This window comes from Macaca nemestrina, chromosome 2 (assembly GCF_043159975.1).
Source record: "Macaca nemestrina isolate mMacNem1 chromosome 2, mMacNem.hap1, whole genome shotgun sequence".
NCBI classification, from domain to species: Eukaryota; Metazoa; Chordata; class Mammalia; order Primates; family Cercopithecidae; genus Macaca; species Macaca nemestrina.
This window is the reverse complement of record NC_092126.1, coordinates 171,603,913-171,748,091: the sequence shown is the minus strand read 5'-3', so window position 1 is coordinate 171,748,091 and position 144,179 is coordinate 171,603,913. Positions and strand designations below refer to the sequence as shown.

The 144,179-nt window shown below is 39.9% G+C and overlaps 4 protein-coding genes across 24 annotated transcripts in view; all 4 read left to right on the top strand.

The window, feature by feature from the left end:
- LOC105470413 (pleckstrin homology like domain family B member 2) overlaps nt 1-33,149 on the top strand; it is a 234,215-nt gene extending 201,066 nt beyond the window's left edge. For 7 of the 17 annotated variants that reach the window (XM_071092441.1, XM_071092438.1, XM_071092439.1 and 4 more), the window contains 13 exons: nt 2,074-2,163; nt 5,718-5,861; nt 6,483-6,671; nt 9,322-9,462; nt 10,665-10,764; nt 14,277-14,291; nt 15,314-15,334; nt 19,180-19,384; nt 23,642-23,732; nt 24,670-24,816; nt 26,678-26,897; nt 30,534-30,619; nt 31,233-33,149. In XM_071092441.1, the coding sequence (XP_070948542.1) occupies nt 2,074-2,163; nt 5,718-5,861; nt 6,483-6,671; nt 9,322-9,462; nt 10,665-10,764; nt 14,277-14,291; nt 15,314-15,334; nt 19,180-19,384; nt 23,642-23,732; nt 24,670-24,816; nt 26,678-26,897; nt 30,534-30,619; nt 31,233-31,373 (1,590 nt within the window). In that variant the 3' untranslated portion in view covers nt 31,374-33,149. The other 10 variants (XM_071092445.1, XM_071092444.1, XM_011722396.3 and 7 more) reach the window with 8 other exon arrangements.
- A 3,006-nt stretch (nt 33,150-36,155) lies between these two features.
- LOC105470414 (abhydrolase domain containing 10, depalmitoylase) lies at nt 36,156-51,226 on the top strand. Its single transcript, XM_011722398.2, has 5 exons — nt 36,156-36,355; nt 38,908-39,091; nt 43,358-43,469; nt 44,321-44,458; nt 49,245-51,226. Exons 1-5 carry the CDS (start codon nt 36,214-36,216, stop codon nt 49,587-49,589), a joined length of 921 nt encoding a protein of 306 aa, XP_011720700.1. The 5' UTR covers nt 36,156-36,213; the 3' UTR covers nt 49,590-51,226.
- A 4,834-nt stretch (nt 51,227-56,060) lies between these two features.
- On the top strand, nt 56,061-71,160 carry LOC105470407 (transgelin 3). Its single transcript, XM_011722385.3, has 4 exons — nt 56,061-56,753; nt 57,924-58,098; nt 68,841-68,943; nt 70,682-71,160. The coding sequence occupies exons 1-4, from the start codon at nt 56,574-56,576 to the stop codon at nt 70,821-70,823; spliced, it is 600 nt and encodes a 199-aa protein (XP_011720687.2). The 5' UTR covers nt 56,061-56,573; the 3' UTR covers nt 70,824-71,160.
- A 30,606-nt stretch (nt 71,161-101,766) lies between these two features.
- On the top strand, nt 101,767-143,175 carry LOC105470405 (transmembrane serine protease 7). 5 transcript variants are annotated; one of them, XM_011722382.3, is made up of 17 exons: nt 101,767-102,016; nt 105,633-105,763; nt 107,971-108,038; nt 109,463-109,656; nt 110,680-110,718; nt 111,451-111,679; nt 113,573-113,703; nt 114,429-114,541; nt 120,781-120,887; nt 124,430-124,566; nt 126,171-126,278; nt 129,027-129,137; nt 136,158-136,274; nt 137,191-137,362; nt 138,817-139,085; nt 140,684-140,820; nt 142,824-143,175. In XM_011722382.3, exons 2-17 carry the CDS (start codon nt 105,671-105,673, stop codon nt 142,992-142,994), a joined length of 2,196 nt encoding a protein of 731 aa, XP_011720684.2. In that variant the 5' UTR covers nt 101,767-102,016; nt 105,633-105,670; the 3' UTR covers nt 142,995-143,175. The 5 variants fall into 5 exon arrangements, with proteins under 5 accessions (XP_011720684.2, XP_070948535.1, XP_070948532.1 ...); XM_071092431.1 differs by lacking the exon at nt 101,767-102,016 and adding an exon at nt 102,614-102,858 and having other exon boundaries at nt 142,824-143,158; XM_071092434.1 differs by lacking the exons at nt 101,767-102,016; nt 126,171-126,278 and adding an exon at nt 102,613-102,858 and having other exon boundaries at nt 142,824-143,158.
- The last annotated feature ends 1,004 nt before the right edge of the window (nt 143,176-144,179 follow it).

Here is a 144,179-nt window from a genome sequence, read left to right as displayed (position 1 = left end):
ACTGTCTTTTGATTTTTGACAAAGGCACCAAAACAAATCTTTCAAAGAAATGGTGCTGGATCAACTGGGTCAACATGGAAAAAAATAAACCTCAATATTGTCATATGATATATGTAAATTCATTCAAGAGATATCGGAGACCTCAATATAAAAATTAAAATGATAAAGCTTCCAGAAGAAAATATAAGAGTGAAAGTACACTTTTATGGCCTTGAGTAAGCAAAAATTTTTAAAAGAAATGACAAAAGACTTGTATCCAAAACATATTAAGAACTCCTACACATCAATAATAATAGTGATACACCAATAATTTTTTTAAAAAACAGGCAAAAGTCTTGAATAGAGATTTTACAAAAGAGCATATATGAAGAACCAAAAAGTTAGATGGGAAAATACTCATCATTAGTCATCAAGGAAATATGAATTACAACAATAATGTAATTCTGCCTCGTAAACTAACTAAAGTAAAGAAATGAAAATCTCAAATGTTGACAAGAATATGAAGCAACTAGAACTTTCATACATTGCTGACTTGAGTGTAAAATCTATGGTCCTTTCAGAGAACTTTGTAGAAGTTTTTTTTAACATACACCCATCTATGACCCACCACTCCACTTCTAGATGTTTACAGAATATAAATGAAAACACGTCTTCATATAAAACTTGTTCAAGACTGTTTAAAGTAGCTTTTTCCATAATAGCAAACAAAACAAAACTAGAAACAACCTAAATATCCATCAATAAGCAACTTGTTAGGTATATTCATATAATACAGGACAGGACTCCTCAACAATAAAAAACAGTGAACTACTGATGCCTGTAACATGGAGTGAAAGAGGGCTGGCACAAAAGAATGCATATTGTATGATTCCATTTATATAAAGTGGTTACATTTTATAAGTAGGCAAACACTTTATAACACAGGCAAAACTAGTGTGAAGGCCATGGAAATCAGAACAATGCTTGCTCAAAAGGGTGGAAGTTGACAGGTAGGGGCATGAGGAAATGTTTGGGGTGACAGAAATGCTCTTTATCTTGTCTGGGATATTATTCCATTTGTTAAAACTCATAAATTTATGTACTTAAGATCTATGCATTTCACTGAATGCACATTATCTTTTTAATTAAAAATATTTTAGCCCCAGCCATGGCAAGGACATATATACAAATTATACCATGATAAAAAAATGACCCATAAATGTTGCTTAATACCAAATTAATTCAAGATGTGAATGGTAGACACAAACATAAAAGCTAACACCATAAAGTTCCCAAAAGAAAATATATCACTGGGTTGTGATATTACATCATCAGATATTATGTCATCAACAACATCATGTGATATTACATCATCAACAACAATTATGTGTTACTTGGAAGGATTAAAAGAAAATGACATTAGAAAATAATTTTTTTTTTTTTTTTTGAGACAGAGTCTCGCTCTGTTGCCGCCCAGGCTGGAGTGCAGTGGCGCGATCTCAGCTCACTACAACCTCCGCCTCCTGGGTTCACGCCATTCTCCTGCCTCAGCCTCCCAAGTAGCTGGGACTACAGGTGCCCGCCACCATGCTCAGCTAATTTTTTGTATTTTTAGTAGAGATGGGGTTTCACCGTGTTAGCCAGGATGGTCTCGATCTCAACCTTGTGATCCGCCCACCTCAGCCTCCCAAAGTGCTGGGATTACAGCCGTGAGCCACCACACCTGGCCGAAAATAATGTTTTTAAAATTTTATTTTTATATAAAAGTAAAAATAAAATATACAATTTATTTTATATTTTTTATATAAAGTTTTAAAAATTTTATTTTAAACACATTTTTAAATGACTATAAAATTTATTAGGAATTAAAAGTTATATAGCTAAGTATGTTTGGAAACAACTCATGCAGCATATCAGCTGGCAGAAGATGACCGCTAGGATACAGATTTGAAGTTTTGACTGAGTATGATGAGAGGAAATAAAATGAGGGGAAATATGTGAGATACTGATGTTAGTCTCTAACGCAAAGTCACTGTGCTTCTCAGTTGTATCCAAGGTTGGCTTTTAAGTTTAATAGGTTTTGTATTCCTTCAGGAAAAGGAGAATCTTTGTAATTTGGAAAAGAAATACTCCAGCCTCTCTGGGGGGAAAGGGTTTCCCGTTAACCCCAATACTTTAAAAGAGGTAAGCTATGATTTTGCATGTCACTTTATATTGCCTTAGAAATCAAGAGATGTATCTCAGCTTTATGCGATTAGCTGAATAATAAAAATATTAACTCAAAGGACCTATGAAAGCACTCAATGCTTGGATGGTTTCCCCACCTTTCATTATGTATGCTTTGGGGATTGCAGAGATTATTCTTGTGTCTAATGTGGATGCATATTTTGTGTGTGTGTGTGTGTGTGTGTGTGTGTGTGTGTGTGTGTGTCTACTTTGCTGGGTAGTGACATTGTGGGTTAATTTGGTGTTTCAAAAACTTGAAGATCCAGACCAAGATGAGTCTTAAATTCTCCTTTTTCCTTCCTGAGTCTCCTTTCTCCCTCCCCTCTGTTATTTTGCTTCTCCTTCTCCTGAGTCTTGTAGAACATGAAAATGCCTGCAAACATTTGAGAAGGTGGTCTGGTTTCTTTCTTTTCCCTATCTCCCTACCCCACCGACTGTTGTTTCTGCCATTTTCCACTGTAAACTGGAAAGTCCTATTTACAGTAAACTATACATACTCTTTATCTCTAATATCCACCTTTCTCCAGTCCCCATCACCACTTTCCCCGCCAGATATCTTAAGGAACTACACTGCTACGCTGGGAGAATATTTTAACTCTAATTTGGAAAATTATAGCTGAGAAAAAAATAGTATATATATATATATATATATATATATTTGAGACGGAGTCTCACTTTGTCACCCAGACTGGAGTGCAGTGGCACCATCTCAGCTCACTGCAACCTCTGCCTCCTGAGTTCAAGCAATTCTCCTGTCCCAGCCTCCTGAGTAGCTGAGACTACAGGCGCCCGCCACTACACCCGGCTAATTTTTGTATTTTTAGTATAGATGGGGTTTTACCATATCGGTCAGGCTGGTCTCAAACTCCTGATCACAGGTAATCTGCCTGCCTCGGCCTCCCAAAGTGCTAGGATTATAGGCATGAGCCACCACACCGGGCCTATATTTATATTCCTTATATGTATTGTTTTTCTAAAAAGCTAAAAGAAAAGCTTGCTTCTACATAAGTGTTTGCATAATTTAAAAAAAAAAATCCTTTAGACAGTGGAGTTAGGATTCTTACGTAGAAAATATTTGTGTGTGTGTAAGTATATGAAGCAAAATGCTCATCACAATAAGTGTGACTGTATATGTACCTCAGAATCATTTTGTGAAATATTTTTCCAAAACTTTGTTAGATCATTCAGTTTCATAATTTCTTTTCGTTATTCAGAACATGGAACTGTCAGTTTCAACGAACAAAGCGTGGTTGTGAATAGAATGTCATGGCCTAAGATAATGTTAGCAAGGTGGGTAAGAGCAGGTCTTGTGAGTCTGTTAAAGAAATGTGGTCTACTTCATGTGTGGTGGGAGGCCTTCAAGTGGTTTTAAGCAGGGAGGTAACATTTGTTATCCATTTGTTAAAGATCACTCTGGGCTGCTCTGTGACTACTGGATCATAGAGTAAGAGAAGCAGATGCAGGGAAATTGTTGTGGAGATGATTGCAGTAGCATAGGCTAGAGAGGCTGGCAGCTTGAATTGGAGGATGGCAGAGAGATGGAAGGAGTTAGCTGGATTAGCAGATATTTTGGAGGCAGAGTTGACAGTTCTTGCTGATAGATTGGATGTTGGCATGAAGTAAATAAATGAAGGTGTCCGGAATCATGCCATTATTCCAGTTTGAGTAATGAAGTATATGGTAAGCACCTTTTAGTGAGATAGGGAAGACTGGGGAAGGAATTGTTTAAGAGGGAAGATTTAGAGTTGACTCTGGACATACAGAGTTTGAAGAGCTTATGGCATCCAGATGAATTAGATGGGCTCTAAAGTCTCTCCGTCTCCTAATAGAAGAATGAAGTCTTTCCTTTTCTGTTAATGAGTTGGTCTTTATTTCCTGCAGACATTCTGATGTCAGAAGCACATTTAGTTTTTTTCACTATTGTTGTGTATCTACAACTCTTCTGCTTGTTGAGTAAAACAATGAGTTGCTATGAGAACACATGGCAATTGTGCTGTGTGTTCACTTTCCTGTACAAGCAGACTTGACTCACAAGATGGTTTTCTTTTTTTTTTCTCCTCCTCTCTCATTCTCTCTCTTTTTTCTTTTTTAAAGGGGTGATTGATTTATAACCTATTTTAAAGACCTCCCAGGTTTTAAAGCAGTTTACATTTTTGAAGCAGTTAATTAAGTTGTATGGTTTATGACTCACATAAATAATTAAAACTTGGCTTCAAAACAGTCTATTAACTGAGCAAAAGAAAAACCCAAAATTGTTCATTTTCTTTCTGATTCAGTATTACATATTGAATGAACTTGACCTAGTTGACTACTTCTTTTCTTCAGTTTAACCTTATAAAACTTTACATGGTATCTGTCCTGCCTTCTGAAGTGCAAGTGTCTGACACATCCAATTTATAAACAGTCAACTCTGGCATTCTCCACTTTGTTATCAGTCCTTTCATGGTTTTTACCAAAAATCAAGGTGTTTTATTTTCCAGCCTAAAATTTGTAAAAGAATTGATGGACTCGTAGAAGAATCTTTGTGTCAAATTTAACTCAATTTCACCTTTAAAGGAGAGATCTTATTTTATATAGTTTTTTCACACTGTTTTATTGGGGTGGTGAAAATCATGATTGGTCTGCATAGTTTCCATGAAAATTGATAAGTGCCTTTTCCACAGATTCAGGAGTTCTGTTTCTCAGGTATTTTGTATTTTCTCTAAGCTGAAGCCAGAACTGAATTATTGAGTTCAAAAGTAACTGGAAATTCTCTGTCCTATGGGTAGAGATGGGGGTTAGGGAGGCTGCCTTGAATTGAAACATACCCTGGTTGCAACTCCACCTTAGGACTCTGTGTGTGTGTGTGTGTGTGTGTGTGTGTGTGTGTGTGTGTGTGCGTGCACACATTTGTTTTGCTAGGGAAGGCTCACCTGCATGAAAGGACAGTGTTCTTTTTATTCTCATTTGGTTGAGATGCCCAAAAGCTAGAACCCACTATAAATAATTACTGTTTTATAAATGTTTGCTTAGTGTAAAACCCAGTAGCCCTCAGCCCATTTTCCTCACACTCTAATTCATCAGGAAACAGAAACGGTGAAAATCTAAGAATGAAGATTTGTGGAAAAGTCTCTTTAATTAGGGAGTGAGTGATTGCATTGTCAATTTTACATCTTGGATTTTTTGGTGTGTTATTACTTTAAATATGTATGTGGTGACAACCTTAATCCATCAACAGAATGAATGCTGATACTTCTGGATATTTTAAAATAGAAGGTTTTGGGTTATTTATAATATAGTTATCTTAATTGCATCAGAAAAATTATGTTTAATGCTTCGAATGCCAATTTTCAAGATTAAGCAATGTAAATCCATTTTAATTGCTGAGTATTCCCTTAATGAAACATTTGATAATACCACAGATATCTGGCTGTGCCGCTCTAAGCTAACTTCATTGTACTGGGAACATTAATACTCTCGCATGCCTCGGCTTTTGCTTTCTTTGTGTTTAACTTCTGAATTCCTCCTTTTAGGGCTATATCAGTGTAAATGAGATTAATGAGCCATGTGGCAATTCCACGAATCTATCCCCTTCCACTCAGTTTCCTGCTGATGCTGATGCTGTTGCCGCTGAGCCTGCCACAGCTGTGCTGGCGAGCCAACCTCACAGTAAAGAGGTGTGTAGGCGTGACGTTTCATTCATTCACTGCTTTTCTTCATGTCAGAAATTAACCCACGGCCAACTGAAAATGAGGTCCACGAGAGCGTGCGTGACAAATGTGTATCTGTCTGACCAGAGGGGTAGGGTAAGGCTGAGTTTATAAAGCATACCAATTTGGGGGTAATGCTCTACCAATAAAAATTCTAGAAACCATGAAATTTATGCTACAGAGTGGAGTACTAGGAGAAGTTCAAAGAAATAAGTTCTATGTCTTAGCACTCTAACTCAACTTAGTTTTCTTGTAAATTAAAAAGCCTTTCTAATATTGTTGATTTGAATTGCCTTTTCAGTTTGACTTTGTTTTCGATTTTGTTTTGTAACATGGATACTTTTAAACATTAGGCCTTTTAAAAGCCTTCTAGGGGAGGGGCCAATAATAATAAATTAAAATACCTCAGTGACCCAAATTGCTTACAGTGTGGGATTTTAATAAGAGGCTAAATTGAAAGATACTGCCCATCAATTGTAACTTCTTAATTAAAATATAACAAAACAGAACAAACTATCCATTTCATTTCTATGTCTTATTCTTTCATTTCATGTGGATACATATATACCTTTTCTTTCTCCTATAAAGCAAAGATCACCTGTCTATTCTGGATTTGTGTTTCCTTCCACCCTTTCTTCTCATCCTATCACTCAACATACATCAGCCCCATGGCCTGAATTCATGGCTACATCTGTCGATCCTTTACCTTTAAATGACACACCTCCTCCTCTACCAGCTAAGAAACACAGAAGGCAGCAGCAGCAGCAGGAGCAACAGGTAATTAGGAACTGGAATTTAGAGTTTGGGAATGTTATCTTGGCAACAAAGTTACTCATGTGGAATCTTTTCTTCCACTTTCCCAAAGGCATTTTTTAAAAAGGCAACTTGCATACTTCTCTGATTTTTTTTCCCCCTCTTAAGAACATTTAGTGTTGGAACATTTAAGGATGTTAGAATTGTTGTGAAGTTTTGATACCTTGAGTGTCCCCTACTGGCTTTTATATGTTTGAGCCCTTTGTATACCCGCATCCTTCAGTTACCATTCAACCAAAATATTGCAACTTACCACAGATATTCTCAAAATACTAACAAGCATTTCCATAAAATCTATATATAAAGAGTTATGTTATCAACACAAAATATTTTTATTACACATAGTTGAAACCAAAATAGGCATCATTCCCTTGATGTGTTTTGTTAAACACTTCACTCCCTTAATCAGAGTAACTTTGTTTTAATCTGTTTTATAAATTTGTGTGTCTCTTTACATACTTTCTAACGATCCCATGAAGTAAAAATTATCTCCATATTGAAGTTTTGGAAACTGAGGCTCAGTGAGGTTAAGTAGCTTGTCCAAGGTCACACCACAAGTAGTGCACTTGGTCCATAAATCTAGTTTTTATTCACCAGATTTTTAAATAAATTATTTTTTATTCTAAATGTTGCCTTCCTTTTAGAACACTTGGTGTATATTAATGCTTGGGTATTCAAAAAAAAAAATCTGTTTCAAGACTTCCTTTCAATTATAATCAAACACCTGCAGGAATTTGGTGCCAAAAGATCCTAAGGAGTCATTGCACTGATGTAGGCGAGCTCTGGTCAGTCATGCTTAGCCCTTACGTTTCTTGAAGGTACCTTTACCATCGATTACCATTTTTTAAAGGACTATATCTCTCACTGCCTTAAGGTTACTGTCACCTGGGCTGACATGAAAGGATATTGGTGAAAGGTGGGTGAAATAAGTTATGTATACAAGGAAGAAACAAGGAGAATGGAAGACCTAAATGCCTTCAATTTTGATGTTAGGTTTATCTCTTTAGCAACTTCATTCAAGACATCCCTAGTAGCAAAACAATCACAGTTTACAAATCTGCTCTTTTCTGCCAAATTTCAATTAGACTGTTTTCATTGGGATTTCTTTTCTATTTTATTAAGGTACCGTTATGGAATGTTGGAAAGTTATGAATTGCAGAATTTATAATATTTGGTCATAGTGGGAGCTAGATTGAAGTGTTCTGACGTCATTTTTCTATCTAAAAGGAGCATTAATCAGCCAAACTGCAAAGTATTATTATCATCTTAGTATGCACTACCTGGCCATGAATTCCAGCTCTGCCACTTTCCAGCTGCATGACCTTGGCCAAGTTTATTTAACTTCTCTGCACCCCAGATTTCTCAGTACCTACCTCACAGGATTATTATAATAATTTAATGAGATAATTTATATAAACCATCATACCTGGCACATAGCTCTTAATAAATTGATTAGCTAGTATAAACAGTTAATTATAAAGTTAAAATGCAGATTTTTATGATTGGCATATTTGAAGACTGTTTATAAATTTGGTAATTCAAATTTGCATTAATTTTTGTGCATTTCAAAAACATGAGCTTTTAAAATGACTTCAAAATGATCAGACCTAAAAAATCTTTAATTAATAAATCACTTTATATATATATGTTTTATTTCTTTAAAAAAATAAAGCAATGTTAAGATTTAGTAAAGCTGAGTGGTGGGAATATGAATCTCTCTTAAATTATCCTCTCTTCTTATCTCTATGTTTCAAATATATTTCCACAAAAAATTTTTTGAGCTCATTTTTGCGTTTTTTCTTTCTTTTTTATTTCCATAGTTTTGGGGGGAACAGGTAGTGTTTGCTTACATGGATAAGTTCTCTAGTGGTGATTTCTGAGATTTTGGTGCACCCATCACTTGAACAAGACATCATTTTACTATTAAAGGCATTTCTAAGGGGAGGCCAAGAAAAATTTGAGTAAGTTTCAAGTGGACAAAAATCTTACTTTAGAAATCTGAAAAAAATTAAATAGTCCAGTAGAGAATTTTTAAATGTGAGCAATTACTGTAAGGGCTCCTTGGCCAATATCTTTTCAAATAAAAAGTAACTTAGAATGATGCCTTTTAGGAAAACTTTATGTGGATTTGGAGTGTGTTTATGTGACTGAAATGTTATTACAACTTTCAAACAACTTCCCTGTTTACTCGCTTTTTCTCTTTATCTCCTTTTTCCCTTTTCTTGTCCTCCTCTCACTGGTATCTGTGCCATCCCACAGAACTGCCCGGAAGGGGAGAAAGTGCTTACGTGCTTTGTCCACTGGCCGTTCCGCCATCCACATGGCAACCGTCATAATAATTTGTAATTTGTCCTGCGGCCCCGAGGCTGCAAGCACTACAGAAGTGAAAGGTGGAATTTTTAAAAGGTTTCTAGGTTCAGCATAAATTCCTGCAGTGTTTAGTATCTAATCAAATACTAGCTCAAATCTATCAGCAAACACAGTATATATTGAATAACTTGAAGAAAAATTCTAAAATTCCCTTTTTTTGGGTAAATGCATAATTCTTCATTTCTTCAGTCACCTATTACAGTTAGTCAAGTTTTGCTGTTTTGCTTTACATTTGCATTTAAAGCACTTTAGAAGTCTGGAAGAAAGGAAAAAACAGCATAAAGAAGGCCTCTATCTGAGCGATACTTTGCCTCGAAAGAAAACCTCAACTTCCATCTCCCCACATTTCAGCAGTGCTACTATGGGGAGAAGCATCACCCCAAAGGTAGGACATGGGAGAAACCATGGGCTTCCCATTCCATGAGTCTTCTTGTCATCATATTCACTGATGTGTAAAGGCCTTTAAAGAAAAGTGCTAAATAATCATTAAACTTACTTGTTAGGCAGACATCAGGACTAAATCGCATTTTCTACCTGTTCAGAGGACATCTGAAATTGTATGCTCTGGGGCCAAAGAACATGCTTCAGGGTATTTTCTACCAGTACAACCCAGGTGATGAGTGGCATTCACTTACATGACGGACTTCCATGGCTGCGTCCCACATCTGGAAATAAGATAGGATATAGCCTCTGTGTTCCAGGAATAACAGCAACAAGTATTTATTCAGACATTTTCATGTGGCTGGTGCTGGGTTGAGTCTTTTATGTGGATTGCCTCATTTGAAAACCCAGCAGCACTAGGCAGTAGAGTACTGATTATTATCCCATTTGTATGTACGGATAAACTGAGGTGTATAAGGTTAAGTGACTAACCAAGGAACCCTCAGCTGGTGTGGAGTGGAGTGGAATGTGAACCTATGTGACCTGACACCAGAGCTCCCTCACGTTCTGCCAACATGCCTGAGGGGATCATTGTGGAAAGAGAAGAGGCAGGTGTGAAGGAGGTTCTGAATGAGACAGACTTTTGAGCCCTTCCCCTACCCTTAATCAGAGTAACTTTGTTTTCATCTGTTTTATAAATTTGTGTTTCAAGTATATTTTATCTACAGGAAAGATTTTGCTATTTTTTTTAAAAATGCTGAAACCATTAGAGTGTTAATAGATTTCTTCAGGTTCAGCCCACCACATAACTGAGGATAAATAAAAATCGGTACATTTGTAACAAGAGTAGCTCTTCCCTGTTCTTTTGCATGGTGCGCATGCATTCTTGGCCCTGCATCTGCCCTCTGCTCCTTATGCATGAAGAACTTTCAGCCATTCTTTCAGGTGATTTTGGACAGTGTCTTCCCCAACTGTCTTCACTTTTGGAATTGCTGCTGTTGGAGGAAGTGCTGTGATATTGCGACTACCTTCTCGGGAGGGCCAGTAACTGGCGTTTACCACTTAGCATCAACAAATGTAATTCAAAGACCTACCTTCTCTGCCCTGTACACTTAGATAGGAGCTTTGGAAACAGGGATGTGGCCATTTCCTAAAGGTCCATTCAGCCTGCAGCTTGCCTGAAGTACTCCCTCCTGCTTCCCACAGGCCCACGTGCCCCTGGGACAGAGTAACAGCTGTGGAAGCGTGCTCCCTCCCTCACTGGCAGCCATGGCCAAAGACTCAGAATCTCGCAGGATGCTCAGAGGTACGTGCCTTTTAAATCAAATGTCATGGCCTTTTGTTAAGCATTAGAATTCTTCAGGGGGAGGAAGTGAGAACGGGTAGGGATGATTAGAAGAGGGATCAGCCAAAGGCCTAATTTTACTCTTAATGTGTTCTCTTTTGGGAGGGATAGATAACTTTTCCTATTTATACATATAGCTGATATATTTTAAACATTCCCATTGTACTTTTTAGATTTGATAGAACTCTTAAACCAGAAAGACCCCTAGAGAATTACTAACCTTCCCATTTGATTAATAGAAAGAAAAGAGAGACCAGTGAGATCCAAGGAGGTTACCAGGACACTTAACCAAGATCACTCACCTGGGTTGTGTCAGAGCCACTAAGTTGAATGAACTTTGTGCTAAAGAATCATTGAGCTGACACGGTAAATATAGCAGTAGTGGCCCAGAACAGAATTCTTGTAGGCCTTTTAATGTAGATTTGAGCTTTTATACTTCATAGTTGTTATGTTTCAGGTAGACTTTGACTTTCAGCATTTTTTTTTTTTTTTGTAATAATACATTACATTTGGCCGGGCGCGGTGGCTCACGCCTGTAATCCCAGCACTTTGGGAGGCCGAGGCGGGCGGATCACAAGGTCAGGAGATCGAGACCACGGTGAAACCCCGTCTCTACTAAAAATACAAAAAATTAGCCGGGCGCGGTTGTGGGCGCCTGTAGTCCCAGCTACTCGGGAGGCTGAGGCAGGAGAATGGCGTGAACCCGGGAGGCGGAGCTTGCAGTGAGCCGAGGTCGCGCCACTGCACTCCAGCCTGGGCGACAGAGCGAGACTCCGTCTCAAAAAAAAAAAAAAAATACATTACATTTATAATGGGGTTCTCAGATAGTCTTCATGGGGCTAGAAGAAATTACTGTAACATAGTTCCAGGGCTAAGCTTCTCATTGAGAGGATTAGATTTCTTGTGTTAACACAATAGTTTAAGTGAACAAGTGACATTGTCCTAACTTTTGAGCAGGCATGATGTTAGGTACCAAGAATGCAAATTAATGATAGGAAGCTTGCCTTTGAAATGCTTGTAGTCTAGTGAGGAAGAAAGACACAGAACAGATGATTTCAATAAAATGTGGTAAATGGAATAATGGCAGTATGCCCAGGTTGTAAATGGAAATGCTTTGGGGATAGCAGGCATTTGACCTTCAAATACATTCATGCATTGATGGGATTCAAATCCTCCCTTCTAAGCAGGCTGGAATTCAATTCTAGCTGTTTGGCCTCTCTGCCAGTGGTGCTGAGAGATAATGCTGGTTTTCCATCAGGAGAAAATATATATACACACACACATACATACATACACATGCGCGCGCACACACACATATATATAATACATATATACTACATATACATATATAAATTTATATGTATGGGAACATAATGTGTGTTGTGTGTATATATGATATATATATATCTCTCTCTCTCACTGGAACGAGGTTTTCAAACCATTACTAAAGGCAATTTAAGAATTAGAGGGTATAGTATTCATAATAGGATTGTAATATGTGAGAGACATTTGCAGTGGTAATATTTGAATCAAATACACTGATTAAACTATTTTATTTTCTTTGTCATAATTTCTTAAGCTAAAAATATTCTTTTAATAGTTACAAATAATAAACATATATGAGTCTATTTTGGCTCTCATTTATCACTGTTAAGTTGTGGGTCAAGTCTATTTGCTGTTGAAACATATTTCTGTAATATTTACATATAAATATTTGAGACAAGGTCTCACTCTGTTGTCCAGGCTGGAATGCAGTGGTGTGTAATTATAGCTCACTGCAAACTCTGCCTCCTGGGTTCAAGTGATCCTCCCACCTCAGCCTCCCGAGTAAGCTGGAACTATAGGTGTGTGCTACCACACCTGGCTAATTTTTGTATTTTTTGGCAGAGATGGGTTTTTGTCATGTTTCCCAGGCTGGTTTCGACCCCCTGGGCTTCAGTGATCTCCCACCTTGGCCTCCCAAAGTGCTGGGATTGCAGGTGTGTATTAGACTTCTTTTTAAATATGTTTTTCCCACCGTCGGAAGACATCGAAGCTTAGATTGGCCACAACACCAATAAAGACCATGAAGCATTTTCATGTACTTCAGGTGTTTAAGAGAAAGAGCAAGCATTTGGGAAAGAGGGTGGGATCACAAATTATTATACTCCTTGTTAAAAGTATTTCCTTGCCAGGTTTGGTGGCTCATGCCTATAATCTCAGCACCTTGGGAGGCTGAGGAGGGAGGATTGCTTGAGTTAAGAATATGAGACCAGCCTGGGCAACATAGTGAGATCCCATCTCTACAAGTAATTTAAAAATTATCCAGGCATGGTGGCATGCACCTGTGGTCCCAACCACTCAGGAGGCTGAGGTAGGAGGATCGCTTGAGCCTGGGAGTTGAGGCTGTAGTGAGCTGCAATCATGCCGCTACACTATAGCCTAGGCAACAGAGCATGACCCTGTCTCAGAAAACAAATGAATACATAAAAGTATTTTCTCAAAGAGTAAGAAAAGCTAGACCTTTATAGTAGATGAATAGATTTGCAAAATTGAAGAGCCATTAACATTATCCTTTAAGAGGATTCTTGTAAAAATATGGTGAAACCGAGGGAAGGTTTGATCTCAGTTATTCTAATCTGTTTTCCCCTAAAGTAATGGGAATCCCAGGCCAGTTTCATAGGGGAAAACTGCGCTAATTCCCTTAGGCCACATTACTGATGTTCCCGCTGCAAAATCAAATCTATCTTTATCTTTTATGCTCTTGTTCTTTATTGATATGTCTTTTATGCAGCTGAGAAGACTGCAACTTCAGTCTTTCTCTGCTGTAACTGTAAAGTGCTGTTCCTCTTGAAGAGTTTCGTGTAATGCTGATGGGGCAGCTTCTGAGGAAAGAGAGAACCATCATACGTGTGTTGGTCCAAAGAGATGTGTTCTCTAAGTTTGGCTCCCCTACCCAGAGGAGGAGAAGTCAGGATCTATCGTTCTTAGAGCCCCAGTAGACTGTAAAACTGGCAGGATTTTCCGCACAGCCCAAACCGGTGGCTCATGAAAAAACCAGGAGGGATGGATCACAATTTCATTTAGAATTGTTTGAGTAGCACTTGTTAACTTTATTAAAATAGCAAATACAAGTAAAATTCTATGGTTTTGAAAAAAAATTATACCTGGCATATTTTCATTAACTCACATTTAGTAGACTTAATCATCTTTTAAACTTACACAATTAACTTAAATACACCTTTTTTTGCTGCTATTCGTAATGGATACATCAAGGATGATGGTGTAAGTATAAGCCTTACTCAATCAGCACTGTTAATAGAACTGACAGCGTGAGTCGTGCAAAGAACTTTGAGGGGAGAGTTTAAGACAGAGCTGAGAAACTCAGCTTCTGAAGTTGGAATGGTTATTGGCTTTTGAACATCTTGTGAACTATTCCTTTGTCAGCTTTAGAATGAATGAAATCTTTGTCCTTTTGTTTTTGTTAAATACAGGAAAGTCCAAGAAAGGTATGACAACCTCCTTGTGTGGTGTTTTTGTTTCCAGCAAATATTGAAAGGTCATTGTCAAGTCATGTTTAAGAAATGATCAGATTTAACACTGTGCAGTGGTGGATTTTTAGTCTAATGATTATTTCTTTTATACAATAGAGAAAAATTGTTGTGCATTTGCAAGAAACACAATGCTGGGTGCAGCTGCTGTTCGTTCACTGGCAGCTGCATGACCCTCTTTGTTTTGGCTTTTAATGGCAAGGTCAGACCCTGCAGGAAACATGAGTGCTGTGGAAGCATTGTTTTGTAAGATTCAGAATCTATATAAAGAGAATAGAGAGTATTGTGATGTATATGAGCTAAGTGTAAACCATGATTCTCCTTTATCAAGGACAGGTATAAATAAGGCAGGCTACAGTCAAAGGGTGAAAGGATTTAGGAAGCTCCTATTTATTCATTTCACTGGAGCCTGTTTTCTAAGAAAGACTTAGTGGAGAGTGAAGTATAGTTTAAATGATTTGACTTGAATAGGTAAGATGGTTATTTCCTGTGGCTAGGTGGTCGAGATATAGGATATTAGATGATGTGTTATAAAACTTGATGAACTGTGCTTCAAATAATTGAATGGCGTTTTACAAACCTGAGCTCTTAAAAACTATTTGCTACTGTCTGTTTGGAAAAAGAATTGTTTGATAGATAAATCTGTTTTTATTCTTCCTATTTTCTGGTTGATGAATATGTGTGAAAGATTTATTTGTCTTGTAACAATCTCTTTTGACTGCATGTATCAAATTTTTTTAAGGTTTCTTGAGTTTTTCTCTGTAAACTTAGATTTAATCTGAAACTGTGAACATCATACCTTATTAATTTGGTATTGTAACTAACACCATCAATGCGTGCATGTTGGGAGTGTTGAATATTTTTCTTGCCCCCTTGTCATCCTTTTTGATCTTTTATCTTTTTCCCTTTCTACAACCATTCTCCTTCTTCATTCCTGACTTGTCCTGTGCCCTCTTCTTCTGACTGTGGACTGTCATTAGGAAGAATGAATTCCTCAGCAGGTGAGCTATGACAGGCTGAACTGACAGAAATACTGGTTAATTTTATCCTCTTAACCCCAGGTTATACTTTTAGGCATCTTACTTTCCATATTACAGCCCAGATAGCCGTGTAAAAGTATATACCATATATTGGGAATGTATCGGCAGGACTCTACACATTGTGTAATCGTTGACTCACAAGAGACTTTCAGGTCTAATTAGCCAGAATTAATAGAGACCGGCATTAAAAATAATAATAATAAATGGGCCTTGCACATTTGGTCTCTTGGCTCTCCCAGGCAGTGAAGAGCTGAGCTGATTTTGGGTTCCTTGTGTGGGTGTGATTAGCAACAAGCCTCAATTAGCTCTTGCTTTATAGACCTTATAAACTACCCCTTCAGACAGCTATTTCTGTCTGGATAGGAAGAATTTAGAGCATATTCAAGGCCCTTTTTACTGTCTCAGTTGCTTTCCCACTGATTAATGTTATTCTTGCCACATAATTAAAAAATAGAAACCAAATAGTCTCAGGGGTTGGGAAAGTCTCATTTTTCCCAATCTAGTTTCTTTGCTCCCACTCAGAAAGTAGATGCATTCCACTTCCTTATTTGATTATTTATATAAAATATATAGATGAAAAGATAAATTAATTCAGTGACTGTTTATCTTATGACATCCACGTGCTAAATAAATGGGGGTAAACTGTGGTGCACAGGACATTTGCATCCCCTTTCCTGATAAAGCTTCCATGAGAGTGGAGGCCTAGACCAGTTTCCTGCCATTCTAGTGTTCCTTCACTGCATCGGCATCTCTCTTTGGGCCTCCTACCAGCTTACCCAGCCCCTGATCTTCTACGATGTTTCCTCTGTTTAAAATATCTATGCCTTTGGATGGCCAGGCCAGAGCCTGAATCCCAAAATGAGCTCTTTGGAATCACACTGGTTCAGTTGCAGGATCACAGGAGAGGGGCCCATGCCCGTACTGATAATTGCAGGGGTTACCTGTTTTGGGGGCATTTGTTCAGCAGGGAGGAAGCTAGGCCAGGTGACAGTGGGGTTCACTGTGGTCAGTAAAGTGTTGCCAGTAGACAGAAATGAGTAGCTCCATGAGGTGAACTTTTCCACTCACATTGGATTCATGGGAAATAAAAATCCTGGGTTGGGAAAGAGATGCTTATTATTGGCCTTATGGTTTTTCGTTTAAGTTGCCATGGAAATGTAAAATGCTTATCCTACCACCAGAATGACTGGGAGATTCAGTCGTAGAGTCAAATCTCAACAACTTGTGAGTTGGTCTGGGGAATTAACATTCACAGCCCTTAGCACAGTACAAATTGTAATGTAGCTGGCCCTTCTACATTCACCTGAAACATCTGAGTCATTTTAGTTTACTATCTCCTTCACTCATAAGTTCTATTTCGTTATTCTGTGGTACTTTTGGAAAAGTCGCCAAAAAACAACAACAGCAACAAAAAACACAGCCCTGGAAGATCTGAGGAGCAAGACATACAGTTGCTTTAAGAAACATGCTCACCTCCTTTCCTGCTTTTCCAAGAGTGTGGTAGTTACTTCATACGGGTTGGTTTTTCCTCAATGTGGAAAACTCAGGGAGAGGAAGAGGTTGGGTCAATGTCACTCAATGCCAGAGAGATAATTCTTCTGTGTTTTAAATTACGTGGCTGTCAGTTAGGGATTTGTTTTTCATACTACAAGGAAATACCTTCCATGTAGTTGGTGCCAATGTGAAACTTTTCTATGCCACAAATCTTTGTTTGAAATCATAAGAAAATATACATGTGTGACCTTTTCAAATAATTTCTGTTGTGTTTTTTTGTCATTTGCATAATAAATAATTGGAAACAACTTAAAAGGAGCAATTAGTAATTCCAAAAGTTCAAGTGTCAAAGGTAAATATTTGAGTAATGAATTATTTTGCCTTCCTTAAAAAAAGGCGCAGCTTCACTCATATGAGTATACCAGCTTCATTTCATGCTGTGTGGATTGATCATTATAATTCATGATATTCTATTTAGTCTTATGGTGTGCTTTTATGTTTTGCATCTTCCCTTAGCTAAATGCTATGTGGCTTTAAAATATATATATATATATATATATATATATATATATATATATATGTATTTATAATTTATAATGGCCGATTATATTAAGGTAACTTATTTTCCCAGAAATGTCTTAATCTGAAATAACCTATTTTCACTTAAATATCTAAAACCACTCCAAATACTAATGGCATGAACACTCTGCATGAAATTAAAACCATTTTACAGAAATTTTGACATACAATGCTTTGTTAAGGCATCATGGATGTGGCTTCTATTTTAAAATGGAAATGTTTAATCAGTAGCTGAGAAAGCATTGAGAATTACTTCTCTTCTTTCATCCTCTTGCCTACTATTGACCATTTCATTGCTACTAAAACGTTCATTGAAAGGTAGGTAGAGCACAAAAAAAGAGGAAATTCAAATAGTCCAGTTGTGAACTCTGAATAGCTCTGTTAATAACTCCCTGGGTAATGGAAACTATTCGAGTAGGCATTCTCTTATCAGGGAGAAAGAGATTACAAATTCTAGTACTGGCTAGAGAAAAGTTTTTTAATGAATTGAGGAATTTGTTAATCAATATGATGCCTGCTCCTGAGTATATAATAAATAGAGAATTGAAAAGAAGAAAATTTGACTCGTAATGCCCTAAATCAGTGATCAGAGAGCAAGCCAGAGCAATAACACAAGGTAAAGCCCATAACCTAATGTGCCAGCTGATCGAGCACCAGGGTAAAGAAAAGACCTCTTGGCCGGGCGCGGTGGCTCACGCCTGTAATCCCAACACTTTGGGAGGCTGAGGTGGGTTGATCACAAGGTCAAGAGATCGAGATCATCCTGGCCAACGTGGTGAAACCCCACCTCTACTAAAAAGACAAAAGTTAGCTGGGCATGGTGGTGCACGCCTGTAGTCCCAGCTACTCGAGAGGTTGAGGCAGGAGAATTGCTTGAACCCAGGAGGTGGAGGTTGCAGTGAGCTGAGATCGCACCACTGCACTCCAGCCCGGTGACAGAGCAAGACTCCGTCTCAAAAAATAAAAATAAAAAATAAAGAAAAGACCTCTTATTTATGGTGCTTTTCATCCTACTGATGCCTACATTTTCAAATGGTTGTTATCAACAGCTTGTGGAAGGTGGATTGTTATGGTGGGAAAAGAAGAGAGCTAGGGTAGTTAGAGGAGCACAATCATTGGAAGGAATGTTGACTCTGAATTAAATAAGTAATTGACAGACAAGAACAACTGAAAAAGAGAGAGAAAATGAGAAAAATGTGTAGTTTGGATCTTAACAAGATTAAAAGTGTCAGTGATGATATGAGATATGAGTTTCTCAAACCCTACACTTGAAAGATTCCACCTGCTGTTTTATGACCAGACTGAGTGCTCCTTAAGTTGAATACCGTTGAAGAAGTGCCTGCCCTAAAACCCTGGTTTTGCTTGTCACTAGAAGGCATCTTATTTTCACTTGAACACAGCCATTTCGAGAGGATTCAGGGCTTTTGATTGTGTTTCTGTTTGGTTTATTTTGTGTTTGTGTGTTGCTGGTTGTGCTGAGATGTAGGAATGCCATAGGAAAGTGTCAGGTAATCCTGCTAAGGGATAAGAGATTCAGCAGACCACTTCATTCAAACTGTTGCTTGCACTGAGCATGGCGGTCTTTCTTTGATCTTCTTGGCTTCAAAACAAATTAGACCAAGGCCCAAGCTTCATAGGCAGATGTTTCTGGTTGCTGGCTTGTGTCTGTAGACAATTAAGTTTCAAAGACTGAAAAATGAGGCACACTAACGTATTTATGGCTCTTTCCTTAGGTTATAATCACCAACAGATGAGTGAAGGACACAGGCAGAAATCTGAATTTTACAACCGCACAGCATCTGAATCAAATGTCTACTTGAATAGTTTCCATTATCCAGATCACAGCTACAAGGACCAGGCCTTTGATACTTTGAGCTTAGATAGCTCTGATAGCATGGAGACCAGCATCTCTGCTTGCTCACCTGACAACATCTCTAGGTAAGATTTATTTATGGGGAAGGAAAGAGCCTACTGCTCACAACAAGTAAAGCCATCAGTTTGGGAACTGTATGTGCACAAGCCCAAATTTTTGAGACATAAAGGGTCTATAATGCAGAAGAGGGTTGGTATCATGATGACCTTTGAAAGTAGTTTCTCTTATCTTGTGTAACTTAGCTAGTCAGGCATCATATAATCTGTTTTCACCTTTATCCTGTTTTTCTCCACTTGAGCTCAAATTTACACTGTGCTCTAAAATTGACTTCCTTCTGTTGGTTAGCTCTAAGCTTCACTTATGCTGCTTTTGATTTAAAAAAGAAGGCCCCAGCACAGTGGCACAAGCCTGTAGTCCCAGCACTTTGGGAGGCCTAGGTGGGTGGATTACCTGAGGTCAGGAGCTCGAGACCAACCGGACCAACATGGTGAAACCCTGTCTCTACTAGATACAAAAAATAGCCAGGCATGGTAGCCCATCTCAGCTACTCAGGAGCCTGAGGCAGGAGAGTCGTTTAAACCAGGGAGGCGGAGGTTATGGTGAGCCAAGATTGCGCCATTGCACTCCGGCCTGGACAAGAGCGAAACTCCGTCTCAAAAAAAAAAAAAAAAAAAAGAAAGAAAGGAAAAGAAAAAAAATAATTTCCAACTACAGTCAGAACTTTGGAGGATTTCTTACCCTTGTATTTGTTAAAAGGAAGCTTTCTGCTATCCTGTATGTTAAAATTTTTGTAAGGATTTAAGTATTCACATTTGTATTTATACTTTGAGGCAAGCAAAGATGGTCTTAACATATAAATGTGGCCATGGTACTCCTCCTTTTCTAAAGTTCTGATGTCCCACTACCTACTCTCAGATCCTAGAACCTGGCACTCTAGGTCCAACCCAACTCCTGTTCATTCTCCTGGTACACCTCTCAGAGCTTAATGATTGAGAGGATGAAGAACTCTCAGATCTCTGTGCCTTTGACTGTACTGGTTCTTAACATTTTCTCAAAGGATAAGCACAAAGTCAGGGTTTAGTAAGTTAATAATGATAATAGTAATAAGAAGTATCAGTGTAGGTAGTATTCAGAATACTCTTCTATAAGCTAGTTTAATAATTTTAGCAGAATGGAGATTTTATGCAGAATTGACTCTCAATTGTCTGTTTTCTATGACCCAAGACCTATTTTCTGAGCATTAGGTTTGTCTACACTGTAAATAATGATATTGAAAAAGCAAAAACACTGTCCAACTCATGTAACTTTCTGGTAGTCACAAAGTGATGTCTCCACAAAAAGTGAAGGGCGAACGTACCCACAACTCTGAGTAATCCTATCATCCTACAAATATTTTTTTGTTACATAATAAACCACGAGACCAAGTTTATGCAACCAGAATTTCAGCATGGAATTACCTCATTAATAGGCTTATAATTTGGGGATATTTTAGTACCTGAGTTAAAAACGAATCTTAAGCAGAAAAGATTTTTTAGTTTTTTACTCTTCTTTCTACGAATCTGCAAAAAATTTCCAATTAAGGATGCTTTGTCACAATACACATTCTAAACATTAGTTCCTCATTACCTGCTTCCCTGGTGTTTATCACTTATTTTTCCATCATAATGGTAAGAGCTTATCTTAGAGTATCATGCATTTTGTTTTAAAGTTGATGGTCGTACAGAAGAGAAATGCCTGTTTTTCTCTCCCCTTTGCACTCCAGCTTTTACAGGCATCTTCTACTTTGGCTTTAATTTTTTGACATTCAGAAGATCTCGTAAGACGATGACATTAAATATTAGTAGTTTCTGACCATGGGGATTAGTTATCTGCAGTTGCCAGCACCACAGAGTTAGTTTTGTGCAAAGCAACTATGGAAGATGATCATGGCCACACATAACTACTTGTTAGGAATTACCATTCTGCAATAGTGCTATCATAGAAAGAATTAAGGGACAAATGTGTCTCACCACACACACACACAAAAGGCAACCACATGAGGTGATAAACATGTTCCTATTATTATTATTGTTATTGAGACAGAGTCTCACTCCGTTGCCCAGGCTGGAGTGCAGTCATGCAATCTTAGCTCACTGCAACCTCTGCCTTGCGGGTTCAAGCAATTCTCTTGTCTCAGCCTCATGAGTAGCTGAGATTACAGGTACCCACCACTATACCCGGCTAATTTTTTTTTTCTTTTTAGTAGAGATGGGGTTTCACCATGTTGGCCAGGCTGGTCTTGAACTCCTGACCTCAGGTGATCCGCCTGCCTTGGCCTCCCAAAGTGCTGGGATTACAGAAGTGAGCCCCGTTAATTAGCGTGATAGTACTAATCATTTCACAATATATGCATACATCAAAACACCATGTTGTATACTATAAATACATACAAATTTTGTTTGTCAAGTATATGTATGCTCAATAAATCTCATGGTGGGGGGAGGAGGGAAGACATGTAAGCAAAGAAAATGGTAAACGGTGAAATCTCAATAAACATTGACTATATGAAAAAAAGGGATAAATGGGCATTAGGCTATTGGTGAGTTTGTTTTGACTAACTGGTGAGTTTTCAAGACCTGAAACTTAGTGAAATTCAAATTATTTTCAAATTAATGAGAGATATAAAACATACATATTTGATGTCACAAACTACACTGTAGAATATAAATATAATTTGGTGCCCTTATATGTCCTGCATGCATGTCTTTGGCTTTCTCAATTGGACCAATGAAGTTTATCCCCTTCCATCCATGAAGTCAGGTATTCACAATGAAGGAGAATACGAATTCCTGTACAAAAATTAAAAGATTTCTTTCCCTTGGATTCTTGCTAGCTGAAGAGAACAGAGCTTACTCTTTTGTATCTCCTCACTGGCTAATGGAAATAATGAGAAGATATTGCCATATTCTTCTCTTTCATGTGGGAGAAAACACTTGGCTAAAAAGTGGTCCAAGGTTACTCTGCCAAGTGCAGACTAATTGTTAAGCTTATAAGGATCCGATATTCCTCAGACAGTTCACTCCTTAATGGATGTGTTTTGTAATGGGGCTGTCAGTACTGATTATAGAATAAACTGTATGCCCTGTGTTCTCTTCGATAGAACTCTTAACCCTAGATTTAAACCATCCTAGGTTTGATTTGCAAAAATATAATTTGAGAATACTATATTAATAATTATCTATAACCAAGACGGCTCTGATTTTTCATTTTTATATGAATTTTTAATGAATTTATTTTTATATGAATGTGTCTAACAAACATGTATCCCTACTCCGTGTCAGGTTCTATGCTACAGGGATACAGGCATGAAAGTCTGTATGTCCTCAAGAGAGTCTAGTAAAGAAGACAGGTACTTAAATGAGTACACAAGTATCATGCATTAGAAACAGCATATGGTCCCCGTAGCTGAAATAGCAAAGTAAGTAAGTTTTGACCTAGGTTATAGTCTCTCTTTTCCAGAACAGTCAACTAGAATGTAAGCAAGTGGAAAATAAAATTTCCTGTTTTGTGTTAAACATTTTCAAGTTTTCGCTTTGTCTTTTAGTTACCCTGACTGTTCTTGCACCTTTCTCTACCTTTGGTTTCATCTTTCACTCGAGTGATATCTTTCCCATCATTTCTTTTGAACCTCTTAAATCTCTTTATACAGTTTTCTGATTGTTATCATGAGGGGGTACTCTTCACAAAACTGGATGCTATCCATCCATTGCACCTATAGGAGAAGTCATGTTTTAATTGGCATCATAATTTAATAAATGAAGTGTCCACATATATAAAGGGACAACAAAAAGTAGCTCATAATGTATATTCCGCAACTGAAGAACATTATGTAGGCTCCAGTCATTTATATAGAACGTTGGTGATAGTCTTGTTGGTCTGATATCTTTAAGTCATTAAACTAATGGGAAGGACTCTCATGGGCCATTATTTTTAGACTTTGGAGGGAGCATTTAGAACTCACACTTTGTAAGATTTGGTTTTGGTTTATTTACCTATGAGTAAAGCATTGGCATTATTTTGCTTGCCTATATTTTGTCTTCTAAACTGAGGTAAGTCAATGTAACCTACAATTTTCAGAGTTGAATTGATTTGCCTCTTCGGTCCAATGACTCGTAAGTAACATTCTTTAAATTACGTATGCTTGGATTTTATCATGCACCTCCCTTGACCCCGTGTGTGTGTGTGTGTGTGTGTGTGTGTGTGTGTGTGTGTGTGTGTGTGTGTATTAGAGAGATTTCTCAGTCTAAACCAATATTCTTAAAAGGCTTTGGTTTTTGATTCAGTGCCAGCACTTCAAATATTGCTAGAATAGAAGAAATGGAGAGACTTTTGAAGCAGGCTCATGCAGAAAGGACGCGGCTGCTCGAATCCAGGGTAAGCTTCATATGTTCATGCCGGAGGTCTGTAATACCATGGTGCAGGAGCCCTGCGCTTGGCATCAGGCAATACTCCTCCTTAAGGAGCTGTGTGATCTTGAATAATCACTCAACCTTTCTCAGTCTCATTTTCTTATCTGAAAAATAAAGGTGTTAGATGATTTCTAAGGCTCTCTACTGCAGTGGATTTCCCATAACTTGAAATATATAGTATTGACATAGACCAAAATGAACGCTTGTAGTTTTTTGTTGTTGTTGTTTTTGATGGCTGCTTTGTGTTCCTGCCAAGGAGCAGGGAGGAATGTCATGTCTTTATGCATTATTTCATCCTTCCCAGCTTGTGCTAACTGCACTATTGTAATATTTAAAATCCCACGTTATTATGACTGCATTTCAAGTCAGAATCTGACTTCCTTAGGAATCCCCCAAAATGCTTTTGCATCCTGCCCTCATGGGCACCTCCTTTCCTTTTCTAACTTCCCCATATGCTTCCTCTGTGACCTTCAGCCAGGAAGCTACAGAGCAACAACAGGAATTAGCGGGACCATGGCCTTCAGTTAGAAGACAGTAGTCAAAAGACAGGCTAAATCACATGATAAGTGCTGGGGACGGTTTGTGAGGCTTTTTATTTAAAATGGGAGACTTGCTGGTTGATATGAAATGATGAAATGACTGAATATATTAGCAAGCTGGATTTTCACTAAAGACCACAATTTAATTGTTAATTAAATTTAGTGGTTGCATTTCTGCAGATGATGATTTTGGAAGCTATACCAGGCATGGTTATGAGTTGTTTTCTTGTAGGTTATGTATTATAAGAGACTAGTCTACAAACCAAGATTTGTCTAGTAAGAATTATCTTTTTTATATTGGTTGGAACCATTCAAGTATAACCAGTATGTCTTAAAATAATCATTATTATGCATAATGTTTAGGAACGGGAAATGGAAGCCAAAAAACGAGCCCTGGAAGAAGAAAAACGACGCCGGGAAATCCTGGAAAAACGATTACAGGAAGAAACTAGCCAGAGGCAGAAGTTAATAGAAAAGGAAGTAAAAATAAGGGAGAAACAAAGGGCACAGGTTGGTTGGTCAATCTGAATGGATAAGGGCAGGTTGCCCCCTGGTGGCAGTTCCTAGAAGACAGCTATTCTGTGTCTGAGGATGCTTTCCTGGGCACTGAGCATTAGCACTTGACATGTACAGGTTAAGAGAAGAGTGTGCATTCCTGTGAAAAAAAAAAAAAATGTGAGTTCATTTCAAAACTCTTAGGGAACCACCAACCAAATGACACTTTTCCTTAGTCATGCATGGAACATTTTGCCAGGAGCAGCACTTTTTCTTCCACCCATTCCTTGCAGTACATTTTAAAAAGAGAATTTTTTTTTTGAGCAGCTTTTAAAAATGCAACTGGATTTGCTGCTGAAAACAAATACAACATCTGAACTGAAACCTTTGCTTGGGGAATGGAAGAGGTTCTACCAAGCCGTCTTTTACAAGCAAACAATCTAGAGCAGGGTGATTTTTCACCATGCCCAGTGTCTTGGTCGTGGTGGTAGTGTTTTGTTTTTTTTTCTGAGCGCTGTGTTGTAACACGTGTTCCTCTTTGCTACACTAGGGCCTCCACACCTGTGAACAAGCTTGTACTCAAGAAAAATTTGGAGAAACCACACATTTTGTTTAATGTCTTATCTTGGTCGTCGTAGATTTTGAATCTCTGTTCTTGTCACTATAGCTGCTTACATAATATGTTTTCTGAGAAACTAACATAAAGTTTTGTTAAGTACTGTGTAATTTAAAGCTCAACTCCATTTTATCAAGATTCGCTAGACTCAAAGGCAAAAGATACCATTACTTTTATTCTTTGTGGTTGCTGGCCGTTTGATAGTATAGCAGTTAGAGACTATCTTTAAGACTTTGTGTGTTTCAAGGTATTAGTAAGCCTGTAGCATCTGTTACAACCAAAGTACCACACAATCAAATGTTAAGTATTGAAGGAAAAGTAGAAAGTAAAATTTGTTTATTTTATTTCATCATGCCCAACCCTGTGCCAAATTTTGACTTGCACTGAAAGTCATCCATGCTTGTTTACTATCTGAAGCCAAACCAAAAAGCACAATTCTATTTTAATCCTGATTATAAGTGTTGCCTCCAAGTATGTAGTTAGGTCATTTCCCCAAGGCAAAGAGGTGGAGTTATTTAACAGCGTAAAATAAGACACCATTTTAGAACTATCACCCATGGAGATATATGCTTCCTAGATTGGAGGAGCTTTCATACCAGCCATCGGTAACATGAAAGACATCTAAATACATCCCTTTGGCATCTGGTCCTGGACAGTTCATTACATTAGGTCATTTTGATTCCACTTCTGTCTTTATTTTAGCTTTACTTTTCAAAATACAAACCTCTGCTGTCAATTTCTATTGGAATATATGTAAACTGACAAGTACAGCTTTGTGGGATCCTGTGGGGGCCGTACTTACTAAATAGTGTTCAATCAATCATGTCATGCTTGAGATTACTTGAGAATGATTGTTAAGTTGTGGCAGGGACAACTTCTGGAAACTTAGCGGTGAAGCAGTCCTCATCTGCAGGGAGCAGCCCAGAAAACTTCATACTTTATTACTCTGTGTTTGTTAAGAGCAAAGTACATCTTTTACACTACGATAAATGACCATTTTTCATTTTCTCAACTGCCCATCTTAAGGAATAGAATCAGGTCTCTGAGTTTATCTACCTCTCCCCTACATATTACAGCATCTTTCTGAAAATCCTATCCACTTTTTAGACTCCAAATGATAAGTGCTTTGTTTATCTTAAGCTCTTTTAATCATATGGGCATTTTAAAGCTTAGGTTTTACAGTTAATTTCTGCTTCTAAACATCTGTGACCTAAAACAAAACAAATAGCTGTAGATGCAATGAGTTTTGCACTTTTCCAGGCTCGTCCTTTGACACGCTACCTGCCTGTCCGGAAGGAAGACTTTGATTTGCGGAGCCACGTAGAGACTGCTGGCCACAATATTGACACCTGTTACCATGTATCAATCACAGAGAAGACCTGCCGAGGATTCCTCATCAAAATGGGTGGGAAAATTAAAACGTGGAAAAAACGTTGGTTTGTTTTTGATCGGAACAAGCGAACATTCTCTTATTATGCAGGTGGGTGATAAAAAAAATTTAAGCCATATACTCAAAACGAGAACCCTGTGTTAAAGAGCAAAGGCAATTGAAATTCAGTGTAAATAGGTAGGTTGATACATAACAGAATTAATGGCAATATTAGATTTATAGATGTACATTATTTTATATTTAGATTATATAGTCCATATGATATGAATTTCCTTTCTAGAAATAATAGACATTATATGTTACTTTAAAAAGTGCGAAGTGGTCTATATTACTTCTGAAGTAAACTCAGGTCCCAATAAATATTAAGTAAAATTTATTCTTTAGATCAAAATAGTTCCTTTTATTTGTTCTGCTGTTTTAATGCATTCTTTATTTAGGTAACAAGTTGTTTATGTTCACTGCATTTTATGAAACATCACAATATCATACTAGAAGTACTATCACTATAGGGTGGGATCAGAAAAAATATTGCCTTTCAAACCACCACACCAGAAAAAAAAAGGGGGGCGTGGTTTGTGATTGATTGATTGTCATACGTCCTATTTAAGTCACACACAATTAGGCAACTGTAGCTGAAAATCATTCAACTATAGTTCATAAACTAGAATGGTCTTTTAAGCATAGACAATAAAGCTCATTGGTAAACTAGTGATCAGTAGTATTTATTAAGTGACTGAAATATTTTTGGATTCTTAAATGTCGGCTGACAAGAAACATACCCTACCGAATCTTATATAAATGCAGAAATATTAGTGCCACTGGCATACTTCTTAAGAACCTCTTATTTCTTCTGGGATCACATGTGAAACATGTCCATTTTTAGTACAGGTATAGCTCTGCTTTCTTTTCAGGTGCCAAAAAAGAGTGGTGTCATACCAGATGTTATGAAAAAACCCTGTTTTGGGGTGACTATCAGTATTTATGAGCATCACCAGGAATAGTAAAATGTATCGATACAATAAAATATAAGTAACAGTCTAGTCATTTAATCAATCCAGTGAGGTCAGGTTATGTTTACAAGGAGAAGTGTGAGAAACCAAGCAGCCTGTGGAAGAAAGGAAAGAGTGGCTCAGGAGCCCCAGAATTTGGAAGATGAGCCGGTAGGGGAATGCCTGCCTTTCACTGAGGAGCACTTTGGATGAGGTTCCAGTTACTGCAGAAGTTAGTGGCCTGAAGCCAGTGGCCTGCCCGTCCCAGGTCCCCTGCTTTACCTCTCTAGGGCTTTTTGTCATTGGGTTTTATAAACATCCAGAGCTGCTTTCTTCAGTTAATACAGTTTGGTATCTACACACTGCATAAACAAAACTGTATGATGTGGTATTGTCTTCAGAAAACCTCACCCAGAATTTTCCAAAAATACAACTTTAAAGAACTTCAGACAAAACTGCTTCACTCTTCTTCTGTGCACCTGTTCTCTGTGAGCCTTATTTCGTTCTCTCATCTATCGGCCGGGTGAGTGGTTTAATGCCGTGGCCAACTGCTTCAAACCTAAGCTCCAAGCTTCAGACCCATGTAAGTGTGTCTTTCCAAACCCAACCTGCTGGTGACTGATTTCAATTTTTTAAAAATACCGAAACCTTCTTGGTATGTGAAAAATTACCCAGAACCCTAATTCTAAAAAAAAACAGGCAAAAATTATATTTCATTCACTTTTTAATATGTATTTATGATATAACTGGCTGGTGAGACCTAGTTGGACAAACGCTACCCATTCAGCTCTGTTTACGGTCATCACCTATCAGCTTTGTCCACTCCTACCCCCACCCCTGCTTCTCATACACAACAAGCCCAGGAATAGATCAGTCTGCAGGCAGTCATCCAGATCACAATTCAGGCTGTACTTTACCCTACAGGAGCCACGTCCCTTCTGCTTGTCAGTGAGGGAAATGGCCGTGTACTTGTGAAGGAGCTGCAAATGTGAACGCTGACTCGCAAAGTCCCAGGACTCTGTGTTATTCATGTCCCTGGTCTCTGTCCTTGGCCTCCTGCATATTAACTGGGATCTTTAGGAGAGTCTCTAAAGAAAACCGAGGCCTAGAAAATATGTCTGCAAATTGACTGAAACTTACTGAACGTGGTATCAGTTAAAACAGTGTTTCACAAGGAATAGGAAAAACAAACAAAAAATTATAGTCCATGGGCAAATAGGTTAGGATATTTTGGATTAAATGCAATTAAATAGTTTTACTCTCTGCTGAACCTTTCAGGGCCATTATTTTTTAGACTAGCTTTTTGTAGTTAAAAAGGGACATTCACCTAGTAAAAAATTCAAAATATAACAAAAATTTGTATGATGAAAGTAAGTCTCTTTATCATCACGAAAGTTCTGAGCTCTCATTTTCAAGCTAGAAATATTGTTTTAGATTTTCTCTATTCATTTTTATATATGTTTCAGTATGTATATATTTTCTTCTTTTATATATTTGGGACTAAATTATTCATTCTATTCATACCCTATTTCATGTGATAGTATTTCAAGGGTTTTTTCCTTAGGAGCAGATACAGATCTACCTCCATCATTTCAGTAGCTTTATAGATTTCATTGTATGGCTGGTCTGTAATTGAATCAGTCTCCTATTAAAGCTCAAGCAGATCTTTTGCAACCTTGTGCCACAACAAACACAAATCCATGTACATTTATTTGCACACACACCAGATCTTATGCAGTAACATTTTAGAAGTGGAATTGCTTAGTAAGAGGATTTGTGTGTGTGTGTGTGTGTGTGTGTTTGTTTTGTTTTTATTTTTGTTTGTTTTTTTTTTGAGATGGAGTCTCCTTCTATTGCCCAGGCTGGAGTGCAGTGGTGCGATCTCAGCTCGCTGCAAGCTCCACCTCTGGGGTTCACGCCATTCTCCTGCCTCAGCCTCCCGAATAGCTGGGACTACAGGTGCCCGCCACCACGCCTGGCTAAATTTCTTTTGTATTTTTAGTAGAGACGGGGTTTCACCGTGTTAGCCAGGATGGTCTGGATCTCCTGACTTCGTGATCCGCCCTCCTCGGCCTCCCAAAGTGCTGGGATTACAGGCGTGAGCCACCGCGGCCGGCCCATTTACCAGCTGTCTTCCCAAAGAGGCTGTCTTATTTGCACTTCCACTACTAGGGTATGATAGAGTCTCTTTCCCTACCTCCTCATTCATGCTTTTAAAATTCTTTAATATGCTGACATGCACTGTGATCTTTGCAGAGTTTAAGTTACAAAATATTTCAAGAACTTAACAGATCACAGAGTGGTGCTATATGTTTGAGTTATATTTTGGTTGTTTTTGTTTTGCTTTGTTTTTATGGTAAATGGGATGAAATCTTTGAAAACAGTTTGGAAATTGTTGCATTGAAAGGACAATAAATTATTTGTTGAAGCTCTGTTGAAAACGGAGGTGGGGGCGAAAAATCAAGCACCCTGAATAAAAAATTTGATAGGTGATCGACTGGAGAGCCTTAGGCAGTCATCAGGTTCTTTGGTTTGCAGCTAGTAATTTTATGGCTTTTCTTTTTTATTTTTCCAATATAGATAGAAGGGGCCTCGTGCACTAGCCCAAGTTCTCTGAATTAATCTTAGATAAATTAAATACTTTGTAAATATTTTAATGATTATAATTGTAATAAAATTATTATTTTTTCTGTTCCTCGGTGGCGATAAAGTATTTAACACTCATCTGTCTTTGCAGACAAGCATGAAACTAAATTGAAAGGAGTAATATACTTTCAAGCCATTGAAGAAGTGTATTATGATCACCTCAAGAATGCTAATAAGGTAAACATCAGTCTTCTAAATTCCTACAATTTGAATGCATAATTAAGAAAGGAAAAATATTTTTGGGGTCTAAGAAGTTTGAAGTTGATGTTCTGATATAACAGATAGATATGATCGGAATGGTGCTGGAAAAGTAAACACGGAGTGGGATGACTGATCTTCTTGAGGAAAAAAATGTCATAGCAAATTGAGGAAACATTCTGGACATAATGGTTTGGGAAACCCTACAAAGTGACTGCCAGGTTTCTAAAAAGAAGCTACCATATAGTTAAGGGGGTATCATGAGCATGTCCTAGTAGGGCTAAGAGTAACAGCTACTATTTATTAAGCTCCTACTCTCAGATAGGTACCCTGCTAGAGCTTTACAAACTAGCTGCTGAAATAATTTGTGAGTTCTGTCTGAGATTTCTTGTTCAGAAAGGCCAGAATGTTCCATGTTCGATCCTGAAAAAGGCTCTGGGGCGGGTGTGTGAGTGACAGTAGAGCAAAAGTAATTATGCCTTTGTAAATTTAATAAATTGAAAGTTTTAAAGAAGTCTTCACATGTCTGTGTTGTTTAATGTTGTATTTTAAGATGTTTATTTTACATTCTTTTTCCTTTTTTGAATTTTAGAGTCCTAATCCGTTACTCACCTTTAGCGTCAAGACTCATGACAGAATCTATTATATGGTGGCCCCATCGCCAGAAGCCATGCGGATCTGGATGGATGTTATAGTTACAGGGGCAGAAGGTTACACTCACTTCTTGTTGTAGTGAACTGAGGCAACAGTCCACTTCAGGGCAAACTGCAATAATCTCTTACAAGAATGAAGCCATATTCAACCCCGGATGAGAAAACCCAACAGATCCATCCCTTGAACTGTAAACACTCAGAACTCCTTTCATATCAAGACAAGTTATTTGTAAAAAGGAAAGAAGGGGTTTTAACACAAACCTTGATAACAAATAGCAAAAGAATTGAAGCTTTCATGAGAAAGAAAACACTATTTTGATAAATTGGATCACTTACAGGAACATTTCTTATAAACTGTTTTTAATCAGTTGTTGCATTTGGTTAAATAGGTTACAGAATATCTGTATATACTTGGAAATATAGAATAACTTTATCACCCAAATCATTGGCATTGACATTATTGGTAATCAACTGGCTTTTTTAAAAAAAGGTAGCATTTTGTTGACAGTTATTTTGTAAACATAAGCAAATAAGGGCTTGGAGGGAAATACATTTTAGGAGGAGTTTTGCCTTAATTTTTTAAGTACTGCACCAAAACCAAAGACCTGACCTGACTTCTGTGGAACAGTAGTAACTGCAAGTGATGAACTGCATTTTGTATTGTTCTGTATATTGCAAAATGGTATTCTGATGCCATCAAATGCCCAGGAAATTGACTTTGCAGTGTCACCACTGTTGTAAGCTAACATATATATATATATATATATATATTTATACATATATATTTATATATGTGTATATATGTGTGTGTGTATATATATATATATTAAACCACTTTTTGGAAAAGAAGAAAGAGCAAAAGGCTGTGTGTTTTAGAAAAAAGTCATGTTACATAACAGGCATTCTGTCATGTTGAACAATTTTAAATAAAGAGAATATCTGGTGTTAGGAGCTTGTTTTGCTGAATATTTCTGCATTCCTGGTGCTGAGAATAAAGGCAACCAGTAGCCAATGTCCTTTAGATTGTCTGATTCCTTTTTGTTTTGGAGCACACCTGCTAACTGCTGCCTAGACATAACTATGAAATCATAACTCTGTTTTCACCAAAGAACAGACCAATTAAAATACTTCTTTGTAGAAGTGGTGTAGTTCTACAAAGTGGCAAATGAAGTTCAACTTAATGTTCTCTATAATGTATTATTTTATTATGGTTTTTTTTTACAATTAGCCTTTTTTTAGTTAATTTTTGTCAAATGAAACGACTTCAGGCAAGTCTCTTTTATAATGGTTTTTCCAGTGCCATTTATTCTAGTTTATCATGTTTTGCATGCTTGAAAGTATGAATGTGCTCTTTCCTAAAACATGGCAAATGAATAGATGTAGAGAATAAAGATATTACTTACAAGATGAAATGATTAGATTAGAAGTGTCTCTTTATTAAACTTTGTCAGCCTGACTGGGTACAATTCTTTTGTTAATTTGCAGTGTGGTTTGTAGACACGTATACATGTTGTCAATAATAAGATTTTGCAACTGGATGACACAAGATTTTACTTGAACAGTGAAGGACAAAAATCATGATTATGGAAGACATTTTTTAAATCTGATTTTGCAGTGATCACTTTTAAACCCTGTAGTGATGTAAGACTAAAATGTAATTGCTAAGATTTTGTTGGTTAATGTAAAGATACGACTTTTCTGCACTGTACTCTCTTCATAGGATTGTAAAGGTGTTCTAATACAATTGCATGATGTAGTAAGCCTCTTAAATATGTGTGTTAAATATATTGAGTTTGGATTAAAATGTTGATCTGATTTCACATTTGAAAATAAACTCATCTCTCATTTTGAAGTTACCTGTCTGTAGTATGATGGAGGATGAATTAATCGCACATGACAGTTGTAGAAACTACATAAAGTTTGTTGTGTGCTAACATTACGATTTGTAGTGTATAAACTGAAGTATTCCAATAGAAGTATCTCTGGTTATATCCTATTGCTTACAAAATGAAATGAACCCTGAAAAAAATCTAACATCTTATTGTTGTCTGTTTACACAAATACAATTATTGCTGGGGATTGCAAGGAGTGTGTTTACTTATCCTTTTATCTTACAGGAAAAAAAAAATCATGTAAATGTGATATAAAGATTTATTTGCTGGGGATCTCATTTGTCTCCCTGAACTAAGGCAGCAGATTTCAGAGACAGAAGCTTCCCTCAGCAGTATGTCCCTTTGCCCCCTTTATATATTGATGAAGTCAACATTGACAATAAGTACTCAGAGTGGAAAAAATTTGTCTACTTCAAGCTCATTACTGTCCGTAAAAGCATCTGTACTTGCCACTAGCCATGATTGTTTCTAATTTGTTAGACAGCAAGAGTGAATACAGAAAATAATCCATGGGTTTCTCCACTTTTTCTGTGCGGTGATTTCCCACTATGACCAGTCAGATTTTTCATCCTACTGCAAGTAAAATGCAAGAAGACTTGCAAAAATAAAGGGGAAGAAAAAGGGGAGAAGTGATTGAGAACATTTGCAATTATCCAAAACATGCAGAGAAAAGTGTTTAAGATATAAGGGATGGGCTGGATGCCGTGGCTCACACCTGTAATTCCAGCACTTTGGGACGCCAAGGGAAGGTGGATCACATGCAGTCAGGAGTTTGAGACCAGCCTGGCCAACATGGTGAAACCTCGTCTCTATGAAAAATACAAAAATTAACCAGGCATGGTGGCGGGTGCCTGTAATCCCAGCTATTCGGGAGGCTGAGGCAGGAGAATCATTTGAACCCAGGAGGCCAAGGTTGCAGTGAGCCAAGATCGCCCCATTGCACTCCAGGCTGGGTGACAAGCGAGATTATATTTCAAAAAAAATAATAATAATACACCAACAAAAAACCAAAACGAGATATAAGGGATGATGAAATGGCATGCATCAGGCATCATCTTAGTGATTTAGTCCCTTAGAGTCTACAACAGGTGTAATGGAGAATGGGCAACACAGCTCAACATCTTTTGCAGTATGTCCTGAAATCAAGTTGCTATCCTTAACTATATGTCCTTAGTAGATAGGCATCCCACCTCTCAAGAAAGAGATCTATTCAGTCTTTATTTATCTACCTGTTCCAGACTGTGCCAACAGTCCAGGTTCTCACGACTCCAAAGACATGCTGAATTCACTATATGCAAACTTTGCCTTTAATTCTGGTACCAATTACTGCCCCCCAAATTTATAACCAGGATAATAAATGTTACTTTACTATCTTATATGTACTCAAAGTATTACACAAGCCACCATAACTTTTAAATAGGAAACTACTACATAAAACTTCATGGTTGATGCTTGAGGCCCCCAGGAATTAGTTTGAAAGGTATTCAGAGCGGGAGTCTGGAAACCCTTGTACTACAATTTATTCAACTATTTTTCTATTGTTAGCCATTCCCATTTTTTTCTTCTCTTTGCCTCTAAAAACGGTGTAGTAGATAATATGCAGTCTTAAGAACTAGTGTTGTTTTCTTTTCTTTTTTTTTTTTTTTGAGACGGAGTCTCGCTCTGTCACCCAGGCTGGAGTGCAGTGGCCGGATCTCAGCTCACTGCAAGCTCCGCCTCCCGGGTTCACGCCATTCTCCTGCCTCAGCCTCCCGAGTGGCTGGGACTACAGGCGCCTGCCACATCGCCCGGCTAAGTTTTTTTTGTATTTTTAGTAGAGACGGGGTTTCACCATGTTAGCCAGGATGGTCTCGATCTCCTGACCTCGTGATCCGCCCGCTGCGGCCTCCCAGAGTGCCGGGATTACAGGCTTGAGCCACCGCGCCCGGCCCCCTACTAGTGTTGTTTTCTATAGGATAATCACAAACTGGTGCCACTGCGTTAAAAGGCACTGGAATGGATGCATATTTTAAAATTGTAGATGTGGCCATATTACTTGACAACAAATTTTAGCAATTCACCTTCCTAGCAATCATACATAAGTGCCAGTGTCTAGCATTCTTGCCAATTATTTCTTTTTTGCCAAGTGAATGGGGGGAAAAGGCATTTTTTAAATTCCAGTTTTTCATTTAGTGAGTTTGAGCATCATGTTTCCTTATATGGGGTGCCTATTTATAGCTGTTGGCCAATTTTATTGGAATTACATTTTTTTATTTCTAGGAGCAGGCTGAATAGAAGTATTAGTGTATCTATGCTACAAAATCCATTTTTCTAAGCTCTTAAGGTGTCTTTTGCCATTCGAAAAGTTTAAACTCGTATACAAGTATATATTTTATTTATGATGCTGGGGTTTTGAAATCTTGGTTTAGAAAGTCCCTTCTGTCCCCGGATTATATAATATTCTCCTAAAATTTATCTAATCGTCTCAGTTGTATTCTTCCGTTGAAATCATTTTTTTAGTGAAATTTATTTTTGCATAGAGCACGAGGAAGGGGCCAAGATAATTCAATATTTTATTAATCGGGCATCTAGATCTAGAGCGGGGAATGTCCGATACCATTCCAGGTTATACAGGCGAGATGAATGTCAGATCTTGGGAGCATTTCCAGTACAGGTTAAAACTGTCACGCGGTCGGCGGGACTGCAGGTGATGCAGCAAGCCTGGTGTCCTCGACAGGAGACGGTTTCCCATCTAGGACCGTTGGATAGGGTTGCTTTCTGAGCTTCCAGCCCTGTAGTATCTATCAGCCCGCTGATAGGGCAGCCTCCCGACGCCACTCAAAACATCCCAAAGGCCCCAAGCCAAACCCCGCTACTAGTAGAACCGACAGTCCAAAGGAAAGAGCCACGACGCGCTGCGCATGCGCGCTCTTCGCAAGCTGAAACCAGCAAGTTCCGCCTTCCAGCCTGAAGCGCATGCGCAGCCTCGGTTCCGTTGCGTACCGTGCGCGTCTGTGGGATACTGCAGGGTTCAGGGACAACTAGGAAGATGGCGGTTGCGCGCTTGGCAGCGGTGGCGGCCTGGGTACCTTATCGGAGCTGGGGCTGGGCAGCCGCCCCCGTCGGTCCCCACCGTGGCCTGGGCGCGCTGCTTGCACTGATACCTCAGCGGGCGCCACGGTGGCTCCCAGGTCAGTGTCCGAAAGGCGGGAGTAGGATGCGTTCTTTCGAACGCCTCGGGTTCCGTCAGTTCCTGTGCCTGTGCAGTGCGTCTTTGGCGCCCGGTTCAAAAATGCTGTTTCCCCTTTCTCAACACCCCAGTTCTAGGCGCTTAGTAGACTCATGGTGAAGGCTGTGAGGAGAACTCTGCCGCGGCCCTGCGGCATTCTGGGCATCCCGGGCCCTCGCCGGCGTTTTACACTGTGCAGTTTAAAGAGCTCCTGCTCCCTATCTGCCTCCCCTGCATTAAACGCCAACACTAGAAAAAATTAAAATATGCGTTTAATGCATTATTATTAGTTACTTCTAGGAGTTTGTAGATTGCAACTCCTAAAATGCTTAGACCGACTCTCCTTTGACTTGAGGGAACCTAATAATGTGAGGCATGTTCTTTGTAAAAGTGTAGACGCCCTCGTAAGCCTAATTTCTAGTTTTGTCTTCTTGCTGCACCCACTCAGTGAAAAGAATCGTAATCATTATTGCACAAAGGAAACTAGAATTTGGGCCAAAAATCAGAGAACCTCGTATATGTATATATAGTCTTTGAATTAGATCCTTTTGTTTTTTTTGGCTTTGTGTGTTGTTGACACCATTGTGCTTGGAGTGGTAATTAATGTCATGGCAGAGATCTTTTGTATGGAGATTTTTGTATCCAATAATTAAACTTTTATAATCAGTTTAACTTGCATTTAATTGTACGCAACCAAAAGGCATGTTACACATGCAGATACTCCTAGCAAAGTGTAGTATGTCAGTTCATTAACCAGAGTATAATATTATTTCATATGTTTAGCAGACATTCATTGAGCACTTATGCACCAGGCTTTGAACTAATCCTTATGTTCAAAAATGATTTATGGATATAATTATATGAATCGGTCTTCTTAGAACTTACACTAAGTAAATTGTAATCATCTCAGGGGGAAATTATGTTTTGAGAGGTGATTTCTGGAAGAGGATAGTAAGAATATTTTTTAGTGCTCAGCTGAGTAGATGGGAAATGAACATCAGTGGATCAACGTAACTGGCCCTTACCAAAAGTTTTAAATTTGGCATATTTCTCTATACTTTGAAACAAGCTTTTATGTAAAAAAGGATAGCTTTAAGGCCTTCAATTACATCTTTAAAAAATCAACTTCTTAATTACAAAATGGGGAAAACTTTAGCAGCACACATGGATTCTCCAGACTGAGAAATTTTCAAAGTGGAGGACGGCTTCATTTAATAAGAAAAAAGAAAATGTGTTAGGCCAAAGACTCTAAGGAATTACACAAACCTAGTGTCTTTGGAAAGAAGAGGTGGGATTATAAATGACTCTTTTAAAAAAAATATCTACTTGTTACTTAAGAGCAAGTATGGATTTTATAATGGGGGAAAATTTGAAAAACGGTGAAATAGAATAATCTTATAAAGTTCACCAATTGTACTGTTGTACTTAGATTACACTAAAATCTGTGTGTACCATTTACAGAAAGCCAAACCAACAAATAAAACGCAAAGTGATTGCATAGGTCTACAAGAAATCTCTTTCCAAAAACAATATTATCATACGTTATTTTTAAAGAAACTACTCATTTGAACCCACTTCAGCTGATAATAAAATTATGAGTTGTCACCACAGCTCATGATTTCTTGGTTGAGGTGGGCAGATGGGTGGGCAGGTGGATGGGAGTCAGTAATAAAAAGGGCACAGCACCTCCTCCTTTGAAATAATTTTCCAAGGGCAGACCAAACCTGTTTCTTCCCTGACCCCCAAGAAAGTGGGGGATGCAAGGCCAGGCATGGTGGCTCACACCTGTAATTTCAGCACTGGGAGGCCAAGGTGGGCGGGTCACTTGAGCCCAGGAGTTGGAGACCAGTCTGGGCAACATAGTGAGACCCTGTCTCCACAAAAAAATACAAAAATTAACCAGGTGTGGTGGTACATGTGTGTAGTGAAGCTACTGGGGAGGCTGAGGTGGGACGATGGTTTGAGCTTGGGGAGTCGAGGAGGTCCAGGCTGCTTGTAAGCTACGATTGTACCACTGCATCCAGCCTGAGTGACAAGGTGAGACCCTGTCTCAAAAAAAAAAAAGGAAATAGGGGATGTGAAACTTATCAAGCAAAAAATAAATTTAAAAACAAAACCAAAAATCTCACAAGAGAGGACTGAAACCATTGCAGGTAAATCTGAATGTTGATTGATACTGTTTAGGACAGATGATAAAGCAGCAACAGGAAAATGTTTTTCGATTAGTCTCTGTCTTTTGTTGCCTTGAAATTCCTACCTCATTGTGTATTTTGGAAGAATGAAGATTGGACTTCGCTCAAAGAAGTTACTGATGTTGGCATGATTTTAAAACTGGAGGTCTCATGTACAGACTTACTAACTTAATACTTTGAGTCTGTTCTTGTTTTTTCTATTAAATGGAAATAGTATTTAACATCAATTCATTGAGATAAGAAAGTTAAGATCGAAAATATATATGGTTTTCCAAAGACTGAATTTACAAACCATAGTTTACTTTTTGTGTACTTTGTTTAGCTTGTAGACAAAAGACGTCACTCTCATTCCTTAATCGACCAGACCTTCCAAACCTGGCTTATAAGAAGCTAAAAGGCAAAAGTCCAGGAATTATCTTCATCCCTGGCTATCTTTCTTATATGAATGGTACAAAAGCATTGGCGATTGAGGAGTTTTGCAAATCTCTAGGTCACGCCTGCATAAGGTAGGAACAACACATTACTGAGAAAATATTACTACTGTTAGCATTACAATGGAGAATTACTTCTGTTCTAATCAGTTGAAGTAAATGCCAGCATTTTTATAAATTATTTTAATGATGTGTAAACTTGCATCTTGTGGTTTAGGCTAATTTTTAAAGCAACCTTTAAAAGACCTTTTTTAAAGGCCTTTGTGCCATGCTGACAACCCTGGCAGGAAAGGACGTCTTAAGGGAAGTAGTGGTAACTAAGCTCTTCAGAGGCAATAATGTATGTGACAACAAACAGATATACTAGTTGGCTTTCATACAGTCTCTTACATTATCATTTTCCACTGGGGACTTAAGGACTTTATTTGATCTCTGTTTATCTGAAAGTAATACGTGTATTTAAAAGTATTATATAATGCAAATTTCTGCTGAGTTTTCTCTTCCTTTTCCTGTAATCTAAATATGTATAATCATAAATAGGGATAAGTGATATTTAAGTCAAGCTTGATTTTATAATTCCTAATTTTTCATACTGAGAGTTATTTTAGTAAATAACTTTGTTATTATAAGGTCTACCTATAGCAGTCATATGTTTAGTATCTACTGTCCAGAAGAGATGGTATGATTTCGTAAAAAGAAGATTAGCCTGGAATTCAAGAAACAAGGGTTCTAGAATAAATTCTAGCAATAACTATGACAAGTAAGTTAATAAACATTGGACCTAAGTTTGTCATCAAAAGGAGGTTGGTTGGACTAGAAATAACTTCTGAGTTATTTTCTAGCACTAACAGCCTAAAAATCTATCCATCTAAATTTTTAGAAGAGTGACTCACTAACATTCATTCAATAATTCTAGAAAATACAGCTATATATAAAACTTTCAGACTACCTGTTCAATATATTAGCATTTATGTCAATTATATAGATTTAATCTTATTTCTTTTACCAAACTAACTGAATTATTGTATGTTCATGCTCAGAACTCTTTTAAAATCTGTTCTGACTTATTCTGAAGATTGGAGTACTTTTTGGAAATAGATTCTCAAGCACTATACTGAGTGCTGCATAATAACAAAGAATTATAAAATATTGTACTTGCTTATGAGGACCTTTCATTCAGGGTGGGGAAACACAAGATAAAATACGTGTGAGAAATTAGGCAGAATGTGATTGTGTCAAAAGAACAGTATCCTTAATTGCATAAAGTTAAAGACAATGGGATTGAAATAGATAAAGGAACATTGAAGAATGAATTCGGATTTGGGTAGGAGGGAAGTGCTGTCCAAGGAGGGGAACTGTCCTGAGCAGAACATCATAATATCAAAAATATTGTTGTCACTTTTCTTTTTTGCCACTGAATAAATTTGAATCAAGAAATCACCATTTTACCAGTTCTTGAATTTCAGCTTTGAGACTATGAGAGTTATAACTAGTTCCTATCTCCCTATAAGACATAATGTGGGTTTTCTGCGTTTTGGATCCTGTATGAGTATACCGTCATAAAGAATAGTGCTTCACTACAAATTTTTAGTTTGAACAAGTTCCATTTTATTTACTCTTATCAAAGTTCATCACAGTCTAATTATTGTTAACTATTGATTGCACTTTATTATAAGAGATTTTGTCTTCTATAATTTTTCAGGTTGCTTTTGTTGGGATTTTTTGCTGTAAAATTTAGATCTTCAGTGATGAAATAGTTTTATTACACAAGAAATAAAACATATGACTATATGAAAATGTTTTATTAAGATCCTATCACCATGCCTAAAATAAGACTGATTGAGATTTCAGGAATATAACATATGGTTTTAAGGCTGGTATTCTCTCATAGTTATTTTTAATAGAGTTTTTATTAGGGACTACATCACAGACTGTTGAGGCTGCTAAGGTGGAAATGTGCTACTGTTTAAAAGTTTTAAAGTTCTGAATATGTTTGGATTATCTTTGTCTCTGGATTGGGGTTCAGTGAGTTAACTATATATAATTTTTTACTGGTACCCTATTAGTATGACCAAATATTTATATTTTCCTTCATGAAAGAGCTATACAAGTATTTTGCATCGTCACCATATATTTAGAAGGCAGCTAACTGTAAAAGATGCCGCATTCAGCCATATCCAATTGCCAACTAAGAAGAGAGAAAAGGAGAGAATTAGTTGGTGTCTTTCTCCCTTTTTCCCTCCACCCTTTCCACCCGTCTCTTACATACCCTGGATTGAGGGGGAAACAGTAACTGATTTAGACTGCACCAGTTGCCCTGTTCTATTTCCCAAGGATCCAAAATCGTTTCACTTCAAACCTAAAGAAAAATTTAATTTCTTCTCCCTCCTATTTCTTGTAAATCCCTTACTTACTGTACCAGCCATTCCACCAAAAAGGTTCATTTGAACTAGGCCCTGGGAAACAATATCAGTAAAGAAGGGAAAAGATATCAGTAAAGAAGATGATGGAAGAAGGTATTCCAGATAAAGGAATCAGTGTGAGGTGTGAAACACATAAGAAAACATAGACTTATTTTAGGAACAGTAAGTTCATCAATTTATCTAAAGCAGTAGTATTCCCTGATGAAGTGAGTACTACTGTAAAATTTAGTAGTTAAAAAAAAAAATTACTGTAAAATTGATTGTGAAATCAGTCTGAAATGACCAGAATATAATGGTTCAAAAAAAAACAGGCCAAAGCACTGTTTATGTTGTATATCACAGGGAGCACTGAAGGTAATGCTATATCAATATAATGTTAAAGAAAAAAACTGACATGTGTATAGTGACTCTATTTAAAGACAGAGTCAGAGAGACACAAGATAGAAGGCTACTGTGATAGTCTAGGTCTAAGATGACAAATAAACTCCTGCACCAAGATACTGGACTTACCAAAGTGCCAAGAAAGGGATGAACATAAGAAGAAATGGGAATGAATGGTGATGGTATAGGGCAGGTGGTATTCTGTAGCCTGGAAAAACAAACTTGAATAAAACAGCCTGCTCTTAAGGAACTGGCATTCTAGTCAGAGGGAGATGCATGTTTAAAAACAAACTTGATTACAATACAATATGAAAAGTGTTGAGTACATACAAAAGAAAGTGACTGGTACTAAAATGGGGCATGTATGTCAAGTGAAGTTCCACAGAGGAGGTGACATGACTTCAAGGATGACTACGAATTTAGGTTGGGGAGGAAGCTGTTCTCGGCAGCAGAACAGCATGCTAAGGCTCTAAGTATAAAAGGGTGTAACTGGGAATTAGGAGTAGTTCAGTATGACTAGGGTTTAGGTAACCTGTGGGTGTGGTATGATACTTTATACCACCGTGATTTTTTATTGATTTGATACCCTTAAAGAGAGGTAAAATTCATAGATCAGACAGATAACTGAGTCTAGATAACTAGGAAGTCGGAAGGAGAAAGGGATGGGTTGGTGAAGATAAATTTTATTCTGGTCTCCCTCTGTTCCATTAATTCGCTAAATATACACTAAGCGCCTACCACTTGCAAGGAACTGATCTAGGCACTAGGAACGCATTGAAACAAAGCTTGTGCCCATGTGGAGCTTTCATTCCAGTGTGGAAGACAGACCACAAATAATCAAATATATCTCAAGTAGTCATAAGTGCTATGAAGAAAATGAAGCAGAGTAAAGAATTAGAGAATGATGAAAGCAGCACAGTTTTAATAATTGAATGGTCATGGGAGGCTTTTCTGAGGATGTAACGTTTGAGCCAAAGGCCTGAATGAAGTGAGGGATCAATCTAAATGGCCATCTGGAGGAGGGTATGCCATGTGGAGAAAAAAGCTGATGAGACGGGAACTTCAAGAAGGAAAGTGAAGATACAGTTGGGAGGGAGGGAGAGAGAGAAAACAATGAGAAATGAGATCAGAGAGGTGATCAGGCACCAAAGTATCTTAAGGACTCTGGGTTTAAAGATAATAGAAAGCCTTTGGAGGGTTTGCAAGACATGGTTTTGTTTTACAAGGATCACTCTATAGGGAAAGACTATGAGTGTGAAAATGCAAACAGGAGACTTTTTACGAGACTATTGCATTAAGTTCAGTTGAGAGACAGTGTGACTAGGACTAGGCTGGTAGCAGTGGAGGAGGTGAGAAAGTGATTGGACATAGGAGATATTTGAAAGTGAATAAGCCAATAGAATTTGCTAAAATACATATTGATTGTGATGTTTTGCTATAAGCATTATAGTAATGAGGAAGGTGCTATCTTTCTTAAAAATTAAAGAAGCAAATGTATAGATATTTAGATACAGATTTTTTTATCCCCTTTTTCCAGGTTTGATTACTCAGGAGTTGGAAGTTCAGATGGTAACTCGGAGGAAAGCACACTGGGGAAATGGAGAAAAGATGTTCTTTCTATAATTGATGACCTAGCTGATGGGCCACAGGTGACTATTTTTGTTAAGTATGATGGTAATTACTATAACCTCATATTTAAGCTGTTTCTTTTTTTTTTTTTTTTTTTTTGAGCGAGAGTCCCACACTGTCGCCTGGCCTGGAGTACAGTGGCGCGATCTTGGCTCACTGCAAGCTCTGCCTCCTGGGCATTCTCCTTTCTCAGCTTCCCAAGTAGCTGGGACTACAGGCGCCCGCCACCACACCTGGCTAATTTTTTGTATTTTTAGTAGAGATGGGGTTTCACCGTGTTAGCCAGGATGGTCTTGATCTCCTGACCTCGTGATTCGCCCGCCTCGGCCTCCCAGAGTGCTGGGATTACAGGCGTGAGCCACTGCGCCCGGCCTAAGCTATTTCCTTAGATATGAAAATGTTTTTATTTCATTTAAATGTTTAATCAATTTTGATATTTGATTTAAAATGATTCCATGATTTTTACTTTCTAACAATATATTTTTTAGGCCGGGCTCGGTGGCTCATGCCTGTAATCCCAGCACTCTGGGAGGCCGCAGCGGGCGGATCACGAGGTCAGGAGATCGAGACCATCCTGGCTAACATGGTGAAACCCCGTCTCTACTAAAAATACAAAAAATTAGCCAGGCGTGGTAGCAAGCTCCTGTAGTCCCAGCTACTCTGGAGGCTGAGGCAGGAGAATGGCATGAACCCGGGAGGCGGAGCTTTCAGTGAGCCGAGATCGCGCCACTGCACTCCAGCCTGGGCGACAGAGCGAGACTCCGTCTCAAAAAAAACCAAAACAAAACAGTATATTTTTTATTGTACATGTTTTGTTTTATGTTTATAACCTTTTCTGTCTTAAAGACCTAATATTTTATTTTATTTTTAGATTCTTGTTGGATCGAGCCTTGGGGGGTGGCTTATGCTTCATGCTGCAATTGCACGACCAGAAAAGGTCGTGGCTCTTATTGGTGTAGCTACAGCTGCAGATACCTTAGTGACAAAGTTTAATCAGCTTCCTGTTGAGGTAAGTCAAAAGTCACTTTGACCACCTCAATATATTTACCCCTTATACTTCTTCTGCTCCCTCTTTCTTTGTGGGAAGGAGGGACAGATAACAATAAGTCCTTTGACTTACTGTGCTGGCCCAACTTTTGTCTTAGCTGCCTTTCTGTACACAATCTTTTTTCTACCTTTAACTATTTGGCATCTTGTTTAAGATTTCCTTTCTTCACTGTCTCTTCAAGTCATTCTGCCAATATTTGAGACACGTTAACAAAATCACACTTTGAAGTGTCTTTTTTTAAAGCAACATTTTCTTTATTATTACATTTACTTATTTGGATCATACATCGTGATCTCCTTTTGGTCCTCTTACTTTGTGGCATGTGGTCCCTAGGCTAGTGCCTATTCTTATGACTATGTTAGAGTGGGCTAATCAACTGAAACTACAGTCATCCCTTGTTATCTGAAGGGGATTGCTTCCAAGACCTCCCACGGATACCAAAGTCCATAGAAGGTCAAGTCTCTGAGAAAAAAAAATGGTGTAGTATTTGCACATAATGTTGTATAATCTAAGTCATCTCTGGATTACTTAAAATACCTAGTACAATGTAAGTGCTATGTAAATTGTTGTTATACTGTTATCGTTTAGGGAATACTGATGAGAAAAAAAGTCTGTACATGTTCAATACAGATGTAACCTTTTTTTTCCAGGTATTTTTGATCCAAAGTTAGTTGAATCCATGGTTGCAGAAACCATGAATATGGAGAGCTGACTCTCTTTGTTTTAGCCTAAAAGCAGCCTCAGATCCTCTCAACAGAACTCTCCAGACAGATACTGTCAGTCAGAGTGACAGAGATACAGAAATTAAAGAAAACAGAGCAGTAGTTTAAAAATATGGTCCCTAGGCTAGTAACAGCAGCAGCAGCACCTGAGAACTTGTTAGAAGCCCGAATTCTTGGGTTTTACCCTGAATCAAAAACTGGGGGTGCGGCCCAGCAGTCTGTGTTTTAACAAACCTCTTGTAAAGTTTGAGAACAATGCTTTAGAGAATGGAGGAAGAAGAGAAGGAGATTCAGAAATAAAAAAAGAAGAAAAAACGTATGTAGTGTTGAATAGTAGAATGTCATTGATTTGCCTCAAGTTCTGCATTAATACCTTTGCCATCTATTAGCTAAGTTCATTCTTAGTTCACATTGTTTTCAGCTCCTTAAGAAATAGCATTGTGTGTGTATTCAGGTTTCTTATATTATTTCCTGTCAGCTAAAATTACAAAGCTGGTCTTCCTTGAACTTATCTCCTGTTTCTGAATTTTGTTCACTTTCTTGGTGGTTTCTTATACATAGTTGCTCAATGTCTTCATGTTTTTCCCACCATTGCCATTTTGTGGATCTAAATGTGGACTCCTCCTTGCTCCATCCTCTCAACTCAGTAATATAGTGCTTCTCAGGTAGGAAATTATCTCAAGGACATGGCAGATTGAAAAGGAGTTGATTTTGGGGGGTTGGGGGATTTATTGTATTTTGTAATTATTGGTAAATGACAAAACCTGTGTACATTTGTTTTGGTTTTTATGTTTGGGGGTTTTTAGGGTATCTCTGCTGCCCAGGCTGGAGTGCGGTGGTACAGTCATTGCTTACTGCAGCCTTGACCTCCCAGACTCAAGAGATCCTCCCACCTCAGCCTCCTGAGTAGTGGGACCACAGGTGCACACCACTATGCCTGGCTGATTTTTGTATTTTTTGTAGAGATGGGGGTCTCGCCATGTTGCCCAGGCTGGTTTTGAACTCCTTGGCTCAAGAGATTTTCCTGCCTTGGATCCCCAAAGTGCTGAGATTACAGACACAAGCCATTATGCCTGGTACATTTCTCTCTCTCTCTCTCTCTCTCTCTCTCTCTCTCTCCTGGTACATTTCTCTCTCTCTCTCTCTCTCTCTCTCTCTCTCTCTCTCTCTGATTTTTACATTTCTCTCTCTCTCTCTCTCTCTCTCTCTGTGTGTGTGTGTGTGTGTTCACATCAGTCAGAGTGAGGATAGGGTAGATACTTTCTAAGTGACTGAGAAGATTTATAATCTGCAAATCAAGGCATTTTTTGCTAATACTTAATCTGATAAGCAGTTGTTAACAGAAGCATGTTGAGCCCTTGGTTAACTTAAAAGTATATATAAGGAAAGAGCACCAACACTAAGACCACTATCTCTTCTCCACATAAACAGCGCTAACAATGTCAATGGAGCAGATGTGGAGATTTTTACTGTCTTTTTTAACCCTGGGAATATTAAGCCCAGCTTTTCTCATCGCTTGTGTAAGAACTGGACCATCCTCTTAACTGACTCTAATTATTATTGCCTTCTTTGGACACTAGAGGGCCTCGGACATGATGCACAGCTGTTTGGAATGTAAGCGTCTGAACCACATTGCCTTGATAAGTTTTGTTGGTGTAGAACTTAATATATTCTACATTTTCTTTGGGTAATGTCTTTGCTGTTTCTGAACTTTTTGTTCTTGAAGATTTGAGACATACATTTTATAAAGTTAACTTTGTTCTTCAAATGGACCATTTTCATTCAATTCAGTGGCAGGTAACAGAGCTAGTTGGGGGCCAGGGATGCATAAAATGAAACTATTATTAATTCAGTGTCTCCTTAATTAGCAAAACCTCCACTTCAGCTAATAATCAGTGGGACTAAGTTCTATCTGCTGAAGTATTTACAAATTCAGGAACAATCCTGAGTAGTTGAGGATAGCTAAACATCATCTTTAAATATTTGGTTCATATGTTGTTTTAATACAGAGAATGCCATGATATTAATATAGATTTATACATTTTATAGTTTTGTAGAATTTCATTAATTTTAAATCATTTGGAGACGTATTTAGAAGTACCTTTTTTTTTTACTGAATTATTAAGTCTTTTTGGAATTAAAAATATATTAAAAGCCTAAGTACATATAGATTATGTTTTGTCATACATATTTTTTAAGTTCTTGTTTTCCTTTTTACATTTGCAATAAATTAACAATTTTAAACATGGGAAAATCATAGTATATTTGTTGAAATTTTAAATTTTTCAATTATGTGTAGCTTTTCTTTCCTTGTTTTTTTAAATTTTTGATAAGATGTCCATTCCATTTTTCTAGAAATGCCCTTCATATTATATGATTGTAAGAGTCTTAAAACTATTCATAGCTTGATTTTTTTTTTAGTTTTAAGCTCTGATCATCTTTCCAAGAATTTATTATATATAAGTAAACTTTTATGCTCAAAAGTATTCATGACAGTACCACAGTATGAGATGGTCAAGCTAATTAAGTCAATTATGGTGGACTGCTATGCAGCATTTAAAACCTTTTCATATAATTTTTTAAACCCAGAAATATATGCACTAAATAAAGCAGCATAGAAAACTATATGAATGTGTAATATGTATGTATTTTACATATTACATACAAACCAAAACACATATAGACAAATACTGGAAGGAAGGAAGTCGCAAGGTTTTTTTTTTTTTTGGTTATACTTTAAGTTCTAGGGTACATGTGCATAGCATGCAGGTTTGTTACATATGTAATACATGTGCCGTGTTGGTGTGCTGCACCCATTAACTCATCATTTACATTAGGTATATCTCCTAATGCTATCCCCCCCACCCCCCACAATAGGCCCCGGTGTGTGATGTTCCCCTTCCTGTGTCCAAGTGATCTCATTGTTCAATTCCCACCTATGAGTGAGAACATGCGGTGTTTGGTTTTCTGTTCTTGCAATAGTTTGCTGAGAATGATGGTTTCCAGCTGCATCCATGTCCCTACAAAGGACACGAGCTCATCCTTTTTTATGGCTGTATAGTATTCCATGGTGTATATGTGCCACAGTAAGCCACATATTAATGGTTTTTCTATCCATAAGATAGGATTATGGGTGATTTATTTCTTTTCTATTATTATTATGTTTTCTATAATGATTGCATGTTACTCGTTCTACAAAATTCTAATTTTTTAAGGAAAATTAAGATAAATTATGTAAAAAATAGGAGTTCTCAAAAAGTCAAAGGAAGTGTATGTTTCATTTTAAGGGAATAAATGTACAGATATTATTGTTTGGCTTTCAGGAAGTATGTGGAAGACTTCTTTGTCATCCCGAACAAAAATCAAATTTTTTTCTCTTTTGTAGGACTCTGGAAGGAAAAACTGTATTTCTTTACATTCAGCCTAAAATTTCATGAGTATGTGTATGATAGTTTCAGTGTAATTACTCTTAGTTTTTTATTCTTAGTTCTGTGTTTGATTCTTTCTCTTCTTCTCCTATGCCATACCCATTTTAGCTCCTTTAAGCACTTTTAGGTTTACAATTTTGAAATCTAAACAACGTTTGTTCTAAGATTTGATTTTATTTAAACATGAATGATACCTGGACCGATTCCAAGAAATTGTAGTGCCTTTCTCACCCTTCATTTTTCTTTTCAGTTGGGGTAAAGCAACATCTGATTTAAGATAGTGTATGATAAAGTTAGATAAATTTAAATTTAAGTTTGAGTCTTAGCCATAGTTAGTAGCCTAGCCCTGAACTGTTGGGCACAATATTTCATTTATCTAAACCATATTACCCTCTTTTGCAGAATCTTATGGAATAATATGTATAAAATACCCATCACAGTACCTGGCATATAGTAATTATTGATAATATTGTTATGCTTTTGTTACCTCTATCCTCTTATTCAAGAACTGCTTTCTTTAGATTACTTGAAACTATTGCATATGTTAATGTTACTTAAAATCACAAATACTTTTGTTTTTCTTTCTGTTTCCAATAGCTAAAAAAGGAAGTAGAGATGAAAGGTGTGTGGAGCATGCCATCAAAATACTCTGAAGAAGGAGTTTATAATGTTCAGTACAGTTTCATTAAAGAAGCTGAACATCACTGCTTGTTACATAGCCCAATTCCTGTGAACTGCCCTATAAGATTGCTCCATGGCATGAAGGATGACATTGTACCTTGGCATACATCAATGCAGGTTGCTGATCGAGTACTCAGCACAGATGTGGATGTCATCCTCCGAAAACATAGTGATCACCAAATGAAGGAAAAAGCAGACATTCAACTTCTTGTTTACACTATTGATGACTTAATTGATAAGCTCTCAACTATAGTTAACTAGTATCACGTGTTTAGTTGGTATGTAAACTAATGTATCCAGAAGATTGGAAGAGGATAAGAAATGAAAGATCCTGATACTTTAGGTTTTTCTTTTACCTCTATTTTGTAAATATCAGATGAGTATTATTAAATGATGTATTTGCACAAGTAATGCATATTGTGAAGAAGGACCAGCTGCTGTTTAGAAAATTTTCTCGTTCCTTCTGTCCTTGATTTTTTTTCATTAAAGTATTTCCTTTTTTTAATTCAAGAAAAGTTTACCTTTCTTATGCTTATGTTAGCTATTCCAGCTCTTAATTGCATCCTTTTCTAAATAGGATTATTAATAAAGCGTAAATATTTTGTTTATTATAGACAGAAATTTGTAACATTACTTCTGCTTTGAAAATGCAATTCACAAAATACAGGGAAATTTTTATTGAAGTAAATTTGAAATGATGGATAAATTTCAGAAGCATAATAAAGTTCACAATAAGGATAATACTTTATATAATGTATAAAGTATAATTATATATTATATATGTTACATAAACTGCACATTATATTCAAACTTAAAATTAAGCTTTTACTTTTTTTAAAGGCCCAAAATTGTAGTGATACGAGGAGCTGTTTCTAAATTTTGGCTTATGTGTAATATATTTAAATGGGGAATTTCATCTAAAACGATGTAGCATTTTAATATTCTGATTGGTAAAATTAAAGAGGAAGTTGATCTTTATATGTTATTACTTATAGAAACATTCATTATTTTATTAATATTGCCCTAAGTACAACTAGGCACGTGGTTGCCACCTAAATCAGAAGACTTTCTGAAGTCACTAAGAAAGTGTGAAATGCTAGTGTAAAGGTTGCTTTTTTTTTCTTTCCTAAGTAACTAAAGTGAGATGGAGATTAAGCCTTGATATTATTGAGTTAATGTTTTTTATTTATTAATTTTGACTGGATTTTATTTAGCTTGATTAGGTTATTATCTGTCAAACCTTTTAAGTTGACAACATGACTCATATATATACATGTATATAAAATGAGCATGTGTCGAAGACTTACTCAACTCATTAATGAGGAAACCAGCAGATAGTAAAGCTGGTTCAAAGTGCAGTTCAAGAAACTAAGGGCATTGAAGAAAAAATGTTGAGATAAAATTGCTGAGCAGAAAAAAGTGTTAATGAAGCTGACCTGACTACTTATGCTTAAGACCTGCTTTACAAGGTTGGCCCTTGATTGGCATCTGGGAACTTGGAGTTCAGGGGGGGCTTCCACCATTCCCACAACTGATCAAAGTAGCTTACTATATCTAAACTGTAAAACAATATAGTTTCTCCTGAAAACAATATAGCTTTCCTTCTGGGAGTCTGGAATTTTGGTATGTGCCAGGCAGAGACTACCCTTTGTGACCGGCTCCCAGTAAAAACCGCAGGCACTCAGTCTCTAACAGGCTTTTCTGGTTGACGGTGTTGCACAAGTGCTGTTACAACTGGTTGCTGGGAGAATTAAGCTCATCTGTGATTCCACTGGCAGAGGATTCTCGGAAGCTTGCACTTAGTTTCCCCTGACTTCACCCCATGTGTCTTTTTTCCTTTGCTGATTTTGCTTTGTATCCTTTAACTGTAATAAATCATGGCCATGAGCAGAACTGTATGTGGAGTCTTATGAGTCTTCCTAGCAAATCTTCACATTTGGGGATGAGTTGAGGGCCTCTCCACAGATGCAAAACTGGTTTATGTCCTATGGGGCAATTAAACTACAATCCATGGGTTATCTTTTATACTGGACAAAAATTACAAACCACAAAGAAATCATACATGAGCGCAACTGTCTCTGGTGTTGGAGTGGGTTGATAGAAGATGGCACTGGCTATTCAAGGACTTACTTTGCCTAGACGTTGCTAGGTGTGAGGCTTGTTAGGAACACAAAGGCAAGGGCCCTTGCCAATGATGGTTTTCTGTACAAAATAATATGATTAGAGATTCATAATACATATGTAGAGACAGTATAGCATAATGGTTAAGGTCAGAGACGAACTTGGTTTTTAATTCTGGCTCACCATTTACTAGCTCTGTGACTGAGCAATTAACTTCACTGAGTCTCAATCTCATCTACATCTGTTGAGATTAGAGGCATTTCCAGATACAAATCTAAACAGTACACCATTCTCCAAACAGCCACTATAGAGGCGTCTCTGGAGGAGGAGAAGAAAAAAGCTCTGGGCAACACTGAGTTTATTATAAAGTATGGAGATAGAAAGCTGAAAGAATTACTTGCCATGTAACTATTCCAAGGATAGTCCCCAAAGCAAATATGTCAAATACTCATTAAATTTGGAACAGTTAAATCTAAAGAATTCTTACATTCTGGGGTTGAGGTGGGTGGAATTTCAATATACCTTTTTAAGATCCTCTAAATACAGATCTCAAGTAACTTCTTAGTTTAGAAAGAATTGTGGAGTATATGTGATGCTTTGGTATATTTCAAGAATATACCTAGAAAATTGCAAGCAATTTTTTTTAACCTAATGTATCTTTTGGGGAAAATACACTTTCCCATTTTGTCTTCCCCTTTTCCTAGGCTTTCAGGGCTTTGCAGGTAGATAAACTTCTACTAAAGAAGCTCAGGAGTCAGTTTCTCTGAAGCCTTTCCTTACTCATCCCCATCTCTCTTTTTCAGGAAGTTTGTTGCTGGGTCCTCTGGACGCTCTTGTGAACAGTACTCTATCGATGCCTTTTTGGTACCACTTGCTGCTTTGAAATTCTCAGTTTATATCCTAGCTTCCTTCTCGCAAAGGACAACTGAGGTCAGAAGCTGTATTTTGACATTGTTTGTCGTCAGACATCTCTGACTATGCTATATCAACTCCTTTACTGGCTCCTCCTCCTTGCCCACCTTATAATGTTAACACTCCTTGAGTTCTGGCCTTGGCAATCTTCTCTTGCTACTTATTCACCTTAAGCAACATCACCCACGTTCGTGGTTTAAACTACTACCTGCTTGCAGGTGACTCAACTACACACCTACAATCTAGACTCTTGAGCTCCAGACCCATAAACCCAACTGCCTAATACACTGGGATGGACCATGGGCTTCCCAAATGCAGTAAATCCAAACCTTATTGTCTTTTCTGCTTTATATATCTCCCCACCTATGAGTCCTCTTAAAATAAATGGCGCCACCATTGCTTCTGTTATACAAGTCAAACTTGTGAGTCATTCTGACTGTCTCCTTTTCCTTTACCCAAACCAGATTGATCATTCTCTCTATGAAAAACTCAAACTCTTGCATGATGTGTGAGTCCATGCAAGGCTGGTTTAACAACCAAAAACCAGTTGCTGAAAGCCAGTTTAACAACTGGCTTTTGGTGGTGGGGTGGAAGCCCTGATTTGTAGCATTTGCTAACATTCACAGCATAAATATTCCTGCCCTGGCTGGTTTAAAACTACATCATGACATCTCTGAATGCAAAGCTGGGAGAAAATGCCCAGTAGCGCACCATCACATAGTATTTACACCATATAGATACAATAAATGCAAATGTCCTCAACATAGGTAACAGTAAAATGTAGCAAAATAAATCAGGAAGTGGTTCATTCTGAGTAACTTTTCTTTGCAATATAATTTATTTAAGAGTAAGTTAACATAACCTAATTGCTAAAAATGACTGAGTTTAGCATCTGTCTCGAAATTCCTGAAAATTTAACCATGGGCACTTGCAAACACACCATTTTATGATCTGGAGCCTGCCTGACATTCTAGCCTCATTTTTCTTTCTATGTTTCTCTTCTCTTTAATCCTGTTTTATTAATACTGGAAGATTTTCACCTTAAATACACTTCTTTTGACAGCAGCATTCCCTACCCCTCTTGCCTCACTCCATCCACCTGGCAAACACCTACTCGTCTTTCAAGACTTAAAATCATCTCATTTATAAACCTTTCCCCTGATTCTTTAACACCCTCCTCCAGGTATTATTGTACCAACCTGAGTACTTCATGCATAATTTTAGCATGACATCTGGCATTTATTGTTTACAAGTTTAACTTTGTTACTAAACCAAATTGTCATGAATCATTTATTTTTGTGTCTCAGCTATACACATAGGCCCTTAAAAAGTTGTTGAGGCCCCGCACGGTGGCTCACGCCTGTAATCCCAGCTCTTTGAGAGGCTGAGGTGGGCGGATCACAAGGTCAGGAGATCGAGACCATCCTGGCTAACACGGTGAAAACCGCATCTCTACTAAAAACACAAAAATAAGCTGGTTGTGGAGGCGCATGCCTGTAATCCTAGCTACCTGGGAGGCTGAGGCAGGAGAACCAGGGAGGCGGAGGTTGCAGTAAGCCAAGATCACACCACTGCACTTCAGCCTGGCCACAGAATGAGTGAGACTCCGTCTCAAAATTAAAAAAAAAAAAAAAAAAAGTTGTTGAAAAAAATTAACTATAATATTAGTAGGAACTTAGTCAATGCGGGGTTGAGCTGATTTCCACTGTCACCCCTGAGGAGATCAAGCATTTTTTCTCTGAAGACTTCCTCTGGATTTCTGGACACTTCTATGCCCTACTGTGTCCCCTCTCTGCCATTGTATCCTCTCTAGAACCATGGGCCCAATCATTTACTTAAAGCACACCAGCTACTCTGTTATAATATGAGGGACTCTTTGGGTACAGAAGATTTGTAAAACACAGTGTTTAAAAAAAGGCAAATGTACATCTTTAGAATTGTTTCAAGCTTTGCATATCAAACCAATATCTTCCTTAGAGCCATTCCAGCCATGGAAAAAGTTACATGGTTTCTGTTTGGAACTCTGTTCCCTTAGTCTAAGGTTGGAACTAGCTTTATGGCTGCTCCCCAAGATACCAGTGGTGACTTCCATAATTCTGTCAATTTCCCTGCTCTAAACTCTTCCCCTAAGCTCCAAGTGTCCCAAGACAGTGCTGCTGTCTTTTGAGTTTCTTCAACTGATGATTCCGTGCAGCAACAAGACCTGCCTTAGTCAGCCCTTCCCTTGTCTCTTCCTAAACCTACTGCTCTCCTGAAGCTCCTGGTTTTCTGTTTTCAGAGGACTCTCTCCCAGGCCTTCAACGACTGATCACTAAGTCTTTTTCAGGCAAACCACCCACATATCTCCTAAGTAATTAAATTTTCATTAGTCCAGGCACCAGCTGGTAGGAGATTTTTCTCAATACATGTATTATTTGAGGAGTCATTTCCTGCATAGCTTCTAATCAATTTCCCACAGGGACAAAGATCATCATCCCATGTACCCAGAATTGCTTTATTTAATATGCTTGAGTCAATTTATCAATCTGTTTTCAATGCAAGAATCGTATTTTATTCCTCCTCAGTCCAGTACTTGGCATAAACACTCAGTAAATATCTGTTGAATGAAGAAATGAACCAAAGAAAAAAAATGTGGGATTTTTTCTCATGAAAAACACCCAGAGAATTACACAACACCAATGAGACTCAGTCTTTACCCACAAGTGGCTTACAGTCTAGGGGGACAAACTGCCAAGTCCTTTAGCTGTTATAAAAATTTGGGGCCAACTTAGATCTAATGGTTTCTCCTGAGTGCTTGTTTGCTCATGAGAAATATTCAGTTACTACTGACAGTATGTCAGTTGTGCCTTCATGGTCTTTACTTCAGATGAAGTCTTTACATTCTATCAAAACCTTTCACTCTAAGAGTTCTTAGTAATTGAGTTTTGTTTAATTCATGAAACTTGCCGGGCACAATGGCTCATGCCTGTAATCCCAGAACTTTGGGAGGTGGAGGCGGTCAGATCACCTGAGGTCAGGAGTTCAAGACCAGCCTGACCAACGTGGCAAAAACCCCACCTCTGCTAAAAGTACAAAAATTAGCCAGGCGTGGTGGCACGCACCTGTAATCCCAGCTACTTGGGAGGCTGAGGCAGGAGAATCGCTTGAACCCGGGAGGCGGAGGTTGCAGCCAGCCGAGATTGTGCCACTTCAACCTGGGCAACAGAGGGAGACTTCTATCTAAAAACACATAGTAATAATTATAACAATAATTTAGAAAACTTGCTCTTAGTGTCTTTCAATTAAGGGTAGCATGAAAAAAATATCTCCCTTGAATTAGTCAAACGGAGGCACAACAGTTTCAGGATGAAAGCTTCTGGGTGAAGTTGGGCTGGCAGCTGAACAAGTAAATGATAGCAGCTCTCAGTCCCTCCTCTCCCGTCCTGCCAGACAGTTGTGACCTCAGGGCAGGGGGAAACTGGCTTGGCTATTCCCGACAGATGGACAGTCGGTAGCACGGACCCTCCCACAGGCCCTCATCCCCTTGTGCAGCTGCCGGCCTCGTAGACAATCGTAGACAATCGGCTGTCTCCCCAGAAGAGGGAAAGAATTGTGCAGATGAGAAAGAGGCTCTCAGCGGGAGGGAGGCAGGCGGGTTGACTGACACGGGAGAGGGCTGGCTTTTTGGAGGGCTCTTAGCAACGGCCCTCCTTGAGCCATCTCAGCCACGAGAAAATCAAATCAATGTGCCATTCTTCCAGGCACGAGGCAGCAGCAGCAGTTCAACATGAAAGGAGGCTTCCTCCCTGCCTGCTAATTACCTGCTCTTCCCGATCTCACGGTTTCTGCCTTTGCAAAGTGCTACTGAGAAGGGGGAGGAAACGTCCGCCACCCATCCCCCTTGCTGCCTGGGGGTTCATACTTAATTGTGAGCCCATGTTATATCATCTCGTCTCATTGATAGGCGGGATCGAGAGGGGGGTTCCAGCCCCCCTGGACCGGCCGGAGCTTTATTCTAGAGTTACTGGCGCGTGGCTGTGCTTTTCTTTCCCGTTTGTAGGTGAAACCCCATTGGCTTCATTGGCTCCTTGATTTAAACCACGCCCGGCTTTCTGCCCGCTTTGCTGCTGCTGGGCCAGGCTGCCCAGCCATATCCCAGCCCCGTCTGCAGGGAGCCAGAGCCTGCTGCTGCTATTGTGTGGATGCCGCGCGTGTCCTCTCTTCTTTCCAGAGATGGCTAACAGGGGCCCGAGCTATGGCTTAAGCCGAGAGGTGCAGGAAAAGATCGAGCAGAAGTATGATGCGGACCTGGAGAACAAGCTGGTGGACTGGATCATCCTGCAGTGCGCAGAGGACATAGAGCACCCGCCCCCCGGCAGGGCCCATTTTCAGAAATGGTTAATGGACGGGACGGTAAGGCCGGCAGCGATCTCGGTTGCTGGGGCGGTGGGCAGGGAAACCCTCCAGGGCCCTTTCTTTTAACGTAAGGCTGCGGGAAGAGCTGCTGTTGCCAAGCTCTGTGTCTCACCAGGAGGGATGGGAATGCCTTTATTTCTTCAGGATTGGAAGATTTGGGCTCCATGCACTATTCCCTAGCTAGCTTGGGGGTTCTCCACTCACCCTAGCATCACATCTCCCTTCTGAGTTGGCAAATTCGAGGCCTTTTTGATTTTTCTAATGAGAATAGAGATAAGTATGTCCTTGTGATTTCCCCAGCCTTCCTAGTGCATCAGCTCTTCTGGGGCCATTTCTTTCCTTAGGGGAACGCGTTGGTTACACAGTAAAACAAAGGAGGGAGGAGGGGGACTAGCCACCTTCACATTCTTGTGGGAGCCATGCCCCCTGGAAGTGTTCAGTGTCTGTTTATTGAGTGGATGGGTCCTCATGAAACTAAAGGGAGTCCTTACTTGTTAACTGTCTTTCTGACCAGATGCTCGTGTGTGTTTGAGGGTTTGAGGGCCGCAGGCTCTGTGATCCAAACAAGCCCATCCTTTCCTGCAGCCTGTGATTTACTGTTACATAACTGCTATCCAGTGCTTCTGCTGGGTTGCCCTGAGCTTGGGTTATATATATATATCTGGGAAAAAGGTACCACATTCACTTCTTTTACACATTATTAAAATATATGGGATGAGTAAATTGCAGCCTGCTTCTTATTTGCCTTTTGATAGAAGAAATAATATTAGACTCTATCATTTGAGCTCTGCCAACCTCAGGAGCCACTAAGTCATTCCTCCTTTGAAAGTCTGGAATCACGTCCTCATCACGTCACGTCATTCCCTATCTGTAAACATTCTTTCCCTCCTCCAGAAAAAGGAAGGGAGGAACAGGGAGGGAATGGCGCTCCTGGGCTACAGGAATCTCTGTAGTAAGGAGCAGCGCTAGGAATGGGGTCATCTGGGTCTTTGGGGCTTAGTACAGGTGCCTGGCTACACAGCCCTGAGCCCATGCCTTCCTGGGGCCCATGACTTGCTCCTGCCCAAACTGGATGGGCAGTGCCCCATGTGAGCAGGATTCACTTCTCATTCTTGACCTGTAAATACAAACGGAAACATTGATTCTGTCTCTCCCCTCCCACTTCAGGTCCTGTGCAAGCTGATAAATAGTTTATACCCACCAGGACAAGAGCCCATACCGAAGATCTCTGAGTCAAAGATGGCTTTTAAACAGATGGAGCAAATCTCCCAGTTCCTAAAAGCTGCGGAGACCTATGGTGTCAGAACCACTGACATCTTTCAGACGGTGGATCTATGGGAAGGTAAACAGCCCTCTCGCTTTTGGGATTGTTCTTTTCTTCTTCTCTCCTTTGCCCCATCTCCTTGTAAAAACTGCTCACAGTGTTCTTCCCTGTGCCTGTTGATGTGTGTAAGATGCTCTCAGCTGTTATTCTGGGGGCACTGTTTGCCTTCCCCATTGTTACGTTCTATTAAAAAGATCTACTCTCTTCTAATGGAACACACACCCTGAGGACACAGAGGGGATCTCAGCAACTAATGTAAACAGAAGCCTCAAGCTAGAGGAAGCTAATGGTGACATACATGCCTTTTATTCCTCTTACCCCTCCCATAACAATCACAGTTACCAGAGGAGAAGGGAGGCAGGGGGCCAGTGTGCTTCTCGCTCAGCTGCAGCTTAGAGACAAAGCCATCTGGGGCTATTTTGTCAATCTGAGAAATAGATAGCACTCCCACCTTTTGTTAAACCATGATCTGGGAGCTTGGTGACTCTGCCTTCCGGACATGTATTCTGCTCACAGTGTGACAGGTGCTTTTTTCCTTCACATTTGTGAATTGACTTGGTGAGGAAATCTTACAAAAGCATAAAAATCAAATCACACTCCTGGACATATTTAATAATCTGCCATTACTGGGGGACATGATGTGAACGGAGACACTGCCAGAGAATTTGGGAACTTCGGTCATGGTGTCGTTAGTGTCCCCTTTAGCGAAAATGTGTATACCCAACCATGTGACTGTGTTCCTTCTCCACTAGGCCTGCCTGAGGCACCAGGAGATACCAGCTAGTCAGAGTAGGACTGTCAGATTGACTCTGCTCTCACATGCTCTTTGTCACTGGCTGTCATTAGTGGCCCAACCAACAGGATCCCCAGGGCAGTGACCCAAATGGCTCTGTTCACAGTGAGAATGGGGTAGCTTTCCCCTGATGGAGAGACATGGTATTTTAAAGGGTATTCAGATGACAGTTGAAATAGATCTCTAGCAGAAGACCATTCTACTACTCCTCACACTATGATTTATAAAGACACAATTGCCTCCTTAATCCTCGGCGTCATGCAAAGAGCTAGCAATGTGTGTTTCCCTCATAGGTGCGTGGTTAAAATCCTAAGATGCTAATTAGTTACCTTGTGGTTTGCCATTATTTAGAAATTCAGATATTCAAAACTGCAGGCCAGGCCAGTCTATGGAACTTGCTGTTGAGCCTCCAAATTCTCATGTAATTTCACAGTTGAGATTTGATCCCTGCTTCCTAGATCAAAACTATGATGATTTTTTTCCAGCTAATACAGATAGCTCCTGCTTGTTGATGTTTTCCTATGCACTAGGCATTTTACAAGTGCTTTATTGCATAATGCCAGTCAATTCTGCTAACAATCCTATGAGGTAAATGTTTTTTAATTTTCTCGTTTCAAAGATGATGAAACTGAAGCTTGCCCATGGTTACTTGTGTCCATGAGAGAGCAGAGCCAGAACTCAAACCTGGGCTCTCTGACAGCAAAGCATAGAGCCTTAACTAGTCTGCCAACCCATTCTTGGACCAGGAGGCTTAGTTTCCTTCACCTACACCGTGAGTGTGCTGTTGAGTCATAATGGTGACTAGCTGATGAGGATGAAGAGAAGGTGAGGGAGGAGGTGAGGAGGAGGAGGAGGAAGATGATTCAGGGCTGTGTGGGACAGAAGGATGGAGAGTCAGTGTGAATGGAAGGGACCCGGATGAGTCCCCCCCACCCCACCAAGTGCAGGAAGTGTGTAGGAGGAGGAAGAAGCCAGGAGGTCTGTGGGAGGTGAGGATTCTGAGAGCTTTCCTGTCTTCATGCTACTGAGGATGCTTTACTTGCCTCTCCCCCTTTTTACAAAGAACACAAAGGTAAAACTTTATTCCTCAGAGGTGCTCACAGCAAGTGTGGAGGAGTGTAGGGAGAAATGGTCCCTGATGTACACAGTCGGAGGGGGTATATACCACCTGCCCCAGACCTGTGTGTTAGACTCCTCTAAAGGAAGAGGGAGGCCCGGAGGGATGAGTGTGGTCGCCTGAGCCAGGACCATGGACCAGTTAGCTCCAGGGGAACAAGACGGACACTAAGAGTCCCAGCCCCAGGGTAGAAAAGTGGGGCTTTAAAGGAAATAAGAGAGCAGGTCCACTCCAAGGGGAGCAGGTCCACTCCAAGGGCAGCAGGACTGACAGGTAGCAGGAAGAACTGTAGGCAGGTCATGCAGTAGGTAGGGATGAAGAGGAGAGCTGTCAATAGGAAAGCAGGTGCTTCGGAGTTTCCAAATGGCCCTGAGAGGGTCTGATGGCCCCCTCCATGGAATGGCAACTGAGGACCGAAGTCCAGGGAGATTTGTTATAGGTTGGAGAGGATATCTGATATTCCCCGGGATACTGTCTGAAGCTTAGGCCAATGCTGGTCACCATGCAATAGGGCAGGAGGTAGAAAAGTGGGTTGCTTTGAGCAGAGAAGCAGGGAGAGGTAGGGGAAGGCTGGCAGTACTGCAGAGCAGACTGAGCAAGTGAGGCTGGGGTCCTTTCTGCAAGAATTGGTTGTCACTCATGTGTGACATAAGAAAACTGGAATCAAAGGAATGCTGCGGGGCAGGGTTGGCACGTGTTGTGTGTCTTTGTGCATGTGAGGGGATACATGTTTGTGCACACAGCTATTAGACTAGCTGTTTGCTTAGCTTAGTCCCACATTCTCCCTACTATTCTCCACCTTGACTGTGGTTTTAATGCTGTCCTCACATATCAACTTACATTAATTCCGGATTCCCTGCACCTTGGTTGTGGTGTCTGTGGCCACTGTGGCTCCAGCCCTCCTTGCCTAGGAGCTTCTTTTCCTCTGCAGGTATTTCATGCCCAACAGCTCTCAGTCTCCCATCTCCCCTACTCAGTGCCTTCTCCCAAGTGAGGGCTCTGCTTGCCCACAGCTGCCCTGTGACTCTCCAGGCTGCCTGGATGTTGCAAACTTGTAAGTCTGGAGAAGCCCAGCCTTGCCAAATGCCTTCTTGTTTAGGCTTCAATCACTTCTACAGGCTGAGGCCCCAGATGTACCACCATCCACCATCCTTAATCACCCCAGGTGAAATACTTCAAATAGACTGCAGGGTAATTGGAATACAAGATTCAAGGCTTTAAAGTGAAAATTTAAAGCTAAATGGTTCAGAAAAACAACACAATCACAGGGACATTATAGACAAAGCTACTGAAGTCCCCCTAGGGCAGAGCTGGGGTGACCACTTGCTTTCAGTGATGGAGAAGAAGTAGGGTGGCTTAGAGGAATGGAACGGGCCTGGGAAGTCTTCTCGTGAATAACAGAAGGTGAATGGCCTGGCAGATTACTTTTGGATTTGCCATGGGTGCCCTGGAAAGGGCAGGGGTGGGGCCATCTCAGCTGTCTATGATTCAGAAGAAAGTACTCTGCCGGTAAGACTTAAGCATCTTTTCCGTGGACAGAAACTGGGAAAGGGAGAAAAAGCAGAGCAAGAAAGGGAAGGGTGTGTGTAAGAGAGAGAGAACATTTTAGAGCAAGTGAGTGTTCCGGTCTAGTAGCGGGAGAGAAAGACTGCAGTGCAAGCTTATCCCGGAAGGTATTACAGGAGCGTACAGGCTCCTGAGTCAGAAATTAGACTGCCTGGACAGTCCTGTGCTCTAGCACTTATCAATTAACATCTCTAAGCCTCGATATTCTCAGTTGCAAAGTGGGGATAATCATGTCTATTTCACAGGGTTGATATGGAGAGTAAATGAGATAGTTCATTAGAAGTGCTTAGCCTGGTTCATGATGATAGTAGAGGATAATAAAAGTTGGTAATGCAGAAATTATTATTGTCATTGACTTGTCTTTTCTAAGATTAACAGAAAATAAGGGAGGGAAGAGTAAGTCTGGAAAAACACACATTCTGTCTTAGAACAAATGGACTTAGTGGCCACATACAGGAGCTGGTGGGGTTGCCTGGATGACCTTTGCCCTCTCTGACAGCTGTGGAGCCTTTACTTCATCAGCTGTTCTCTAATACGAATGACCAGACTTTAGGAGTCACTTTATTGAGAGTTTTTTCCACTTTGTGGTCATTACCTTCTTGATGTCTTTCCCCGTAATTTATTGCTTTACCAATTCCAGACACAGAAGACCCCGCTACACTGGAAAGAGCATGAGTTTTGGAGTCAGGTAGATGGGTTGAAATCTCTTTTGCTACATAATAACTGGGTGACCTTGTTTAAGATGCTTAGTTTCTCAGAGCCTCAGTTCCCTTCTTGGTGAACAGTCCTAATACCTCTCTTTTGTAGAATTTTTGTAAGGATTAACTATGTAAAGAAGCTAGCACAGTGCCTGGCTACTAGACACCTAATAAATGTTGGCTTTTCCCCCCACACCATTAGTCATTCAGCAACTGATCTTTTTGGTTCATTTGTGTAACCACATGATGTGCATTGAACGTATAAAATTCTAGAATGTCAGAGCAGGTAAGACTCGCAGATCGATCGGTCTCACGGCTCTCGTTAGTAATCCCACTGAGAAGGATCCTGGACACATGATCATGTCGTGCCTGTTCCCCTTTCTTGATGACTGGGAGTTAGGGAGGCGTGGTTTACACTGGAAGTGCCTGGAGGTTCAAATATATTCTCTGGGAAGGCGTCATTTTGTGTGTCATTCCTCAACAGCAAGAGTGAAGAGATATTTCACACAGCATGACAGATATCTTGGGATCTTGTAAGTAAAGTACCTGGAAGGACTAGAGACATCACAAGTGTCTGCTGCTCGAAGCCTCATTTTCCTTTTTTTTTTTTTTTTTTTTTTTTTTTTTTTTGAGACGGAGTCTTGCTGTGCCGCCCAGGCTGGAGTGCGGTGGCGCGATCTCGGCTCACTGCAAGCTCCGCCTCCCGGGTTCACGCCATTCTCCTGCCTCAGCGCCCCGAGTAGCTGGGACTACAGGCGCCTACCACCGCGCCCGGCTAATTTTTTGTATTTTTAGTAGAGATGGGGTTCCACCGTGTTAGCCAGGATGGTCTCGATCTCCTGACCTCCTGAACTGCCCACCTTGGCCTCCCAAAGTGCTGGGATTACAGGCGTGAGCCACCGCACCCGGCCTTGAAGCCTTGATTTCTATCAGAGCAGCCGTCACTGCATTTATTTCAAGTGGCTGCTGACGATTGTATTTGGTGGGTTTTTCCTTTAGCAGTGGCTCTCTAATGCCAGCGTGCATCAGAATCACTAGGTAGGTTTGTTAAAGCACAGACTGCTAAACCCCAACAGCAGAGTTTCTGAGGTATTAGGTCTGAGGTGAGGCCAAGAATTTGTATTTCTTACCAATTCACAGACCATACTGATTCTGCTGGTCTGGGAACCCCATTTTCAGAGCCACCACCCAGAGCAGTGGGAGTCAGGGAGGCAAGCAACAAACATTTATAAAATCCACAGAGCAAACCCAACCTCCCCTCTGATATTTCTCCCTTGATTGTGGCAATATTTTGGTCTCCCTTCACTGGAGAATTGGAAGCTTAGGCCCAAGTTATTATTCAGGGAAATAAGACATGGTTTCATACACAACTGCTTACTTTCTCTGTAAGTCCAAGAAAGATGGAAAAAGCCAGTATTCTAAGAGTTACAAGGCTGAGTCAAGACTGATATATAATAGAAGTATAATAGCTCTGAGACAAAGAACTTTGACTGCAAGACTGATTTTTTTGTATTAAAAGTAGAAATAGAAAGTAGAGACTGTCCAATCCAAGTTGACACACCCAGAGGACTTCTCTTTTACCTTTTTTCTTTATCTTCATCCTTTTCATTTACTTTTTATTTTCATAGACATACATAAGATATCTTGGAAGTAATAAAGAATTTAAGGGAACAAAATCCTTATTAAAGTATCTTTATAGCATTAAGGATACCTGGGTTGGGGCCTTACAATGCAGAACCTCCAGTCCCACACCCCAGGAGTTATAACTTAGTAATGTGGGGTGCAGGATCACACTTTGAATAACATTACTTTGTGATAATGTAGGAAATAGGGAGCGCTGTGTTGTCAAGTCAAGCTGTCAGTTGCTAGGTGACTCCTGCTGAAAACGCTTGCCAGGTGAGACAGAGAAAGCTACCGTGCCATCAACTCCTTTTTTGTTTAAGACTAATATTTTCAAGCAGTTTTAGGGTCACAGCAAAATTGAGAAGTATTTTCCATATGCCCTCTCTCCCCACATGTTGCAAGTGATCAACCTACATTGGCACATCATCCAAAATACACAGTTTACATTAGGTTCACTCTTGCTGTTATACATTCAATGCGTTTGGCCAAATGTATAATGACGTGTATTTATCATTGCAGTATCATATCAAGTACTGCCCTAAAAATCTTCTGTGCTTTGCCTTTTCATCCCTCCCACCCTCAACCCTGGCAACCACTGATCTTTTTACTGTCTCAAGAGTTTTGCCTTTTCCAGTATGTCATAAAGTGGGAATCATACAGTAGGTATGCTTTTCAGATTCCACCAGCTCTTGGATAACCAGACTCTATCTCATTTCTGCTATCCCTCCATCCAGAAAATGACCAACACTTAGCTGATCCTTCTTTGAGGAATGTTTTTCTTTTCTTGGAAGAATGGCCTGGAGCAGTGGCTTTCCAGCTCACCCAAGGAGCCCCAGCAATCTACCAAAGCATCCAGGGTGGCTGTCAGGGAGCAAAGTCATTCCAAGCTGCAGGGCTCCAGGCTGACTTCCAACTTGGAACAGAGTTCTTCTAATGATCGCTTTTACTTTTGACTTTGTGGACGATATCTCTGAAGAAAGGAGTTATTGCTTAACAAATATTATTTAGTACTTACCACATGGCAGACATGGGGATGTTTTTAAACATTGAAAACCAAAGCTTTAGAGTAGTATCTGCCTGTCCATCTGGCTGCCTCAGAATCATCTCAGGAGACTGCCCCAGAATCTGAATATTTAAGATTCTCGGGTAATCCTGAAGATCAGTTTAGCTTGCAAATCACCAGGCAACACCTATAACTCTCAAACTTGCCTGAAGATAAGAATCACCCGGGAAGCTTATTAAAAATATGGACTCCCAGAACTTACCAAACCATTCTCTCAGGAGAATGACCTCAAAATGCATATTTTAAAAGAGATGCGCTCCCCCACCCCCCCGCCACCCACCGGCCAACTCCCATAAATAATCCAAGAAGCTTGGGAAACCCGGCCCTGAAGCAGGCTGTGTATGGCCATTTTTTGTACTTGCACAATTTTGAAGGCTTCGTCATTGGGCAGATACGATGCTTGGTTGTGATATGACTACTTTAGCTTTTCTTGTTTTTAAATTTATTTCACTTATCTTATTGTTATTTAGAGACAGGGGTTCCCTCTGTTGCCCAGTCTGGAGTGCAGTGGTGCAATCATAGGTCACTACAGCCTGAAACTCCTGGACTCAAGCAGTCCTCCTGCCTAAGCCTCCCAAAGTGTTGAAATTACTGGTGTGAGCCATTGTGCCCAGCCTTTCATTGTTTTATACTTGGTGCACATCACAGAGCTTCCTTAACCTCAGTGTTTTTTTATGCACTTAAATTTTTGATCCCCAGTTGCAGAAATCGGCTTCTAAAAGTGGCCCTGACTCCTTCTGTGTGCCACTCTCATCCAATGGTACTTGATCTGGGCTTCTGAACTGGCAAAGCAAGACAGGGAAGGCTGGAAAAAGGCCCTCTTCCCATCCTGTCAGTCCAAGAGTGCTGAAATTAGGAAACATAACAAGACTAACATAACAAGAAAATAAGCTAGATGTGAACCGGTTCCAGAAGGCAGATTTCTGGTCATAATGTTATTTAGAATCTTGGCAATCATTAACTTAGTGTACTAGTCTATTTTTGTTGCTTTAAAGGAATATTTGAGACTGGGTAATTTATAAGGAGGTTTTATTTCAGCTCATGGTTCTGTAGACCGGACAGGAAGTGTGGTGCTGGCACCTGCTTCTGGCAAGGGCCGCAGGAAGCTTACAATCATTGTGGAAGGTGAAGGGGCGCCAGTATGTGTATGTCACATGGTGAGAGAGGGAGCAAGAGACAGAAGGTAAAGGTGCCAGGCTCTTAAACAGCCAGATCTTGTGTGAACTCATACATAAGAACTCACTCATTATCATGAGGTCAGCACCAACCCGTTCATGAGGGATCTGCCCTCATGACCCAAATACCTCCTACTAAGCCCAGCTCCCACACTGGAGGTCACGTTTCAACATGAGATTTGGAGAGGACAAAACATCCAAACGATATCACTTGGGCAGAACATCAGAAGTGAGGCCCTCACTGCTTTTCTTTGTTTCAATCTCGTTTGGATGAAGATATGGAGAAACCCAGACAAAAACACTCAAAGACTTATGGACATTGGGGTTGGTGCCCTTGATTCTATAAGGTCTGAAATCTGTGCTCCAGTTTTATCCCCCTCAGTGTGTCTCCTCTGGCCTGGCACAAAACAGCCATTGTGACCCTTTCAGATCATCCCTGATCGCTGGTTCCTACTGAGGAATGTGCTTCCTCATCCAGCCTGCAGTGGGCGCCATGGGAGATGGCGGCATGGCATGGTGGATTGTTCAAGGGCTTTGCATTCAGACAGGTCTGATCTAGAGCTGGGCTCTATTAACTGATTGGGTGACTCTGGGCATGTTAATTAACCTCTTTGAATTAGTTTTCTCATCCACACATGAGGAGGAATAATCCCAACTCCATGAGGTTGAGATGATATATACAGTGTCTACCCTATAATTTATATAAAATATCTTGCTTTGGAAAGTTTCTTAAGGAAAAAATTCCAATTTCTTCCTGTCAAATAATGCCTGCTTCCCTAGTGGCTTCTTCCTCAAATGTAATCACTTCCTTTTCCACTCTCCTGGGATGAGGGTGGGTTGTATTGATAGTTCTAGGCTCCTGGATATTTTATCCTAGCCTGCAACTTAGTTCCCTTTGTCCTTTCTGGGTTCATGTAGTAGTCTATACAAGAAGTGTTATATATAACACTTATATATAAGTGTTAGTTCTTATAAGTTCTTATATATAGTCTTATATTTAAGAAGTGTTGTATAGACTACTACATGAACCCAGAAAGGACAAAGGGAACTAAGTGTTGGGAATTTTCTAGATGCAGGGATGCCAGGGATGAACTAGCTACTTGTGAAGGAGTCTGGTTCTATGATTTAATAAAACTTTGCTTCTTCACCCATTGCTCCAGGGTAGTATCTGTGGCTGCGCTGCTGGATGTCAGGCCCCACATTTTCCCAGATCCTGGACATATCAGAATAGCTCTTTCCAACCACCAGAAACAAGTATCCAGGGTGCTCTTTGTAAAGAGTAGAGATGAGTGATATAACCTAACCTAAGCCTTCCTTTGCTCAATCATTTCTCTAGGTTCCCTTTAATAGCTCGCTGCTTAAGAGCAAGTCCTCTCCCTATCTCTTCACAGAATGAGCCTTCGGAAATCATTACCACATTTATATTTTTTAAAAAGTGCCCCATTATATGGTGACAATTACAGAAATGCTTTCACCTGTGGAAGAGTCATTCTAACAACCATTTCTGTATTTCTTCTTAGTTCTGAGTAATCCTTATGCCCTCTCCCTTCCGTCTGCTTCTGAAATACTTCGTTCTCCACCTCCCCAGTTATTCCTTGAGTCTGGGATACTATCCATTGACAGCATTTTATCCTTGTGTTCACCACCCAGTCCCACAGGGCCTCAGGATTCAGGCAGTCACCCTGTGGTTAATGTGAAGGTGGGGGCACAGGGGAGAGAGAGAGGATCAGCTTTCTCTCTCTCCTCTTCGAATAAATGAAGATCCTGAACTGGACTTCCTCTGAAGGCCTTAATTGTTTATTTTATTACAGTTCATACTCCGTTCTCACTTTCCATCTGCCTTTCCCCTGTAATTCTGTATTCCCCAGAGACGGAGCTGCAGCAGCTGGGCCAAAAAACTGCAGATGGTTCACCAGGTCTAAAGAGAGCCTTAATATTTGCCCTTAACTTTCATAGTTCCCCACCAGGTTAGATGCTGCCTTCCCTTTTGACCCTATGCTTTCTAGCTTTTGTATTCCACACTGGTGCCTTGCATGGACTTTTGATCTGATTCTAAATTGCAGGCCACCCCCACAGTAGCATCGTCTCAGTCTAGGACATGTCAGTCAGCTGGAAGAGAAGAAAGGAGAAAGGATGGGAGGAAAGGTTGACTTGTAGGGCCCAGTTGCTTTCTCCACAGGTTAATGGTCACTGGGCTTCTTAGGTAACGGGGCTCCCCATCCCACTGTGCAGGGGCCACACCGCACATCCTTCTCCCTTGCTCTCCTCCCTGTCACACACAAGCCAGTTGTTTATTGTCTCCATTTAGCTCTTTTCAAGTGGCACAAAATAAAGGGCCTATCACTTGTGTCACATTGAGTGCTTTCTGTGTTGATTTGCTGTTCTTCATTTGCCAGACCTCTGGCCCAAAGAGCAAAGCGAATACTCAATTTGATGCACATGGATGATTTTATTTATACAGCAACTATGAATGGATTAGAAACTTGGTATCTCTGGTATGTACCATATAGAGAATAATGAACCAGGTTACCTTTTGTTCCTTTCTGAGAAGTTTGGGTATGGTTGTCTTAGGGCCACTTTGGGAGGTGTTTGACAGCACTGCCCCCTTGAATGTGGTCACGCGCAGCCTTCTATCAGAACTTCCCTCCTGGGTGTCCAGCTGTATCCTTCCAGCATTCCTTGGCTCTGACACGTGCTTAGCTTTAATCTCTTTTTTGGTTTCCAGGGAAGGACATGGCAGCTGTGCAGAGGACCCTGATGGCTTTAGGCAGTGTTGCAGTCACCAAGGATGATGGCTGCTATCGGGGAGAGCCATCCTGGTTTCACAGGTAAAAGTCTCTTCCTTGCTCCCTGGCCCAGAAGGTGATTTTAACCAGAGGGAGGATCTGAAGCCTTGGAACTCTACAGAGGCTTTATGTACAAAGCCCCAGGACCAAGCATTGCTGTCTCCACAACTGTTTCCCCAAAGCAATGAAAGACTGATGCTTCTGTACAGGCCAGTAACCTAGCCAGAGGAGGAATGGTTGGGCCTTTTCTACCAGATACCTGCATCCTCCAGCTCCACTCAGGTTCTGTTTCTCCTGAGGCTCAGCAGGACTGGATGACCTTTCTTGAAGGTGGCTTCATGTCTGAACTTAGTTTTATTATGACTTCAGCCAACTTTGAGCTTTCTTGCCTACCTCCCTCCCTCCTTCCCTCCTTCCCTCCTTCCCTCCCTCCCTCCTTCCCTCCCTCCCTCCTTCCCTCCTTCCCTCCTTCCCTTCTTCCTTCCTTCTTTCCTTCCTTCCTTCCTTCCTTCTTTTGTTTGTGTACTTAATAGAGGGTAAATATGTCCTGTGTGTCTGGAACAGTCATAGTTAATATCTCTGTTGTCCCAGTGTATTTATTAATAGAACTCTCTTTCACTCTCAACAGCATCCTAGTCTGGATGACAAATTATATGGTTATCTCTCAGTAAAGGGCCTTTTCTTCAAGTGATTTTTCTTTTCTTTTCTTTTCTTTTTTTTGCAGAGGGTAGGGTAGGCAGGAAGCTTAAACTGGATAACTTAGTTGTAGAAGAGTGCCCCGTGGCAAATAATTGATTATTCATTTCCATGATCCCCTTTTCTTCTCCTTGACAGTTATTTTTTTTTAAAAAGTTACTAGCTTATGTCATCTTAAAGAACGCTTGCCCTGAAAACCTCTGAGATATTGGCCATTTGAAACCCTGGTTTTAGTGTCTGTATTATTAGTGAACTACCATGTTCCATGTGGCTACACAACCACAACTGTGTACTATCTGGCTCTTTACCAAAGTGTGCAGACCTCTAATCTAGAGTGAGACATTTCCCCTCATTAACTCTTAGGCCCCTTGGCTCTAAAATGGTATATTCATCTTGGCCCTATACAGGGAAAGTGAGGGTGGGACTAATGATGTGCTTTGTAAGAGAACCAATTTTAATTTTCACAAAGGCCTGAGGTAGCTGTGAGAGAAAGCGTAAGAAGAAGCAGGCTGCTTCTTAGAAGTCTGAGATGGCCTAAAGTGGTGGGGGAAGAAGGGAGAGTGGGGACAAAGAGAAACAAGGAAAGCTGAGAGTGAATTCCCCAGAGAGGTAGCCACAGATTCTGCCCTCCTCTTTGCTGGAATTCTGGAAAATACCTGGGCTTCTAAAAGATAGGGAGCTCATGCATTCTGGTGGGCCACAGCTCAGGCTAGGGCTGGAGATAGCTCAGAGTAGGTCCACGGCTGAGGTAGGTCCACAGTGCAGGGTAAGACCATAGCTCAGGATAGGGCCATAGATAGCTCAGAGTAGGGCCATAGATAGCTCAGAGTAGGGCCATAGATAGCTCAGAGTAGGGCCATAGATAGCTCAGGGTAGGGCCATAGATAGCTCAGGGTAGGGCCACAGATAGCTCAGGGTAGGGCCATAGATAGCTCAGGATAGGGCCATAGCTCATAACCACGGCTCAGGGTAGGACCTGCTGATCTATTTGGGGACCCCCAGGAGAGACTGTCTAATTGCATAGCTTGAAAAGGATTGGAAAACTGTCATAATGACATTATTCCCTCTCACTTTCCTTGTCCAGGAAAGCTCAGCAGAATCGGAGAGGCTTTTCTGAGGAGCAGCTTCGCCAGGGACAGAACGTAATAGGCCTGCAGATGGGCAGCAACAAGGGAGCCTCCCAGGCTGGCATGACAGGGTACGGGATGCCCAGGCAGATCATGTAGGATGCCGCATCCTGTCCCTGGTAGAGAGGATGAATGTTCCACACCATGGTCTCTACGAAAAAGAAATAGTTAGTCACCTTCTGACCTTCTCCTTTTTCTCAAAGCCTTCTGTCCCTGGTTTTTGCAAGTGCTGCATTTCTGCCGAGAATCCGCGTTGCCTACTGCTGCCACCTCCTGTTCATTTAGAACTATGCAAAGACTCCGCTTCCCTTTTCCTGAGCTCCTCGGGCCCCAAAGTCTCTGTTTGATTATTTATTTATTTATTTATTTATTTGCCAAAAATTCTCCTCTTCAACTTATAGAATGCACCTAATAAAGTAATTAGTCTTGTGTCTTACAGTGTAAAGTTCATTCTTTCTCTTAAGGACTCCGCAGTCCGGACTGGTTTGCTTCCATTCAAAGGCCAGAAAGATGGAATTAAGCTTAAGCTGCAGCTGAGAAATATAGGTTAGCTATGAGGATGCTCTGGCAAGATTATCGCTTTTATCTTGGCAATTGGAGTAGAAAGTTTAGGAGTCATTCCACCCACTCTGAGAGCCTAGAGCCATGAGTTCAAGAACAAAGTCTTTGACCCCCACAATTTTTGAGCATGTACTTTGTGCTTATTGTGCTAGACCTGTAGAGGACACAGGGAAGACTGAGACAATGCCCTGGTTCTTGAGAAGCTCTTGTATACGTGCCCAGGAAGTATCTGTTGAATGGATGGAAGGAAGAATGGATGGGTGGATGGTTTTATTGAATGGATGGGTGGGTAGATGACTGAATGAATGAGCAGTTTTCACTTCTCTAGCATTCATCTTCCTCTTACAGACCAGACCCTAGGTCCGATGCTGACATTTATACAGTTTTTTTTTCATCATCCAGGAGTTACAGACAATGTAGTTTGCTCTCTTAAAGTCATTTAAAGGGTTTAAACCCCTAAAACCCTAGGATGGTGCCTGGGATTGAGATTTGCCTAAGATGAATAGGTGTTTGAGACTTTTTTCCCCATGGATAGAAAACATCAAAAGGTCAAAAAAGCCTGGGGACTATCGGTTCATCTTATTCTTTCTTACCAGTAGAAACAAACAAACAAACAAAAGACAAAAAACAAGTGATACATCTAGTAAGAGAAGAAATAAGGTATTTTATCCACATCATGAATAATAAGAAAAAGATAAAATAGATGAAAGTATAGACATTGCCACACTCTAAATGTTTGGACTTTTAGTTCCTTGGACTGTGTTCTCTCTTTGTTCTCTATAGTTCTAGGTTTACCCACAGGTTCCTATGGGATCCCTGTGGGGGCAGGGCTGCTGAGGGGGCAGAACCCCGGGCCTCCACTCCTGCTTCAACCACAGCAGCTCTGATATATCTATATTATGTATTGGGATTCAGTATAACATTTTAAAAAGACCTTTAATGTAAAAGAAAAAAGGAAAAACCATTACGCTAAAGAAAATTGGCCTGTGGGTCAACTAAACTGTTTAATGTACCTGCTAGAAGTTCTAGTGACCCTTTGACAGCCACTGGTGACCTGCCTGTTCCCGGAAAGATGCCTCCCAGCCATGGCAGCTGAATTATTTCCTGAAACCTTACCTTGGAGTTGCCACAAAAGTAAGAGAGGGAGGCCAATGGATCCCAAAGTGAAATAAAACTGGGAGGAAAGTCCTGGAGAATCAGAAGGTGTCTAGGTCCCTGTTTGGGATTGGGGGTAGGCGCCCCGTGGAAATAGCCTCCATCAGGAAGCGGATGGATTGGGAGAGAACTTTCAGGACGTGCCCTGTTCTGGCTCCCACCTTGCCCTAGCCATACCAGCAGCGACACAGAGGGGCGAGAAAACAGCAAAATCAGTTCAGAGCCAGCAGGAAGCAGGTTGCTAAGTTCAGAGCTGTGCTGGAGCCCAGCTGGAGTAAGGAGCAGGTAAAAAGAGCACCGAAATGCCCAGAACCTGGGCATTTCTCCTTCCAACACGTTGCAACCCCCACATGGAGACTCCCATCCCTTCAGTCGTATCTAATAATTGCAACATAGAGCTGAGGCTCTTGAAAAAATTTGAGGCCCTAGAACAGAGGTTTACCCTGAGTGGTGGCAATTAGGGTAGAGAATGAGAATCCAGTGTGTAGTTCCAAAGAATATCTGTCTCGATATATTTTCCCAAAAGTCACCAGAAGTGATCCAAGCTAAAGCCTGAGATTATTTTTCCCTCTTTTCCCACTTTGCATCTGCAGTCAAGTAGTAGAATCTTGGTTTTTATTTGCAGACATTCTGCCATTTTAGTTATCATTCGCAGAAAGCTTTAATGGCATAATAGACTGCAGCACTATTGTAGATAATAAATATAATTGGCATGGCTTCAAATGAGCAAAACTGCTAATTTAATCAGTCATTGAAACTGAAACAATTCTGTTGGCTACGAATCTTTCACTGCTATGGTAACTGTAAAGCACAAAGATAAAATTTTAAATTGTAGTAGCATTATTGGCAGAAATCAGCACATCATTCTTGTGAGTGCTTTTAAAGCCTATTTCCCTTGGACATTTTAGAAGTGAAATTTCCACACTTAAACGGGCCAAGGTCAACTTCTTGAATAATGTAGACTCCAGGCCATCTTTCACATGGCCTTGGTAATGCCCTCACACTGTGCATGTGATAAACAAGCTTAAGGTTACTACACTCCCTGAGTCAGCTCATAGTCTCTGCTCCCAAAAATTGTTTGAGAACCATTTCAAATGGTAGGTGCCAATTCTTGATAGTTTGTTTATGCATTTCAGCTACAGGAAATAATGTAATAGCTTGATTGCATCCAAAGTATAGTCAAGTCTATTTTTCAAAAGAGCAATCTTTCTTCTTTCTTAAATTACAGACCCACTTAGCATGCTATGTACTTTTTCCCAATTGCAGGCAGTGGTGACTGAGTGAGAGTAAGCTCTGAATAGTCATTATGCAAACCCTGTGTTAGTAATACACCTACTGTGCTATTAAAACCACTGGCTAGGGAAACAAATGAGAAGGATTCTTTTGGGCCTCTGGTACTCAATTTTTCTCCATGTGATGATAACATGCTGCAAATTGCAGAAATAAAAATTTTCTTTTTTTTTTTTCACTCCTCTCAGCTCCTACCTAGAAATGGGAATTTTCATGTCGAAACAGTTGTTTGCCAACATGTGCACCCAACAAACAAAAGAAAGATAATTGTGTATTTTAAAACATTAAGCCTTTCTTCAATATATTAAGTCAAAGTTGCTTTGTATGGCAGTAAGCATTTGTGACATAATCCATAATAGATGGGCCTCTGAGGCAAAGCTCCTTGGAAAATACAGGGTGATTCTAGATGTTAGTTTGTACCTGCTTTTATTATTTTGCTGCTGCTTTATTAATAACACAGATCTTAATTAATGTTTATCATGCTTAATTTATTGACTGTCACTGTAGCTTCAAGGTATTTGTACAACGGGCCAGCAAGATAATTATTCCCTTTTACCAAATTTCAAAATAGATTTTTCCCTTGATAAAACGTTGTAAAATATTCAAACAATTTGGGAAATGTAAAGACCCTCTTTAATTCTATCCTCCAGGATAACCACAACCCACAATTTAGTGCATCTCATCCTAGCATATTAAAATACATCTGTAATCTGCATAACATATTGAGAATATCTTCATCTCTATAATCCTTTGGTAATAAACCAGTTTCCCACAGCTACAGCCTATCAGATAAACGGGCAGGGTAGATATCTCCTCAGGAAATAGGAAGGTGTGACTCAATGGGGTGTCCCAACAAGACCAGATGAGGAAGCTGGTCCTTTCTACGTGGAAAGTTCTACATGGAAATGACTGAGTAACTTTTCCTTGAAAATCTGTTGAATGGATGTATCATTTTTCATTTAATTAACCCTTTATTGTTGGATTTTAAAATGTTCTCAAATTTCATCATTAAAATTAATGCTGTAAGAAATATCCTTATAGCCATATCTTTGTAATAATTACCTTAGGATAATTTCCTAGTGATAAGTATCCATTTTTGATTAACATTGTCAAGTTACCCTCCACACTACCAGTTTAGAGCCTCACCTGCCAAGTATATGTGGCAATTTCCATACACTCTCATCAGCATTGTCACTTTTTAAAAAATTGTGAATATTTTGAAAGACACTGTCTGCATGCTAGGATGTTAGTGGAATTTGGTGTTCTTCCTGGGCAGCTGCAAAGAAATTTTATGGTGGCTGGACACCTTGCCACAAATCCCAGCATTTTTCATTTCTGCCACAGAGAACATTGGATCTGTGAGCAATTCATGCTTGTTTTATTATTTATTTATTTATTTATTTATTATTTGAGACAGCGTTTCGCTCTTGTTGCCTAGGCTGGAGTGCAATGGTATGATCTCGGTTCACTGTAACCTCCTTCCTGCCTCAGCCTCCCAAGTAGCTGGAATTATAGGCATGTGCCACCACACCCTGATAACTTTGTATTTTTTGGTAGAGACGGGTTTCTCCATGTTGGTCTGGCTGGTCTCGAACTCCCGACCTCAGGTGATCCACCTGCCTTGGCCTCCACAAGTGCTGGGATTACAGGCGTGAGTCCCCATGCCCAGCCTTATGTTTGTTAATGACTGTATGATGTAGAACTGTATGAAATAAATAGGATTGCTAAAAACAGAAGAGTTGGCTGGTAAAAAATTATTGAAAAATATGATACCAGAACAGAAATTACTGTTTCCAGAATTCAATTTGAATGTTTTAGCCAAGAAAGCATTGCGAAATGTAATTGATTTACTACTCAGTGAAATCAAAGATCTGACATGGCTGTGAGTCTATAACATATTCTCAAAATAAATATGTCAACTTTTACAGCCCTGAGTTGAAAAGGTAAAGCTATGTTGAAGGGCAAGAATAAATCTCAGTATGGTTCATATGAGTTTAGGGTAAATACTGTGCTACTGACCTTTGTTTTAATGAGACAGATATTGAATGGCCTTCTGGAGGATAAAGTTAAAGATCCATTCTGGTTCCACATTCTTTTTTTTTTTTTTTTTTTTTTTTTTTTTTTTTTTTTGAGACGGTGTCTCCCTCACACTGTTGCCCAGGGCTGGAGTGCTGTGGCATGATCTCAGTTCACCGCAACCTCTACCTTCTGCCCTCAAGTGATTCTTCTGCCTCAGACTTCCGAGTAACTGGGATTACAGGCGTGTGCCACCACACCCGACTGATTTTTTGTATTTTTAATAGAGATGGAGTTCTACCATGTTGGCCAGGCTGATCTTAAACCCCTGACATCCGGTGATCCTCCTGCCTGTCCTCACAAAGTGTTGGGATTACAGACGTAAGCCAGCATGCCCTGCCTGGTTCCACATTTTTGAATCAGTAATTCTTTGGGCGAACATTGCATCAGTCTTATGATGGATGAGCTTAGCTCACATAGATTGCACAATAAGGAACTCTGCCTTATGAAAAAATTTCTTATGGAGAAATTCCATTTCAGAACAAACTAAAGGGAAAAAAATAATGATCTGTGGGAATTTCACTTGATAGAAATTGCCTTAGTCCATTTGGGCTACTATAACAAAATACCTTAGACTGGGTAATTTATAAATATTAAAAATGTATTTCCCATAGTTTTGGAGGCTGAGAAGTCCAGGATCAAAAAAACAAACACATGTGCTGTTTGGTAAGGACTTGCCCTCTGTTTGCAAGATGGCACCTTGGTGCTGTGTCCTTCAGTGGGGACAAATGCTGTGTCCTCACATGAGAGAAGAAACGAAAGGCCTAGGCAGCTCTCTGAAGCCCCTTTTATAAGGGCATTAACCCCATTAATGAACACAGAACCCTCATGGCCTAATCACCACACAAGGCCTAATACCTTTTAATACCATCACCTTGGGGGCTTGAGTTCCAATATATAAATTTTGGAGGAACATGTACATTCAAACTATAGCAGGTGTTTATTTAACACCCACTAAGCATCAGGCACTCTATATAATTCACAACCTTTAATACTTATAACAACCCTGTAAGGTGAGTATTTATGTAAAATCCCAGATAAGGAAAATGAGGCATAGAGAGGCTAAGGAATTGTCCAAGGGTCCACAGATAGTAAGAGGAAGAACTGAAATTTGAACTCTGGCATTGATTCCGAAGCCTTCTGAATTTGACTCTACAGTGCCCCCTTCCACATCCTAGACACAGTGCTGGGCTCTGGTGGATACATGAGTGAAGACATGGTCCCTGTACTGAGTTAACACCTACTCTTTCCCCAGTAGGAACTCGCAGTGAAGAGCTTACCAGTCTATAAATCAGGAAAGTACAGATAGGTGCAGTGCTCCGGCCTGAATTCAAAATATGTATTTCTTTCCTGAGTTCAGAGCACCCTTGTGTATATAAATAACCAATATTCAAGTAGCTTGTTTTACATTTGAAAATTTAACATATGTTTCTTGATCAGAATGATTCTTGCATAGCTGTGCAGATGTCATGTAACTTTTTTTCTTTGGGATCTTTGAATTAGGACCAGGATTCGGGTAAAAATGAATGAGTTATTCTCCTTGGACACAAAATTTAATTTTGAGAAGGAAAAAAGTCACAACACTCCTCTCTGTAGTAAAAGGAATGAAGATGGTAAAAGTAGGTCTTTGGCAATGTTGTATTCATTACTTCATAGTAATTAATAGACGTTATTAATCTAATTAATATATGTTATGAATTTAATTAATATAGCAGCCAAGACTTACTAAGCCCCTGCTATATGTCGGGCATCATAATACCCTCAGGGTATTTAAGGAACAGACTCTCCCTTAGCTGATGTAGGTCACTCACAAGAAGAGTTAGGGCCAGGCGCAGTGACTTTTGCCTGTAATCCCGGCACTTTGGGAGGCCGAGGCAGGTGGGATCACCTGAAGCCAGGAGTTTGAGTTTGAGACCAGCCTGGCCAACACGGTAGAACCCTGTCTCTACTAAAAATACAAAAACTAGCCTGTTGTGGTGCCGGGTGCCTGTACCCCCAGCTACTCGGGAGGCTGAGGCAGGAGAATCTCTTGAATCTGGGAGGCAGAGGTTGTAGTGAGCCGAGATCACCTCACTGCACTCCAGCCTGTGCAACAGAGTGAGGCTCTGTCTCAAAAAAAAAAAAAAAAAAAAAGAAGAGTCAGCACAGCCCCTCTAACTGTGCAGTCATGCCTCACGACTTTGGATTACTGTGGAGGAGAATGATTCTCACAGTGTGATACCAGCCCTGCGGAAAGATTCCATCCTTCACTGATTTGTTGAAACACTAAGGCATTTTACCAGTGAATCTGAAGAGCCTGTACCTCTGAGTAAGGGGATTTGGCAGCTGTGGCTAACTGTAGGCAAGTGCCATCAAGGACTTCCAGTGAAATTTAACTTATGAAAGAAGTGCAAAAATACCATTTAAGATAAAACTATTTCCAGCCCATTGGAGCAAACTGATGTACTGAATGATCACATAGCAGAGACATCCACTCATATGCCCTTTATGCTTGATGAGACAGTGAGAGGATACCAGCAAGTATCCTCAGAAAGTCAGAGGCACTTAGCCTGCTGGGGAAGTAGTAAAATTCCACTGGAGGCTCCTGCATCCTGTTGCTAGATCCATGAACCTAATCAACCATATTTTAGAATTCTCCAAGGAGATCAGCTAGAATGCAACAGCCAGGGGACCCTCTGCTGAATTAACACCTATCTCAGATACCTCAAGGTTTTAGGTAAGCCTAATCAAATAGAGATGCCAGTGGAAATGAATAAAAATCATTTTAGTAGCTAGTGTTACACAAACAGAAACAAAACATTACATGTGTTGCCAGGAACAAAACTGAACCTACAGTTGCAAAATGAAAAGAAAACCAGTAAAAAACAAAAAAAAGTAAAACAGCAAAAACAAAAAAAAACTGCTCTAGAACTATATGTCTCCTCAGTTAGGGTAGGAAAGGTTGGAAAGACAAAGCCATCTTTGGTAGAAAGGGTATGATATAGTTTGGATGTTTGTCCCCACCAAATCCCGTGTTGAAATGTAATCCCAGTGTTAAAATTGGAGGTGGGACCTGGAGGGAGGCATTTGGATCATGGGGGCATATTCTTCATGACTGGCTTAGTGCCATCCCCTTGGTGATGAGCAAGTGAATCCTCACCAGATCTAGTTGTTTGGAAGTGTGTGACACCTTTCCCACCACTCTTCCTCTCGCTTCCTCTGGCCATGTAATGCACTACCTCTCCTTTGCCTCTGCCATAACTGTAATCTTCCTGAGGCCCTGAACAGAAGCAGATGCTGGCACCGTGCTTTCTGTACTGCCTGGAGATCCAGGAGTCAATTAAACCTCTTTTCCTTATAAATTACCCAGTCTCAGGTATTTCTTCACAGCAACACAAAAACCGCTTAACATAGAAATTGGTACCAAGGAGTGGGGTGTTGCTATAAAGATACCTGGTGATGTGGAAGCAACTTTGGAACTGAGTAATGTGCAGAGATTAGAAGAGTTTGGAGGTGTGAGAAGAAGATAGGAAGATGAGGAAAAGTTTGGAACTTCTTAGAGACTGGTTAAATGGTTGTGACCAAAATGCTGATAGTCATATGGACAGTGAAGTCTAGGATGATGAGGTCTCAAAAGGAAATGAGGAACTTATTGGGAACTGGAGCAAAGGTCACCCTTGCTATGCCTTTGCAAATAACTTGGCTGTATTGTGTCTATGCCCTAGCGATCTGTGGAAGTTTGACCTAGTGACAACCTAGGGTCTCTGACGGAGGAAATTTTTGAGCAGTAAAGTGTTCAGGAAGTGACGTGGTTGCTTCTAACAACCTACACTCTGATATGGGAGCAAAGACATGATCCAAAGTTGGAACTTATATTTAAAACGGAAGCAGAGTATAAAAGTTTAGAAAATTTGCAGCCTGACTCTGTGGCAGAGAAGGGAAAAGCTTTTTTGGGAGAGGAATCCAAGAGTGTTTCAGAGCAACCCACTCATTAAAGAGATTTCTGTGACTAAAAAAGAGCCACATGTTGATAGCCAAGACAATGAGAAAAAGTTCTCTAAGGCATTTCTGAGATCTCTGAGGCAGTCCCTCCCATGACAGGCCCAGAAGCCTAGAAGGAAAGAATGGTTCTGAGGGGCCAGGCCCTAGGGCCCTGCTGCCCTGAGCAGCCTCAGGACATTGCTCCCTCCATCTCTTCCACTCCAGCTCTAGCCACGGCTCAAAGGGACCCAGGTACAGTTCAGGCTGCTGTTCTAGAGAGTGCAATCCTTAAGTCTTGGTGGCTTCCACATGATGTTAAGCCTGCATGTGCACAGAGTTCAAGAGTGAAGGAGGCTGCCAATCCTCCTTGACAGAGTCCCGACTAGGGCACTTCCTAGTGGAGCTGTGGGAAGGAGCTACTGTCCTCCAGACCCCAGGATGATAGATTCATTGGCAGCTTACACCCTGCATCTGGAAAAGTGACAAGCACTCAACATTGGCCCATGAGAGCAGCCACAGGGGCTGCACCTTGCAAAGCCATGGGGATGAAGCTGCCCAAGGTCTTGGAAGCCCAGCCCTCATATCAGTGTGCCCTGGATGTCGGACATGGAGTCAAAGGAGATTATTTTGGAGCTTTAAGATTTTAATGACTGCCCTACTGGGTTTTGAACTTGCTTGAGGGCTGTAGCCCTTTATTTTGGCTGATTTCTCCCTTCTGGAAAGGAAGTGTTTACTCCATGCCTGTACTACCATTGTGTGTTGGAATTAATTCACTTGTTTTGATTTTACAGGCTCATAGGTGTCAGGAACTTATTTACAGATGAGACTTTGGATTTGGGAGTTGGGACATTTGAGTTAAGACTTTGGTGGCACTATTAGTAGAGGATGATTGTATTTTGCAGTGTGAGAAGAACATGAGATTTGTGGGGCCAGGGGTAGAACGTTATAGTTTGAATCTGTGTCCCTATCAAATCTCATGTAGAAATGTAATCCCCAGTATTGGAGTTGGAAGGTGGGGCCTGGTGGGAGGTGTTTGGATCATGGGAGCATATCTTTCATGAATAGCTCAGTGCTTTCCGCTTGGTGATGAGTGAGTTTGTTCTTGAAGATCTGGTTGTTTGGAAGTGTGTGGTACCTACATCCCCACTCTCTCTCTCTTCCTTCCTCTCTCCATGTGATGTGCTGCTCCCCCTTTGCCTTTCACCATGTGATTTGGTTTGGCTGTGTCTCCATCCAAATCTCACCTCGAATTATAATCCCCATAATCTCCACATGTTGAGGGAGGGCCATGGTGGGAGGTCATTGGATCATGGGGACAGTTTCCCCCATGCTGTTCTTGTGATAGTGAGTTCTCATGAGATCTGATGGATTTATACGTGTTTGACAGTTCCTCCTTCACACTCACCCTCTTTCTTGCTGCCTTGTGAAGATGTGCCTTGCTTCTCTTTTGCTTTCCACCATCACTGTAAGTTCCCTGAGGCCTCCTCAGCCATTCAGAACCATGAGTCAATTAAACCTCTTTCCTTTATAAATTACCCAGTGTCAGACAGTTCTTTTTGGCAGTGTGAAAATGAACTAATACACCATGATTGTACATTCCTTGAGGTCCTCACCAGAAGCAGATGCTGGCATCATGCTTGCTGTACTGCCTACCCCATGAGCTAATTAAACCTCTTATCCTCATAAATTACCCAGTCTCAGTTTTCTTCCTTCCTCTCCTTCCTTCCTTCCTTCCTTCCTTCCTTCCTTCCTTCCTTCCTTCCTTCCTTCCTTCCTTCCTTCCTTCCTTTCTCTCTCTTTCTCCTTTCTTTCTTTCTTTCTTTTTCTTTCTTTCTTTCTCTTTCTTTCTTTTCCCTCCCTCCCTCCCTCCCTCCCTCCCTCCCTCCCTCCCTCCCTCCCTCCCTCCCTCCCTCCCTTCCTTCCTTCCTTCCTTCCTTCCTTCCTTCCTTCCTTCCTTCCTTCCTTCCTTCCTTCCTTCCTTCCTTCCTTCCTTCCTTCCTTCCTTCCTTCCGAGATGGGCTTTTGCTCTTGTTGCCCAGGCTGGGCTGCAACGGCACAATCTCAACTCACTGCAACCTCCACCTCCTGGTTTCAAGCGATTCTCCTTCCTCAGACTCCCAAGTAGCTGGGATTGCAGGCATGTGCCACCACACCCAGCTTATTTTTTGTATTTAGTAGAGATGGGGTTTAACTTTGTTGGTCAGACTGGTCTCGAACTCCTGACCTTAGGTGATCCACCTGCCTCAGCCTCCCGAAGAGTTTCTTTATAGCAACACAAAAATGGCATAATATAACATTTAATTTAATTTTGAAATACTTCTTTTTTGGGGGGTGAGAGACATAAGGTAGGATTTCTGTTTTATCACATCACCACTGTTTTTATTTGGATTTTAGCTGTGCTTTCAAGCACCTGAACTTTAGATAGAAATTACCAGAACATACACTCAGTCATTTATCTCATTTGTCATTATCAAGTTACATCAAGGTCATTGGGGCCTCTAACTGGGAATGATTTAGGGTAATGAGCAAATAGGTGAGTGGTATTATTTCAGATTCCAGAATGTGCATAGTCTATGAAAAAGTTGATATGACACAGTGCTAAACAGCACAGAAGCTGGGAGCACTGAACCGCATTACTGAGATGAACTTGGTGGAGAAGCTAACTCTGCACAGCTGCAAAACTCAACCCTTGCATGCTAAGATGTGAGTTGCTCTCCAGGCCACCCAAACCATGGAATACACTTTTTAAATTATTTAATTGTTCTGTTCCCTTTGTTTTCTCCTCCACTGATTTTTACTCTTCATTTTTTCCCCATACCTCTCTGTACCAAGTTCATTTTGATTCATTTGTTTCATTTATTTCTATCATACGTTTTCTCATTTTCTGTCGTTTCATCATTTTCCCAATCCTATCTTGTTATTCTGATTTGTAGTTGTTTTTCAAAAGAATCTCTTTGTAATCTAGTGATATTTGTACTATTTCCAAAGTCAATATTTTTTAGTACATCAGGTTCATTTCTTTATCAAACATAAATCAGATTCAGCTCCTGCTGTGAGCCAGATGCTACACTAGCTCAATGAGATGGCAGCTTTCTGTGACTGTGCTGTTTACCACCTGGGGACAATCTGTGCCTACTAGGGTTTGTCTGGTTAGCTTTGTGAGGTAGAATGGCTTCTGGACTAGTTTACCTCAGTGTCCCTTAGCCCAGTCACATGTTAATACTGAATTGAGTGCTTCTCATAGTAGACCATCAAAAAAGGAAAAGAGATATTTTCTATGGGTCCATTGAACCACAAAGAAAAGAGGCTTTTCACCCATTAACTCTCCCATTACTGGTCTAGTTGAATAGCAGGGCAGTCTTCTCTGAACATTCACTTCTTGTAATATGGCTGACCATGGATCATGTACTAATGAATCATAATTCCTTCCTGACCATAAATAAATCACACTGAGCCATCCTCCCCCTCTCTACCACAGAGGGAGAGTCAGAAGAATAGAGTAGGATTTCAGGGTAACATCTGGATGAAATGGTAAGAATGCCACCTACAACTATCTCAGAATATGACCTGGCTCTAGAATTTTCGCAGTGCTGTCTATTAGAAGCAAGTTTACTCTGTTGAGAGAGACAGTTCTCCAAGTCTCTCAATATCCTAGAGGCCTTATTGGGTGGTATGCATTGAATTATGTCTCCCAAAAAACATGTTGAAGTCTAACTCTCACCACCTTAGAATGCAGTATTATTTGGAAATGGGGTTATTGCAGATGTAATTGGTTAAGGTGAGGTTATGGTAGAGTAGAATGAACCCTTAATCCAACAAGGCTGGTGTCCTTATAAAAGAAGAAACACAGAGGCACCCAGGGGGAATGCCCTGTGATGATAAACGCAGAGACTGAAGGGCTACAGCTGCAGCTGCTTGGAAAACACAAGGAAAAATTCTACCCTACAGGTTTCAGAGGGCACATGACCCTGTCAACACCTTGATTTTGGATTTTTAGCCTCTAAAACTGTGAGACAATAAATTCCTGCGGTTTTAGCCTTCCAATTTGTGGCGGCCCTGGGAAACGAATACACTGTGTATACCAAGAAAACAAGGCCTCGACTGCTTTCCATCTTGGCCATTTCTCAGGGTGTGTTTGTGGGCCCTGTGGGAGGAGGCAATCTCTCCATCTTGGACAATGCGCAGGTTTGCTTATTGTTTGCTGTAAAAATGGTGGATTTTCCAAACTCTGCATTCCTCAGCTGCAATGGAAACCCACTGCAGATGCAGCATCCATCTGGACCATGTTGTGTCACCCCTGTGGGACACCCACTGACACTCATGCTGTTTGCTGAGCCATGAATCGTGTGTCTTTTGCTACCATCCATAAAATAGTTAACAGGTTATCTTACTTGTTTGTAAACAAGGTGCAAACAAATCCCAGACCTAACTAATTCCTGAAGAGGCTATCACTCATTGCCGCTTCCCAAGGTTATTACGTTGAAGGACCTTGTCTTCAAGAAGTCTGGAGTTTAGTTGGAGATAGGATATCCATATGACAAATTAAATAGCCAGCAAGACAGATGATAGATGCTACAAAGTGGTGCCTCATGAATTATTACATTATTTAAAGTTTCAAGTACTGGCATGTACCATAAAGGTTTTGAGTTAGGAAGAAGAGAGCGTCATGGGGTGGGGTGCACAAGCATGGAGGAGAGCTATAAGTAGGGTGTGGAAAGTGGTTAGGATTTAAATAGTAATACACACTGGGGGCACGAAATTCAGGGGGGAGGGCTGTTAATATCAACTTCCTCTAAGATTCTAGGGCATTTGTTCACATCTCTGTTATATTTATTACATAATATTATAATCAGTCATTTGCGTTTCTGCCTCCTCCAATGAGAGCTTTTTAAGAGCAGTAATAGGTTTTATTCAGTTTTTAAAAATATTTGATATGTCATGTAGCAGGCATGAAATAAACATTGAGTTAACAGATAGATGGACAAATAAATGGAGGAATAAAGATGGAACATGCATGATTTGACAGAACAGAGTTAGTATACGTGACAGGAGTACACAGTTAGAAAGGTAGCCTGGAGCCACACTGAGGAAACCTTGAATGCCAGGCTAGAGGGACTGCACAAAAGGGCTGCCATTTGTTAAAGATGGAAGTGATGTTAGAGTCATTTTCGGAAGATATATTAACAGTGATGTACTCACGGATCAGAGTGTGGCAGATGAGCCTAGAGAAGAAAAGCAGTTAAGAGGATATTGCAATAGCCCAGATTTCGGATGCCACACTACAATTTCACTTTTAAAAAAGATTCATGGCTGGTGATCCAAGAGAGCATGGCTCACACCTGTAATCCCAGAACTTTGAGAAGCCCAGGCGGGCAGATCACGAGGTCAAGAAATCGAGACCATCCTGACTAACACGGTGAAACACTGTCTCTACTAAAAATACAAAAAAAAAATTAGCCGAGCATGGTGGCAGGCGCCTGTGGTCCCAGCGACTCGGGAGGCTGAGGCAGGAGAATGGTGTGAACCCGGGAGGCGGAGCTTGCAGTGAACCGAGATCTCGCCACTGCAGTCCAGCCTGGGCGACAGAGCGAGACGCCAGAAAAGAAAAAAAAAATCCATGTGATGTGACCCAGAAGATTAGAATCATGCTCCCTGCAAGTCATCAGGGAAAGGGAAGCCAGGATCATTATCATACGAGTCTATTACAGGACACTGAGGATGATAATGTTAAGTGGCTGACTTCCCAGCATCCTGTGCAACCTTGAGATTCCTCAGGATTTACTCCCCCTCCGCAGATAACTCAGCGGACAGTGGTGATCAGATGGCAACTTTGCACATACCACTTATCATAATAGGGAGAAGTGGGTCCTAAGTAGCAGAAAGACACTTATCAGTTTCTGAAGAGCTGACCTTTCTTCTGGTTAGGCAAAGATCAAAGTGTCACCTCCCGCTGCTAAGTGCCTTCTATGCCAGGAGAGCAGAACCTTGTTCACATTAGATAGATGATTTGGACCTACATCCCGTCTTCCCAATGTGCTAGTCTCAGCACAGGGATGGAAGGCTGAAACATCTAAAGTGTTTTTGTGTGTTGAATTCATGTATTGATTATGTGTTTGCTCCCAATAATCACTGCTAAATGCAATGGAGAAATATTTCTCCTTTGATCTAGATCACTGTACACATCTGCTTAGAAGGCCAGCTTTCAGACACCTACCCTTCTTCCCTTCGTACAGGGACCTTTGCTCTTGGGAAGAAATGGAAATCTCTCCAGGGTCTTCTAAACTGCTTATGATGGAAAACATCAGCATATACCTGGCCATTGCCATTGCCTTTGGTCATATGCTCTGAGATTAAAGAGACTCTGTACCTGAACTTCCATACCAGTAAAAAGCAACAAGGAGATCAATGCATACTTGCTCACCAAGCTTGTTGCAAGCTTGCTTATCTTACATCCCAGTTTTCTTTGCCATCATCACTCAAAACCAGTGACTTATCTAGTGTGTATCTGACTCTCAGAGATGATCATTTTCCCCTCAACATTTTATTAAGAAAAATTTCAAACAAGCGGTTGAAATAATTTTATAGTGTAAATGCATATATCCACACCTAGATTCTACCATTAACATTTTGCTATAGTTGCTTTATCATATATCTGCTCACTTAGAGTAGATCATTTCTTTCTATCTTTTGTTTTTTTTTTTTTTTTTTTTTTTTGAGATGGAGTCTCGCTCTGTCACCCAGGCTGGAGTGCAGTGGCCAGATCTCAGCTCACTGCAAGCTCCGCCTCCCGGGTTTAGCCATTCTCCTGGCTCAGCCTCCCAAGTAGCTGGGACTACAGGCGCCTGCCACTTCGCCCGGCTAGTTTTTTGTATTTTTTAGTAGAGACGGGGTTTCACCGTGTTAGCCAGGATGGTCTTGATCTCCTGACCTCGTGATCCGCCCGTCTCGGCCTCCCAAAGTGCTGGGATTACAGGCTTGAGCCACCGCGCCCGGCTCTATCTTTTGTTTTGTATCACTTGGTCAAGACTTACTTCAAGGCCTGAAGATATTCAGACTAATCAAAATGGTACTATAGTAATTTATTATAAGATGTAAATAATGGTTCTAGGGTACATGTGCACAACATGCAGGTTTGTTACATATGTATACAAGTGCCATGTTGGTGTGCTGCACCCATTAACTCGTCATTTACATTAGGTATATCTCCTAATGCTATCCCTCTCCCTCCCCCCACCCCATGACAGGCCCCAGTGTGTGATGTTCCCCGCCCTGCGTCCAAGTGTTCTCATTGTTCAATTCCCACCTATGAGTGAGAACATATGGTGTTTGGTTTTTTGTCCTTGCGATAGTTTGCTGAGAATGATGGTTTCCAGCTTCATGAACTCATCCTTTTTTATGGCTGCATGGTATTCCATGGTGTATATGTGCCACATTTTCTTACTCCAGTCTATCATTCATGAACATTTGGGTTGGTTACAAGTCTTTGCTATTGTGAATAGTGCCACAATAAACATATGCGTGCATGTGTCTTTATAGTAGCGTGATTTATAGTCCTTTGGGTATATATCCAGTAATGGGATGGCTGGGTCAAATGATATTTCTAGTTCTAGATCCTTGAGGAATCGCCACACTGTCTTCCACAGTTGCTGAACTAGTTTACACTCCCACCAACAGTGTAAAAGTGTTGCTATTTCTCCACATCCTCTCCAGCACCTGTTATTTCCTGACTATTAAATGATCGCCATTCTGACTGGTGTGAGATGGCATCTCATTGTGGTTTTGATTTGTATTTCTCCGATGGCCAGTCATGATGAGCATTTTTTCTTGTGTCTGTTGGTTGCATAAATGTCTTCTTTGAGAAACGTCTGTTCATGTCCTTTGCCCTCTTTTTGATGGGGTTCTTTGTTTTTTTCTTGTAAATTTGTTTGAGTTCTTTGTAGATTCTGGAGATTAGCCCTTTGTCAGATGAGTAGATTGCAAAAATTTTCCCCCATTCTGTAGGTTGCCTGTTCACTCTGATGGTTGTTTCTTTTGCTGTGCAGAAGCTCTTTAGTTTAATTAGATCCCATTTGTCAATTTTGGCTTTTGTTGCCATTGCTTTTAGTGTTTTAGACATGAAGTCCACGCCCATGCTTATGTCCTGAATGGTATTGCCTAGGTTTTCGTCTAGGGATTTTATGGTTTTAGGTCTAACATTTAAGTCTTTAATCCATCTTGAATTAATTTTTGTATAAGGTATAAGGAAGGGATCCAGTTTCAGCTTTCTACATATGGCTAGCTAGTTTTCCCAGCACCATTTATTAAACAGGGAATCCTTTCCCCATTTCTTGTTTTTGTCGGGTTTGTCAAAGATCAGATGGTTGTAGATACGTGGTATTATTTCTGAGGGCTCTGTTCTGTTCCATTGGTCTCTCTCTCTCTGTTTTGGTACCAGTACCATGCGGTTTTGGTTACTGTAGCCTTGTACTATAGTTTGAAGTCAGGCAGTGTGATGCCTCCAGCTTTGTTCTTTTGGCTTAGGATTGTCTTGGCAATATGGGCTCTTTTTTGGTTCCATATGAACTTTAAAGTAGTTTTTTTCCAATTCCGTGAAGAAAGTCATTGGTAGCTTGATGGGGATGGCATTGAATCTATTAATTACCTTGGGCGGTATGGCCATTTTCACGATACTGATTCTTCCTATCCATGAGCATGGAATGTTCTTCCATTTGTTTGTGTCCTCTTTTATTTCACTGAGCAGTGGTTTGTAGTTCTCCTTGAAGAGATCCTTCACATCCCTTGTAAATAGGTATTTTATTCTATTTGAAGCGATTGTGAATGGTAGTTCACTCATGATTTGGCTCTCTGTTTGTCTGTTATTGGTGTATAAGAATGCTTGTGATTTTTGCACATTGATTTTGTATCCTGAGACTTTGCTGAAGTTGCTTATCAGCTTAAGGAGATTTTGGGCTGAGATGATGGGGTTTTCTAAATATACAATCATGTCATCTGCAAACAGGGACAATTTGAGTTCCTCTTTTCCTAATTGAATACCCTTTATTTCTTTCTCCTGCTTGATTGCCCTGGCCAGAACTTCCAACACTACGTTGAATAGGAGTGTCGAGAGAGGGCATCCCTGTCTTGTGCCAGTTTTCAAAGGCAATGCTTCCAGTTTTTGCCCATTCAGTATGATATTGGCTGTGGGTTTGTCATAAACAACTCTTATTATTTTGAGATACATCCCATCAATACCTAATTTATTGAGAGTTTTCAGTACGAAGGGCTGTTGAATTTTGTCAAAGGCCTTTTCTGCATCTATTGAGATAAACATGTGGTTTTTGTCTTTGGTTCTGTTTATATGCTGGATTATGTTTATTGATTTGCATATGTTGGACCAGCCTTGCATCCCAGGAATGAAGCCCACTTGATCATGGTGGATAAGCTTTTTGATGTGCTGTAGGATTCGGTTTGCCAGTATTTTACTGAGGATTTTTGCATCGATATTCATCATGGATATTGGTCTAAAATTCCCTTTTTTTGTTGTGTCTTTGCCAGGCTTTGGTATCAGGATGATGCTGGGCTCATAAAATGAGTTAGGGAGGATTCCCTCTTTTTCTATTGATTGGAATTGTTTCAGAGAGAATGGTACCAGCTCCTCCTTGTACCTCTGGTAGAATTCAGCTATTAATCTGTCTGGTCCTGGACTTTTTTGGTTGGTAGGCTATTAATTATTGCCTCCATTTCAGAGCCTGTTATTGGTCTATTCAGGGATTCTACTTCCTGGTTTAGTCTTGGGAGGGTGTATGTGTCCAGGAATTTATCCATTTCTTCTAGATTTTCTAGTTTATTTGTGTAGAGGTGTTTATATAGTCTCTGATGATAGTTTGTATTTCTGTGGGATCAGTGGTGATATCCCCTTTATCATTTTTTATTGCATCTATTTGATTTTTCTCTCTTTTCTTCTTTATTAGTCTTGCTAGTGGTCTATCAATTTTGTTGATCATTTCAAAAAACCAGCTCCTGGATTCACTGATTTTTTGAAGGGTTTTTTGTGTCTCTATCTCCTTCATTTCTGCTCTGATCTTAGTTATTTCTTGCCCTTTGCTAGCTTTTGAATGTGTTTGCTCTTGCTTCTCTAGTTCTTTTAATTGTGATGTTAGGGTGTCAGTTTTAGATCTTTCCTGCTTTCTCTTGTGGGCATTAAGTGCTATAAATTTCCCTCTACACACTGCTTTAAATGTGTCCCAGAGATTCTGGTATGTTGTATCTTTGTTCTCATTGGTTTCAAAGAACATCTTTATTTCTGCCTTCATTTCGTTATGCACCCAGTAGTCATTCAGGAGCAGGTTGTTCAGTTTCTATGTTGTTAAGTGGTTTTGAGTGATTTTCTTAATCCTGAGTTCTGGTTTCATTGCACTGTGATCTGAGAGGCAGTTTCTTGTGATTTCTGTTCTTTTACATTTGCTGAGGAGTGCTTTACTTCCAACTATGTGGTGAATTTTGGAATAAGTGCAATGTGGTGCTGAGAGTAATGTATATTGTGTTGATTTGGGTTGGAGAGTTCTGTAGATGTCTATTAGGTCCGCTTGGTGCATAGCTGAGTTCAGTTCCTGGATATCCTTTTTTACTTTCTGTCTCGTTGATCTGTCTAATGTTGACAGTGGGGTGTTAAAGTCTCCCATTATTACTGTGTGGGAGCCTAAGTCTCTCTGTAGGTCGTCTAAGTCTCCTTCTAGTTCTCTAAGGACTTGCTTTATGAATCTGGGTGCTCCTGTTGAGTGCATACATATTTAGGATAGTTAGCCCTTCTTGTTGAATTGATCCCTTTACCATTATGTAATGGGCTTCTTTGTCTCTTTTGATCTTTGTTGGTTTAAATTTTATCAGAGACTAGGATTGCAAACCCTACCTTTTTTTTGTTTTCCATTTGCTTGGTAGATCTTCCTCCATCTCTTTACTTTGAGCCTATGTGTGTCTCTGCATGTGAGATGGGTCTCCTCAACACAGCACACTGATGGGTCTTGACTCTTTATCCAATTTGCCAGTCTGTGTCTTTTAATTGGAGCATTTAGCCCATTTACATTTAAGGTTAATATTGTTATGTGTGAATTTGATCCTGTCATTATGTTAGCTGGTTATTTTGCTCGTTAGTTGATGCAGTTTCTTCCTAGCATCGATGGTCTTTACAATTTGGCATGTTTTTGCAGTGGCTGGTACTGGTTGTTCCTTTCCATGTTTGGTGCTTCCTTCAGGAGCTCTTGTAAGGCAGGCCTGGTGGTGACAAAATCTCTCAGCATTTGCTTGTCTGTAAAGGATTTTATTTCTCCTTCATTTATGATGCTTAGTTTGGCTGGATATGAAATTCTGGGTTGAAAATTCTTTTCTTTATGAATGTTGAATATTGGCCCCCACTCTCTTCTGGCTTGGGGAGTTTCTGCCGGCAGATCCCCTGTTTGTCTGATGGACTTCCCCTTGTAGGTAGCCTGACCTTTCTCTCTGGCTGCCCTTAACATTTTTTTCTTCATTTCAACTTTGGTGAATCTGACAATTATGTGTCTTGGAGTTGCTCTTCTCGAGGAGTATCTTTGTGGCATTCTCTGTATTTCCTGAATTTGAATGTTAGCCTGCCTTGCTAGGTTGGGGAAGTTCTCCTGGATAATATCCTGCAGAGTGTTTTCCAACTTGGTTCCATTCTCTCCGTCACTTTCAGGCAAACCAATCAGATGTAGATTTGGTCTTTTTACATAGTCCCATATTTCTTGGAGCCTTTATTAATTTCTTTTTACTCTTTTTTTCTCTAAACTTCTCTTCTCACTTCATTTCATTCATTTGATCTTCACTCACTGATACCCTTTCTTCCAGTTGATCGAATTGGCTGCTGAAGCTTGTGCATTTGTCACATAGTTCTCGTGCCATGGTTTTCAGCTTCATCAGGTCATTTAAGGGCTTCTCTACACTGGTTATTCTAGTTAGCCATTCGTCTAATCTTTTTTCAAGGTTTTTAGCTTCTTTGCAATAGGTTCAAACTTCCTCCTTTAGCTAGGAGAAGTTTGATCATCTGAAGCCTTCTTCTGTCAACTCGTCAAAGTCATTCTCTGTCCAGCTTTGTTCCATTGCTGGCAAGGAGCTGCATTCCTTTGGAGGGGGAGAGATACTCTGATTTTTAGAATTTTCAGCTTTTCTGCTGTTTTATCCCCATCTTTGTGGTTTTATCTACCTTTGGTCTTTGATGATGGTGATGTACAGATGGGGTTTTGCTGTGGATATCTTTTCAGTTTGTTAGTTTTCCTTCTAACAGTCAGGACCCTCAGCTGCAGGTCTGTTGGAGTTTGCTGGAAGTCCACTCCAGACCCTGTTTGCCTGGGTATCAGCAGTGGAGGCTGCCAAACAGCGAACATTGCTGAACAGCAAATGTTGCTGTCTGATTGTTCCTCTGGAAGCTTCATCTCAGAGGGGTACCTGGCCGTGTGAGGTGTCAGTATGCCCCTACTGGGGGGTGCCTCCCAGTTAGGCTCCTCAAGGGTCAGGGATCCACTTGAGGAGGCAGTCTGTCCATGCTCAGATCTCAAACTCCCTGCTGGGAGAACCACTACTCTCTTTAAAGCTGTTAGACAGGGACATTTACGTCTGCAGAGGTTTCTGCTGCCTTTTGTTCAGCTATGCCCTGCCCCCAGAGGTGGAGTCTACAGAGGCAGGCAGGCCTCCTTGAGCTGTGGTGGGCTCCACCCAGTTCAAGCTTCCTGGCCACTTTGTTTACCTACTCAAGCCTCAGCAATGGCAGGCACCCCACCCCTAGGCTTGCTACCACCTTGCAGTTTCATCTCAGACTGCTGTGCTAGCAATGAGCGAGGCTCTGTGGGCGTGGGACCCTCTGAGCCAGGCATGGGATATAATCTCCTGGTGTGCCGTTTGCTAAGACTGTTGGAAAAGTGCAGTATTAGGGTGGGAGTGACCCAATTTTCCAGGTGCTGTCTGTCACAGCTTCCCTCAGCTAGGAAAGGGAATTCCCTGATCCCTCGTGCTTCCTGGGCGACCCTGCTTCAGCTCACCCTCAGTGGGCTGCACTCACTGTCCTATACCCACTGTCTGACAAGCCCCAGTGAGATGAACCCAGTACCTGAGTTGGAAATGCAGAAATCACCTGTCTTCTGCGTCACTCACACTGGGAGCTATAGACTGGAGCTGTTTCTATTCGGCCATCTTGGAACCGCCTGACAACTAATTAATTCTTAAACAAGGATACCCTTTGATTTTCAAAAGTGATGGCTATTTAACAAAATGCAAGATGACAATAAAACATCAAATAACTTTCACACACCTAAGGAGAACATAATTAGCAGCAATCTATTCAGACAAAACAAACACAAATATTTTTACAATTTCCATGTTTGTTTTTAACTTTGCTTCAAAAATCTATGATAAATGAAGCTTCTTTCAAGTATAGGATTTCTAACATTTACAATTATGTTTTCTAAATATTTCTATAAAATATAAAGAAGTCACAAACTATATTGTTTGCCATAAAATACATACACCAAAAAGTAAAACACAATCCAATTGAATTGATATATGCTTTTCTCTTCTCCAACAACTTTATATGCTTTTCTAAATAATTTATAAATATTTTAATTAAATCAGTTCTAATTCACCTATGCAGATTAGGGGAAACTGATGCATTATGAGTTATCTTTAAAAATAACTTTTACATAGTTCTGCTGCAACCCCGACCCCCATTTACCACCAAATCTGTTGCTAAAGTGAACAATGATGCAACATGCCGTTTGAGGGAGCCCAACACAACCTGTAATCTTAATTTCCTAAATATCCAAAGATTTCAACTTTCTTTTGGTATAAACAAAAAGACTCAGATGGCCAAAAATCATACAGTTAGTAGGAGGAAAAATCCATATTATGAAAATTATTTAAGTAAAATAGTAAAATTTTATGCCTTTCCCAAGCACTCTTTAGACAAGCATCATATTACATTGTGTGTATGCAACTACAGCAATTTAGATTTGCTCCAGAACAAATACTTGCATTAAAAATAAATAACTTTCTAATTATTTTATAGTTTAATGGGCTCAGTAGTTTTGAGCCATTTAAAAAACTGGTACATATAAATGAATGGCTACGTGTTCATTTAAATCTTAAGGAAAACTAAAGATGAAGTTTGCTATTTTGTTTTTTATATAAAATGCAATACATACATATGCTTAATCACTGTTCTTTAGTGAAAGAATGGAATGGTATGGACAGATGCAATGTCTTTTAAGTATACAATTGTAGGATATTCTAAATGGAATAAATGAACATTGACAATCATTTAAAGGAAGAAAGAACCAAAGTAAAACAAAAATTGTGGCAGGACAGATATCTACTATTAAAAAGATAAAAGTGTTATCCAACACAAAAATGAGACATACAAATTCAAAAAACACTTATTCTGCTGCCTTAAAATAAAAACACAAAAACCATGATAGGCAAATGTGTCTAGTCCACAAATTGAGGCAGTGCTGTACAAGAATGAAGATGGTACAATGATGTGACCTCATAAAGGAAATGACTAAAATAAGATTTCCCAAATGTCTTCATGTTTATGATAATATATAAATGTACAAAATATAAAAAAGTATGAAATCTAGATTTTTCCTCTTAGGATTGTAATAAACTATCAACCTTCTGTTTAGTGCATTTACTTTTATAAGACCCCTCTGTTTAGCAGGAAATCTATATGAGTATATATATGCTGGCATTTTACCATGAGAATTATACTTCTCACATCAAACTAGTGACTTGCCTTTTTACCCAGACTTATATACATTTTATTTCCATGATAAGACCAATATCTTTCTAGTGATGCATTTGAATCAACATATTACGTAAAAAGTAATATTGATTTTTAAATGAATCTCTTTTGTAATATGTCCCAATGGGTTTAACAGTTGAAACATAAAATGGTAACTACAGTGCACTGTTTAAACTAATTCATAGCCGTAGGGAAATGTTTGGTTTTTAAAATACAACCAAGATGAGACTGCAGAGTTATAAGCAGTTATGTTTTCACTAGAAAACAGTGTATGAATAAATAAGATGATTTTTTTCATCAGTGGCCGTTCATCATTTTGCTTTTAGGAACCTGGAAGAAATTGTCTTCTTCGAGTTTCAAATGTTCTGGTAAATCAAATCATTTCTTAGCTTCCTCAATATCACCGTGAATTGCTGAAACAAGTGACTCTAAAGAATCCAAGAAGTTCTTTTCTTATTAGTCATTTCCTTTATGCGGTTGCCAACGATAGCCACATTGAGGATTTCCCCATGGAAGTCCTAATTCACTGCAGCCTCAAACTCCTGTGCCCATGAGATCCTACCACCACAGCCTCCCAAAGAGTAGCGAGGAATAATGGTGAACCACCACACCTGGCTTTTTTTTTTTTTAGTACAAACAGGATCTTGCTAGGTTGCTAGGTTGCCCTTGCTGGTCTCAAACTCCTGGCTTCCAGTGATCCTCCTCCTTTGGCCTTTCAAAGTGCTGGGATGACAGGTATGAACCACTATGCCCAGCCAGAAGTCCTCTTTAAAGGCATGCATGGTAGGAGTTTCTGTGGAGTTTCTGGTATTTTTGCAGTATGGATTCTACCCTATGTTCACCACCATCTTACGGACATTTCCACTTCCAAACTGGCCCAACCATGATAAATGCAGTGGATAAACCAATTGGAAGGTTATCTACCACTTGTTCTGGATAGTTAGCTGTGGGGATGCCCAGCTACTAGGAGCAGTAGCCAGGCTCCGCACCACTTGGCTCCAGCAGAAGTACGGCCAGTGCCTCCTGATGTCATGCACTCAGGGCATGGGCTGTGGTGCAGCCTCCATGCATCTGGAAGAGCCACAGTTGAGGTAGTGCCTGGACCCCCTGGACTAATCTGGGAATGTGGGTATGAGCTCTGCTGACCAACGGGCTCACCAGTTACCAGGCGATGCCAACGACACCCTGCGGTGGGTCCTTCACACTGTCGACACTACAGAAGCTGCCCAGCTACTCAGTGGCTGCTTCTCCCTACAGTAGATCATTTCTCAACAATCTCTTCCCCTATACAGTACAATTGTTTTCAGTAAGAATCATGAAATAAAACTAATAATAATATTGATGAGAAGAAAAGTGAAAAATTTTAGTCAACTTTGTATATATAATTATGCTAGCAAAAATAAAATTAACAAAATACATACTGCATACAGAATATTACATATAAAAAATTATACCTTGCAGTTCATACTCTATAACTGTATTAAATTTTAAATATAAATTAACTCAATGGTCACATAGAAGGACAAATGAAATAACTGAAGTTCTGTTTCTTGGTCTTTACAATCACTGTGCTATTGCTGCTTGCTTTGAATCTTCCCTTTAAATTCAGCAATATGTAATCCCACACGGGTTGTTGGAGGCAAGGACTCTGCCCTAAGTACGTGCAAATGATTCCAGACCATTAGAAGCTTACTCTTGAAATGAACATGTGTCACAGTCGTCTTGTGTTCTGTGGAGTCCTAATTAGGGAAAAGGAGTCAGGCTGGTGGGAGCAGGGGAAAGCAAAAAGAAGAAAGCAAATGAGCTGTAAGTCTGCCTTTCTTCATGGTCCAGGACATGTAGCCCTCCTGCACAAGTAACTCAAATAACTCACAATCTTCCTGCACCTGACTTATCACCAGACCCTTGGCTGATAGAAAAATGCAAGTTAGCTCATTGTAACCTTGGCATTATCAGCACTGCACACAGCCCTCTCGAGCACAAGCACCATCCTATAAAATCCCAAGCAAGCCTTTGTCTCCTTGCAGTCAGCTCCTCTCTTGCTGATCTGCCTGTTGCTTTCTTGCAATGTGTTTTCTTACTTTCTCTAATAAATCTACCTTTCTTTACCTATAACTGTCTTGGTAAATTCCTTTACCACCTGCACCACTGACCCCAGATAGTTGCTACCTGCAACATGTTTGAGACCAAATTTACAGTTGGGAATTCTCTGAATTTCTTCATGACATTCACCACTTATTAAAAAACGAGTAATATGAATTGTTCATTATACACTTAAATAAGTATTATTAAAACAGTTGTAGTGGTAGATTGTTTATAACTTATATCAAATATATATGTATGTATATATATGTATATATTTTTTGGGAGGGGTATTTTGTCACTGACATTATTTAGAATTGCTGGCATGATGATAGTGAAAAAGCAGCCTTCAGTTGGTTTTATGATTGCTTTTAAATTATGTACATTTAACACAGCCTCCTGTTATTTTGCTGCCACTTTTCACACTTGGTAGTGTGAAAGGGAAACAAGGATTGGGGGGACACTAGTTAAAGGCTGTAAAGACAGATTTTCTTCAGCACTGTTGCAACTGGGGAAAGTGAATTCAATATAGAATTCGGTTCCAAATACAGCAAAGAAAGCTGGGGATTAGTAGCCAATGAACAGAGGGAGGGAGACCATGGATGGAAAATTACTAGGGGAAATATCAAGGGGTATTCTTGCTAAACTGACCAATCAGGATTCTTGTTACAAGTAGCCAAGGACTTACACATCAAGGGTAGGGGATAAAGAACTTGATCAGATATCAAGGGTATTTCAAGGCCACTCTTGAATCAAAAAAAAAAGAAAAAGAAAGAAAAATCAAGGGTGATCAGATATCAAGGGTGGGGGGATTCCTGCTAACCTGACCAGATAGGCCAAAGACAGGGCCCAAGGACAGGGTCTAGTTGAAAAGGAGCTCAGAGTAACCTGACTACACTTTGGTCAAGAAAAGAGTCTTTGTCAATGGCCACTGATAAGTATATAAATTTTACTTATATTGGTGGAATATGAGTTAGTTCTAGAAATAAGTAGGGAAATAATACAGAAAGATGAGCCATTAAAAGTAATAATATAAAGTCTAAACCATTATTAGTAATTTCATCAGTGTGAATAATAACAAAACCTAGGAGGCAAATTTGTACAACATGACTTATTATTTTTTTTTTTTTTGTCATTCTGTCTCATTTTCCCCAAGTTAGATTAAATTTCAGATGCGAGGCAACTCAACTAATCTTTCACCACTTTCGGCAGGCAGTTTCTCACTTGCCATACACACAGCCCGTGAATGATGCTGAAGTTTGTGTCTGGATCAGCAGAACAGTATTTCTCCTTTAAAGTGTGACAGATCAGCTTTCTGTTGACACCCAGTGCCCACAGGGTGATAAGGTTCCAGCAATCCCTGCCTTTTTCTCCCAGTCTGCTAAGAAAAATTCTGACACTGCCCCTCAGGATTATTCTTCCCATCGTGGATCTAATTCAGATTGACATCGGGAAGAACGGGAGAGATGGAAACAGGGGCTTTACAGCAGAAAGGGCCTCAGGTTTACTGAGGACTGACTGAAAGAAGTAGGGGGAGCCAAATGGAAAAAAGTCCCTTTGGATTATGGGTTCTCAGAGTGTATGGCTGGAGAGTTGAGAGTAGGACTGAAGAGTGAGTCTTCTGGAGAAGGCAAGAGATGCCAAGCAAGAGAAAGGAGGTGTGAGGACTTCTCAGATGTGGTGCTGAGGGTTGTAAATTAGACCTATTCATATTCTTTAGCAGATGTAAGAAAAAAATTATAATGACTTTTAAATGTTTCTGGATTGTAAGATTGTGTTTCTTATTAGAAAACCTTGCCTTGAGGCTGGCTGTACTCTGAGAGGCCTGACTTCTATGAAAGTTACATTGAGAATCCTTGAGTTTGGGGTGCACAGCTGAGTGCTAGGTCCCTTTAACATTTACAATATAGCAATGAGGCGGCTTCAGTTTCTGAACTGAACCCGGTGGAGGTAAATTGATTCCACTCCTCTGAAAGCTAGCTTGAATGTGGTGACGGTTCTCTCAGTTCTTCTCAAAAGAGCATATAAGCGGTGAAAACTGCCTTTGAGACACCCCTGGATGATCACACACAAAACACCTAATAATGGACAAAGAAAACAACAATGTTTCAGCCGCACCTGCTGACCTGAAAGTAAGTACAGGGTGAGAAACTTTCTGTCTTACTTGAATGCCATTTATGTTGACCCTGTTAGGAAAATGAGATTGTATGACCTTATAGAAATAAAGGAAACAATAATAAAATATTTTATCTTCTTATGTTAAAGGGTTTTATAAATGTGAGCTTATTATAAAGTGCTGTACTTGGCAATTGATTTGTAGCTGTTTTTATAAAACTCCAGGGAAATTGTACTGATCTCTACACAAATTCCATTTTAAAATTTAATCAGTGCTAACTGAGACTGCCTATAATGTGTTTCTGCACTTAAAGATCCAACCTTGGCTTTGTCAGTTCAACATGTACTGGCATTTCCACGTGTTTCTTTATTTCTTTTGGGGGAGCACTTGAAAGTAGCTTGATACCATCGTCAACTCATTCTACAATGGAATGTTTCTCTCTTTAGAAACCCCATCCTCATTCCTGCAGGACACCACATTAAATGATGTCTAGTCTAGTTCAATTTCACCAGAAAGGATACGAGCGACACTTCACTCCAGGGGTTGACAAGGTGTTTGGCAAAAAGAATGAAGGGCCATGAATAATTCAGAGTGTACGTGGCCACATATTATCCCATTAATTGGCAGGGTTAAAGACTGGAGGGTATGAATTTTGAAGAGAAGAGTGAAAGAGAGGAAAAGAGAAGGAGAGAACTCTTAAGGACAGCGCAAAAGAGAGATTATTTCTTTGGAACTGGCGTTCCATACTGTTGCCTTTAAAAGAATGTGTGATTAAAAGCTATTTCATCTCCGGAGTTTAGTTACCCTGACTTGTATAAATCTCTCCTTAAAAGAAGCTAAACTCTTGAATACATTATTAAAGAATTCACAGCATCAAATAGCAGAGGGTAGACAAGAAAATAAAAGAGGAGGAAGGGAAACAATTAAATAATGTATTTTTTACTCTTGCACATAACACTATACACATCAATACACTTAAACCAGCAATTTTCTAATCTAATGAGTGTTCTATTTCGTTCTTCGATTTACTTTTAGTTCTTTCATTTATAATTGAGAAACTGAGTCACTAATTAGTTCAGTGGCTGGCAATGGCAAAACAAACATATTTAATTCCTGTCCTACAACGCTATGCAAATTATCATATCACCTTTACTTTTCCTTCCTACCACCCAGTCATGAAGCCGTAACTAGGAAATAAATTCACTTCTTTGGGGAACTCACTTATCTTCTTATTTTCAATCCTGCATCAGCCCAGAAATAATTGTGACAGAAAAACAATATAATGCAAACATGAGAAACACATACATACACAAAAAGGACTGTGGCCAGTCATGGTGGTTCACACCTGAAATCCCAGCACTTTGGGAGGCCAAGGCGGGTGGATCACCTGAGGTCAAGAGTTCAAGACCAGCGTGACCAACATGGCAAAATCCCATCTCTACTACAAATATAAAAATTAGCCGGATGTGGTAGCAAGTGCCTGTAATCCCAGCTACTTGGGATGCTGACACAGGAGAATCGCAGGAACCCATGAGGTGGAGGTTGCAGTGAGCCAAGATCATTCCATTACACTCCAGTCTGGGCAATAAGAGCAAAACTCTGTCTGAAAAAAAAAAAAAAAAAAAAAGGGCTGTGTACACACATGAATCTAACCACATAGAATCTTAACCTTAACCTCCTAACCTTCAAATCCTCTAGTCTACTTTACCCCATGAAATTCAGGCCTCTCCTCCACAGCATCTATTCAATAGAGTTGGAGAGTTGAGGAAAGAACCTAGAAACTGTTGCAGGAAGTCAGGGACCCAGAATGGAGGGACCTGCTGAAGCCATGGCAGAAGAATATAAATTGTGAAGATTTCACGGACATTTATCACTTACCCAATCAATACTCTTATAATTTCCTATGCTTTTCTTTACTTTAATCTCTTAATCCCATCATCTTCATAAGCTGAGGATGTATGTTGCCTCAGGACCCTGTGATGATTGCGTTAACTGCACACATTTTTCAGAAAGCATGTGTGTTTGAACAATATGAAATCTGGGCACCTTGAAAAAAGAGCAGGATAACAGTGATCAAGGGACATAACCATTGGGTCTGACTGCCTGGGAGTTGGGCAGGACAGAGCCATATTTCTCTTATTGTCGAAAACGGATAAGAGAAATAGTGCTGAATTCTTTCCCCAGGAAGGGAAATTAATAATTAACAGCCCTGGGAAAAGAATGCATTCCCAGGAGGAGGCCTCTAAAATGGCCGCTCTAGGAGTGTCTGCCTTATGCAGCCGCAGATAAGAGATGAAACACGCCCTAGTCTCCTGCAGCGCCCCCAGGCTTGCTAGGATTAGGAAATTCCAGCCTGGCGAATTCTAGTCAGACCGATTCTCTACTCTTGAATCCTGTTTCCTGCTAAGATGTTTATCAATGACAATGTGTGCCCAGCGGGACATAGACCTTCATTAGCAATTCTAGTTTCGCCCTGACCTTGTGATCTCGCTCTGATCTTCTGCCTTGTGATATTTTATTGCCTTTGAAGCATGTGATCTCTGTGACCCACACCCTATTCATACACTCCCTCTCCTTTGAAAATCGCTAATAAAAACTTGCTGGTTTTGGGGCTGAGGGGGCATCACGGAACCTGCCCACATGTGATGTCTCCCCCGGACACCCAGCTTTAAAATTTCTCTCTTTTATACTCTTTCTCTTCATTTCTTGGACCGGCTGACACTTAGGGAAAATAGAAAAGAACCTATGTTGAAATATTGGGGGCTGGTTTCCCTGATAGAAACCATTTCACTAGGGTTTGTATACAGTAATGTCTAGTTTCGCTGATCTTAATTTTGTGACTTGGTGCAAATCAACTTATTATACTGATGCAAATAATTTGATATACTTACATAAATATGAATGCTTAAACAGTTACATTTAGGCCTTTTATCACCAACCTCTCCTGACTGGGTAGTTTCATTTAAGATCCTGACTACTTCTACTTGGTAATATATCTTTTTTTTTTTATTTTTAAGATATCCAATATCTCAGTCCAAGTGGTCAGTGCCCAAAAGAAGCTGCCAGGGAGACGACCACCGTTGCTGGGGAGACGATTACCATTGCCAGGAAGACAACCACCACAAAGACACATTGGCAAAGCCAAACCCAAGAAGCAATCCAAGAAGAAAGTTCCCTTTTGGAATGTACAAAATAAAATCATTCTCTTCACAGTATTTTTATTCATCCTAGCGGTCACAGCCTGGACACTTCTGTGGCTCTATATCAGTAAGTTAAAAATCTGTGTTTCTTTGGGATTAGGGCTTATGGTGTGAGTCTAGCATTAGCAATGCAGGCCTAATCTGCAATAGGTGTTTCCAATGGGATTTTCCTTTTTCCAATATGGATACACCATTTCCAAAACTGGTGTTGATGGATATTTGTTATTTTGTTTTGAGACAAGATCTTGTTCTGTCACCCAGGCTGGAGTGTAGTGGCACAATCACAACTCACTGCAAGCTTGAAATCCTGGGCTCAAGCAATCCTGCTGCCTCAGCCTCCTGAGTAGCTGAGGCCACAGGTATATGCCACCACACCTGGGCTGATTTTTAAAATTTGTTGTAGAGACAGAGTTCTCACTATGATGCCCAGGCTGGTCTCAAACTCCTGTATTCAAGCAATCCTCCCACCTTGGCCTTCCAAAGTGCTAGGATTACAGGCATGAACGATGGTGCCTGGCCTGGTGTTGATGTTTTAAGGAGACATAAACCAGAATTCTCTTTCTCATTTCTTTTTCTTACCAACACCATTTTCTCCCCATAGGAGAGCAAGAGGTGGAGACTGGGGATAGGATGGGAAGAGCTGAGAAGGATGCTCAGGAGATTTTGACTGGTTCAGAAATGTAATGCATTTGTAGCTTTAAGAAAATTAATGGAATGCTAAGCTGTTTCATTTCCTCATTCCACCCACCACCTGTTTCTAGGCAACCTTGAATTTCCAGCTCCCTGAGCTCCATTTTGCACATGCATCTTTCTCTCCTCTGTTATTATGTGTTTGTTGATCTGACTGATCCTTTTGGACAGGTGTCATAACTAAGCCCTTTCCTATAGAGTTCTTACTTATGCAACACTGTAAGTATAGCCTTTGTTGACTTGTTTTGGAGTTGCCATCTATACATGTTAATATATTTGATACAAAATACATGCACATGACATAATGTGAAATATACAGTTATTCTGTGCCCCAGATTTCTGGCTCAGAGCTTCTAACATTCTGTAACTTCCTGAATGATAGGAGTGATAGGAGCATCTTTTGTTTTATATACATACATTTTGTTATAATATTTGATTGTAGTCCCTAGATCCTAACACAGAGCTTTTAAGAATGTCTTTTTGTATGTTAACAAAATGACCGGTGGCTGAAAGCCCCTAGATGACCAGAGAAACCAACCACATGCTGAGAGGATTGTAACTTTCAGGAGGGGGCTGAAGATTGAGCTTATTCACGAATGGGAAATGATTTAAAATTGAACTCTATAAAAACCCTAAATGGCAGGGTTCAAGGAGCTTCCAGGTTGGTGAGCATATCCAGTTGCTGGGAGGGTGGCATGCTCCAACTCCACAGGGACAGAAGCTCCCTACTCTACAGACCCCTCTGAACCTTGCCCTAGGTACTTCTTCATCTGACTGCTCATCTGTATCCTTTATAATAAAGAAGTAATAGTAAGTAAAGTGTTTCTCTGAGTTCTGTGAGTCATTATAGCAAATTATGAAACCTGAGGGCTTTATGAGAACAGCCAATTTGCAGCCAATTTGGACAGCAGTGTGGGTAGCCTGGGGACCTACTACTTCTGATTGGGATCTGCAGTGGGGGGCGGTCTTGTGATAATGTGCCTTTAACCTTTCGGGTCTGACACGAACTCTTGGTAGCTGGTGTCAGAATTGAACTGTATCATTGGACATCCAGTTAGTGTCTGCAAAGAATTGGAGAATTGCTTGGTGTGGAGAAACCCCACCCTTACCCCCACATTTGGTGACAGAAGCGTTATGGGTAGAGAAATAGTTTTCCTAGATGTACTCTCAGAGATATGAAAATCTGAATGGAAGGGAAGACTTTTAGGCAAAGAATGAAGGAATATTGTCTTGAACGGTTCAGGTCACTTATATGCACATAAATTGATGACTTGTGATTTGCTTGGCAGAAGGTAGGGCATCAAACACACCATGATGCATCTCCTACCTTTGGAAAGCTCACAGAGGCATTTGCTACTTTCAAAAAGTTCACAGTTCAGTGCTAGAGAGAAGGTGTGAGCTGAACTTCTTGCTTAAGTGATTATCTTGTGATGACAGAAGAAAGACATCTAAATTGCCCAGGGATGGCATCCAGAGAAGGGTTCGTGAACTGGTTCCTGAACATTCATCTGATACATCTTGAGACTGCTCATTATGTGTTGGGTCCTGGGGTAGGCATGGGAGCAGAGTGGTGAGCGAGATACGATCTCTGTCCTTGAGGAAACTGGTGGGGAAGTCAATGGGCCGTTAAGATAAACACGCACAACCTCAGCCCAGAACAAAGCAGCTTATTTGCCTTCGTTTCTCTGCTGTTCCCCAGCTGACACATTTGCACTGTCCTAGCATGTTTATAAAAGTTTTAGAACATCCTTGTGCAGATGTAGTTTGTTGGTTTATAAAAATCGGAGAAGGCCACTTCATGGAAACAGATCAGTAGAAGCAAAGGGAGACTGGTATGGACCAGTAAGAATTTTTCAATAGAAAACAGGTTAGTTTTGATACATGAAATCTGGGCACGGAGGGTGGCCTTGAGAAAGGAGGTAGACAGAGACAGGTAAACAGGGAGACTACGGAGGATCTTATACATTAGGCTGAGCTGAAGAGTTAGGTAAATGTAGTCTGATTTAATGCTAAATTAATTGATCTTTCTTGCATGATTGTTGTTCAGACTCTAGAGTACTCACTGATATGAGAAGGACATATGAGCTTCTGGAAAGAAGTCATAGCTTTCATTTGAATTTTAGAGTCCGCAACCAAAAGAAAAAAAAAAAAAGAAAGAAAAAACGAAATCTAGGAAGCACTTCCCTGATAAAAATTTAAAAACCCAAAAACCAAAAAACAACTGCTGTTTTATATGACTGGCCTAAAGGCGAGGCGATCAGTCCAGGGTCACATTACCTGAAAAAACAAATCAAGGACAGGAGTTCAAGCCTCCTGCCCCTTACCCCGTGCTGCCTCCTCCCCTCCCCAGCCTCCCTACACTTCCTGAGGCTAAAGTGACTAATGGATCTTAGAAGGCAAGCTGTTTCCTATCCTCACAGCGGTTGCAACTTCTTTTTAATTCAGCCATCATTTATTTAGCATTTCCATGTGCTGGGCCTTGTGCTAAGAGGAAATATTCTCTCTCTCTTTCTCACTCTTTCTTTCTCCCTTTCTCTCCCCCTCTACCCACTTTGTCCCTCCCTTCCTTCCCTCAAATGTTTATTGAGCTTCAAAGCTAAGCCAGGCACTGCCTGCATCAGGGGCTGAGGAATCAAAATAAATTACCGTTTATTGCTTCGGAGAGCCCATAAAGGAGACAGAGAGAAATCATGATAAAGTGGGGTATACATGGACAACAGAAAAGTAACACACAAGGGCCATGAGATCCTTTTAATCTTGCTCTTAACTAGTTGCCAGAGCTGACAGAAGGAATATTCTGAGACACGGTTATTTGCTGCTGATGAAATAGATGTTGTTACCTACATTTAAAACTTCACAGGCTCTGAACCAGTTAGTATGTAGCTGCCTAAAATAAAATTATTTTAGGATCCTCATACTGACATAGCTCAGACAATTCCTTACTGCCACACAGATGGGAAAGCCTCCCAATCTCGTTCTCTCCTATTTTACAGGTAAGACAGAAAGCAAAGATGCTTTTTACTTTGCTGGGATGTTTCGCATCACCAACATTGAGTTTCTTCCTGAATACCAACAAAAGGAGTCCAGGGAATTTCTTTCCGTGGCACGGACTGTGCAGCAAGTGGTGAGGTGATGGGGGTAGAAGGGGTTATGGGTTTGCGGGGAGGTGGGGGATGAAGCTGGAGGGGACCACAAGTGTCAGAGGTGAGCAGGGTTTAGGGAAGTAGAGGGCAGGGTAGACAAAGGAAGCTGTCAGAAGAAAACATGAAATTTAGCACATCTTGGCTATAAGATAGAATTTCTCCCCCTGCTCCCATGTTCCAATGTAAAAAAAAAAGAATGCCTATCTCAGCTTCAGTTTTTCTCAACCATAAAATAAAGGAATTGGAATCAGATGACCTTTAAAATACCTTCCAGTTCTGAAGTTAGATGCATACCGATTAATTCCACTATTGTACACGTTTATTTCAACCTCGATGCACTGGCAATCTCTTCACTGTAAAAAGTAACTTTCTCATTATAGAACTAATAAATATTTATTATAAAAATTAGCAAAATTCAGATGATTATGTTTTAAAAACTAACATCATCTTTAACGTCATCACCAGAGATAAAGCCCCTTTTTATTCTGAAATACAAGAATAGTGCAATACTGGACTATATATTTCAGTTTTATAAATTCACATTTTCTCTTAGCATGCTATTGCATGCTTCTATGCAAGTAAATCTGCCTTAAAAAAAAATGTGAGTTACAATAGCCTCAAAGTTAGCAAATCCCCATTTATTGGATGTTTAGGCTGTTCCCAATTTTTGCTATAGATAATGAGACAGCAAAGCTGCCACATTCTTTGTGAGTATCTCCGATTACTCCTTTAGGTGGTTTCCTAAAAGCATAATTACTTGGACAAATAGAAAAGTATGTATTCATGGCTCTTGGCACATATTACCAACTAGAACATTGCTGTCCATTTGTATTTCCACGGTACTGGAGAGGGTTGTCATAGTGATGACCTTGACACAATGACTGGCTGTGTAGAAGGAGGAAAGGTGGTGAGAGAGAGGGCACATCAAAGACAACAGTGCTCAGAGCAGCTTTTACTTACTGAACGCCTCCTATATACTGAGTACGTCACTAAACCCTTTGCCTCTAATATTTATACAGTCCTGTGTCGCTTAGCAATGGAGATACTGTTGTACAAACATCATAGAGTGTGTGTACACATACATAGCTGGAGTGGCCTACTACACACCCAGGCTAGATGGTATAGCCTACTGCTCCTAAGCCACAAACCTGCATGGAATGTTACTGTACTGAACAGTGTAGCTCATTGTAACACAAATCACTAGATGATAGGAGTCGCTCAGCTCCATCATAATCTTGTGAGACTACTGTCATATATGTGGTCTGTCATTGACCAAAATGTCATGTGGCATAAGACTGTATACCAATTATGTCTCAAATTATCCCAAGGAGGTGGGTGTTTTGATTACCACTTTATAGGTAAAATAAATAAAAAAATAAACAAACAAACAAACAAAACCACTGTCTAAACAGGTTTAGGCAACATGTTCTGTGTTGCACAGTGAATTTAAATTTCACAGCTCATATTACTTCCACTACACTTCATAATTTCTAAGGGTTAAAAAAGTTTTTTTTTTTTAATCTTGGGCAATTATGTAGTGGTTTTCAAATTATGTAGGAAGGAGAATACCAGAGAAAATGACTTGGGAGAAGAGAGTGAGTTTGGTTTTAGAAATGCTGGGTGAGGGCCAAGAAGTAAATCAATTGAAATATAGCTCTCCTTTGAGATCCAATTATGAAGTTTTAAAAGGGCTGGGGCCCTTCCCTAGAGTTTGTTCTCTGAAGGAGGCTGGTAGATCTGGCTGTGGATACCACTCGCCCCCTAGTGGCCAATATGAGAATGCGTCCTTAAGAATATAGTCAACGCTGCTGCCCTGATAGAAAAGACGTTGGGTCAGATACTGCGGTATGAAAATGTGCTTAAATGAGTTTATTTGTTAACTGTGGAGAAAATTAACCTTTGGAGTGAGGAGAATACAGAATTTAAGTTTGAGTTTAAAGAGAGCAATAAGTGACTGAGGGTCACTGATTTTTCACAGATAGCAGAATAAAGGAGGTCACCCAAGATTGTTGCAGGAAGAATTTATTTGAATTCAAGAAATAATGTCTGGGTGTGGAGTTAGGGGCCTTTATTTTGAGGCTTGCACTTCTTCTTGCTGGCTGTCAGAGCTTGGGCCTACAACATTTAAGATACTGTAAAAGGAAGTCAAGTATGAAATACTTCAGATACCTCAACTATTCTTTTTCAGATAAACCTGGTGTATACAACATCTGCCTTCTCCAAATTTTATGAGCAGTCTGTTGTTGCAGATGTCAGGTAATGCATGTCCCTCGTTTTGGGATTTCTGTGTTCATTGTTCTAAATTCCATTCAAGGCTATGAAAAGGCTGAGATTCCACCATTCCTAAGTAGCTTCTTGGAGGTGGTTGGGGATTCATACTGTATTAACACAACTAGTGACTCAACTCACTGTCCTGCTTTCATGCTGTGTTTTTGCTCTTTATCTACCAAATCCCGACCTTCTCCCCATAGCTAGAATCCTGAACCCCTATAGCAATGCTGCTGTGCAAAATGGCCATAAACTTGTCTATCATATTGGGTGGAGGCAAAAATAAAGCACAGACTATGATTTCTTAATGTTCAGTGAAAAACTGGTCAATAGAGATCTTCTGAGAAAAAAGGGGATTCATGGTCAAATAATTTTTAGAAAAAATTGTGCACCATATATTGTATCCCACCCCACCCACTCCCAATATATCTGCAGAGATTCACAATCCACAATCCACTTTGACATATTAAAGCACTGAGAAGCCTTGGAGTAAAGCAACTTGATTAGTTTCCTTAACCTTCCATTTCTCAAGTCATTTACTGCAGAACGCCATGTTATGTTCCTTTCATAAAACATGGCAGTATTTATGCCATTAGGAGCTCAGGCTCTGGGGGCAGACTGGAAACCAAATTGGGCTTAATTACTGGATCTGCTACTAGCTATGTGACTTGGAGTTGTATTTGGCCTCAGTTTTCTCACCTATAAAATTGGAATAATAATAGGACCTTCTCATAAGATTAAATGGGATAAAGCAGATTTAGCACAGTCCCCGGACATGGCAGAGTATCAAACATTATAATGGTTTTAATTTTTTTTTTTTTTTTTTTTTGAGACAGTCTCACTCTGCTGCCCAGGCCGGAGTACAATGGCACGATCTCAGCTCACTGCAACCTCCGCCTCCCGGGTTCAAACAATTCTTCCAGCTCAGCCTCCCAAGTAGCTGTGATTACAGGCACCCGCCACAATGCCTGGCTAATGTTTGTAGTTTTAGTAGAGACGGGGTTTCACCATGTTAGTCAGGCTGGTCTCAAACTCCTGACCTCAGGTAATCTGCCTGCCTCGGCCTCCCACAGTGCTGGGATTACAGGCGTGAGCCACCGCGCCTGGCCACGGTTTTAAATTTTAATGGCAGTGAATACTGATTGATATCCATTAGAAATAGCATATTCTCCATGGAGATGCAACTATACAGTAATGGTTTTAGATTAGAATCCAACACAATAGTCTGAATACATTTAACATGATGCTGTCCTTCGCCAATCTTCATAACAGAAGTCAATGACTACCTAAAGTAGGGAGCTAGCTTCAGTTGAAGGATGTGCTCACTGGCCTTACCTTGAATCTATCAGTTGGGTACTGCTTCTCTGTAAAGTCTTGTGAGGTCCCTGACGAGCTCTCTTTTTTCGTTATAGCAGCAACAACAAAGGTGGCCTCCTTGTCCACTTTTGGATTGTGTTCGTCATGCCACGCGCCAAAGGCCACATCTTCTGTGAAGACTGTGTGGCCGCCATCTTGAAGGACTCCATCCAGACAAGCATCATAAACCGGACCTCTGTGGGGAGCTTGCAGGGTCTGGCTGTGGACATGGACTCTGTGGTACTAAATGGTGATTGTTGGGTAATTCTCCTTTAGCATTCCTTCCTGCAGCACTTCGGAAACTTGCCATGATTACAGTCAACATTGTAACGAAGCATTACAATGTGGGATTATCCCACAATCCCAGGAGCGCAGGATTAACTAAAGACATTGGAGCTATGTTAGTAAAGTAAAAATACAGCGATTGAACAATAGATTTGGGGAAAATATTCATATGAAATTGAATGTATTACTGTGTACCTCTACCTACCTTTATTCAGTTCATGCATCGTCAAACTAAGTCCCCAAAGAACAAAGACCTAGACAAGGAAGAATTTTGCTGAGGTTTATCTTGTTACTTTATTTGCCCAGACAGACTGTCCCTTTACTGTGTAATGCTGTCCAACACTCCAAAACAGCTTGCTTCATAGCCTCAAATGCAAATTTCATTGTTTGCCTTGATAGTAAAATGGCTTAATGATTGCATAACTCAAAACTTATGCAATTTTCTGTTTTGATTTAAATTTTATATATAAAATACATATATGAACATATGTTATAAATTTATAAATTTCTGTGTATTTAAAAATATATAAGTATCTATATTATATACACACACACATACACTAGGCATATGGTAGGTAGCTGACAAATATTTGTTAAATAAATGAAAAATCTCATAGAAAATTCTGTATCCCATGTATTATTTCATATATAGGACTAATATCATATTTGTTTGGTTGCTTTTTTACCTTTGAAAATATTTGAAACTTGCAACTACAATTTCAAGGATACAAAAGGTAAAGAGAATAGTACAGTGAACTCTCATACACCCATTACTCAGCTTCGACAACTATCAACTCACTCTCAACTATTCTATTTGATCTCTAAACACCTAAACAACTACCTCATCCTCACAGGATTATTTTAAAGTAAATCCCAGATGCATTTGATTGCTTTTAAAGAAGGACTGAAAATAATTTTTACGAAGTAAAATTCTAACAAAATGAAATGATGGGATTCAGTCTCTTGTCTATATGCTTTTTCAATGCAGCTGGGCTTCGGTCGGATTACTCGTCAACCATAGGATCTGGTAAATTCTTTCATGTGGTTCCCCCTCCTCCCATGTTAATATTGTTTTTGGCTGTAATTTTCATTTTCTAATTGATGGTATTTGTTAGTGCTCTTTTAATTGCAAGTGACAGAAATGCATTCAAACTGGCTTAAGCACAAAAGAAACTTGACTGGCTCATGTAAGTGGGACATACATGGAATGTGCTGGCATTAGTCATGGTTGAGTCTAGGATCTAAAATAAAATATCATCAGAACTCTGCATCTCTGCCTACTTCTATAGAGACTTCGTTATCAAATTGTGCTCTTTCACTGTGGTTGTAACAAGGACCACCAAGTAGATCCAAACTTAAAATTTATCATTTTCTCAACCATGGTGAAACCACCTCCACGTATTTCCTGACTGCTCTTGCAGAAGTCCTGGGGCTGACTCTCACTGTCTGGATTGACTGACATGCCTATTCTTGAAATGACTTCTTTGACTCTGATTGGCCAGCCTGGGTTATGTGCCCACCTCTGAAGCTAGGGGTGAGTTTAACCCCAACCAAACTATATAGACAGAGTGCGGGTAGTTTCTAAAGCCAAAATGCAGGGCTGTTACCCGAAGGCAGGGAAGTGAACCTAGGCTGGCAAAGGCAGCATATGTCCTTCACATGACCTCTTTTGCTCTTTACTTTTCTATAAAGATTTCTTTTTTTAGAAAAATCATTTCTAAAATAAAGAAAAGAAAGGAAAATGGTGCTGTCTCCACAGACAAAGGCTGCTCTCAGTACTTCTATGCAGAGCGTCTGTCTCTCCACTACCCGCTGGAGATTTCTGCAACCTCAGGGAGGCTGATGTGCCACTTCAAGCTGGTGGCCATAGTGGGCTACCTGATTCGTCTCTCAATCAAGTCCATCCAAATCGAAGCCGACAACTGTGTCACTGACTCCCTGACCATTTATGACTCCCTTTTGCCCATCCGGAGCAGCATCTTGTACAGGTACGATGCAGGTACTCCTCTTGGCAGGTAAAAAGATTTTTTACAACCTCTGTTTTACAGTATCTGTGTTCCCCCTGGATTTTTTTAAGAACAGTTTTTGTGTGCACACATGAGGTCGATGACTGACCCATGCCCTATTTAGTATCCATTATACTTTAGTACCCTCGCCAGAGCCTATCAGACTCAATGTTTGTTTTCCACTTGTAGCAAATACTGTCAAAGTCAGTACAGCAAGAACTTCAGCCAATATACCTGAAATATAACAGATACTTTGTTTAATTTTAATTTATTGAAATAAAAATGAAGTCTACTGTTTCAACAGTGTGAGAATAAATATCCTATGATGATTGCATCACATTAGTAAACAATTAAATTCTTTTCTCATTACAAAGGTAACACATGTTTATTGTAGAAAATTAGGTCAGAGGAAACAGTATCAATTATTTTACAATCTCCTTATTCAGAACAAATTTCTGTTATATTTTAGCATAAATCCTTTCATTCATGTATATGTAATAGCACACACATATACATACCCTAGTATTTTTTACTTAATAGTAGATATTTATTTATGGGTGCTTAATATTTGGTAAACTAATAATGAATTAGGCTTTATTAAGAAAGTATTTGTTACTCACTGTGCTAAAAAGGTACATAAATCATCCTATTATTTTTAACCATGTCTGTGGATGTACCTAACGATGCTTTATGTGTGTATGTAGGTATTTATATTTTGGTGATGAATGTACATGTTAAAAATTCAAACACTATGTAAGAATATGCAGTGAAAAGTAAGTTTGCCACTGATGCCCATTCCTCCATCATTATCAGCTTCTTTTCATCCTTTCAGACATATTTACATATCTCATTTAATCCTCAACACAATGCTATGAGGAGCATACTATTATTATTACTACTGAGGCAGGAGAATAGGATCTGGAGGCAGGGAACTTAAGGCCAATTAGTGCTGACTTCCTAAAGCTGATTCAAGGGGAAACAACAAGATCTGGGGGCAGGGAACCTAAGCCCAATTAATGTAAATTTCCTAAAGCTAAACCAAAGAAAAGCCCCATCACCCTACAACCTCCCGCTTCCACCACTTCTCAGGTGGAAAGGGAAAGCACCCTGATTGGCCTCAGGCTAAGCCCGGGCCATCCCTTCAGCTGCATACTGCACCAATTTACCTCGACCTTTAATTAGCCATGGACCAAATCCTTCATCCAGATAAGGCGTAGCTGATAGGGACCTCACAAGGAGTACTTAAAACCCCAAATACTTTGTAACTGGGCCCTTGAACAGCTTGCTCTGGTCCACTCCCACCCTGTGGAGAGCTTTAATAAATCCCTGCTTTCCTTTCTCATTTCTGTTTCATTCCTTTGTTGCTTTGTGCATTTTTGCTCAATTCTTTGTTTAAAATGCCAAGTACCTGGACAACTCACATGGCCTTCGTTCTGGTAACACTACCATTGCATAGAAGAGAAACTGGTGCTTACAAAGATTTAAGCCTGGCATCTTTCATCCATTTACATGATGGAGCTGACTTTTGAATCCAGTTTTCCTTAGGGCAGAGTCCAGGACCTTAGCCATTCAATACACTACTTTTATACCGTATTTCTGCTCAAGGAGCAGCCAGTGACAGGCATCCCAGAAAATTCTCTGGTAGAGGTTCCTACACAAAAATGTATCTACCTTTTCCAGCTCTGTAGTGCTCTGTGGCTACTAATGGATGAGGTTCTGGTTGGGAGAGAGTCCCAAGCACTGAGTGGATGGATTGAACGGATGGCCCAGGAAACCTGTGGAATCATTTTGAATGGAGACCCATTTCTCGAACAGGAGACCCATTTCTCAAATAATGTATTGTTCATGTACTTTTGTTTTATTATCTGCTTTCAGAATTTGTGAACCCACAAGAATATTAATGTCATTTGTTTCCACAAATAATCTCATGTTGGTGACATTTAAGGCTCCTCATATACGGAGGCTCTCAGGAATCTGGGCATATTTTGAGGTCATTCCAGAACAAAGTAAGTCTTCCCCAGTTATGCAGAAGTCACTTTTAGAAATATTTGTTATGATAGCCTATTCTTATCTTTCTGGAGGCTGTGTTATAATATTCATTTTATTAGTCTGGGACTCTGAATAAGGGTCCAGTCAGAAGAGAGAGACCATATTAGTTATTTGGACAGAATGAATTCTGTAAGAACTATTAACTTAGTATAAAGGTGTTAATAAGGTTACTCAAAAGGTGAATAGGACAAGAAATGTCAGGTACCATGGATGTAACATGTGCAGAAAGTAACTATCATCCCTAGGGCTGGGCGAACAAAGGAAAGAGGTTGGGATTATCTCAGTTTAGAGCATAGAAGAGAGAATATGAGGGATGGAACTCAGGCCTCTGAGGAGGGATTGCTGTTCAGCTGTTGCTGGTGTCTCTGAGTTCAGAACTATGTTTTTAAAGAAAGTAATAGCATCTTGCAGATCTGCAGCCAAAACATATGATTTGAAAACAAACATAGAATTTCAGAACAAGCATTTTAGCTATACATCTGTAGGGTGGTATGTATTTCTTCTGAAAAAACAAACAAACAAAAAAAAAAAACAAAAAACCAAAAAAAGCACAAAGTTTAAGAAATGTATAAAGCTTGTCGATCAAGGAAGTGTGCATTAGTAATTAAATGAATGTATGAAGTGTATGTTTCCACAATCTCACAGCTGTGAATCATTGTGTGTCACTGGGTATCTTTTTCAGAGTGTGAAAACACAGTGTTGGTCAAAGAAATCACTGGCTTTGAAGGGACAATTTCAAGCCCATATTACCCGAGCTACTATCCTCCAAAATGCAAGTGTACCTGGAAATTTCAGGTAGCCTAGTTCTACCAGTGTCTTAGAAAAATATGACTGCTCTATTTTTAATAACATGAATTTCATTACATTTATTTTTAATTACGAAAGAATATTGCTTAATTTTATAAAATTTCAGTATTATTGAAACATATTATTTAGAAAGCAACACTTTTCTGTAATTTCAACTCTCTGCCCACAAATGAACTACTCTTAGCAGACCGGAGCTTGTTTCTTAAATTTGTTTGTGTTGAAAATGCAAAGGCATTGTTGAAGGTTCAAACAATTATTTTATTATGATAGAGCACATTCATCCATTTTTAATTACTTCATCACTAGCATTGTAATAGGAATAATAATAAAGTAATACATTGGATTAGTCAATACAGTTAGCCCTCTGTATCTGCAGGTTTGGCATCTGTGGATTAAACCAATCACAGATCAAAAAATTTTACAAACACACACAATAAAATACAACAATAAAAAATAATATAAATAAAAAACAATACAACATAACAACTATTTACATATAATATAATTGTATTAGGTATTATAAGTAATCTAGAGATGATTTAAAGTATAGGAGAGGATGTGCATAGATTACACGCAAATACTACACAATTTTACATAAAATACTTCAGTATCTGAGAATTTTGGTATCTGTGGGGTTCCTGTAACCAATCCTCCACAGATAGCAAGGGACAACTGTATTATATTTCAGTTGTATAAGCAAACCAGAGTGCAAATGTATACGAAATATCTATCTATCTATCTATCTATTATCTATCATCTATCTATCTATATCTATCTATCATCTATCTATATCTATATATCTATGTATGTATGTATGTATGTATGTATGTATGTATGTATGTATCTATCTATCTATCTGTCTCTGTTATCTATCTATCTCTCCCTCTGGTGCTAGATAAGGCATTTATGCTTTTTTAAAAAAAAAAAAAAAACCTTAGTAAACTGTTTTTTTCTTTCTCCACCTGTAATATCACATGGAGACAGGGCAAAGTATCACTTTTGTTCATTCAGGATATACATATAAACTCATTGTTGTGTGGCATAGCAATTAGATAAATTAGATGTAAACGGCAAGCAGTATGTTGTTTGCATTTATTCAATATATTATTGAACGACTACTATGGGCCAGGCACTCAGGCATGATTCCGGACACGGGGGATCCATGAAATCAGACACACACGCACAGCAGCAGCCCTGCTCTCATGGAGCTTACCTTCCAGTAGGGGAAGGCAAGTGATAAACAAACAAGTTAAATATGCATAATCTGTCTCATAATGATAAAATGCTATGGAGAAAAATAAAGCAGGGAAGGGGGCTCTATAGCTTGAGTTGGGGGTGGGAGGTGTGAAGGATAACAAGTTAGGTGTTTGTTATCTTAAATAGGATGGCCAGGGAAAGTCTTGCTGATAAGGGGACATTTGCACATAAACCTAAAAGATGAGGGTACTAACCTTGTAAATACCAGGATAAGAATGTTGCAGGCAAAGGGAACAGCTAGGCCAGGGACTCTGAGGCAGGAGGGTGCTTAACGCATATATATTTTTTTGTGCATAGTCATAATAGTTAAAATAATTTCATAACTCTACTCAAACCTGTAAGTTGGTGTCAATACCCTGATGGCATGTATCCTTAAATTAAAAAAAAAAAAAATCATTATTACAAATATTTCCAAAGTAGTTAAGAGATAAAGGTGCTGGACCCTTGCTCACTGCCAGATTCTCAAGGCTTCAGGGCAGCAGAAATGCAAGGCCTCAGATGAGCAGTGAGTCTGAGGAGGAGAGGAAAAGAGGCGATGAAAAAACGGGTTAGGGAAGGAAAAGGGAAAGGAAACAAATCTCCATTTCTTCAGTCTCTCCACAAAGCAGATTTACCTTCTGGAGTTCGTGTGATAGCAGAAGACAGTGCCGTTCTCAAAAGCTCTGTCAAATGTTTGAAATTCCTTTGAGATAAAATAAAGGTTGACTTCTTAATAATCTGTGGCCTTAAAATGAAAAATTTAAAACTTTGTTGGGACTTTTAGTCAGGGTGTGAATAAGAATATTGGATCATTTAGTGTTTTGCTAGGGGTTGGGGGTGAGAAATGCTGAAGAAAAAAAAAAAAAAAGGCTTTGTAAGGAAAAGGCCATCCCAGTGGGCAAGTGAGGAGTGGGAGAAAGGAGGCGGGAAACACCAGGACCAACGTGTTAGCCGTGGTCATCTCAGAGAGCAAGTTTGTTCTCCTCAGTGTGCAGGTTAAATAAAGCTGTTCCTTTTCAGAAAGCTTTGAAAACATGAGAGCATGTTACTGTGAATGGAAATCAGTGTAAAACATATTGACTTTTTTCACCTGTGAAATAGCTTTGAATTTATTAAAAAATAACTAAGAGCTAGATGACTTAAGTAACAAAAATATTGACTCATCATGATAAAAGTTTTTTACACAAAAGTTAGTTTATATTCTCAATCCATCTTTGTGTCTGGTTCCATTTTGAAATTTGCTGAAGAGCAATCAACTCCCTTTGCAAACTCACTTTCAGCTGAGTTTTAAGGTCTTATTTATCTGAGAAGGATTAACTCCTGCTACAGCTTAAAGTCCATCTGATTCTTCTCTCAAGCTCTCTTGTCCACTCAACAATGCTTATTAAATGTGTGCCACGTGGCAGGTTCTATATGGGGATGCCTAGTAGCAAGATAAAGTCCTTGTTCTCATGGAGTTTACAGACTGCAGGGGAATATGGAACAAATAAGTATAACCAAAAAAGGGTGTTGAGTTTATATTATGTTGTCTGTATTTGTTTAGCACTTCAGTGTTTTTGGCAACATATTTTTATTTGCCCTTCAAAACACACCTCTAATATAGAAGATATATTCTTAGCACATTTTATAGGTATGGAAAAAGAGATGGGTCAAATCATTTGCTAGGGCTCACTCAATCAGAAAGTGACCCAGGTAGGACTAGAAGGAATCATGCCTTCTCCATAAATAAATTCAGCCCCTTCTCCTTGTCTGGGTTTCTGAAGATGTTCTGCTTCCCTACATTTCTTAACAATCACTTAGCTGAACATTTACCTCCTCCCTTCTTTTTGTATTCCAACACATTTTCTTATAGAATCTTAGAAAAGGAAAATGGAGCAGTGCTTTGAATTGTTTTTATCACAAAAGTCATCAGCACAGCACCATCCAATTTAGGTCCACCAGGCAGAAGCACGGATTTTTATGGGCCATGTAAGTCACCTCCTTATATCACTTAGGAAATGCACAAGATTCCCCAGAAGGGAGCCCCGCTCCCTGCTTCTGTGAAGGAAATATGCAATCAGTTTTACCACAGAAATTTTCACTGCCCATCTGAGGTGGGCTGTTGGGTTGTGTACACACGATCCCTGGCAAATTAGGGGTGGCTGAAAGATATGGCCTCTTGCATCCTATCACCATCACTGACCAGAGAAATATTTAAATATTTTTTTTTTCTTTTTTTTTTTTTTTTTTTGAGACGGAGTCTCGCTCTGCCGCCCAGGCTGGAGTGCAGTGGCCGGATCTCAGCTCACTGCAAGCTCCGCCTCCCGGGTTCACGCCATTCTCCTGCCTCAGCCTCCCGAGTAGTTGGGACTACAGGCGCCCGCCACCGCGCCCGGCTAGTTTTTTGTATTTTTTAGTAGAGACGGGGTTTCACCGTGTTAGCCAGGATGGTCTCGATCTCCTGACCTCGTAATCCGCCCGTCTCGGCCTCCCAAAGTGCTGGGATTACAGGCTTGAGCCACCGCGCCCGGCCAGAAATATTTAAATATTACAGGTCCAGTTCCCAACGCAAAGGCAGAGGATAGGGAACAGAAACAGAGAACACAGAACATATAATAGTGGACTTATTTTTTGTTCACTTGTTGAAATAGCCTGCAATGCATTGTGAAACTAAATGTCACCCCTCTGTTTGTCAAGGAGGTTAATGTAAGTAATGCCTCTTGGCCAATCTGTATGCAAATGTAGAATTGTGTGCAATTCTGTATTCGTGGAATCAGTGTGCAAGGGAACTCATTTCTTTTCACTATGGAGGAACTCTGTGGATTGGAAGGTAGTGTTGCATATAAATCCATTTTTATTTTGAAGCTTTGGAATACAGTGAAAATGCCTAACTGAGCTTCTTGTAGAAGACTGCACTGGAAGATGTTCTTACATTATAAGATTTACATTAGTTACTTAACATATTTATTATCTCTCAGTTTGCATATTTTTTATGTGAAGAAATAACCAGATGAGAAGACTTAAAAAAATTGATATGTGTTCTCATGAGCCCTGGGTTTTCGGTAAACATAAGACCATCCCTTTCTGATTGAGCCCCCCATGTTGGTATCCAAGCAGCCTGTTACACTGGGAAAAGGGTGACCTTCAGAGACATGCAGGGCTGGTTTGAATCTGTGGGCTCCATTTTTTAACCTTGGGAAAGTTACTTATCTTGGTTAGTCTTGGTTTTTTCTTCTGTGCAATGGGATTCACACTACCTGCATAACAGGGTTGTTGTGATGTTTAAGTGAGAAACATAAAGTACCTGATTCATTCTCCCTCAAAGGTAGGTGGCGAGGGATGGTTTACTCTATTCAAATGCTCATGGGAAACCAGCAAACACTTGCATATGCGCGCACACACACACACACACACACAGACAGAGCATAACATATAATACGATGACATAACTAAAACCAAACGTCTTTCAGAGCAATACAAGTAATGGGTGAAATTCACCTAAAGAAAAAGACAATAAGATTGAATTGCAAAGTATTACCTAAAACTGAACTTTATGTTATTTTCAAAAGACAAAATGAACTAAAAAGCAACTCAATAAGGCTGAACAAAAAGGATGGGCAATGTATCAGGCAATTATAAACAACAAAATGCAGAGTTTACAATCTTAGTACCAGGCAACACTGAAATCAGGGCAATGACATCCCTGATTTGCAAGTACGAGACAAAAAGCAATCTCTAACAATAAAGACAATGATCCATAAGATCTAATTACGTCAATTGTTTATGCAGCAAATGAAACAGCATTAATACTCATAAATCAAAAACAAGTGGAAATACAAAGAGAGAAGTGGGCAATGCCAGCTAGGCACAGTGGCTCACGCCTGTAATCCCAACACTTTTGGAGGCTGAGGCGGGTGGATCACTTGAGCCCAGGAGTTTGAGACCAGCCTGGGCAATGTGGTGAAACTCTGTCTCTATAAAGATTATTTTATTAAAAAAAAGTAAAAAAAAATAAGCAAAGAAGTGGGCAATGCTTAAATAAGGAATTTTAAGTCTCTTCATTCATGACAGAGATAGTGGAGGACAATAAATCAGGCAAAGCAGGATATTAAATACTGAATATCATGCACATGAGTTTCATATTATATATATGCAGACTACTCCTTTTTTTTAAAGTGACCGTGAAGCATTCATAAATTTGATCACAAAATTAAAAAAATTTAAAGCACTATAAATGATATTCTTATTCAACTGAGATAGAGTTAGAATGCTTGAAAATGGATGAACCCAAATTTGACTCTCTTAAATGTAAAAATTCCTTAAATAATTCCTGGGTCAAAGTGAAAATCAAAACTAAAACTTTGTCATATCAGACATAATACAGATGTATACCACAAAATGCAACAAAAAAGTCAGTTGCATAGTGTGTGTGTGTGTGTGTGTGTGTGTGTGTGTATGGAGTGGTGTGGTGCATGCGTGCGTGCGCGCGCGCGCACACACACACGTTTGCTCATACACGAAGGCAGCTTTCTCTTTTAATGTCTTCCGAGAAGATCTAGGGGTGACTCACTAAGAGCCTTCAGAAATACTGAATTTAATATGAAGAGGAGGCTGATTCATTTCTCCTTTGTCTAAAGAATCTGAATGATGCTTTAAATCAACTGTGTCATATGTACATCAAAAGAGGAAGGTGTTTACACTCATTAACAAGTGGGTGTTTTTAAAGTTAAGTTCACACTAACAGGGAGAAACTGAAACCCAGAGATGCTGATATGTCTCAAGTCACCCCGCTCCACTTAGGACCCAGCATCTGCTCCCTGAATACATGGCTGCCTGCTTCCTTCTTCAGAACGCTCTCCTCCTTATCCTGCTTTGTTCGGGAGAACTGGTTTATCCCACTAAGGGCCACAGGGTGCAAGGAGTAGAATGGCCTTAAAACAACAAGCCAAGGGAATAAGTAAATACGTCCTTTGATTGAAGCATTTTTTCTGACTTAATGTTTGTTTTCACAGACTTCTCTATCAACTCTTGGCATCGCACTGAAATTCTATAACTATTCAATAACCAAGAAGAGTATGAAAGGCTGTGAGCATGGATGGTGGGAAATTAATGAGCACATGTAAGTGATTTTCATATGTGAGGCATCTGACGAAAGGTTCATAGCTGTGTGTTCCTTGTTCTTAAAGAGTTTGTGCTTTACCATTTACAGTTAGCGAAACTGAGGGATATAGGAGTTATGTAACTTGCTCAAGGTCATGCAGCTCATGAGTGATCGAGGCAAGATTCAAACTCATGTCTTAGGGCTCCTGCCCCACCACTGCTCTCTGCTGCTGGGCTATAGATACGTATATTCCACACTTCACACAAGTATTTGGCAGATGAATTTTTCAAATCCTGGATCCATGGGGGAATATAATAAATTGGGGTTCTGCTGGAAAAAAATGTTGGAGACCATTGACCAATTCTGTGTGGTAGGAGAGTCTCAGTTGGCCTGGCTAGATCCTGAGGCTGGGAAATGGGTTGAAGCTAATTGGAAATCTAGGAGCTTAAGGTTAGAACCAATCTGCTTGGCTCTAGAACCAATATACTAGGTGCTCACTCTCACTCTTAATTTGTCCCTTAATTGTTGTTGTTGATTTGCTTATAAACCTGTAACAGATTAAATAGGCACTGAATTAAATAGTTTTGTTTTTTTGTTTTGCTTTTTTATTTTTGCTTTTTTGAGACAGAGTTTTGCTCTGTCACCCAGGCTGGAGTGCTGTGGTGCGATCTTGGCTCACTGCAACCTCTGTTTCCTGGTTTCAAGCAATTCTGCTGCCTCAGCCTCCCAAGTAGCTGGGACTATAGGCATGCACCACCATACCTGGCTAATTTTTGTAGTGTTAGTAGAGATGGAGTTTTGTCATGTTGGCCAGGCTGGTGTCAAACTCCTACCTCAAGTGATGCACCTTCCCTAGCCTCCCAAAGTTCCAGGATTCCAGGCATGAGCCACCACACTCGGCCCCTGAATAGGTTTTCAAAAATACAGCATGCCCTGTCTTGACCACGGAATAGCTTCTCAGTTCACTTTCAGAAAATTCTGTGAAGTTAAAGGATTTGCCTGCTACTTCTTTGTTCATTGTTATTCTATGAGTGAAACCTTCCCTTTCTAAGTGCTTTTTCAGAAAAAACTTCTTTCAATCCCTTCAGACAGACTACTTTCAAAATAACTGGTCCTGTCTTCATTAGAATAGGGCTTATCAAATTTAAGGACATTCTTGGATTCATATTAAAATACAGACCGTATTATTTTGGGGAGTGTAATTAAATCGAGGCTCTATTTTGTGGGAGTCAGAAGACCCGGGTTCAAGTTCCAGCTCTATCATTTAGTAGCTACATTAACTAGGGCAAATTATTTAACTTCTTTGAGTTTTAGTTGGTGAGATGAGGTAATGATTCTTAATAAGTTTTTTCTTGTTTGTTATTTGGTTAGAATTTACGAAATCATGTATACCACAAAGCAAAAAATACTAGCTATTATTAATATGAATAATAAGATTGTTTTTGAAATGACACTTGTTGGATAAATACTATAGAACGTGCCCCCAAGGCTTTAAAGATACTGCATTTTGGTATTTAAATAAAATACAGATCCAGAAAACAAATCTTTATAAATCTTTTGTGAAGGTGTAAGCCTATGACAGAGCTGTGCTTTGAAAATGAGGGACTATTTTATCCCTAAATCACAACGACTACCCGGGATGTGTTTATTGCTGCCTAAGTAGGAGCAGGATCTGCTCCCAAGCCATACCAGGAAAGCTCTCTGAGCCCCATCCTTTCCTAAAGGGCCAGTTCTTCACTAGGCTTGTGGGCTGGCTGAAATCCTATCAGATTCATTTGATGCTTCCTTACCCTCAAGATTTAAAATGCCAGCCCTTCACATTATCAGTACTTTTCATCTAAAAAGGAAAAGCTCTAGTTGTGCTAACTAGACACCTTGCTGAACAGTTAGCCTAAGGAAATGGAGGCTGTAATGGGGAAGGAGGAAAAAGTCATCCTGACTAGAAGAAGCCTAATGATCTCCTCTAGCCAGCCTGGGGGTGAGGTGTGAATGCTCGGGCTGCTGGACTGCTGTATATGAACCCCGAAGAAATGGATAGCCTTTTTACCAAGATTTAGCATGGCAGAACTGCTTTGGTGTGCTAGAGTTTAGCATCAGACCAATTAGCATCCAAATCTTGGTTCTACTTACTTGCTATTTGAACTTCAGCAAGTTATTTCACGTCTTTATGTCTTAGTTTCCTCACTTATCATGTGTCTGTCTAGATAAACTGACTCTTGCTGGCTTTCTCCAGTTTCTCAGTTTCAAAACGTTCATTTCATAAGCCACCATTATTCCTCATTGCCTACTCCCCCCTTTTAAACTCCAGCCCAAGCGTGTGATCTCTTTCCTCTTGATTCCCCTTAACATGCCTAGCAAGGCTCATCTTTGCAAGGAAACTCTACTAAATGTTAATGGTGAACGCAAAGAAAATCACTATGAGATTCAGATAACATAATCAGCATGTTTTTAAGAGCACAGGATTCTGATCTCAAGATGGCCAACTCTGACTCCAAAAGTTTGGCATGGCTTAGCTTTCAGGTGCCTCTCAGACCCTGGCTCCCAGTTAGCCAGAAGGACATCTGCACTTGCCATCTCTTCCTCATACCTCAGGAGTTGTCTAATAGCTTATCAGTTCCTGTACTTCAGCCAATTGCGAAAGACTCTTCCTGAGAAACACGTGAATGCTTTCCTCCTTTAATCCTTAAAATCATAGGCTATCTGTGCTCCTGAATGCCAGTGTCTGATCCGTGGAACATTCCTGTTTCCCAAGTGCTTTAGGGGCCTAGAGTGATAGGCATTACAGGTTCCAGTGGAGGTCGTTACCCCCAAGCCTTGTGTCTGCTGTCTCCCATCAAGATCTTGCGGGTTTCTCTGTGGGAAGAGCCTCATCTACACAGGGCGGTGGACTAACTTAGGGGCCTGCAATATAATAATACTGCATGCTTCACTAACCACAGTGCTAATGTACTGAGAATTATTAACAGGAGGAACATTTTCTCAAAAGGATACTGGGGGGCATTAGGTGATGAGAGGTAATTAAAAATAATCAAGGTAGGGAAATATTGGAGACAGACATTAATTCTTTGAAATTTTGCCAAGGACAAGCCCTTATGTGCATGTCAGATTTCAATTTACATTGAAATAATGTTGTCTTTTGCTTTTAGTCTTGCTGGAATTCTTTGCATATTTTCAACCTGAACGAATGGACTCCACCTTGTTTGGCAGAGAGGCTTGTGGACAAAAGCAGGCAATTCTTATGTTACACAGGTTTTCACATTGTAAAAGGAAAGAAAACAGAGAGAATTAAATCTATATTTCTTTGGATCATAAGTGATGGTGAAGAAAGCAACAGGTCAATGGTGCTATTATTGTTCTATTAAGCAGAGGAGAAAATAAAGAGGGCAGAAGTTACTTGATCACAGTCACATGGCCTAGATTGAATAACTACCATTAGCTCTACCATACGCATCTCTGTTTGTGAAAACCAAATGACCAAAGTATTAGAGAATTCACCATGAATAGGAATTCAGTCGACAGAACCTCAAGCTGTGTGTTGTCCCCGACTCTTGTCTCCTCAGGTACTGTGGCTCCTACATGGATCATCAGACAATTTTTCGAGTGCCCAGCCCTCTGGTTCACATTCAGCTCCAGTGCAGTTCAAGGCTTTCAGACAAGCCACTTTTGGTAGAATATGGCAGTTACAACATCAGTCAACGTAAGCCTGGGATCACCTCCTTAGGAAAACTTAATGAATAATTACATAGAGGATAACATTTTATAATTCTAAACTGTGAGAATTTAAGAAATGAATACTGCTTTATTTCTGCTATTTCCTTTTACATGCTTATTTTTATAATAAATAATAAATATAAAGTACAAATAAATATAACAAATAATATATATGATTACATATTTATTACTACTATACTTTGAATTATTAAAGAAATAATATAACTTTTTAATACTACTGATTTATAGTTGAAAAATAATTTCTCACATTATTCCTTAAAGACATGTATTGGTTTGTAGTTCTTGCTAGCCATCATTCTCTGTAAATATGATGTTTACACCAACATGTAGCGGATCCAAAGCCAACACTTGTCACACTCACTTTGGTCTGTGCTTGCACAGGAAGAGCTGTTGGGTGGAGGGAGTTCAAATATCAGCCCTCAGAATGTTGAGCTTGAAATTCATACCGAAAACTAGTGGAAGAGTGGCCAGGAAGTGCTCATGAGAAAAGGCAATGTGTGAGGGAAGTCATTAGAACTACAGAGAGTAGCTAATGACACGCTCAGGAAATCTTTGACCCATCTTAAGAGGGAAAAAGTAAAGATTGCCCACTGAGGAGTCCACAGGGATATGACTTGAGAGAACATTTCTTTAGACCCCATGTCCTTCTTTGCCAATCCCTAATAGACTTTCTTCTAGACTCAGAATATTACATCCTAAATATCAGAGTATTACAGTTTCCAGCAGAGTCACAGGTAGATAAAGCAAGCTGTCTTATTTTTAATTGTTTTTTCAAATCATAACTATTTTCCAGCATCTCATCCACTCCATCATGTGCCACTGAAATAGTGTTTGACTCGACCATACACTTTCCCCCATTCTTTTGCACAAGGGGAGGAAGGATTGATTATTTCTCTAATGTTTATCTATGAACTCAGGATGAATGATTCAAGATCAGGAATGAATCTTGAATCAGGGAATGGATCATTAATTAGAAGCCTGGTTGAAGAGGAAAGACTAATGGACAGGGAGGTAGGCAGCAGGAGTCTGAGTTTGAGGTCAGTAAGTAATCTCTCTAGGTCCAACGTGATAAAAGCAGTGGTTACTAATATGTTTTGGAGCATAGCTGACTTGAAAGTGTAATTTAAGACATACAGAATAACTCATCTGATCACAGAAGATTCAGGGACACCAGAAGTCAATTTAAAATTCTCTGAGGCTGTCTAAAGACTCCACATTAGGAATGCTGGGCTCCCTTAGGTATGTTCCAACTTTCACATTCTTCAGGCATATGACAAAGTCATCCAGCTGAGACTAGACTATGGAGATAGTAGAAGTTTGCTTGTGCATATGACCTGAATGCAGTGCTCACCCAGAGCTCCAGGTGGATATTGCTTTCTTCTTTGCCCTTCTATGTTCTGCGTTTTTGTCTTTCAATGACTGGCAGCCTTCATTTGATGGAGACAATATGTAATTATTACTGCTACCCTGCCAACTCCCTAACCACATCACACTTTAAATTTCTTTGCTAATGTGGTCTAGTGATTTTCAGGGATCTCTCCAAGATTTTCCACTTTTTGTTTTCCATAGCCTGCCCTGTTGGATCTTTTAGATGCTCCTCTGGTTTATGTGTCCCTCAGGCCCAGCGTTGTGATGGAGTAAATGACTGCTTTGATGAAAGTGATGAATTATTTTGTGGTGGGTATTCAAGCTTTTAATATGACTTTCTTATGAATAAGTAACTTCTCAGGACCATGATTGCTGCTGGTATATATCCTTAGCCTTTGTAGTTATTATCTATTACTGCATAACCAACTACTCCAAATTCTAGTGGCTTAAACAATCATTTATTCTTGATTATGCATCTGTGGATTTTCTGGGATCTGACTAATCTAGACTGGGCTCATATGGGTGGCTCTGCTTCAAGCATTGGGTCCTCCTGAGCTTGATTCTTCCAAGATTGGAATCAGCTCTACTTTTTAATGGCTCTTTTCCTCATTGAGCCAGTCATGGCAGTGGCAAAAGGAAAAGAGGGGAGAGCAACAACTCATGGTTTCTCATAAGTCCTGGGCTTGGAACTGGCACACCATCATTTGTATTACATTCTATTGCTCAAATCAAGTCACATAGCTGAGAACAATGTCAGGGGCAGGGAAATTTACTCTATACACCTTGGGGCTATGGTAACACTGGGGTGCATGATACTACCACAGGGAGTAAAGATCTGTGGCTAATAATTTAATTCACCACAACCAAACACTGAAATTGTAGTTGAGGGCACAGATTCTCCATCTAGAGAGAAGCTCAGAATTTGCAGAGAAGTGCTCTTTTAGCTTGCTCCTTTATGAAGCCCAGCTCCCATCTGTTGTTTGTAAATAAAGAGAACGGGTTTTGTGTGTTGTGTGTGTTTCTTTTCTTTTCTTTTTTTTTTCTTTGAGACAAGGTCTCGCTTTGTCACTCAGGCTAGAGTGAATGGCACAATCACAGCTCATGCAGCCTTGACTTCTTGGACTCAAGTGATCCTCCCACCTCAGCCTCCTGAGTAGCTGGGACTACAGGTGTGCACCACCACATCTCACTAATTTTTAAAAGATTTTACTAGAGACAGTGTCTCACTTTGCTGCCCAGGCTGGTGTCAAACTCCTGGCCTCAAGCATTCCGACCACCTCAGCCTCCCATAGTGTTGAGATTACAGGCATGAGCCACTGCAGCCAGCCTCATGAAAGAAAAAGTTTTATTGTTATTTTTCTAACCTGTACAATTTGTACTGACATCACATTGGTGGTGACTAATGTGTAGGGTAACTGACATTCTTATTTAGGGTGAAGAATCTCAGACTTAATTTTTCATGACTATTTGCACCTCATTCTTGAATCTATCTCTAGTTTCAGGGAGCAATGTGGGAAGGACAATTCACTGGACTATGTGACACCATTGGCAGCATTTTCTCCTGAAGGTCCAGAGTGTTTAAATCAAATACAGTTACAATGATATTGCTATTTAATCTTTTTCATATCCTTGGAAAAATATAGTTAATATGCTATATCTAACTGTGAAAAATTATATGAATGAAAAATAACTTGTGACTATATACTTTATTTATTTATTTTGTAGAGACAAGGTATTGCTTTGCCATCCAGGCTGGAGAGCAGCGGTGTGATCATAGCTCACTGCAGCCTCGAACTCCTGGGCTCAAGGGATCCTCCCCCCTCAGCCTCCTGAGTAGCTGGGAATACAGGCACACACCACCAACCCCACTTTGTTTTACTTTTCATACAGATGGGGTCTCACTGTGTTGCCCAAGTCAGTCTAAAACTCCTGACCTCAAGCACTTCTCCCACCTTGGCTTCCCAAAGAGATGGGATTACAGGCACAAGCGACCATGCCTAGTTTATGCCTTATTTTTTTAATTGACAACACAAAACACAAAATTTGTCTTAGCTTATGGTTCATTGATTATTTAAATCTACAGTGTTCTATTTCTTAAGAAAATAAATGCTGATCATTATATAATGACTGGCTTTTTTTACATTATTATTTTTTGTGCTGATTCTCCAAACAGAAATGATTATTGTGAATTTGTAATAAAGACTGTTTTTTGATAATCATTATTCCTCATTGTGCCATTTTTTGGAGCTATTCTCTAAGAGTCCATGAGGTATGCTCAGCGACCTAATGAACAATTTTAGGGCAGCAATATCCTCCTACCTGCCCTCACAAGAGATAGCTCTGAAAAAACAGGTGCAGATAGCAAAACTTTCAACTTTTCACAAAACCAGAAATGTCTAAGCAATCATGCTTTCTAAATTTGCTTGCTTGTACTTGTTGCTGGTCTAAAGGCAATTCATGAAAGTATTCCAAAGAGGAAAAACATGATAGATTTACATGAACATTTCCTAATTCAGGAAATGGATCTCATCAGACAAAATAGTTCCAAAGAGACCACAGGGCCACATAAACCCGAAGTCTGTTATCCTTTAAGATCTCACATTCATTAATTCATTCAACAAACCTTTAGTAAACAACTACTATTTGCTCAGGGGCTTGAGGTACGGAGATGAAGAAGACAAAAATCTCCAATCTTAGGACACTCCTATTTTGCTTCGGAAGGTAGATGAATTTGATTTAGATCACAGCTTATGATTTTTATTTTCCTTAAAATAAATTACTATGATGCATTTAATTGTAACTAAATAAACAAGCCACCAGAGTTTAACGCATTTATACAAAAGCAAAAATCAGATCTGAAAAACAAGTGGTAGAAATTACACCAAAGTTTGAACACCTACTTTTCCTCATGGAAGTGTCAGCTTTGAGGAAAATACACTTTTTGTTTTATTTAGGTCATCTGAATGATTTGTACCTTGAGACTGGCACTGCTGATCATCAGAGAACCCGGCTGGTATCTCAGGCTCATGAACTTTCTGTTTTTATTTTTTATTCTAGTGAGTTCTCAACCTGCCTGCAATACCAGCTCCTTCAGGCAGCATGGCCCTCTCATCTGTGATGGCTTCAGGGACTGTGAGAATGGCCGCGATGAGCAAAACTGCACTCAAAGTGAGGGAGGGTCCTCTGTGCCCTGCTGTTCCTCCTATGAAACTCTTCTAAATCAGGACAAAAATACCTCTGAGGGGTCAGGGGTTAGGGCAATCAACTTGTCCCAGTTTCTCTGGAACTTTTCCAGTTTTAGCACTGAAAGCCCTTGTCTTGGGAACCCCTTTAGTCCCAAGGGGACAAACAGGGACAGTTGGTCACTCTAAATGGGGTGGAATGTGTGTGTATGTGTGTGTGTGTTCATGTGTGAATACTGGCAGATTTTTTTTTCAATTTTTAAAAATTTTAGTGTTAAAAACACTTTTTTTTCCTTTTTAAAAAAATTATGATACTTTAATTCTAGAGTACATGTGCACAATGTGCAGGTTTGTTACATAGGTATACATGTGCCATGTTGGTTTGCTGTACTCATCAACTCATCATTTACACTAGGTATTTCTCCTAATGCTATCCCTCCCCCAGGCAGGCCCCGGTGTGTGATGTTCCCTGCCCTGTGTCCATGTGTTCTCATTGTTCAGTTCCCACCTATGAGTGAGAACATGAGGTGTTTGGTTTTTTGTCCTTGTGTTAGTTTGCTGAGAATGATGGTTTCCAGTTTCATCCATGTCCCTGCAAAGGACAGGAACTCATCCTTTTTTGTGGCTGCATAGTATTCCATGGTGTATATGTGCCACATTTTCTTAATCCAGTCTCTCATTCATGAACATTTGGGTTGGTTCCAAGTGTTTGCTATTGTGAATAGTGCCACAATAAACATACGTGTGCGTGTGTCTTTATAGTAGCATGATTTATAATCCTTTGGGTATATACCTAGTAATGGGATTGCTGGGTCAAATGGTATTTCTAGTTCTAGATCCTGGAGGAATCGCCACACCATCTTCCACAATGGTTGAAGTAATTTACACTCCTACCAACAGCGTAAAAGCGTTCCTATTTCTCCACATCCTCTCCAGCACCTGTTGTTTCCTGACGTTTTAATGATCACCATTCTAACTGGCGTGAGATGGTATCTCACTGTGGCTTTGATTTGCATTTCTCTGATGGCCAGTGATGATGAGCATTTTTTCATGTGTCTGTTGGCTGCATGTCTGTTCATATCCTCTGCCCACTTTTTTGATGGGATTGTTTCTTTTTTCTTGTAAATTTGTTTGAGTTCTTTGTAGATTCTGGAGATTAGCCCTTTGTCAGATGGGTAGATTGCAAACATTTTCTCCCATTCCGTAGGTTGCCCATTCATTCTGATGGTAGTTTCTTTAGCCATGCTGAAGCCCTTTAGTTTAATTGCATTCCATTCCTCCTTGAAGAGGTCCTTCTCATCCATTGTAAGTTGGATTCCTAGGTATTTTATTCTCTTTGTAGCAATTATGAATGGGAGTTCTCCCATGATTTGGCTCTCTGTCTGTTCTTGTTGTATAGGAATGCTTGTGATTTTTGCACATTGATTTTTTATCCTGAGACTTTGCTGAAGTTGCTTAGCAGCTTAAGGAGATTTTGGGCTGAGACGATGGGGTTTTCTAAATATACAATGATGTCATCTGCAGACAGGGACAATTTGACTTCCTCTTTTCCTAATTGAATACCCTTTATTTCTTTCTCTTGCCTGATTGCCGTGGCCAGAACTTCCAACACTATTTTGGATAGGAGTGGTGAGAGAGCACATTCTTGTCTTGTGCTGGTTTTCAAAGGGAATGCTTCCAGTTTTTGCCCATTCAGTATGGTATTGACTGTGGGTTTGTCATAAATAGCTCTTATTATTTTGAGATACGTTCCATCAATACCTAGTTTATTGAGAGTTTTTAGCATGAAGGGCTGTTGAATTTTTTCAAAGGCCTTTTCTGCATCTATTGAGATAATCATGCGGTTTTTGTTGTTGATTCTGTTTATATGCTGGATTACGTTTATTGATTTGCGTATGTTGAACCAGCCTTGTTTCCCAAGGAGGAAACCAACTTGATCGTGGTGGATAAGCTTTTTGATGTACTGCTGGATTTGGTTTGCCAGTATTTTATTGAGGATTTTCACATCGATGTTCATCAGGGATATTGGTCTAAAATTCTCCTTTTTGTTGTGTCTCTGCCAGGCTTTGGTATCAGGATAATGTTGGCCTCATAAAATGAGTTAGGGAGGATTCCCTCTTTTTCTATTGATTGGAATAGTTTCAGAAGAAATGGTACCAGCTCCTCTTTGTGCCTCTGGTAGAATTTGGCTGTGAATCCATCTGGTCCTGGATTTTTTTTGGTTGGTAGGCTATTAATTATTGCCTCAATTTCAGAACCTGTTATTGGTCTAGTCAGAGATTCAAATTCTTCTTGGTTTAGTCTTGGGAGAGTGTATGTGTCCAGGAATTTATCCATTTCTTCTAGATTTTCTAGCTTATTTGCTTAGAGGTGTTTATAGTATTCTCTGATGGTAGTTTGTATTTCTGTGGGATCGGTGGTGATAGCCCCTTTATCATTTTTTATTGAGTCTATTTGATTCTTCTCTTTTCTTCTTTATTAGTCTCGCTAGTAGTCTATCAATTTTGTTGATCATTTCAAAAAACCAGCTCCCAGATTCATTGATTTTTTTTAAGGGTTTTTTGTGTCTCTATCTCTTTCAGTTCTGCTCTGATCTTAGTTATTTCTTGCCTTCTGCTAGCTTTTGAATGTGTTTGCTCTTGCTTCTCTAGTTCTTTTCATTGTGATGTTAGGGTGTCAATTTTAGATCTTTCCAGCTTTCTCTTGTGGGCATTTAGTGCAATAAATTTCCCTCTACACACTGCTTTAAATGTGTCCCAGAGATTCTGGTATGTTGTGTCTTTGTTCTCATTGGTTTCAAAAAACATCTTTATTTCTGCCTTCATTTCATTATTTACCCAGTAGTCATTCAGGAGCAGGTTGTTCAGTTTCTGTGAAGTTGTGTGGTTTTGAAGTAGTTTTTAAATCCTGAGTTCTAATTTGATTGCACTGTGGTCTGAGAGACAGTTTGTTGTGATTTATGTTCTTTTACATTTGCTTAGGAGTGCTTTACTTCCAATTATGTGGTCAATTTTAGAATAAGTGTGATGTGGTGCTGATAAGAATGTATATTCTGTTGATTTGGGGTGGAGAGTTCCGTAGATGTCTGTGAGGTTCGCTTGGTGCAGAGCTGAGTTCAAGTCCTGCATATCCTTGTTAACTTTATGTCTTGTTGATCTGTCTAATATTGACAGTGGGGTGTTAAAGTCTCCCATTATTATTGTGTGGGAATCTAAGTCTCTTTGTAGGTCTCTAAAGTCTTGCTTTAAGAATCTGGGTGCTCCTGTATTGGGTGTATATATATTTAGGATAGTTAGCTCTTCTTGTTGAATTGATTCCTTTACCATTATGTAACGGCCTTCTTTATCTCTTTTGGTCTTGTTGGTTTAATATCTGATTTATCAGAGACTAGGATTGCAACCCCTCCTTTTTTTTTTTTTTGCTTTCCATTTGCTTGGTAGATCTTCCTCCAACCTTTTATTTTGAGCCTATGTGTGTCTCTACACATGAGATGGGTCTCCTGATTACAGCACATTGATGGTCTTGACTCTTCTTTTTTATTATTATTATTATACCCTAAGTTCTAGGGTACATGTGCACAACGTGCAGGTTTGTTACATATGTATACATGTGCCATGTTGGGGTGCGGCACCCGTTAACTCGTAATTCTTTATCCAATTTGCCAGTCTTTGTCTTTTAATTGGGGTTTTAGCCCATTTACATTTAAGGTTAATCTTGTTATGTGTGAATTTGATCCTGTCATTATGATGTTAGTTGGGTTTTTTTGCCCATTAATTGATGCAATTTCTTCATAGCATCGATGGTCTTTACAATTTGGCATATTTTTGCAGTGGCTGGTACCAGTTGTTCCTTTCCATGTTTCCTGCTTCCTTCAGGAGCTCTTGTAAGGCAGGCCTGGTGGTGACAAAATATCTCAGCATTTTGCTTGTCTGTAAAGGATTTTATTTCTCCTTCACTTATGAAACTTGGTTTGGCTGGATATGAAATTCTGGGTTGGAAATTCTTTTCTTTAAGAATGTTGAATATTGGCCTCCACTCTCTTCTGGCTTGTAGGGTTTTTGCTGAGAGATCCACTGTTAGTTTGATGGGCTTCCCTTTGTGGGTAACCTGACCTTTCTCTCTGGTTGCCCTTAACATTTTTTCAACCTTGGTGAATCTGACAATTATGTGTCTTGGGGTTGCTTTTCTCGAGGAGTATCTTTGTGATGTGCTCTGTATTTCCTGAATTTGAATGTTGGCCTGCCTTGCTAGGTTGGGGAAGTTCTCATGGATAATATCCTGAAGAGTGTTTTCCAACTTGGTTCCATTCTCCCCATCACTTTCAGGTACACCAATCAAATGCAGATTTGATCTTTTCACGTAGTCCCAAATTTCTTGGAGGCTTTGTTCGTTTCTTTTTACTCTTTTTTCTCTAAACTTTTTTTCTCACTTTATTTCATTCATTCGATCTTCAATCACCAATACCCTTTCTTCCACTTGATTGAATCAGCTACTGAAGCTTGTGCATGTGTTGTGTAGTTCTCGTGCCATGGTTTTCAGCTCCATCAGGTCATTTAATGTCTTCTCTACACTGTTTATTCTAATTAGTCATTCGTCTAACCTTTTTTCAAAGCTTTTAGCTTCCTTCCGATGGGTTTGAACATGCTACTTTAGCTCAGTGAAGTTTGTTATTACTGACCTGTTGAAGCCTACTTTTGTCAATTTGTCAAAGTAATTCTCTGTCCAGCTTTGTTCCGTTGCTGTTGAGGAGCTGTGATCCTTTGGAGGAGAAGAGGCACTCTGGTTTTTAGAATTTTCAGCTTTTCGGCTCTGGTTTCTCCCCATCTTTGTCATTTTATCTACCTTGTGTCTTTGATGTTGGTGACTTACAGATGGGGTTTTGGTGTAGATGTCCCTTTTGTTGATGTTGATGCTGTTCCTTTCTGTTTGTTAGTTTTGCTTCTAACAGTCAGGTCCCTCAGCTGCAGGTCTGTTGGAGATTGCTGGAGGTCCACTCCAGACCCTGTTTGCCTGGGTATCACCAGCGGAGGCTGCAGAACAGCAAATATTGCAGAGCAGCAAATAGTGCTGCCTGATCCTTCCTCTGGAAGCTTCGTCCCAGAGGGGCACCCACCTGTGTGAGGTGTCTGTCAGCCCCTACTGGGAGGTGTCTCCCAGTTAGGCTACACAGGGGTCAGGGACCCACTTGAGGAGGCAGTCTGTCCATTCTTAGAGCTCAAATGCCATGATGGGAACACCACTGCTCTCTTTAGGGCTGTCAGCCACTAACGTTTAAGTCTTCAGAAGGCGTCTGCTGCCTTTTGTTCAGCTTTGCCCTGCCCACAGAGGTGGAGTCTTAGGGGCAGTAGGCCTTGCTGAGCTGCAGTGGGCTCCGCCCAATTCAAGCTTCCCAGGCTGCTTTGTTTACCTACTCAAGCTTCAGCAATGTTGGACGCCCCTCCCCCATCCAGGCTGCTGCCTCTCAGTTGGATCTCAGGCTGCTGCGCTAGCAGTGAACAAGACTCCGTGGGCGTGGGACCCGCCAAGCCAGGCATATGTGCCACATTTTCTTAATCCCATCTATCATTCATGGACGTTGGGGTTGGTTCCAAGTCTTTGCTATTGTGAATAGTGCCACAATAAACATACATGTGCATGTGTCTTTATAGTAGCATGATTTATAATCCTTTGGGTATATACCCAGTAATGGGATTGCTGGGTCAAATGGTATTTCTAGTTCTAGATCCCTGAGGAATAGCCATACCATCTTCCACAATGGTTGAACTGATTTGCACTCCCACCAACAGTGTAAAAGCATTCCTATTTCTCCACATCCTCTCCAACATCTGTTGTTTCCTGACTTTTTCTCTTTTTTTGAGACAGAGTTTTGCTCTGTTGCCCAGGCTGGAGTGCAGTGGTGCGGTCTCGGCTCACTGCAAGCTCCCCCTCTGGGTTCAAGCAATTCCCCTGCCTCAGCCTCCTGAGTAGCTGGGATTACAGGTGCACTCCACCACGCCCAGCTAATTTTTTTGTATTTTTAGTAGAGATGGGGTTTCACCATGTTCCTGACCTCAGGCAATCCACCCCCTCGGCCTCCCAAAGTGCTGGGATTACAGGCGTAAGCCACCACCCTCAGCCTTTTCCTGACTTTTTAATGATCGCCATTCTAACTGGCGTGAGATGGTATCTCATTGTGGTTTTGATTTGCATTTTTCTGATGACCAGTGATGATGAGCATTTTTTCATGTGTCTATTGGCTGCATAAACGTCTTCTTTTGAGAAGTGTCTGTTCATATCCTTTGCCCACTTTTTGATGGGGTTCTTTGTTTTTTTCTTGTAAATTTGTTTGAGTTCTTTGTAGATTCTGGAAATCAGCCCTTTGTCAGATGGGTAGATTGCAAACATTTTCTCCAATTCCATAGGTTGCCTGTTCACTCTGATGACAGTTTCTTTTGTAATACTGGCAGATTCTTATTGCTTACTTGCTTTTAATGATACTCAGGATTGTAGGATACAGAGGACCTGATGTAGAGGAACTTGCCAAATACTGGAATGGAACACTTTCCACTCTCACCCTTACAGAAACAAACCTCCAGGGTTGTGAACAAATGTGTTGTAATTCATAAGTCTGTCCATTTTGCCTCCTACTGATATAAAATAACTGAGCATGGCTGTGATTTTTGCTCCAAAGTTTTCTTGGAGAATAAGAGAAGGTAATAGCAAAGAGGCTGCAGCCTGAAACCACTGATATGTCACACTTCTTCACACTCACCTGCTGTGGGAGAAAGAAGAGGTGGTTTGATTGATTCTCAACAAAGCCTGCCAGCCTTCAAATGGCTTTTCTTAAGTGAAGACACAGATCACTCTGAGGTTGCTCCACTTCTTTCTGCCATTTATCCCAGAGCAGTAAACACCAATCCTGTGATTAAATCATTTTTTATGGGGTTTGGAGTTATTCATTCAAATCTCATTCACTCAAATTTGTTTCTGGCTAAGGAAAGCTGTTTCTTCTTTTGTCCATTTTTAGGTATTCCATGCAACAACAGAACTTTTAAGTGTGGCAATGATATTTGCTTTAGGAAACAAAATGCAAAATGTGATGGGACAGTGGATTGTCCAGATGGAAGTGATGAAGAAGGCTGCAGTGAGTAGAAATTCATTCCTTTGGATTCCTGTATTCCATCTTCAGTTTACCTGTTTTTTATATTTTCATTCCCTTCTTGGTTTATTTCACTTGATCGAGGTTGCCATAGCCAAAATAAGAATAGTAACTATTGACAAACTGAGTCTGAAATTGTTTCTCAGAAATAAAAACTCTGGAATGGATTCTGTCGTCTTGATAACAGCATTAATGAATTAAATTTTTATAATGAGAACTTTTACTTTCTAATAACTTTAATCAAAGGAGAAGATCTTAAATAAAAAACCCTGTGAGAAAATAAATAGAAACTGGAATGCAGTGGATGACTTGTTAATAATGCCTTATGTTATGAACAATATCAAGTGCTGTTTCTTTCTTTATGTTTGACCCAATAACTAATCTCCCACATGCTCCTATTAGTCATGTGGCCACTAATTGGCCATGTGGCAACATGTAAATTATACATCTTTACCAATACTAGTTACACTGGCAAACAATTGCTCTGATAACTAGTTTTCCTAGTAGGTTTCCATTTGTTCAGGTCTTATAAATCTTTTCCCGAATACTTGCTGTCACATCAGCACAACTTCAAGGAAATTCTCAATTCATTTCCATTCCTCTTTACCTGACAATCTAAGACCATAGGCAGCTGTTTATGTCAGTTCAGCTGTTACAACAGGTCCCCCTCCTCCCGTCATCTGCATTGTGGTATAGAGACTGTGTCAGGGCATGCTTCAGGAAGGAGGGGGTGGTTTGTTCGTACTGGTTTTGGACAGACTCATATGTTCTCTGTCCTCTAGATAAGGAGATTTCAAATTGCTACCTAGTGAGTCAGTTCCCAGACAGCGTTAAAACTGGCTTAATTTCTAGTTTTTCTTCCAAGTCTACCTTTAAATTACATGCCCTTTCTCTACTAAAGCCTGCAGCAGAAGTTCCTCCACCCTTCACCGCATTATCGGAGGCACAGACACCCTAGAGGGAGGTTGGCCGTGGCAGGTCAGCCTTCACTTTGTTGGATCTGCCTACTGTGGTGCCTCGGTCATCTCCAGGGAGTGGCTTCTTTCTGCAGCCCACTGTTTTCATGGAAACAGGTAGGATATCACAGTCTTTACTCTCAAGTGGCACTCTGTGGCCACAGACAACATATCTGCCCTCAAATTGTGGGAAGCAGATCCCCGTTGGGGACATTCAATCAATTCAATTGAGCTTTCGTTTTTTGGATCCCACTGTGTGACAAACATTTTTTTAAGGTATTATTGGTATAAAAGAGAATACAAAGAAAACATCGAAAACGTATAGGCTTTTCCTAAGGCTGAGAAAATAAGACAGGGCTTTTAACTCAAAGGGAGCAAACTTAAGAGAATGTGTGGAGAATGTGGAGAAAAATGGGCACTGGAGAGTGACTGGAGAATGGAGATCCCCATTTAATATAGGAGGGGGATCCTGGAGAGCCTCATTAGGATTGGCTTTGGAAGGGCTTTGTCTTTACCAATGGGATTATTATGGGATAGATGCTCTTCCAGCTAAGGGTAAGAGGACATCTTAGAAAATAACCTCACTTAAAATGTAAACTTACTATTAGAATCTACTGAATCTTAGGTTTAAAAAAATCATTCACTTTTCATTCTTTTTTTTTTTTTTTTTTGAGTATTTCAATGAAGTTATACAGTTTGGATATTTGTTTCTCCTGGAAATTATAGGATTTGTATTAATTATTAAGATAGCTTCACAACTGTTTGATTATTAGTCTCTAATGCTGTGAAACTGCTCCAAATAATGTGTTAACCCTAATATTTCTTTAGGTGTCCATTGCCACTCATGAGACATCAGCTAAGCAGATTGTGACCAAAATGTTGGGGCTTCCTTACTTTTTTCACTCCCACCTTTTACCCCACTGTTATGCTGATGGAGATGGAAGCTTCACATGAGATTACAAGTCCTTCTGTGACTCGTGCAAGGTCACGGAGGTCAAGATTGGGATTCTTGAAGGACTGATGGGAATGGCAGTTGGTGACCCTATGAATGGGCATTGTTGAGCAGTAACAGTGGTGATCATTAAGACTTCCGGTAGTTTGCCAGAAGGAATTTCACTAAATTCCTGCTTATAACACTTTGATTTCTAATCTATCTTGGTATTCACATCATTTGAATTTGGTAGTAGGGTTCTCCATCAAATGCCATTGTCAGCATGAATAGGAAGAATGTGACAAATTAATTCTAGTTACCAACATTCTTGACCTGTGTGTGGTTCATGAAATACCAGTGGCAAGAAAATGTCCAGGCATTTGCTTAGGACATTGTTGAGTGAATTTTCTATAACTCGCCACTCCGAATACAGCTTACTTCATTTCTGACTTTATGAGGGAGACAAAGGAGGCTCACAGTTATGCTTTCTGCCATAGTCCCTGGACAGAGCCAGTGGCTATAATAAGGCCCTGGAAGTCAGGCCCTTCTTTTTCAGCCCTCAACTCTTTAGAGTGCTTGTTTGTAAACTATATGTGGTTCTTTAAGTTGCTAACTTCATGTTTCATTACTGTTCTATCAGGCTGTCAGATCCCACACCATGGACCGCACACTTTGGGATGTATGTTCAAGGGAATGCCAAGTTTGTCTCCCCGGTGAGAAGAATTGTGGTCCACGAGTACTATAACAGTCAGACTTTCGATTATGATATTGCTTTGCTACAGCTCAGTATTGCTTGGCCTGAGACCCTGAAACAGCTCATTCAGCCAATATGCATTCCTCCCGCTGGCCAGAGAGTTCGCAGTGGGGAGAAGTGCTGGGTAACTGGCTGGGGGCGAAGACACGAAGCAGGTATGAATGTATATGAATGAATGGTCATGCCCTTCCACTGCAAAGGATGATAAGGTGTCTATGTAGTGCTTTAGGGTTCACAGAGAGGGTTCGTGTATATCATCTCCTTTGAACCTCCTGACAACTTTGGAAGGTTGGATTGGAGAAGGGTATTGTTATTCCTTTTTAATGATGCTATCCACCTGCTTTAAAAGAAGCAGGGCTCACCTCATAAAGAGGGAGAGGACTGTGTATGAGCAAGGCCGGATTTTTTAACTAGATAGTCATGGGCCCTTTTCAAACTCTGAAGGGTATGCTACGTTATTCACTAGAGAAGGAGCAATTCCTCCCTTTTCATTCAAAGAAATGATTCATTTATAAAGGAGAGAAGGACACACATGCACATCCCACTATGTCAACTCATAGGCAACAGTCTGGAAGACTATGTGGTATGTCCTGCGCCTATGTAATTGGCTAAGGGATGAGAGTGAGGGCTGAACTTCAGACTGTCCTTAGTTTCCAGACCAAAAATTCAGGCCTGGAGGTTATACCAGCCTGGATTCGGTCCACCCAGAGGAGATACCTTTTTGCAATTCCTCTGACAGGAGAGGACATCTTTTCAATATGCATAAAGATCAGGCTGTATAGTAGGGAAGTCCCTACATCTACCCTGCCAAGGTTTTTCATGGTCCAGGATTCAAGGTGAGATTCTGAAGATATAGTGAGGGGAAGAATCCAATGCTTTGTGAATGTATCCCCAAACCCTAGTGCTAATATTTTCCCTTGGTCTTTCAATCACCTCACATTCTTCTGTCGTCCTTTTCAAGGGTTTAGGACACATACAGCATCTGTAATTCCTGAACCTTGCCCTGCAGCCTCATTCTGACACTCTAAAGTGTGGGCAGTTCCTCAAAGGCAGCTTCTCACTGCTTTCATTTAGTTATTGAAGTAGTAATACCACCAGCTTGGGTCCACCAAGTCTCAGGGTCCCAAGGAGGGAAGGCAGCTGACTGTGTGAACACTTGTAACTTTGATAGGTTACTGTGCTCAGTGCTTTGATTACATTATCATATATCACAGGAGGAAAGCATCTGCCCAACCAACTTATCATGAGATGTTTTCTTTATAAGTCTGAGTATGTGTGTGTGTGCTTATTTTTCTGAATCATCTAGCCAGGTGGGTTCAAAAGGAAGTGGAAGGGCTATATGCAAACTATTAGGTTTTTATGGTTCGTCAGAGACTCTCATATATCAGCTATGCTGCTCCATTTAAAGAGCTCTCTTGAATAGTAGTTATTAATAACAACTGTTGCTGACTCATCATTCTACTGAAAACAGGAGGGAAATGGTGAGGAATATGGCACATTTGTTCAAGTAATTGAGTCAGACCTTGGGTATGAATCTTGAGTTACCTGCTAGCTGTGTGTCACTGGGCAAGCCCTTTAATCTCCTAACCCTCCATTTCTTCATCAGCAAAATGAGGATAATAGTAGAATGTACCTCAAAGAATTGCTGCTATGAGGGTAAAATGAGATAATGTGTGTTAACTTTTCAAATGAAGCCGTGAATACATGTAGCCATTACCACTAACACCATTTCTACTTCCAATGTGTTTTGCAGATAATAAAGGCTCCCTTGTTCTGCAGCAAGCAGAGGTAGAGCTCATTGATCAAACCCTCTGTGTTTCCACCTACGGGATCATCACTTCTCGGATGCTCTGTGCAGGCGTAATGTCAGGCAAGAGAGATGCCTGCAAAGTAAGTCATTGATCCTTTCCCTTGCCTAACATGTTGTGCTTTCCATAAATGCTTTCTCACTTAATCTACATAACACTGGGAAATAACCAGGGCAGGTATTTCCCTTAATTCACCTGAGCTGCTCAGATATTATTTATCATCCAATTGCCTAAGATCATGGAGAGATATTGAAATAATTGATTCTATAGAACTCAGTTTTCTATAATGTGCTCCATGTATTTTCCTTCAATATTTAGAGGATGAGGTCAGCATTCATCATTCTGCCATAATTTTCTTATAACCAATTTATTTCCTATTTCCTTAGCAGCTGTCATTTAATTTCTAAAATTTGCAGGATTTTATGTACTCATTCCTTTGAAGCATATGCTGGGGGAAAAAGGAGAGGAATGGAGAGGTGACAAAGAGTACTAATTTGTAGTTCGCTGGGTAGGCCCCTGGCAGTGGTAAAGTTGGAGGTCACCTTTGGGGTGACATTTCTGAGTCTGAGATTCCAATCTATGCAGTTACCTACATGATCGCAAAAGAGTAAACAGATGATTTAGAGCAAGCTTGTCCAACCCATGGCCCACAGGCCATATGCAGCCCAGGACAGCTTTGAATGCAGCCCAACACAAATTCATAAACTTTCTGAAAACATTATAAGATTTTTTTTGCAATTTTTTTTTAGTTCATTAGCTATCATTAGTGTTCGTATATTTTATGTGTGGCCCAAGACAATTCTTCTTCTTCCAATGTGGCTCAGGGAAACCAAAAGACTGGACACTCCTGATTTAGAGGGTGAGTAGGACAGTGGGAGCTGTTCTTTCATCTTTCCACAATCTTAGCGATGATGCCACAAAAACTCATCCTATAATAATGACTTCTGTCTTCTGAGCTCCTATTTTGTGGCAAGCACCATGCTAGGTTCTTTACATAAATTTATTCTAATCATTCTTTTTCCTCATTTTATAGAAGAGGAAACTGGGCACAGAGAGGGTAAGTAAATTGCCCAAGGTCATACAGCTAGTAAGTGTAAATGTCTGAGCTGGGATTTGAACACTTGCCTCTCTAATGCTAAGGGTACTCTATTTTGGGTGCTTCCCATAGCTAGTCAGTTACACAGCCCTGTTCCACATAGCCACGGGTGTTTACTTAAACTTAGTAGAGTTGATGTGGTGACAATTAAAATAAAGACCCCCGTCTCCCTACTAGTTGGAATTTTGCTAATCAGGTATAAGATCATAATTTGGATACATGGGCAAATTTGTTGCCTCTGAGTAACCTGCAAGATTATCTACCCTCTAAAATAGGAAAATAAAACCTAGATATTATAATTTAAAGGATTAATACTGTGGAAATGATGTTTATACTTTGAATTGTTTAAGCCTTTGCTTAGAGGAATTGAGATATCAGAAAGGACTCTCAAGTGAGACTGATTTGTTTGTGATAATTGTGGACCAGTAGTTGTTAGCGTTTTTTCACTGGACTTGGCTAACTAAACAGGATCTCTTCTCCATGGGGCTATGAGCTAATCACTGAAGTTGCATGGCCCAGAGATAGAAGTCAACCTTCCAAGATAACCATGCCTCATAAGGTTGTTGTGAGGATTAAATGTCTTTAAACAATTCTTACCACATAGCTAGCACTAAATAAATGTTAGCCCTTACCACTACTACTACTACTATTACCACCACCACCACCACGATCACCACTAGTATTATTGAGGTTTATTATTTGTTTAGGGCTATGTGAGAGTCGTTTTCTCCAGTAAGAATCTTCTAATGTTATTCTTAGCCTAAAGAATCATGTTTTGTCTCATGAATGCAGCTGTTTGATTATAGGAAGAACAATTATAAAATGATAGAAGTTTCACATTACTTTTTGACACTTCCCAAATTACACAGTGATTAGCCAAGCAAAAACATGTCATAAGAGGACTCTTGAACACAGTCCATTAGATACAATAAAGATGAAACTGATGATCAGGGGACCAATTTACTTTATACTTATTTTTTTGTGTGTAGGGAGATTCAGGTGGACCTTTATCTTGTCGAAGAAAAAGTGATGGAAAATGGATTTTGACTGGCATTGTTAGCTGGGGACATGGATGTGGACGACCAAACTTTCCTGGTGTTTACACAAGAGTGTCAAACTTTGTTCCCTGGATTCATAAATATGTCCCTTCTCTTTTGTAATTGTACCAGTTGTATTTTTACTGTGATTTATGTTAAAAAATAGTTTAAAATGATGCAATAATTGGCTGGGTGAGGTGGCTCACGCCTGTAATCCCAGCACTTTGGGAGACCAAGGCGGACAGATCACGACGTCAGGAGAGAGAGACCATCCTGGCTAACATGGTGAAACCCTGTCTCTACTAAAAAAAAAAAAAAAGAAAAAAAAAATTAGCCGGGCATGGTGGCAGGTTCCTGTAGTCCCAGCTACTCAGGAGGCTGAGGCAGGAGAATGGCGTGAACCCAGGAAGTGGAGCTTGCAGTGAGCCGAGACTGGCCACTGCACTCCAGCCTCGTTGACAGAGTGAGACTCCATCTCAATAAATAAATAAATAAATAAATAAATAAATAAATAAATAAATAAAATGATGCAATAATTATTAATAAAATCAGTCCCTTACATTTTTTTTCAACTGGAAATGTCAGATTGCATACATTTAATACTGATTGAAAGACAGATTAATATGTGTTCCATAAAAAGTTTTCCGAAGGGAATAACTAAATTCGTTCTTAAGTACAAAAGGTTATGGATTCAGAGGTGGAAGAAACCTGAAGTAATGTTATGAATCAAGCCTCTAAAATAAAATAAAAAAATAAAGGAGATGTTCAGGGATCCTTATTTTATGTCCCTATTCATGTTCAGGTATTTATAAAAATTAGAGCAAATTTCACTTATTAAAATAAGAAATTTCAGTAAAAACCATACCTGACCATCAGCATTTTCAAGAAACTAAATGCACAAAATATCTTCTTTGCAAATGCAAATAAAGTAAAACTCGGTTATTGACAGAATAAGTACCAATATTGTTGCTTTATAAACCAATTTCATCTAACCATATCATAGTGGACCATCTTCGCCATGGCACATGGTAATGTTGTATACAAAGAAACCAATCAACCAACCAACAAAACTGACAGCAACCATTACTAAATGGCAGAATAAAGCATCATGGTAATTGAATTGAAAGCATGTATATGAGAGTCAAAGAAATTATTGTAATGCTGGTCAGCAAAAAAAAGGGAAAGAAATTTTTGAATGATTGTTGTGAAAGTGGAATTTTTCAGAAATATTATCATCTGACTTTTGGTTATTTCCTAAAACCCCAGTGGATGAGACTTTCTTTTACTTTCAGACTCTTATAATACCTT

What these genes read in the sequence shown, in the direction of transcription:
- LOC105470414 (XM_011722398.2), top strand. Translation starts at nt 36,214, where the DNA reads ATGGCGGTTGCGCGCTTGGCAGCGGTGGCGGCCTGGGTACCTTATCGG. An exon ending in GGCGCCACGGTGGCTCCCAG is followed by an intron (nt 36,356 to 38,907) that starts GTCAGTGTCCGA and finishes TACTTTGTTTAG; the next exon opens with CTTGTAGACAAAAGACGTCA. An exon ending in CTAGGTCACGCCTGCATAAG is followed by an intron (nt 39,092 to 43,357) that starts GTAGGAACAACA and finishes CCCTTTTTCCAG; the next exon opens with GTTTGATTACTCAGGAGTTG.
- LOC105470407 (XM_011722385.3), top strand. Translation starts at nt 56,574, where the DNA reads ATGGCTAACAGGGGCCCGAGCTATGGCTTAAGCCGAGAGGTGCAGGAA. An exon ending in GACGGTGGATCTATGGGAAG is followed by an intron (nt 58,099 to 68,840) that starts GTAAACAGCCCT and finishes TTTGGTTTCCAG; the next exon opens with GGAAGGACATGGCAGCTGTG. An exon ending in GAGCCATCCTGGTTTCACAG is followed by an intron (nt 68,944 to 70,681) that starts GTAAAAGTCTCT and finishes TTCCTTGTCCAG; the next exon opens with GAAAGCTCAGCAGAATCGGA.
- LOC105470405 (XM_071092431.1), top strand. An exon ending in GGACTCTGTGGTACTAAATG is followed by an intron (nt 109,657 to 110,679) that starts GTGATTGTTGGG and finishes TTTTCAATGCAG; the next exon opens with CTGGGCTTCGGTCGGATTAC. An exon ending in CACTGTTTTCATGGAAACAG is followed by an intron (nt 137,363 to 138,816) that starts GTAGGATATCAC and finishes CTGTTCTATCAG; the next exon opens with GCTGTCAGATCCCACACCAT.